Source organism: Phoenix dactylifera, chromosome 7 (genome assembly GCF_009389715.1).
Source record: "Phoenix dactylifera cultivar Barhee BC4 chromosome 7, palm_55x_up_171113_PBpolish2nd_filt_p, whole genome shotgun sequence".
Lineage (NCBI taxonomy): Eukaryota > Viridiplantae > Streptophyta > Magnoliopsida > Arecales > Arecaceae > Phoenix > Phoenix dactylifera.
Genome location: NC_052398.1, coordinates 8,384,886 through 8,529,064, shown reverse-complemented (window position 1 = coordinate 8,529,064; position 144,179 = coordinate 8,384,886). Strand labels below are relative to the sequence as shown.

The 144,179-nt window shown below is 39.4% G+C and overlaps 7 protein-coding genes and 1 long non-coding RNA gene across 14 annotated transcripts; 5 read left to right on the top strand and 3 right to left on the bottom strand.

Moving 5' to 3' along the window:
* Positions 1-11,763: 11,763 nt before the first annotated feature.
* Positions 11,764-13,427, top strand: LOC103714181 (transcription factor MYB44-like). Its single transcript, XM_008801354.4, has one exon. It carries the CDS (start codon positions 11,936-11,938, stop codon positions 13,034-13,036), a length of 1,101 nt encoding a protein of 366 aa, XP_008799576.1. The 5' UTR covers positions 11,764-11,935; the 3' UTR covers positions 13,037-13,427.
* A 9,567-nt stretch (positions 13,428-22,994) lies between these two features.
* LOC103714192 (protein unc-50 homolog) lies at positions 22,995-36,326 on the top strand. Its single transcript, XM_008801373.4, has 10 exons — positions 22,995-23,323; positions 26,842-26,909; positions 27,699-27,724; positions 29,724-29,814; positions 30,021-30,116; positions 33,266-33,334; positions 35,294-35,352; positions 35,456-35,578; positions 35,683-35,754; positions 35,858-36,326. The coding sequence occupies exons 1-10, from the start codon at positions 23,237-23,239 to the stop codon at positions 35,911-35,913; spliced, it is 747 nt and encodes a 248-aa protein (XP_008799595.2). The 5' UTR covers positions 22,995-23,236; the 3' UTR covers positions 35,914-36,326.
* Positions 36,327-38,227: 1,901 nt separating this feature from the next.
* On the top strand, positions 38,228-48,400 carry LOC103714202 (reticulon-like protein B11). 2 transcript variants are annotated; one of them, XR_005512537.1, is made up of 6 exons: positions 38,228-38,586; positions 38,746-38,926; positions 39,118-39,259; positions 39,358-39,427; positions 39,548-39,771; positions 47,966-48,400. XR_005512537.1 is itself a non-coding variant. In XM_008801384.3 (6 exons), the coding sequence occupies exons 1-5, from the start codon at positions 38,448-38,450 to the stop codon at positions 39,703-39,705; spliced, it is 690 nt and encodes a 229-aa protein (XP_008799606.2). In that variant the 5' UTR covers positions 38,233-38,447; the 3' UTR covers positions 39,706-39,737; positions 47,966-48,400. The 2 variants fall into 2 exon arrangements, 1 of the variants encoding a protein (XP_008799606.2); XM_008801384.3 differs by having other exon boundaries at positions 38,233-38,586; positions 39,548-39,737.
* A 1,144-nt stretch (positions 48,401-49,544) lies between these two features.
* On the bottom strand, positions 49,545-57,950 carry LOC103714209 (protein TIC 21, chloroplastic). The gene is made up of 4 exons (XM_008801395.4): positions 57,503-57,950; positions 55,593-55,850; positions 53,196-53,399; positions 49,545-50,063 (listed from the first exon to the last, which is right to left on the bottom strand). Exons 1-4 carry the CDS (start codon positions 57,818-57,820, stop codon positions 49,950-49,952), a joined length of 894 nt encoding a protein of 297 aa, XP_008799617.2. The 5' UTR covers positions 57,821-57,950; the 3' UTR covers positions 49,545-49,949.
* Positions 57,951-59,543: 1,593 nt separating this feature from the next.
* Positions 59,544-103,522, bottom strand: LOC103714220 (cation-chloride cotransporter 1). Of its 5 annotated transcripts, XM_026807458.2 has the most exons (15): positions 103,105-103,522; positions 102,906-103,029; positions 101,319-101,490; positions 96,894-97,034; positions 96,594-96,672; positions 91,896-91,993; positions 86,861-86,975; positions 86,106-86,206; positions 84,224-84,285; positions 80,243-80,497; positions 79,911-80,025; positions 68,072-68,266; positions 64,279-64,679; positions 61,914-62,075; positions 59,544-60,870 (listed from the first exon to the last, which is right to left on the bottom strand). In XM_026807458.2, the coding sequence occupies exons 3-15, from the start codon at positions 101,459-101,461 to the stop codon at positions 59,780-59,782; spliced, it is 2,958 nt and encodes a 985-aa protein (XP_026663259.2). In that variant the 5' UTR covers positions 101,462-101,490; positions 102,906-103,029; positions 103,105-103,522; the 3' UTR covers positions 59,544-59,779. The 5 variants fall into 5 exon arrangements, with proteins under 5 accessions (XP_026663259.2, XP_008799625.2, XP_038984127.1 ...); XM_008801403.3 differs by lacking the exon at positions 102,906-103,029; XM_039128199.1 differs by lacking the exons at positions 102,906-103,029; positions 103,105-103,522 and adding an exon at positions 102,491-102,706.
* A 3,422-nt stretch (positions 103,523-106,944) lies between these two features.
* On the top strand, positions 106,945-107,640 carry LOC103714239. Its single transcript, XR_005512613.1, has 2 exons — positions 106,945-107,038; positions 107,163-107,640. It is a non-coding gene; the product is annotated as an uncharacterized LOC103714239 (long non-coding RNA).
* Positions 107,641-111,070: 3,430 nt separating this feature from the next.
* LOC103714246 (glycerophosphodiester phosphodiesterase GDPDL7-like) lies at positions 111,071-120,552 on the top strand. The gene is made up of 10 exons (XM_008801435.4): positions 111,071-111,226; positions 111,334-111,470; positions 112,299-112,595; positions 113,323-113,432; positions 113,986-114,487; positions 114,937-114,978; positions 115,079-115,360; positions 116,352-116,491; positions 118,696-119,179; positions 120,084-120,552. Exons 2-10 carry the CDS (start codon positions 111,350-111,352, stop codon positions 120,386-120,388), a joined length of 2,283 nt encoding a protein of 760 aa, XP_008799657.2. The 5' UTR covers positions 111,071-111,226; positions 111,334-111,349; the 3' UTR covers positions 120,389-120,552.
* Positions 120,553-121,830: 1,278 nt separating this feature from the next.
* LOC103714255 (probable LRR receptor-like serine/threonine-protein kinase At4g37250) lies at positions 121,831-124,863 on the bottom strand. Of its 2 annotated transcripts, none has more exons than XM_008801444.4 (2): positions 122,795-124,847; positions 121,831-122,704 (listed from the first exon to the last, which is right to left on the bottom strand). In XM_008801444.4, the coding sequence occupies exons 1-2, from the start codon at positions 124,596-124,598 to the stop codon at positions 122,025-122,027; spliced, it is 2,484 nt and encodes an 827-aa protein (XP_008799666.2). In that variant the 5' UTR covers positions 124,599-124,847; the 3' UTR covers positions 121,831-122,024. The 2 variants fall into 2 exon arrangements, with proteins under 2 accessions (XP_008799666.2, XP_038984126.1); XM_039128198.1 differs by having other exon boundaries at positions 122,171-122,699; positions 122,795-124,863.
* Between the last annotated feature and the right edge of the window lie 19,316 nt (positions 124,864-144,179).

Sequence of the window (144,179 nt, the reverse complement as noted above, 5' to 3'; positions counted from 1 at the left end):
ATCACCGAGCAAAAGATGCGGGACTTCGTATGGAAGTCCATAATCTGCAGATTCGGACTACCCCGTATCCTTATATCTGACAATGGTCGACAATTTGACAATGTTCATTTCAGGGAATTTTGCTCTGAACTCGGCATTGATCACCGTTTCACCTCGGTCGCTCACCCCCAGACAAACGGGAAAACTGAGGTAACTAATCGCACTATTTTGCAGGGACTCAAGGCTAGGCTTGATCGGTCCAAAGGACAGTGGGTCGAGGACTTGTACAATGTCCTTTGGGCGTACCAGACCACGTTCCGACTGCCCACAGGAGAGACCCCCTTCAACCTAGCATACGGCACTGAATCCGTCATCCCGTTGGAGATCGGCCTGCCTTCTCCAAGGGTGGAGCATTATGACCCCGACACCAATTCCTCCCAGCTCAGGAGCAACTTGGACCTCGTCGAAGAGACACGAGAGGTCGCCCGGGTCCGCATGGCAAAATACCAACAGCGAACGGCCCAATACTACAACTCCAGAGTCAAGCCCAAGCTCGTCAAAGTAGGAGACCTCGTCCTCAGGAGAGCCGAGGCTTCTCAACCGACCGAGCAAGGAAAGCTCGCCCCGAATTGGGAAGGGCCGTATCAAATCGCCCGGGTACAACGACCAGGGGCATACAAATTGAAGTCCCTGGAGGGGACTCCGATCCCGCGAAGCTGGAACTCTGAGAATCTACGAATGTACTACCAGCAAAATCCCTAGGGATTCAAGACAATCAGGACAATGGGCTCAGTTCTTTTTCTGCAAATAATTCTCTTATCTTGACGACTGTAATTCTCTTCTAATGTTGGGCCGTCTGTGATCCCCAGATTTCCCGGCCAAAATCGGGATGCCTGGAGACTCGACCGTAGAGTTCCAAACTCCCTCGACCTCGAGAAGTATCGCAGGACGATGAAACATCGGCTTGACGCAAGGATCCCTCGACTAAGGTCGGGATGCCCCGAGGGTCGACCGTGGAGAACCAGACTCCCTCGACCTCGGGAAGAAGCCGTGAGGGGTGGAAAGGGTGGTTCCACCCGGGGCGCCACAAAGTGGACCCCCGGGAGCGGTCGACGATCCCCGATCTCCGAAGCGGACAATACTTTCCCTCGACTAAGGTCGGGATGCCCCGAGGGTCGACCGTAGAGAACCAGACTCCCTCGACCTCGGGAAGAAGCCGTGAGGGGTGGAAAGGGTGGTTCCACCCGGGGCGCCACAAAGTGGACCCCCGGGAGCGGTCGACGATCCCCGATCTCCGAAGCGGACAATACTTTCCCTCGACTAAGGTCGGGATGCCCCGAGGGTCGACCGTAGAGAACCAGACTCCCTCGACCTCGGGAAGAAGCCGTGAGGGGTGGAAAGGGTGGTTCCACCCGGGGCGCCACAAAGTGGACCCCCGGGAGCGGTCGACGATCTCCGATCCCCGAAGCGGACAATACTTTTCCTCGACTAAGGTCGGGATGCCCCGAGGGTCGACCGTAGAGAACCAGACTCCCTCGACCTCGGGAAGAAGCCGTGAGGGGTGGAAAGGGTGGTTCCACCCGGGGCGCCACAAAGTGGACCTCCGGGAGCGGTCGACGATCCCCGATCCCCGAAGCGGACAATACTTTCTGAAGCAGAGCTCTGCCATTGAACTAGCGCGCACCCTACTTCGGTAGAGCGCCCACAGGCCCGCCGACCTGACACAAGACTCCTCGACTAAGGTTGAGGCGCCCCGGGGTCCGACCAGAGGGTCTCAAGCTCCCTCGGCCTCGAAAAGAACTGTAGATCGATAAAGCCTCCCCAGATCCTCTCAACTTCGGTGGGTGTCGTCGGGTCCGTGAGAAGCCCGAGCCCCCTTACAAGCCAAAATGACTCCGGAGGACGACGAGGAAGGGAAGCAACCTACCCCGCCATGTGAAACACAACTCCGAGAATGCAAGAGGTACATCCAACTCGATGCCCTCCTTGTCAAATTTTATCTACATACCGCTAATCATCTAACGTTGGAGTCCTATCTTGCCCCAAAGTCGGGCTACTCCAATGGGTCGGCTTAAGACCGATCTCCTAACTACATTATGCATGCTCCGTTCGACAAGTCTCCGCTCGTCAAGTCTCAACTTGAACAAAGTCTCCGTAAGTTAGGGCCCAACTCGGCCCCCATACATAGACTCCGATGTCTAGCTGAGAAAGCGGTCCCGGCCACAAGTGCACCAGCCGAACACAGATACTAAGGCGATCTTCAGAGATTCCAGCCTTACTCACTGAAATCTCGGCAGAGTCCGAGAGCAATAACTATGAAAACCTTCGGCGATAATTCGACTATTAGCCCGCGCTCCCTACAAAGGACCCGGAAGTCAAGTTCGGAAACCCGACTAGACTCCCCCGAATAGCGGCACGAACAGACCTAGCCCGGTCCTACTCGAAGGGCTAAGGCCCGACCTCAATGCCTTGGATTTTCCTAAAGGCTGAACGTGACGACTTTCGCGATTCTAAGATCCGAGTTATAGGACTTAGAAAATTTTCTGGAAACCTAATCTCGGAGCTCCCTTTGCTCGGAATGACTAAGATCCGAGAAGGCTAAGGTATAACTCAGGAAAAGGGCAACTTCGTTAAGTGGCCCGAGAACTAAAATACAGAGTTAGAGGTCGTCGAGGCGGTTAGCTAAGACCCTAGCCTCATTCACGACAAGAAAGGGAAAGACGAGCACAACATGACAAAAGTATTTTTTCATTGACAAAGGGCCGGAGGGCCAATTACAAAATAGGAAGTCGGCCATTCAAGAGCCGACCTCGGATACAATGAAAAAGAAAAAATACGCCAAGTCTTAAGCGGCGGCAACATCTGCGGGGTCGTCCGTGGCGATGGCCTCAGGACCTTCAGCCGGCACAGGCTCGGGGTCTTCTCCAACTGGCTTAGCACTTCCCAGATCATGCCATCCCCCTTCCCGTTTCAAGTCAGCACCTTTCTTTCTCCCTGACTTGTCTTGCCCACGCTTCTTTAGCATCTCTATCAGGGAAGGATCCATCTTCTTCGCCTGTGCCTCCACAATCTCGCCCGCTGACATGAAAAAATACAAGTCTCAAGCTGCGGGGGCGACATCCGGGGGGTCGTCTGGCACAGTAATGATCTCAGCCGGCACAGGCTCAGGGTCGGGGGCAGGGGCCTCGGGTGCCGCCTCCGGGATGTCGTCCGTCTCGGCCGCCAGTGTCGCCTCCGGGACACCCTCCGTCTCGGCCGCCCTCATCGAAGGCTCGGCGGGGTCTTGTTCGTACAATCCTGCCTCGGATGTCAAAATGGCAGGAAGGTCTTCCATGTCGGACCCGTAGCCCACGTCCATCCTCGGACGGACCGTCGAAAAGTCGTACTGGGGGCAGTACCGGATCACCTGCAGCCGGAAGTTCTCGAAACCCCGGAGAAACCCGTCGACCGTCTCCTCCTCTAATATGTCACGGAACTCCTGCGACCCCTTGAAGAGCTCCACGGCATGATCAGCTCGCTCGAGGGCCCTCCTCTCTCGGGCCTCAAGCTGCTCGATTCGGAGGCGGGAAACCCCGTCCTCATACTTGAGGCCCGCAACCTCGGATTGGACCTCCCCCAGGCGCGCCTCCGAGGCGCGCAAGGCCGACCTGGTTAGGGCGTGAGCAGCCTTCTCCTCCTTGAGCTCCTCCGCCATAGCGAGGCGCTCGGCCTCGGTGGCCGCCCTCCGAGCCTCGGCCTCGGCCAACGCCGCCTCCAGCTCGGCGATCCTTTTCTTAGCCGGCTCCAACTGCCGGCTGACCCGCCGGGTCTCTTCCTGGCATCCCTGGGCGATGAACACCAGGGTGTCGAGCTCGTGAACATGCTGTAAAGAAAGAGACAAAATGATCATGAGTTAAAAACATACGGATTCACTAACAACTTTAAGAAAATCGAAAAAAGGACTTACCCGGGCGGTGTTGCAGTAAGTACTGTCAACGACCACCTCCAGCGGAATGTTCCGGAACTCGGCCCGGTCCGCTGGAAGCATCGCACGCCGAAGCACGGAGCGTGCGACCTCGACATTATGAATGGCCGAGCTCCCCTCGGGGATAGGGGAGTCCGGCTCGACTGACTCCTCCCGGGAAGCTCGGGAAGGGCCCGGCATGCCCGAGCCCGAGGTCCCGGAGCCGCTCGCTTCGGGGCCTCGAGTCGGCTCAGGTCCCGGGCGCTGCTGCCGGATCGTGGACGGCTCCCCCCGCTGGGCAATGGGGGCAGGGCAAGGAGGGGCTGATGGGCCCACGTCGCTGACGACCCGTGCCCGCCTCGGGTCGGCTGTGGAGGCCCCCGCCTCGGGGCCACTCGTCCCGGCCGACGTCGAGGCGCCGTCTGATCTCGCCCTCTTCCGAGGCTGAGGCATGGTTCCGCCGGCCTCGGCCTCTCGCCTCCTCAGGCGGGAAAAAAGCGATGTGTTGCTGGTCGGCATGAAGGGAATGTCTGAACAAAAATTTCACTAAGTGTCAGACCAGTAGCAGTGAAAACAAAGGACAAGGAAAGAAGGTAATATAACTACCCTTACCCTCGGGGCGCGCCGAGCTCAGACCCACGCTCGCCAGGGCGCCCTCCCGCAGGAGCTCGGTCAGGTCGTTGCCCCTTCCGAGGGCTCGCAGAGAGTCTAGGGTCCTCAGCTCCCTCCCCGACGGCTCGGAGAGCCTGTTGAGGGCCTTCAACCGAGGGTGTCCCCACCTCGGGTCGAACCCCCAAGGCGCCTCGGACGCCAGGAAGAAAAACTTCCCCTTCCACTCATGAATCGAGGAAGGGGCGGCTTGGAAGAGTGACATACCGCCCCGAAAGGCAAAGTATAGCCACCCTGCGTCCGCCGGGTTCTTCTTCAACAGAAAACACCGGCGGAAAAGACCCACTGAGATCGGGATCCCGTGCCCGAGGCACAGGGACAAGAACCCGATTATCGTCCTCCACGAGTTCGGAGCCAACTGCGCCGGGACGAGCTGGTACTCGGCCAGCAGGTTGTTCACGAACTCGTGAACGGGAAACCGCAGACCAGCCCAGAGTGTCTCGCGGTAGACCGCGATCCGACCTGGGGGCGGCTGCGTCACCCTGCCCTCCGGCCCCGCGGTTTCAAGGCGAAACCCGGGCCGGAAGAAGAAGCGGGAGCGGATCAACTCCAGCTCCTCCTCTGACAGGCTGGACCCTACCTCCTCCGGACCAAGACCCATTTTACAAGAGCGAAGTGAAATCGAAAACAGAGAATGAAAACTGGGGAAGAAAAAGAAAGGAGAACCCTAGCAGTTGCAGGGTAGGAACCTACTAGACATTGCCGGAAATCGCTCCGGGCACCGACGGCGAGGTTCGGTTGAAGAAGGAAGCAAGGGAGAAAGACAACAAAAATAAGAGGCAGCCAAATAAAACCTTTAGGGCAACCTCGAGGGGTTTATATAGACCCCCTCGGCGGTCCAGATCGGCGGGGTCGGTTCCCATCCCCCGATCGGATTGCGCCACGTGTTGACCTCGGAGACCGAGGCACCGTATTCACTCCGGATCAATAAATCGGGTACGAAATCGAAGCCATGTTCCATCGGATCTCGGGGCCTCATTATGGGTCCGCAGAATCGAATCGCCTTGAACAACGAACGGACGGCACCTCCGCTCCCCTCATTTAATAAGGCCCTGGGGCACGTGGAGCCCCGACGTAGCCTTCACCTCGCCGGATCCATGATCCAGTAATACGAGATCGGAAGCGTCCGATCCTAGGTCATGCCGCGTGTCCGTTTTGAACCCCGTAACGGCACGCTCATTGATGAGCGGAGAATTTCGATTACGGGATCGAGGCGTCGCCTCGTCGAGCCCAAGGACCCTCATCATGAGTCCGCCGCACGAAGCGATCTTGGCGATCCAAGAGACGCCAACCCCGTTACACCCGCTCCGAGAAACGTAAAGACACGAGCTCTACCATAAGTTCGCCGAATAAAGCAACCTCGAAACGCCCAAGGGCGCGGGTCTCGCCATAAACACTCCGAGAAACACGAGGGCGCAGACGAGATTCGCCCCCCAACTTTAATGATAGACTTTACTTCCCACGTCCGAGCTCGCAAGCCGCTCGAACTCGGAAGTCGGGGGGTAGTGTTGGGGGAAAAGATTTTTCCCCCCAAGTGACACAAATGCCCCCAAGAAGCCGCACGATCGCCGACCCTGAACAGTCGAAGTCGGCGTCCGATCTCGAAACGCCTGACCTCAAGACATCCGACCTCGAGACCTCCGACCTAGGAAAATCCTGACGCTCAAGGTCTACCCTTGTCAGCCACCTACTACGGCCGTACTCCTCCGAGGTCCAACTGAGGACCATACCCTGCCACTGCTTCAGCATTTATTGCGCATGGCCGCTGTAACCCTCCGGTTCACTCTACAATTAATGCGGATCTCCGGCTTACTCCACCATTAATGCGGATCTCCGGCTTACTCCACCATTAATGCGGATCTCCGGCTTACTCCACCATTAATGCGGATCTCCGGCTTACTCCACAATTAATGCGCATGGCTCCTGACATCTACGGATCCTCGGCTCTCCACGGCAAGTTAGCCCAGCAGAGTCTGGTCAACCATGATAAGTCTCTGATCTCGGCCATACCCCCGACACCAATGCAATGATTCGCCTGGTAGCGTACTGGTTCGGGTCGTACGACGCCCTCACCGCCGACATCAGCACAATGATTCGCCTGACCGTGCGCCGACCTGAGCCACATGCCGAGCCGTACTATGGCCTCGCCCTGTTACATCACAGGTAAACCGACCCCCACCTATAAAAGGGAGCCTTAGCTTCTGAGGAGGGGGTTGGGAAATTCCGCGCTTTACAAGCACTGTTCATCTCCTCCTTACACTATCTGCCCCCTTCCTGACTTGAGCGTCGGAGGGCCGGCGCCGGAAAACCCGGCCACCGGCTTGTCTGCAGGCACCCAGACGGAGGACGCCGCCCGCTGACGGATCGCTGCCCCGCCGTGAGGATCCCCAGCTCCCTCTCTCCGGCCACCCCAGACGAAGGACGCCGCCCGCCGACTGGTCGCCGCCCCGCCGTGGTGACCCGCAGCTCCCTCTCCCTCGACCGAAGATTGCCCCAGGGTCCAATTTCCAGCAACAATATCCAACTAAAATTCACCGGCTAGAGAAATATTAAATAATTTAATTTACATTAAAATCTCTAATATGGTGCTAAAATAAACTAGTTGAGGAACGAAGGTTCTAGTGATTGAACTTCTCAACCAAAAAGAAATAAAAAAATATTAAATGGCTAAATATCAACCACAAAGTAAATATGCAATTAAACATATAAATGGACAACTAGAAAGAGCACCATAAGTCCACTTTATTTGATCCCGTCATCAATCCGCCCGTTACACGTCTCTCTTTCTCTCTCCTCTCAAAGAAAGCAAGAATTGGAGACATTATTGCTAATAATAAGCGGGTCATGTCCTAACAACGGCTTCCCTTGTCGTCTTGTTGGGGTGGGAATCAGTTGACGGACCCACCGCCGAAGCAGCTGGGGGTTGAAAATGCGGGATGGGTCCCGAACAAGGGTGCAAATGAACCGGACATTTAGCTGGCTGCTCGAGCTGGATTCGATTTCAAACTTGGTTAGATTTAACTGATATCCAACTTGAGAGTTGAGTTCCCGTAGCACAAACGGTTTTTTCACACCGAAGCAAAATACACAATATATTTTAATTAATAAATCATATTTTATTTATAATATATATTAATAATTTATTTTTTTTAAAATGTAATATATTGTAATATTTTTATTTTAATCATATTTTTTTTGTTATAATCAAAATTTGAATTCGAGCTTAAATTCAAGCATGATATTTGAGTTGAGCTGAATTGAATTTAAATATTATTATTTTTCCAATCGAATGCTAATTTAGATTTTAAAATTAGAATTTTGCATAAATATATTTTTAAATATCGAATTTTGCATGAATACCCTCCTAAAATTGATATTTGCATATATATATCTTCGTAAAATACATATTTTACTATTTTATCTTTTTTATATTCTTATTTTTACATATATACTCACATCATCTAACGCCATTAAAAAATTAACGGTTTCAAATTAAAATGATTAAAATATCTATATTTTATAAGACGATCGATAATAAAATAATTTTAAATTTTATTTAATTTTAAATTAAAATAAATATAGTTTTTATTAATGGTTTTAGAAAAATCGTTATATTTGGAATATTTGTATAAAAATATTATTTTATGAGGATATAGAAATAAATATAAATTTTAAAAAAGTATTCACGCAAATTTAAATTTTATATTTAAATATTTGGAATTTAGCCCGAGCCTTCTATTTGACTCGGTTTGGCTCCATCGCATTGCTGTGGAGATGAGAGATGGGGAAGCAACCGCATGAGGTATACGCTGGCCACTTCGCCCGAATCCCGACAAGATGCTGTCCCCATACGACCGCCTCTCTCTTCTTTTTAAGAAAGTCGAAGTGGGTTTTAGCTGGCGTCGCTTGCGTGGCGCCAGCGGACTGGGCGGGTCCACACTAGCAGAAGGAAACGCAAGGGAACCAGTCACGAGAGAGGAGCCAGGGAAACAGTGGTCATGGCTGTTTCGGAAGCGACGCCACGTTGGACGATACACGACAAATCGCAAGGGGCACCACAAACTCCTCAACACGTGTCTCGCTCACAAGCTCCTTTCGGCGGTTGGAGGAGTCTGGAGAGAGACGGACCGTCCGCCTACGTGGCGGGCCAGCGGACCACACGCTGGACGATGACACGATGTCTATCCTCTTGTTTTCCACGCGAGGTCAATAATTCAAGTGAGAGAAATTAAGCCACGCACCAAAATAAAAACAGCAAGCAATTTCTCTTCAATTATTTATCTCAAAAGTTGACCGGCCCGGTTTTTGGGGGCACGTTTTCCTTCCTTCTTCTGCTAATAAAGCGAGGCGAGGCTGCTCCTCACAGACTTCAGCAACAATCCACAGCGAACTCAGAACAAGAAGTTCTCAAAGTATAAACTATTAGCATTATTAGCCGAGGCACATACAGTAATAATGGAGTTTAGGCGTTGTTGTTGCTTAAACTAAGTGAAAGCGAATCCGTGCTGCACTTGCTCCGTGATTGCCTTTCCCCATCCATCCCGGCTCGACCATATAAAGTTTTTAAAGCAACAATAAATTGTATATTTTTTTAATTAAGGTAAAGGAGTGGACACGCGGAGGGCAGCACACCGGGGTAGGAGTGGCGTTGTCTCGGGAAAGCAAGTTTTGGTATCTCCTGCTGGGCTAAGGGGCAAGGGTCGTTCGGTTTATTATATTTTAATTCGGCAATTCGGATGCAAATCCGGCCCGAGGTCTATAAAAATCGACCGACGGTGCCTGCGATGGGGAACATCCTCGGCCAACCGTTTCTTACGGGCCATGTGATCGCTTTTACTCAAACGACGGATATACCCTTTATCTTGAACGGAGTATCGACGGAATCGTAGCGCAAGTAAGGGATAGTATGCGAGGGTAAATTTGGGAGGGAGGCATGGTTTTCCTTCTTGCCGTGGAAAAGTGGTGCATCCTCACACGTGTGGCTCGCGACACGGGAGCTGCAGGGGCACGTGCAACGACCCCCTCTCTCGCTCGCGCTCTCTATCTCTCCCTCCCAACCGGCCCACCTTCCGCGAGACTTCCTAACGGGCGGGATGGAGAGAAAAGAAAGTGGGAGTTGAGTGCTGGACAGCTGTCAGCGCGTAACCGTTGCCTGCGAAAAGTACGATTCCTCAAATCTCGCTTCTTTTTGTTTGTTTTCTCCGGTCATCCACCGGGCCCCTTCCTCTCTCCCGTCCTTTTCCGTTTCCCTTTCGTTTCCCTTCTATTTTTATATCATTTTCTTCGACAACCTAAAACAAAGCGGTTCAGAGGCGCAGTGGCGCGCACTCGAACGCGATGACGTAATATGCACGGATACACGTGGGGAAAGCACGCTGGCCGTTCATCCGTACGCCGAGCCCCACCGATCACAGGATCACGGAATGGACGGCTGCGATGGCCGATAAATCAAATCCGGTCCAGTATGTTAATACGGTTAAACAAAGAGACTAAGCAAACGGATTAGTAGTTAAGCCGTTTCTTTGCTGGATTCACATCATTTCCGTTGTGCGATGCTATCGGGAATGGAGCAGTAGTAGTTGAGAAGCCATCACGACGCATGCGCACCGATCTCGCTCGACAAATACACGTATACAAAAGCATTAAATAATGAAATTAATGGAGCAAAACAGAACATTTGGCTTGGGTGGCGGGGGAGCCAACCCAACAAGAAGGCGTTAGGGTACACTGTACGACTGAAGAGAAAAAGGCAAAGGATTACGGAACAGGAGTAGGGATTATCTATTGGCATGCAATACGACGGAGACCGACTCGCTGCCGGTTGTAGGTGGGAGCGCCAACCGGCAAGCCACCCCCCGTTGATATTAAAATATAATATTAATAATATTGAATGGGAGCAGGGGAGCGTGGCGTGGGCTAGCGGCATGCCAGCAATAAACAATAAAATATTAGAAATATATCCAAACAAACATGGCCATCGATGGCATTTAATTAATTAACAATAAATACAAGATTAGGAAAAGATAACGGAAGGTCGGAAGGGGGAGAGAGAGTGGTGCAGTCCAAAACGAAGAGTGGGAGTCGGTTTTAGGCAGCTCGAGTGACGGACAGGTGTCCAAGGAAATGGTTGGGGAAGGGGCTGGGGATGAGGCCGTTAGGGTGCGGTTGGGGCTCGGTTTGCAGGTTGACAGGCTGGATGACAGGACTGCAGTAATGATCCGCCCTCTGATTCCGCGACCGCGCTTGTCATCCACTGCCACCTCATCACCTTCCCTTTGAAACCATTTCTTTATTATCGCTCTCATTTTGAAATGTGCTTTCTAGAATCGCAGCACAAAAACATTATATATAAATTGCAACCAACCACATCATGCAAGATTTAAAACCTCCTCACAAAATGCTGTCCAGCCTGGCTCGGTCAAAACTCTCACCCGGCTATCTATGCTTTTCTCGCTTCGTCCCCCTTTCCAACCCGCTTCGCCACCATCTTTTTTATTCATTATTGTTACGTGTCCTGAGAATTTTATATTGCTTATAAATTATATTAGGTAATAGTTTAACGTTATAACTCTACCACTAGCCGTTTCCGGTTAAGCGTTTCCTTTTTTGTTTTTTTGAATAGCCGAGATGGATCATTGAATCGTACGTACGCCCGGTGTCCACGCGTACGGAGGAGCAAAGCGAGCCTTATCGACCGGACGGCCGAGATTAAAGAAGGGAAGCATATGGACGCCGAGTCGCGTCACCCTTATCTGATGCCCCGCATCCATGGCGGTACTAGCGGAACCGTAACAGAACTAACGGAGACGCGTTCGCAGCAAACAGTGATAGTAGTTAGTTAGCTGCCCTCCTATTCCGTACGGGAAACGGACGCGTTGGGGTGGTGACCGGGGAGGAGAGAAGCCGGAGATATTATTGAGCAGGGGAGGGGGCTATTTTAAGGAAAGGGGACGGAGGGGGAGAGAGAAAATAAAGACGGAAGTAATGGAGAGAGATCCTGTCCGCGAGTAGCCGACGCGTGTACAGATGCCAGCTGTATGCAAGCAACCGCCTGCCTGGAAGAAGCGGGTGCGCCCCCTCGATCAACTCCCCATGACCGGTCACCTGTACCGGCTACTCCCGGTCACCCACCTCCTCTCACTTATATAGCGCTCCCCCATTCCCACTCCCATTCTCGTCCTCTCTCCGACGTCTCCGTTTTCTCTCTCTCTCTCTCTCTCTCTCTCTCTCTCTCTCTCTCATGCTATTTATAACCACCGCCTCCCCTCTTTCTCGCTAGCTAAAACCGAAAGGGGTTCCCTTTTTTTTCGGTCGATCTTGAGATAGGGTTTGTTGTATCGATTGATGGCGGCGTCGATGTCGAATAGGGGTAAGGACATGGATCGGATCAAGGGACCGTGGAGCCCGGAGGAGGACGAGGCGCTCCACAAGCTGGTCCAGAAACACGGGGCGAGGAACTGGTCTTTGATCAGCAAGTCGATCCCGGGGAGGTCTGGGAAGTCGTGCCGGCTTCGGTGGTGCAACCAGCTCTCGCCTCAGGTGGAGCACCGGCCCTTTACGCCGGAGGAGGACGATACCATCATCCGGGCCCACCGCCGCTTTGGGAACAAGTGGGCCACCATCGCCCGCCTCCTCTCCGGCCGGACCGACAACGCCATCAAGAACCACTGGAACTCCACCCTCAAGCGCAAGTACTCCTCTGCCACCGTCGCCCCCGCAGTCGACGACGTCGGCCTGCCCCATCAGCAATACGACGCCGCCCTGGCGGCAGCGGACGACGCGGCCGCGCGGCCGCTGAAGCGCTCCAGCAGCGTCGGGCCGGTCCTCTCCTCCGGCGGCGGGCTCTGCTTGAGCCCCGGCAGCCCCTCCGGATCCGACCTCAGCGACTCCAGCCGCCACAGCCACACGACGTTCTCCTCCGTCCCCACCGCCGCCGCCGCCCACGCATCGGCGTCGCTCATCTACCGCCCGGTGCCGAGAACCGGCGGCATCGTCCCCCCGACGTCATCTCCTCACCACCACGAAGCAACCGTCGTTGCCTTTTCCGCCATCAATACCAAGAATGACGATCCGGTCACGTCCCTCTCTCTGTCCCTCCCCGGATCGGATAAGCCCGAGGCATCTGATCACCACCAAACAAACCAGAACCAGCTCCAGCTCCTGGCTGCACCACCACCTCCGGGACCGGCGATGCCGCTGCATCCGCCGCCCCCGATGGCGCCCCCCTCCGCCACCGATGAGCGGAGGCGTCCGCTGGAGGAGGAGAGGCGGCCGGCGTTCCCCTTCAGCGCCGAGTTCCTGGCGGTGATGCAAGAGATGATCCGCAACGAGGTGAGGAGCTACATGTCAGGACTGGAGCAGAGCGGTATGATGTGCATGCAACCGCCGCAGGAAAGCATCCACGACGCCGTCATCAAGCGGATCGGAATCACCAAGATCGAGTAGTAGATTAGCTCCAGATGGATCGAAGGATCAAAGGAATTAAGATGGAACAGTCTTCGATGAAGAAAAAAGAAGGCTTCTTTGGCTGTTTAGCTCCGTTAGCTTATTTTTCTTTCCCTTTTGTTTAATTAAAATCCCCCCTCCCCCTCCCTCCCTCTCTCTCTCCTCCTCTCCTTTGGTACTTGGTAGCCAGTTCTATACAAAATAAGGTGGATGAAGGGTTTTTTTTTTTGTACAGAAAAGAGATCAAGCTGGGGTAAATCTGTTGAAGAGGTTTAGAAATTGATGAAGAGAAAACAAGAAAAAAAAAAAGAGGCGGTTTTTATTTTGTCCAATTCCTTTTCTTTTACTTTAGTCCCATAGCTTGGATGAGTAGAAAGATCTCCTTTTGCTCCCTTTGTGTCAAAGAAAATTTGAACTCCAAGGAAAGAGAGAGAGAGATGAAAACATACTCTCTCTCCATTTTGGATTGGCGACTGTTATAGTAGGTGACAGCTAACTGATTCGGTTTTTCCTTAACTTATAATAAGCGTTCGTGCGGGGGCTGTAGTTAATGTTTCTGGTTCGGTGGCAACTTCATAACCTAACGGAAGCAAAAACTAAAAGTCATTAAGAAATTTAATAATAAATGTATCTGAAGGCATTCGGTTTCAAAGATAAACCTTATGACCGATACCTGTAACAGCAACCGTAATCAAGTTGAGATGCACTATTATCCGTCCATGACCTGGTTGGATACTTGGTCCTTGTCCGCCGGAATAATAAAACGTTCACGACACGAATCATGGAGAAAGAAAATTAATAATTGCGCAACGATGAAATGGATGAGTTAGGAATTGGAATTGGTTTGGGGACTTTGATTGATGGCGACATGCCGACTTTTGATTGGATTGGAGATTGGCAGTCGTTTCATGCCAGTTGGGTGGTCTATTTCATACTTACTTTATTTGCTTCCATGAGCACTAACGTTGATGAGGGCTTGCATAGATGTGACTCGTGCGACATTTGGTCGCCTCGCTAAACGAGAGTCAATGGCGGACCATGCAAGGAAATCATGTCCCCGCCGTGGCCCACCTTCCGTTCACCAATTTTCGAGATTTGTGCACCAGAAATACCGATCAGCCATGGATGATGATATATAGGATTCTTGTGTCCTATAAGCTGTCCTTAGAAATGTAGGATTCTAACTCTTAAGTCCGAGCGCCACTAACCTGGTTCAGGTCGTATGATTTGCGACGTTAACCATTGAATCATATCTTATCTTGATCTTAAAGTACTCTATTATTTTATTCCATCTATCTACTACATGATTCAACGGTCGACTTCGTAAAAGAAGATGAATCATTCTTCTACGTGAAAGATACAACCACATCTCCCACTAACCCTACATATGCCATATGAACGATCTCTCTCTTTGTAGGTATGTCTGCCTTGTGTATATGATCAGGAGGAGTTTTAGAGTCCATTCAACCAAGGGTTGGATATAGCTGGCCCTGCATGCAGGGAATTTCGACCACATACACATGTTGGTCAAAGGCTTCTTCGAGGTAGATGAGAATTCATACATGCCTTCCAATGAAGATATGATCAAAGAGAACCGGAGCTTGTTTTTTCTTGATACAGAGAATACTGTTTTAATTATATAAATCCAGATTTCCTGGAGATGCATCATCTAAGAATAGGGTTCGAAACCACTGGTTACCAAGCATAGGTGGGCAAGATCACGACGCAGAGCTGTTTTTGATAAAATACTATACAAGTTAGCTGGGAATCCATATTCTCATAAAGGTGGGCCACGCTTGAAGTTTACATTTTGAGCCCAACAAGCATCACTCTTCTTCTCATTTACTAACCTTGCCCGCTAGGACGATCTTTTTACACTATGGAGAGATCACCAAATTGGTTAATGAAAATAGAAAAGTAGCAAAGCCATGAAATTTGTGAGGTGACATAACATCATAAGTCTCAATGAGTTCTTTGAATTTGGGATCAAACAAGGCCTTTCATGAATTATATTTGATGGAATTTGCTTGACCCTTTCCACAGTCCCACTTTCGTGATGAAATCTTTTAGAGCAATTTCCCAACTTCCATCGGGCCTACTTCAACCCACCAGACTCCAGCCAAGTGTAAGACGATAAGGATCTCAAAATACGACTTCCACTTGGATTGAGGCACACGGCACTATGCCTGGCCCCAAAGACGAGCACGTTTAAACCACCATGCACCGTTCATGGGTAATCCACAGTCCTCTTCATGGAACCCTGCCTCGTTTGGCTACTTCTGGATGGACAAGGATAGGAGGACCGAGAGTGACAGAAGAGTAACCGGTTCTATGCAATCGGGTCAGGTTAGATAAATGATAGATTAAAAATTTGCCAACCCGAGCCTTGTCCGATTATTGAATAGGTCAAAAATTTCAGATTCAAACCCGATTATTCTATTAAATAGGCAATCTAGCTCGCCCTACAATGGGTTGGAATCGGTTAAACGATCAAACATTGCCACTCCTTCAATCTCATCAGAACCACCCATTAAAGGAGAACCACCCTAATTGGAAAATAGGGTTCATATAGCTTGACTTCAAATTAAAGGCATATTTATGCTTGTTGTCTATAAATAGGTAATATGACTATACAACATCATAAAAATTTCTGAATCTTTTTTAAAGCCACTAGGCATCTAAATATAGTATAATTCTCAATATAAGTAAAGCGCTCGGTTAACCATAATCATCCATCTGGACATGGATGACAATGGTTGTCATATAGAATGTTTTTTGGGCCAGTGAAAAGAAGGCAAACCCATGGCCCATGGCATACCTTGTAAGAATATTATAAATTAATATTCTATTAAAGTGTCCCACACACCCTATAATACCCAATTAAAGGATTATGGGTCATTACTAGTCTAATTGGATTTATGGGTAGAAAACCTATTAAAAGAGTCTTTTGGTTTTCTTGCTCGTAAGAGCCTTTTGGTTTTCTTACTGATAGAAAACCTATTAGTCCTTTGGTTTTCTTGATGGTGGGAGACCTATAAAAAAAATGAAAGACTCTAGGATTCATACCTACAACATATTTGTGCCTCTAACCATCGTGAGACATTCTTGAGAAACGTTGTTAGGATGATCCTTCTTTCTAAAAGCAAGGACAGATTTTAGCAATGGATACAGGTATGTCTTTATAGTTTTATATTCCGCATTGATTGTGATTTAACATGATAATCCAAGATCTTCTTAATGTATTTTCATATTTGAAAATATAACATACCTCTCCCCATTTCTATCATGAAAGGCGCCGAGGATTATAAAGGCTCAGTCATTCATCTATGCTTTCAAGCACCCATGGGTTAAACTGGAATTCATATTCCAGGCGTTTTAAAAGCTATCCAGTTGCCTTTTGTTTTTCATGCTTTTGCCATTCATTTCACAAATGATGTCCCTGGTTCCTCTTTAAGTGACTCATTGAAAAACTGGATTAAAACAGATTCAGATCAAACAATTGATCATCATCATATGAGACAACCATACTGGAGACAATAAAAACGATGCATAGCATAGCTTGTAGATATCTTCTAATTTTACCTAACTAGAAAAGTTGAAGAGATCACCATAAGCTTTACCATGTTTAACATCTGAAGGAAATAGTGTATCGATAAAGTAGCATCATTTATAGACTCTACTGTCAAAATTCTGCATCTAAATGATATTGTTATTCAAGTACGCAAACATATCAGCCATTCTGGAGTGTTGAACTTAGAAACTGCACAATGCCATGTCTAAAACTTAGATTCTAGATTACAACAAAACCTCCTTCTAATGTTAACATTCTATGAACTTGGACCGCCACTAAGGCTTATTTCTTGCATCTTATCTCCAAAGCAACCAAGAATTATTCAATTTTACTTTTGCCACCCAATTCTTTCACTTGATATCTTTTAGACACTTCTTCACCTGCCATTTGTGCTACTGATGCATCTTCTTGTCAAGTATTCCCTCCTAGTTAACCACCTTTCTGCACCCCCTGCGTTGCCTGGATATGTGACTGAACGGAATTCATGCACCAAGTACGTAATTGCCATGGATTCCAAATGAATTAATCTTACTTCCATCATTTTAGTCTTTGAGACCATATCCTAGTATAAGGAACTTAGCAACAATAACCAAGGATCATTACACTCTTAAACAGAGACACATTTAGAGTCTAATTTGTAATTTTATACATGAAGAGTCCATATTCAAGTGGGTGCATAGAGTCAATACTTACAGTAAAAGCTAACTTGTGAGAAAGAAAGAAAGAAAAAAAAAAAAGCTCACCTAGTTGCTCATGGTTTCACTTGAAGGTCCAGCATTGATTATGGTGAGAAGTCCTTCGCAGAGAAATGTTTCGCCTCAATTCAAAGCACATGCCTTAGACCGCAAGTACAAATATTTGGGCAAAGATCGGTCCGATATGTATCCATTTTAAGCTGGCATTAATTTTACCAACCTATTGTTGCTTTTAAGATTTGTCACAACTTGTTCCTAAAAGGTTAGAGCTTTGAGCAACTTTCGTGTACCACTAGTTCTTGCACAATCTATAAGAAATTGGCAACTTGAGATATTGCAAATATCTGCAAAATATTTTTCACAACTTGTTCATAAAATGATGTAGGAGAGATGGAGAGAGAGCCAAATGGTTGGAGATTTAAGAAGTACTAATGTGGGGCAAGATCTTGCAAATATTCATGAGAAGTTTATAATTTAAATGCAGAAGTATCAAGACTGGCTTAAGAGAGAAGAGAGCCGGATAGCATAAAGCCATGTATTTTTCACATTGCAGGCAGAATCACAGGCTGAGGGGATTGAGGTCCCACACTCCTCCCAATGATCACACTCCTACCCTACAATATACATGGATGAGTGCAACTGAAGGGGGCTTGGATCTTGATCAACACCCCAATGACCCATGTCTAAAGTAGCTGGACCTGAACCTTACCTAAGATTGAGAATCAAGTCAGGAAAGTATTATTTGGCAGTTATTTTTCCTTCTACATTTGTCAAACATCACATCATTTTATAATTTTTCCTTTTTATATATAAGAAAGCTAGATTCTTTCTTTGTGCCCTTCCATCTTTTATTATCCTTACACTTCCTTTCTCATCTTATTTCCTTGTCCTTTGACTCTTCTAATTTTTGTTATGTTCGCTTTAACTTTGCGAGCCGGTCTTCGAAGCTAGACAAGCAACATATTGCAGTGCGGAGAAATGAGTCGGTATATGATTCCTTAGTAGCTTTACCTCCTACATATATCTACTGAAGATTGCAAATTCTTTGTTGCAACCTTATAGCTTCTTTAGCAGCGCTATCCTTGAATTCATGTGCCCAACATGGTAGAAAACAGAATTTTGCCCTAAAATAATGATTTCATTAGGGTTGGACATGTCCTCCTTGTCCTTCCAATGCTTGTTATCTTTATACCTTCATTCGTATAACAGGACAAATTTAAGCTTCTCCAACTAAGTCTCCACATATTTTGCACCTATGCAACCTTAAGATATTCATTAAGTACTTTTTTGTTGGTGAAGCTCAACCTAGTTGTGAATCCACCTATGCAACCTTAGGATATTCATTAACTACTTCTTTGGCGAAACTCAACCTAGTTGTGAATTCATCTGTGCAAACATTTTGATTCTCTTATTATTACAATGATTTATTTATGTGCTTAGGAACACCAATTTCAACTATTGTCATGGATAAGATATTTCTAACCTCATCTTTAATACCCTCATGCTCTACACCAAGTTGCGCCAATTAAATATTATCATACAAAAATCTATTTTGTCATCCCACCATCCTCCTTTTTCCCCTACCTTATTTCATTTTCTATTTACTCTTGCCTGAAAGGAAAGGAGAGAAACATGACAAAAAACTTCCCTGATGCAACTACTCATCAAGATCACAACAAGGAAGAATTAAAAGTACAAACAAATTGTGATCAGGACCACTATACTTTTATACAAAAATTGCCTCATTGTTCACCCAACCCGTCTTCCTTACAAAAGTATCTGAGAAAGTTCCTCTTCGCACTTAAAGAATCTAGTCAGCTGATAAGAGCAAACCAGTACTTTCACTTAAAGAATTCTTAATTATCGAAACACACTGAAAAGTATAATATTTACTGGAAGTAGAAGCTAGAGAATACCACAGATCAGAATGGTACATGTTGACACGAAGCGAAAGGGAAAAAAATTGATCATCCAATACACCCCACCAATAATGAACAAGCTATCTTTCACCAAAGGATAAAAGGAAGTGAACTAAATCTGAATTTCTGTACAAAAAAAGAAACAGCAAAGACCCACTTAAAATCTTTACTGAACTATGACCGGCCATCATATTAGCAAATAAACGTATTCCTGAGCTAAATCTTTCACAGAAGATGTCATCGAACTACCATTCAACAAACAAATTTCAAAGGCTTTTCACCGAAGCCACAACCAAAATGTAAACTTCTATAAACTGTAATGTGTGCAAATCCCCTCAGACATCCAGAATAATCAACAAGGTTTTTACTAACCACATACCTCGAGTTGGTGCCAGGGACAAACTCCCAAATAAGCCGGCATCTTTTCGAACAATCTCTGCTCTCACTCCGATCGCAGCCCAAACCTACTACGCCATGCAATGGTTCTTAGTTTTCTCGGGGTGGCATCAACAATTGAGTTCCCAAGATTTTTAGAGTGCCAAAAAAAGAACTTTTGGATGCTTGGACACCACATGGAACAACATTTATGAGAACATATGCATATATTATTTTTCTATAAGTTTGTTCATGGTGATTGTGTAAAGTTTACATGAATAATCTCATAAGTATACAACATGATCTGATTTCTCATAAATATTGCAATAAATTCCAAGATAATGTGCTTGATAGATGATTATAGAACAATTTATGTTTTTTTTTTCTTTTGTAGTTCTGCTTTGGTGCTTTTATCTACAAATTATTCTCATGCATTCAGATGATCCCTCATCTTTTGTTATTGATCAACAATCAAGAGATGATAGTTGTATATCTTTTGTACCAAAGAGATTATTGATAGGCAATGATAAGTACGTTTAGTTTCGAATATTTATATATGTAGACAGTTCTGCAATTTCAAGCACCATATTTGGAAGTCCATTATATCATATGTGTCTATATTTTTTTCTTCTTTAGTATTCTTGAATTCAAATATTTGAACAGTTGTATTCGAATAGGCAATGGTAATCAACTTGCCTGAAATCCAAAGAAACTTATTCGTATATTGGCAAGTGAGAAAGAGTTTGCACACTGCCAGATTGCATGGGGCTAGAAAACAACAATGTGGACAGTTTTTCATTCAATTTGGCAAGTGCAATAAAAATGGATGAAAATGCCCTTTCATTCATGACCCTTCTAAAATGGCCATCTGCACTAAGTTTTTGCGAAGCTTATGTTCCAATGCTAATTGCAAGCTAACTCATAAGATGGACAATGCTCTCACTTATGCCACCTATGTTCTGGCAAAAATTTATTTGTCCTGGATATCTTCTAATACAAGGGATCAGATTTCCTTTATGGATCCATTCATAAAAATTATTCCTACCTTTTACGAGATGATTGAGTTTTGCATTTTGGTGCATATTCTTAGCTTTTGCCAAAATAAAAAACTCATAACCCAATTTCAACGCTTTGGTAGAACTATGTGCAAACATAAATTGTCCTTGCAAACATGTAAATGCGAATTGAATGTTTCTAGTTGTGAAGATTTTCTTAGAGGATATTCCACCAATGGTGATGATGGTGTGTAATTTTTATATTAAATACAATTATTGCCTTTCTACTGATATTTTTCTACTATTGATTGACTATCTTTGCCCCTCGAAGTTGCATGTAGCATTTTTTATCTTTTATGTTGCTGGTTCATTTGTACTTAGTTTATATGATATGGCATGGGAGTCGTACAGCACCATGGATAGGGGTATTCAACACTACAAATTTTTTTGAATTAATGGTGACATAAGAGATAGAAATTTGCGCATACTATTCATACAATCAACATGCACAATAAGTGCAATTTACTGATGTTATATGCATGGATAAGACACCATCGAACAAACATGGATATCCAACCATGGACAACAGATATTCCAATAATAACCTTTCCGACTCTTTCTTTTGATTGGATCAGATAATTGTGTCATTATGGAGGTGAGGTCGCTTGTGGATGAATTAACATCATTTGATTATTGGACTTCCTCGGAGAAGTAGCTTGAGAAATGATTGATCGGGAAGTATGATTCGAAGACAATGATTCGAGAAAATATTGTATGAACTAATTAATTCTATCCTTAAAAGTCTATCATAATGTTATGATTCAAATTTGGCCCCAGGGTGGCCACGTCGGAGGAGTCAAGGGAGCTGCCGGAATGTCAAGGAAGAAGGCGAGCCATCTCTCGCGCGACAGTGTACTTGCACAAAGCCTCACCAGTGGTTCCGGTGAGGGCCCTCCGACGATCAAGTTAGAGTAAATTTCGGATAGATTTTCAGAAATCCGTTTTATGTTACCTTATAGGGCTATTTATAGTCCCTGTAAAGATATCCAGTTGGCGGAGGTATGGCCCGTTCTCATTATGAGAGGGAGTGGCTTTAAGCCAGATGGCGTGTAGCTGGGGCCTGCTTGTGGCACGCAGTGTAGTCTGTTTTTATAAACGATAAGGTGTTGACAGTCGTAGCAGGAAACGGCCGGAGTAGCATGGCGTTGTCCTTAACTATCGTTGGCCAGCAGGTAAAGTATGGCGCGACGGTGTTACTATGTACAACCACGTAGGTGGGCATAGGCGAGGCCGAGCTCGTTGAGAGATCACATTACATACTCGGCGAGGACGGCTTGACGGGTGCTGAGGCTTGTCCAATGTCTCTGATTTCGAGATGTGCTCGGTAGAGCACTCCGAGCCTAGGATTGGGGTGCGTTATTGGATAAGGCACCCCCGAGCTCGGTCGGGGTACGTCGATGAATATAGGGGCGCCCTGAGCTCGACCAGGGCGTGTTGTCTATAGAGTATGCTGGAGCAGCTTGGTGGAGAGTAAGGTATTGTCCACTTTGGGGGAGCACACACGTGCTTAACATCGTGCACGGCTCGTGCACGGCAATTTTCCCTTCACGGCTTCGTCCCACGAGGGGCGCCTTGCTATGAGCATCGGAGAAGGTCGGCATAAGTTGTAGAAACAGAGAGACTTGTCTAAGGTCGACTAAGCCCTTGACGAAGTTCGAGCTCGGATTGACTCTTAGCAGGTCAAGCCCCAGCCCAACCGTGTCGGGGTTTATTTTGGCTAAAATTAGGTGGCCTTACCGTAGCGAGCAGGACGGCCCATTTTGCCCCCCATCAGCTAATATTCACATATAAAATCATCTAAATTAAATGAAACAGCAATACTATTTTTTTTGGTACAAGAAGCAGCAATACCCAAAGCTTGTTGCTATGCTTATCTATCATTATTTGTTACATATAGTTGGTAAATAAATAATTATATTAGGCTTCTACCAGGGAGTTAGAGAGAATAATATAGAATTCTATCAAAGGCCGGAGGATGATGGTAAAAGTTCAGAATTTATACTTTGAATGCTTTAATAATTCTGATTTAATTATGCATCAAATGCAAGATTTATTTGATGTCAAGATATAAACGGAACAATTTGATGCCAGAGTTGTGCATGAACCAGACAAATCCAGTTATTTTTTTTTTTTCAGATGTATAATTTAGAATCATGATCTAATTTATGGACTCAGGTTGGTTCAAGTTTTAGTTTTAACCATAATTTCAGATTATTATTATTATTTTTTTGTCGTCACGGTCCTAAATGGATTAGGGTACGCACGAACTTAAAAGTCATCGTGTATCGCATATGGTGCCACAGCAGAAGCAAACTCTCCGCTGCGCGGCGGACCTGATGATGAATAAATATAGGGAAGAAAAGGAAAAAACGGGGAAGAGAGAGTACCGGAAAAAAGAACCCCCGATTCGATTCGGTGTGATGTCTTTCTTCCTTCCCCTGTAACGCGTTTTTATTAGGTACCTCGCCGCCGAGTTTGAATCGAACCGATCGGATCTCGAAGGGAGGGGGGAAGAGGGGGAGAGAGAGAGAGAGAGAGAGAGGGCGGATCTCGATTGGATCGAGGAAGAGGGGAAAGAGCGCCTCATGCTGCCGACCGTCTCCAAAGGGCGCACGCCCGCCGCCGTGCGCACCTCCCCCATGTTCCCCCAGTATCTTCGCCGAATCGTCAAGGTTCTCTCCCTTCCCCGTTCCTCCTGATGCTATAAGATCTTATGCTGTTGATCTCCGTCCGTTCGTAGATGGAAGCTATTAGAATTTTCATTACCATTCGGTTTTTTAGTCTGCTGTTGAATCGGATCTGGATCTGATGCTTTGCGATCGTGTTGTTTCTGATCTTAAATTCCTAAATGGCTTGTTTTCTTGTTATCAATTTTGGGCTGCTTATTATTTTCAAGGAATTTCTGGTATCATTAATGATGGAACCCTGTGGGATACATCCGAATTTCCAAGCTAAAATTTGAAAGAAAATGCTGGAATTCATACAGGAGTTCAGATCTGCGTGCCTTAGCAGCTCTGCTTGGTTTTGTCTGTCTGAGATTATAACTTCGTAAATATTTTTGAGACGCACCTTGCGGACCTGTTTTGAACGAGTATATAGAAGTTTGACTTTTGCGTCGGAGTGAATTATAGATTGGCGTCCATATAGCATTTCAACTAGACTTTGGAAAAGTGTTGAAATGTTGCTTTGATCTTAATTTCTAGTTTTTTTTTTTCTGCCCCGAGCTTAGTATAAAAGATGACTCAGACATTGTAGACTTATGAGTTCATCATGTATGTAGGTGTATCATGCAGTTCGCAATGGAAGCTGAAATTTTGTAAATCTTTTGAACCATGTTGCGTAACAGTTTCAAAGTCATAGATTGGTCCTGGCATGATAATATGACCCTTATTCTATAATTAGTGACCCTTGTCAAAACAGAACATTTGCGTTTTACCCTTTTTTTTCCCTTCGTTTTTTTAGACCCAAGATAACAAATATTGCACATTTGTATTTCTAGCCTACACTTTCTGCCACAAATCTTTATTAAATATTTGCGCATACTCAACCAATACAAGTGCCACATAAAAATGATTTTTTGTATGTAGACATTTGAAGTGAAATGTTGCAACTTTTTTGTCTTCTATGATACATTTAGAACATGCAAGCATGTTTCTTAAAGATAAAATACCATTAGCTACTCAAGTTAGTAGATTGTTTGATATCTATATAAACATATGTCTGTTATTGTATTATGTACGTATGTATGCATATCTTCTACATACATCATATAGAAGCGTTCTTGTGCTAAGTTCTTTGGAGTTTAAAGTTCCAAGCACTTAAAGATAGCTTTTGCCTATTTTCTAGGTAGTATTCTTGCAATGGTCATTAACCTCCATTTTGTCCACCAGCATGAGCTCTTTAACCTTGACACCTATGGAGATTACCTATAGAATTGAATGATCATCTTGATGTCAGGGCATAACTTCTATGTGGAGGAATTCCGAGGCCTACAAATCAATATATAAAACTTCATCAGAGATCAGTACATTTATCGAGCAAATGATACATATTAATTTTTAAACTGTAAAATGACATAAGAATTATATGCATGTCTGCGAACTAACATATAAGATTTGATAGTGTTTTAACTAATTCTATTTATTCATGATTTGGAAACATCATGTGTTACAACAAGTGTTATGTAAGGTCCACATAAATGTCATGGGGAACAATAAGTGTAGCACCAATTACTATAAACTTGCATCAAGGATCACCACTAAGCCCATATCTTTTTGTACTAATTATGGATAACTTATTGCCAATATCTAGGAAGGTGTAACATGATATATGTTATTTGCAAACCGTATGTTATTCATTGTTGAAAAGAGAACTAGACTAAACACTAAATTGGACTTATGAAGGAAAATTTTAGGATTAAAGATTAGTAGAACAAAGGGACCATTTTCGTTGCTTAAGATCTATTGTACAAAATAATAGGGAGATAGATGAAGATATATGTAATAGAATTAGAGACGGTTAGAAGAAGTGGAGAGGTGCATCTAGAATATTATATTATAGGTGTATACCTTGGAGATTTGAAGAAAAAATTTATAGACCAATAATAAGGCCTACCATATTGTATGGCTCAAAATGTTGAGAAATAAAAAAAAGTACATGAAAATAAGTTGAATATATAGAAATAAGAGTGTTAAGATGGATGTGTCATAATATTAAAAAAGATAAAATAAGAAATGAATATATTAGAGGAGCTAAGTTGCACAAATTAAGGATTAAGTGATGAAAAATTGATTGAGATGTCATGGGCATGTATAATGAAGATTTGAGGATGTTCCAGTAAAGAGTGTGCAACAATCCAGGACCTCATCCAAAAAGGCTCGCCGGAAGGTATTATTTGAGTTCTTTGATTTTATGTAAATACCCAAGATCTACCCAGCGAATAACCGATATGGAACTAAACACACGCCCACATGGATCCTCACATACTCCCTCCGTTTAAACTTTGATGTTCTCGTCAGGCTAAGGGTTCAAATCCATTCAAATCTAATCGCAAGCACCACGATCGGCCCATGGTTAGCCCTAAAAAATTCGTGCTGCAATGTCCCCTAGTCTACATAAGTTATGGGCCAGATCCGCTCTGATACCATTTGTAACAACTTATGACCTCACCCAAAAAGGCTACCCGAAAGATATTGTTTGGATTTTTTTGATCCTGTATAAGTACCCAAGATCTATCCAGCGAATAATCGATGTGGGACTAAACACACGCCCGCACGGATCTTCACAGAGTGTTACTTTGATTTTGTGTTGAAGGTGATAAGAAAAAAGAGGGGAGAACCTAAGGTGACATAGATGGAGATTATGAGAAATGATGTAGAGAAATTTGGAATAATATCAGACTTGACCCTAAATAGGAATGTGTGGCGAATGAGGATCCATAAAACAGATCGAAAATAGTTAGAAAAAGACTAAATGGTCATGGTTACGGTTATGCATGTCATGTGCAAATGAACTTCAATATGTCATGGTTGTGCAAGTTTAAACATGTTTCGCAAATACTATGCTAAAACATAAAATATTTTATTTTTAAAAATTCTGCTGTGCTAAGTTATGCATATGAAAAATAGATTATACAGAATTATTTAATGACTTGTAGTTGATGCGAAAGTCATGTCCAAGTTGCCGAATTAACTATCACAAGATGTGCAGATATGAATGACTTACTCTTGCTGCTAATCTTAGTATTTATGTTTATCTCTGTTTTGTATTTGTCTGCGTGACTGTTGATCTGGAGCGTTCTATTAATAAATTTTTCTTTGCACTTTGCTGCTTGAATCATGGTATTCTAGAGATCCTTTTGAGCAAGATAATGCAGATATAGGGTCTGATTTCAAATTAGTTCTGTGTTTACTTTTGACACTAATTAAGTATTTATATTTATATTAGATTTCCACTGACTCATGTGGTCCATTGTTTGGCTTATTGTAGTGTCAACAAATGGATATCTATTACTAGATTTTTCTTAGCACTTTGCTGTTTGAATCATGGTATTCTAGTCATCCTTCTGAGCAAGATAACACGGATACATGGATTTGATTGCAAATTAGTTCTTTTTTTACTTTTGACACTAATTAATTATCTATATTAGATTTTGACTGACTGGTGTGGTCCATTGTTTGGCTTATTGTAGTGGCAACAAATGGATATTGAGTATACATTCTGGCAAATGCTTCATCTTTGCACTTCACCAAAAGTTGTGTATGTATCTTTTTTATGCATTCATTTTACTTTGGTTATTGAATACATTATATTTTAGGTATGTCTTATTTCAGTTTTCAAACAGAGGATCATACTTCAAATAGATATATTTACTATAGTAACGTAGATGAATTTTTGTCCTAATCTCCTTAAGTGACAAACCCTAACCGTACATCCAGCAAGCAAATCTCAGCCTCGCATAATTTGCAAGAATATACTTCAGCCACATTAACTTGCGTTGCTAGCTTCTGACATATATGGAGAACATTTCTGGAGATGCCTGTTGCCATGTATAACTTTATGTGAAAGAGTTCTGAGGAGTAACCATCTCTTACATCTAAAGCTTTGACAGTCAGAGTAGAGGATGTTAACAGAGTACAGATGGAAAGTGTGAGGAAAAAAATTGAAACAATGATTGGTAACGGTGCCAGCTTTGTGATATTATCTTGCTACTTGTCTTTATGTAAACCCGAGGTCTTTCAGAAGTATTAGGTTAATTGTTTATCATTATTTAACTTTTTTTTTCTTGCAAGTGTAGCTATACTGTTGGCAGCTATGCTATACTGTCTCCTTTACTTAATTAATAGATGATTTACAATCTGGTGAACAAGTAAAACTATGTACTTTTTGACAAAATGATCAATCAAGTAATAATGTAATGTTCCAAGTTTGGCCCGTATTGTTGTTACATTTTTTTTATTTTTTTAGCATTTGTTGCATCATTATTGAAATATCTTATTCAATTTATTTCTGGGTATCTGCATGTGGAAACTGAATTATGGAAGACAGCTATCAGCACACCAAATATCATAAGCGTAAGCATCTGACTTAACATTAACCATTCTTTATTCTAGTGGCCTTTTTTTTTTTTGAAAGTTTGATAGCTTTGTTGGCTAGTAGTTATTGGTCTACCTGTTACGTATCCTTCCATATTTTTTGGCATAATAATTTGCATCTTTGTATATCTTATATTCAAAGGTTTGTTTGCATGCATCTCCATTAGGTTGAGCATTGTTTCTTCTCTCTTTTTCTTGGAAAGATTAGTTTGTGCTGAAGAGAATGATAGGAGTGAGATTTCAGTACCTTCCAGGTATCACAATTTAACAATTCAAAAGAGCAAAGATATGGTGACGTCCACGAGCACATTAGACTACCATTTTATTGGTTTTTGATGTCACATATACATGGTCAGCAAGATGGAAACTTTTTCACTGCTAAATTGCTAAATGGATCAAAACCTTCTTTGTTGCTATATAAGTAAGGCCTTTATCAGATCTATTATTCATTCTGGCACTTCCCTGCTCTTTCATAGCATCATTGTCTATGAAGGCATATCTAGTAGGTCACTTCTAAATCTTGTTAAAAGAACTTTGGAGATAAGATATTATGATAGTTTGCCTAGGAACTCAATGGACTACTTTCCAAGAGAGTTATCATATCCTTCATATAATTAGGGAAGAAAAACAAAATATTTTTAGTATCATGAACTTATATATTATGTTGCTCTGGTCCCTTAATCTAGATATGACAAGCAGCTTTCTGCAAAATATTGCATAGAAAATTACAGCATGTACTATGAGAAGTCTCTAAAATACCAAACATCCTTCACGAATAAGACATGTATACTTTCTTAGACCAAATATTTTTATAAGGGTTTCCTTTTCATTTCAACCTGTTCGCTTTTTCAATGACTCCTTGAACTCTCAGAAATGAGAAATATGATACCGCTAGTTGATTGTTTGCAACTTAGCATGTTGAGAAAGCAGATTATTTTTCAATGCATTTTATTTTTTTTAATTTAGTAGTTTGGATCTAATGGGAATTTTTCACATATTGTTTTTTTTAAGATTTATTCCCGAATAACTTAGTGCATTGAAATGGCCTTGAATCCTAGCATAGCCTAAACCAAGGTTTGTCATCTCAATACTAGACCCCTTACTGGTACCATTCCATTACTGTGTTAGTACATGGTATGGTACGAGATGGCAAATTGTAACGAGTTTCGGTATTGTACGAGACAGCATACTGGTTCGGTAGTGGTATGATACAATATATGCCCGATCGGTACGGTATTGACCGGTGTTGCAAACCTTGACCTGAACATTTCTATGTGATATTGACAGAATTCAAGGAGATCGGCAATTGCAAGAATTTTAAATGGGCAAGGCTAGTAATTGAACTAAATTATCACGGAGATTAAGGAAAATTATGCAAGAAGTAGAAATTTGGTGAATACGGATTCATAAAGTCAACCACAAATTGTTGGGTTAATGCTTGATGGTTATGGTTATAGTTAAGCTCCTTGGTTTCTGTTTGTGCCTCTTTTTGTTCAGTCATACAGAAATAGTACCAACTATATCTGAACAGTTTTTAAATGTATAATGTGAGATTATTATTTAATATATTATGATGGAGATATCGATCAAGTTACGACCACTTTATGACAATAATTAGCATTAACACTACAAGATATATAAAAACTATTCAGAAGTCTAGGATTCTATATCTTTTCAATCTTTTTTCCTAGAAGATATGTTTTCAAAGCTTTTATACAATAGACAGATATTCAGTGGCATCTTGTTAATCGATTAATAACTTCTAGATTAATATCTTCCATGGAATAATTTATAGCATTTTCTTTGTGAACTTGTATTCTTTTGTACCTTCCAGAGCATTGTTTTATACAAGTTTCACACTCAATTTCCTGCGGAACCATTTTGAATTTGTATTATGATATGTTTAATCATCCTTTTATTTTGTTTGCTGTATCAAAAAGGCAGTTAGCATTTATATATACATCTCCTCTTTTCCCAGAAACAAAGAACCAGTGGGCACGGGATGATCCTGCTTTTGTTGTTATTCTCTGTCTGTTTTTGGTAGTTGCCACTTCAGCTTATTGTGCTGCGTAAGTTTCTCTTTATTGCCTGCAAGTTCTGCAATTGGTACACTATTTATTCTGGATGATAGGATTAGCAATTTTCTCTAATTCCTCTAGCTTCTGCTTTATGATCTTTTAGGTTCTCTATGAAACTATTTTTCTCCCTTCATAGAGTACATGCTTTCTTATTTTGCTATGCACTGTGGATATTGATATCTTTTTCCATGTTCTAGGTATGGTGAAAGTTTGGCACATGCTGTTTCTGCAGTTGTTTCAGTTGTTGTTTTTCATTTCTTGATAGCTGGAATAATTTTGGCCACATGCTGTTGGTAAGATTTTGATCTGGAATGTTTTATGCGTGAAACAAGCTTCTAGTGATTAGTTGTGTTTTTTTTCCCTATAATTTCACTATCATCTTTATGACATTGTTCCATTTTATGTATTTGTAAAACGTTGCAAGATATAAAAACTAATGGCATGCTGGAGAAACAATCCATTTTGTCTTTAGTGAAAATAAAGATTGCTGTGCAAGATTACTGACAGAGCACAGATGCTGCTAATTATAATGTAGCCATGCTTGGCATGTATAATGCTCATTAAAGGAAGAGGATGATCGCAACTCATCTCGCTCGATGCTTCTTTAAAATCAGTGTTAACTAATTATGCATTTAGTTTTGTTTTCTTCATGTGATCCTCTTATTTCTCTTCAATGAAGAAAGAGATTGCAAACTGTACTATGTACTAAGGGATTTATATATCTGAACGATAAAAAGTTGTTTGTAGCTAGAGTAGACAGACGGATAGGGATGGAGTTGGTCTTACCTTTTATAGCGGATTTCATTAGTAATATTTTCAGATATGTATTTGCTATGCATGGTTGCATATGTCACGTGAAGCTGAGGTTCAACGTACCAACCTGTATCGCCTAGGGTGGGGCATACCATAGCATACCGGAAATATACTGCGACGCAAGGGCCAAACCAGTCTGTGCCAGGTGGAATAGACCAGTTCTGCCTGGTTTTGTGTTGTCGCAACTTGTACCACTCGGTTTGGGCAGTAGCATGGTTGGGCATGAGAAAAGGATCTCTTGATCCTGTGTCTGTATGAGAAAAGGATCCTGTGTCTGAATGTATGTACACTACCTGTACGGTACTCGGTAGGGCATAGTGAACTTGTGTGAAGCCTTTCAGATTGTGGTATTAGAGAATATGACTGACAAATTTGAGCTACCATTTTGCAATCTATTGGCATTTGTAATATCTTCATCACATTTACCATTGTTCCTCTGTATGTCCGTAAAAGTCTGGGGAAGAGTGGGAGTTGGAGTGTGAATTATAACTTTTAAGTTGCTCTAAGCAAAATGGGACAGGGAATGATAGCACAATGTGGTGTGCGAGTGACTTTGACTTCATGAATTAGTGAAATTTGCTTTTAAGAGAGCACCTCATCTACTTGTGCTGCCTCTTATTTTCCTTGCATCCAGCACCTGGGTGGATCTTTTTCTTGATCCTGATGCCTTGTTTGTGGCAAGCTCAATTGCAATTGCATAGTACTAAATCCATTGCGTTCTTCTCAGCTTTGGCCATGCATTGTTTCTACCATCAAACTTGTGCATAAGCAACAGCTTTCTTTCATGACCAGATTAAAAACTACTCTGGGTTCTTGACTGCACATTATCATTTAGGAAACTTGACTGCACAAAAGTCAAGTCATTTACCCTTTTTTATATCATCCTCCCCTTTTGGACAGATAATGAACTTAGAATATTCAAAGTTCAAACAGATATAAGCTTATGTTGGTGGCTGTATAGAGCCCACTAATTGTAATTAATACTTATAACAAAGACTAAATATGTGATGTCAAATATGTTTGAGTAATGTTGAAGCTACATATTCAATAAATGAAATATTAAATTTGCAAATCTAACATGATGCTATTGACATCCTTCTTTTTTAATCACAATTAGAGGATAGGAGGATGTATAAAGTGGGAATGGGGATGAGAAAGGAGCATGAAGATTGAAGATGACGTTTTGTGCATAAGTAAAATTTTAAGTAAATCGAGGAGCAAATGTTGGAATGCTACATAAATACAATGAATTATCTATTGGAGGTACTGTTCTAATGTAACAATCATAAAAAGCCATAGCACTAAAACGGCTACTACTCGTCTTTCAGGCAAGGTTTAAGTACTGATCCAGTATGATATGGGTATGATGAAGGATTATTGTGTCCTTGTACCAACACATATAAGGAGTGCTATGCTGATGCCAACCGTTCACAGTGTGTTGGTATGGGGGCATACCTTACTGATAAGGTACAGGTATGGGGCCTGATATTGGGACTTATAAGTCATTGCTTTTGAATATTATGTGTCTTTGATGTGTTCAAAGAGTTTAAACAACGAACTGTATAGACAATCTGGGTATGATGAAGGCTTATCATGCCCTTGCTCCAACTGAAAAGGCATTGCTCTTACTATGTGAGTCTTTGATGTGTTCAAAGAGTTTAAACATTGAACTGTATAGACAATTTCTTACTCATACATATCCCTCTAGAAAGAAAAAATAGGAAAACTCTCAATAAATGATAGGCCAGGTTCCCCCACTAAATATTGAAAGTGCATGATGGTATGATTCCTTGCCTAGAAGATACAAAATATTCACCAGATCAAGATATGAGAGTTTAAGCATTGAAATGGTGAATTGAGCAATTCTTATCATTATTATTTGTTTGTTGAGAAAAAATTGGACCATTATCTTCTTAAAAAAACACTTGTCTTGTTACAATGAGGTAGAGTGGGAGCAAGAAAATCAATGCCTATGTTGGAGATCAGCGACAAAGCAAAACTACCTTTGCCACTTATGAGGCGACAATAAGGCCTGCTCCTTGGAGTTTGTAAAAATGCACTTGCTTCTTTCTCTTCCATAATTGAGTCACTGAGTTGAGGAAGCATAGAATTAAGCAGATGATAATTAGTGAAATCACTAATTTGTCCCTTAACAGATCCTGCAATGAGGTGCAGAGAAAGGGAAATGAGTTATGTTTTTTTTGAATACATAGGATAATACACTAAGGAGCTGCACAAGTGCAAGAGTAAAATGACTGAGCAGCACTAAGAAAGCATCTTGTTTCACAAATTTTGTTGGCAATGTCAGGCTTAGAGATGGTCAAAGAGATTAGACAATTGATAACAATTATTATCATTGTAAGGACTTGTGATGGGAAGAAGCTTCAGACTGAGTTGTTCAAAGGACTAATGGCCTCCCTTTCAATATAGACATATATGATTGATCAAATTGGAGTTGTACTTTTCTAATGGTTCTTTTTAATATTTATAATTCTTTTAATCACATGCTGTAAGCTTTGTAGTTGCTTGTAACGATCGAACAGATATTACCCATTTGATTTGGTTTCATGTATTCTTTTCAAATATATCTACAAAAACAATTGCTTTAAGGTTAGTGGTTTCCATACAGGTTTCTGACAAATGCTTATTTGCGCGAGGAGGCTCCGAACAGCCATGTGGTCGAGCAACGTGTTGAATGGTACCTCATGGAATTTAATTTATCAGCAAGTATACTAGTTGCCATGTCTTAAATTCCACATGGCTTGGCTTCTTATTTACATTTTCTTCACATTGAAATCCTTTGTTTTCTTTCTGACTGTCCTTCATCAATTGCAATATGGCAGTTATGCATATCACCTATAGGCATGCGCTTGGAATATGTTATCGCCAACTGCTTATCAAATATTTAAATCAATTTATGCGAATGCATAAGAGTATCTTCTGGCATTATTGCCAGCCTTCTCCAGTGATGCATAAGATCAAACACTATTGTTCTGAATCTGATAACATAAAATTTTTGACAGATCCTCCCTGTTTTCGATTTATTCTTAATGAAGACATTTTTTGGGGGTGGTTCCTTGGTTTTTTTTTTTTTTGGGGGGGGGGGGGGTGGGGGTGGAGGGGAGGTGTAGGGGTTGGTAACGATAAACTGAGTTTGCTTGCATGGCCTTAATGTTGCAAGATCTCATCCAATCAGTGAAAGCTGGTCACAATTTTGTAAAGGGTACAGGAAGTGCTATATAGACGTCACTGACCACTTAATAAATTGATTTAATATATGATTGGTTGGTAGTTAAGGATTAGATGTGCCTTTGTTATAAATTTTAATCTAGGATTATTTTCCTATTTTCAGGTGTAATTACAGTCATTTGTCTTGGGCCTGTAACTTGAGATTTTTTGAATATTTTTTTAGTGTGAAAGAAAAATTCGTGAACTATGTGTTATTTACCTAATGGCTTGAACCCTTCCTTTATTGAAAGTTCAAATGCCTCTCCTCTCGGCCTGTTTCAGTTTGGTTGGTTGTATCGTATGAGGTCCATGTCTTGCACCTTATTTTGCACCTTCTAATGTCAGGCATTCGCATTGGACTCTGCCATGCACATAACCAAAGAAGAGAGAATAATTATGTGGCCTATTTTTCCAGGATATTATTAGTGGAATTGAATGTCAACTTATGTATGGTATAAAAAATGTTCTACATTTTTAGAGCGTCATATAGACATGAAAAGCAACTTCTTGGTGTATTGGCTTAAAAAATTCTCAAAAATTATGAGTACACAACATTACCGAGAGTTGATATTTCAAGCAGAATCTTGAACAACTTATAGCTTTTTATGAATAGGATTTTCATGCATGTACACTATACAACTAGAGGCATACACTACCTTTTTGAAAACATTAATTTCTCACTTTGCATCTCAGCCTATTCAAGATTATTTGAGATGGTTTACTTGGTGGACTTGATGCCACATATGACCCTGAAAGGAGGACTTAATGTAAGTAAAAGGGATGTAAAGGGGAGAAACTATAGGATTTGTATCAACTGGTGTTAAGTATGTCAGTGTTTTGGATGATAGGACCTGGGATATAAATAAAGATCAGTATATGATTGATAAAGCCAGATCCTCATAGAATGACTATGGAAATGTTATTGAAGTTCCTAAAAGTTATTAGTACCTTAAATGGAATCTAAGTTACATTTCGCCCTATGCTATGCTTCTGAAAGAGATCCAAACAACCATGTCCGAGGCTTCTGGACATCCATAAATTGTTGGACTTCTTATGAACACATTTGTGATATGTGATGACTAATTTAGAAATCTTGTTTTTTTTAAAAAATATTTTTCGATATTCTTGTTCTCTATATAACATGAAAATTATTTGTTTTCTATTTCTATTTACCAAATCTTTCATATCTGGTGTTTTTATATCTGTAGGACAAAACGTTACTTGTTTGGATAAAGCTTTACCAGGCTGAACTACCAAGATTCTAATTTGATTTCTTTCCAATTTTCTGTACTTTGGTTTTTATACACCTAACCACCAGTCTCTCTTCAGTTTTCTTTCTCACTCCTCTATGATAGGATTAGCACCATTTCAACTGTTGTTTTAATGAAGCTACAATGATTGAGTTACTAATGTTATGTGCTATTTTCAGGCTGTATGCTTTTGATGTTCACTGCAACTCTTTCTTTCCCATGTTCATTATGCTTTATGGTAACTACACCAAATTTCTTTTTAATTAAATCTTTGTTATTATTACTATAGTGTTTATCACATCATGGTTGTGTTTTCACTGACAACTTCTTATCTGCTTCAGTAATTCAGTACTTTGTGTCACCCATCTTGGTTGCACATGGTTTCTTTCCTGTTCTGCTATCAAATCTGCTTTTCATGGTGGCTATTTCTTACTATCACTATCTGAATTTCCTAGGATATGATGGTATGGAAATTTTATTCTGCTGAGTATTATTATGTCATATTCATTTTCTTTTTTTTTAAATGATGAAATATCTCACGTATTCTGTATTGGACTTACTGATGCAGTCCTGCCATTCTTGGACAAAACTACTTTCTTTTTGTATCCAATTGGTCTTGTCATCATCCTATCCCCTCTTAGTAAGTACATATTCAATACCACATCCCAATTAAGCTTGGAGCCCTAAGAATGGGCATCATTCTCTCTCTGTGTTTTTTAAATGCTTGTTATTGGTGCTTGTAGTGATTCTAAGTGGTTTCAACCCTACAAGATACGTTATGAACTTATACTTCAGTTAGCAATTATGGTTCAACCCACCGGAGCAGACAAATCATTGCGGAGACAAAACTAATTGCAGATTGATATGCAAACTTTGGGTGGAAAAGAAGCATTTGCTAGATACCTTTGTTTATGTAAAGCAAATTGGCAGAATGTCTATCGACTCTTGCAGCTTTCATCATAGGGTGCCAAACATGCAGCAATTGCCACACAAGAAGCTTGGAACTTGAGGAATAGATGAAAAGGAATGCTTTCTTTCTTTGGTCATTTTATTCAGGCCTGTTGCTAGGCAACCAGGTGAATGGAATGCCTAGTTTGCCTAGTTTTTAGGCATTTCGAGCTAATGTAAAACTTACATGTGATAATGATGAGTTTAACCTCCATTTTCAAGGAATCTATATCATCACAGCTTCATGCATGTGTTTGAGCACCAGCATATGACTAATAAATTACATGTGCAATTAGACTTCAATGTACTCTGTGAGTGCAATATTTTATAATTAGCTGCTAAAGAAAGTGAGTTCTTTTTCAGAGTAGAAAAGGAGATAAGCAGGGAGATCATTGCTAAGAAAAATCTAATTTTCCTTTGCATGAATTTTATATAGAGTATACTTAAAGCTATTTTAGATTTTGTTATATATTCATCCTAACTCCTGAGAATGTTTTCTGCCCTGCTGATGAGTTTGGTAATGTTTTGGACTGACACGTCATGGAACTACTTTGCCTTGAGGGCATTACCCGAAATTTGTTTATAATCTGGGTGATTTAGGCACCTCATTTCTTCAAGGAATATGATTGGTCTTGGCAATTCCTTAAAAGGGGTTTGGCATGCGACGAGGACTTTCAGCCAATGATTTGTGATTCTCTATTGTGTTGATTGTAATGTTAGTCCTGTTAAATAGCCTCTATCTTAGATTTCTTTTTGTGACCAAGTGCCGCCTAATGTCCGGCCAACTTGCTGAGCTATCCATCACTTGTATTTCTTTAACTACATTCGTAGCTTCAGAGTTTGGTGCTTCTCTTCCTTTAACTGTTAGGAGTGAGTTCATGCATTGCCGATCTAATAAAAGTAGTGGCACCTGAATTCTATTGAATGCAAGCTTGTGGCTTCTGACTGTAAATTTCTTGAGATTGAAGTTGAAACATATCAGAAAGGTTCCCTTTTCTCCAAATGTTTTTGCTTATGCTGTCATAAGTGGTTTCCGTGTGCTTATCATAACGTGTTGGATTCCCATGGAGTTTTCCTTTTCAGGTAGACTAAGAGAGGCCCCTCTTTTAGGGTACATCTAAAGGACTTCGGTCGTTTCATCTGCTACTTTTGTGGACGAGTATTTGCCAGTACGAATACTGAGGGGTGTGAGCCCTGGATGCTGTGAGGACATGCGAACTATGGTTGAAGCCTTCCTCATCCTACTACCAAGAAGCATTTCCTCTGCCTCAGTGGCACACCTTCCTCGTATGAAGGCATTATGTTATTCTTTTCTCTTGATGCATCTGTAGCTTTGCTAAAAGGAGCTCCATATCATTGGCCATTGACTACTCTCAATTTTAAGGAGAATTCTAGCATTAAACATCATTATTAACTTAGGTGCCATAAATTTAGATCTAGTTAACCTTAGATTATCAGCCAAGGCATCTTGGGACAAGAAAAGGTTTTATCAGGAACCCACATTTTTTTTTCTTTTTTTTCCCTCTCCTCCTTTGAGAAAGCATTTTAGTAACACTAGTTAATTTAAGCTTCTGCAACTAGAGAGATACCTCCACGGTTCTCCCTATACATGAAAAGAGTCAAAAATCGCAATCAACTAGTTACAAGTCAAAATTTTTCTCGTTTAGATTGCATTTTAGTCGATCATGTGAATCTCATTACTCTTTCATTACCACGAGTCCCCGATCGACCCCAATGATGCGATGCCATCTATTGCTTGGAGCCTCATCTTAAAGATCTTGCTGAATAAATATTCATTCCATGTGGAGGACAACACAAACGAGGTGCACTGCATGATGAGCTTCATGCTCTTGGTATCAGCATTCAACATAGAGAATTTTCTGGGCAAGATTTTTCCCCTTCTTTTTTACACGTGGGGATCACTGTAGAAGGTGCCTTTCACGTTGCTTACCTTGAGGGGAATCTCTGCATCATTTCCCTTCATATATATATATATATATATATATATATAGATATACTTTGCACCAGCCCTTTCCGGTGGCACCAGTCAGCAACCATCAATTGGACTTTTCTATTAATATCAGAGTTCAGGGCCTCAGGCCAACCACTACACTTACTATTTACGCTTCGGGAAGTAGGAATACTATAAATATACTAACCCAACCCCGCCGTCGGCCCCACGAAAAATTCCCTTCCGTGCGTGCGTAATATGCAAGACACCGGCAAAGTCGGCAGCACTGCTAAAAAACCCTGGAAACCAAAGCAAAATCCAACCGCCCGCTGCTGAGAAGCTCCAGTGGAGGATTCCATTGTCCTTTAATTATCCGTCTTCGTTTAAATCCTCCTCTCCTTCCTTTTTTCCAAGAAAAACCCTAACCCAGTCCAATGGATGCCGGAGAAGTTCTCGACAGCCCATCCACGACGCCGCCGCCGCCGCCGCCGCCAGCGGCGGCTTCTTCCGCGTCGCCTAGCTCGCCCCGTCTGAGTGGGCGATCTGTACACCGTGCCCTCGGCGGCGGCGCAGGTCCCTCTCTCTCTCTCTCTCTCTCTCTCTCTCTCTCTCTCTCTCTCTATATATATATATATATATATATATATATATATATATATATCCCCCTTTCTCTCTCTCGAACTAGGGTTTTCGTTTGAACCCTCGATGATCTTTGGTTCTTGGTCGTTCCAGTTGCCGATGTGCTCCTCTGGAGGCGGAGGAACGCCGGGATTCTCGGGGCGGCAGCCGCCACCGCCGTCTGGTTCCTCTTCGAACGGGCTGGGTACAGCTTCCTCTCTCTAATGGCCAACGCGTTTCTCCTTCTCGTCGTTATCCTCTTTTTCTGGGCCAAATCAGCCTCCCTTCTCAACAGGTCTGCTGCCTTTCGCTCTCTCCCTTCTTGCCTTGGTGCGATTCGCTTCTTCGTATATATTTTCTTGGTTAATGAGAGGGTACGATTGTTCCGAAATTTTTTAGTGCAGGCGACTTAGTTGTTCTTAAATCTTAATAGGTCGATTGTTGACTGATATGATTGTTAATTTGTTCAAAATATTGGATTCTTAGACCTCTTCCGCCCCTTCCCAATCTAGAAGTTTCTGAGGTGTTCGTAGGGAAAGCTGCGGACGAGGCTCGGGTGTGGATCAATCGTGTGTTGGCTGTTGGACATGATATTGCCATTACAAGAGATAGGAAGGTGTTTCTTCAGGTATTTCTCTTTGCCCTTTCATGCTTTGTTAAGCTTAAGCTTGTCCCTTGTCTTACTTCTTTCTGATATTGTCTCTTTTGACCCCTTCTTCTCTAAAGGTTACATTGCTTTTGTGGCTTGTCTCATATATCGGCAGTTTGTTTAACTTTCTTACACTAGTTTATATTGGTGAGTTTCGGTGGACTTTCTTTATTTTCGTTCTTTGATACAAGATAGAATTGTAAATGGAGGCTAGCTTCTTCCTCTTATGATCTGCATGTTCTGATTTGTACTTTGATATTATTGCAGGGTTGCTTCTATCTATCACTCTTCCGGCATTGTATGAGAAGTACCAGGACCATGTTGATGAAAAGCTTGGTATAGCACACAAATTACTCTTGAAACAATATGACAACATCCTAAGAAGGGGAACAAGAAAGCCAGCCGAAGAAAAGAAGACCCAGTAGCATGATAGTCATGCTCTGTCGACTCTTAGCATGTAAATACTTGCACCTCATGATAATAACAATATGGTAGAATTTACTTTCCTATCATTTATTTCTAGATCAATGCATTTCAAACATAAATTTATGAATTACAAGATGTGGAAGAACCTTTCATTGTGAATAATCCAAGTTTGTTACTCAGTAGTCAATGGATTACAGAGAGAAAAATGGAGAGGGAGCTAAGGTATGCCCCTCCTGGTGGAGTTGTTCAACTAGTTGGTGTGCACCAACACTGATGGTGGTCCATATATATTGATATCTACAAACAGTTGATTTTTGGTTTTAAAAAAATTGTACAAACTGATTCTCTATTTTTTTTTTTGTAAGAAAAAACATTTCATTTATAATTTGTTTGGCAATCTTGATGTTGATCATTTTTTGATAATAACAAAAGGAGTGCCACTTTTCCATGTTCAAATGTGGAACTTCTCCCTAGTGAACTTGCTAAGTAGAGGGGTGCCAGACCAAAGTCCTGTTGGCTTCTCAATGTAGATATGGTTTACAGTGAGTTCTTATTTTAGACGAACAAGTATGCATTCAAGTTGGATTCAAGTACCGGTTGAGTTGTAGCTTTTGTCTCTTAATTCTCTCTCTCTCTCTCTTGTTTCTCTTATTCTCTTTCTATGTGTGAAAAGAGTTTGACAGTCTAATTGTCGTCTGATAGTTTCATTGTGCTTTTCCCAATCTTTGTTGTAGTTGTAGCAATTGGCCTCACTTTACCTTGTGACTGACTACACCTAGTTCTTTATTTCACTTATATATTTGTTATACATATGCTTATATTCCATAGAATCATCACTGGAATTATGATGTAACATCTGGCATTTAAACCTATATACCTATTAATATATACGGCTTTTTTTCTAAATCAACTTGAGTGTTATAGATGTATCACTGGGTACATTTTAATATAATTTCCATTGGTCATTATAAGTTATTTAATTCTTTTTCGGTTTAGGTGTTTAGTTTATCTACTTAATGTTAAGTAGATTAGTTGTGGATCACTATTATTAGTTTTTTATTCTTGAATTAAAATGTTTTCCTAATACACAATTTCATTATTTATGAATATGATAAAATTGTATAAATTATATTTATTGTATAAACATTTTAGTAGTTGAGAAAACATGCAATAAATCAGAATTTGCAGAAGTTCTTAGTCTTTACCGTTTCCCAATGATGCCATCCCCTACCAATCGACTTGAATCCTAGGTTGGAGACATGTTTTTCTTTTGCCTTTTGCTAACTACTTTCAAATAGTCACTTTTGTCCCTGTAACTTTCCCTTTTATGGTGCTATAGTGGAGCAACAGGAGGAATTGTAAAGGAGTACCGGATAAGGGGGTTCATGTTTCTTGTGAGTGTGGAGCAGTGGATTTAATGTAGGTGTGGAAAATATTTTTTTGACCCCCTTTTTGCATCAATAGAGAGGTCTGAGATTGGGGGTTCCTACATTTCTTTTGTAACTCCTTTTGTTTCTTTCCCATATGTTGTATTCTTTTCTTTATATGGATCTTGCACTTGTCCGGGACTCATGCAATCAACATATTGTACCTCAAACTTCTTTTTGATCTCTATGTATGTTTTGTGCTATGAGAGGCTTTTATGAAAACAGCTACTTACTCCCCTTTATAACTAGATTTGGATTACTGAAGGAGACATAAAAGAAATTCCTGAAAGCTTTTCTCTTAGCTTTTTTTTTTATTGCTCAGGTTGGACCAAGTTTGTAGCTTGATCTCTCCGAGAATTGACAATTTTTACCCCCCTTGTATTGTATTAGTTAGTTTTACTTGCATGAAAGTATTTTTGTCATTTAATTGTCATTAATGCATCTTTTTTAAATCCTACATGCATGCATGCATACATACATACATACATATGCATGCATATGTATGTTTGTATAATATTTTGGTATAACCTTGTTGTTCTCTTTGGGATAAATGTTGAATGTCTTATACATTTTTGGTGTTAGTAGTTTGATTTTCGGATTGGTCCTAGAGAATCCTTAGGCTATGTTTCTTTTAGGAAGCTATACTAAATTTAGAGGTTGAGAAGAACTAGTTGAGCAATCCATAGTTTTACACTAGTGGGCAAGCACTAATAGCACTTGGTTGAAGGAGTATAGTTGTCTGCTTCTTACTTGATTAGGGAACTAGAGTTGTGTTTGAATTAGCACCTAAACTAACACTGATACCTAGAAAAGAACCCAAACATTGTTGGAAAAAAGGGCTCTACCATGGTGGTTTTAGGGTTTAGCTGTCATGCCATGGCTCTTGGTGGCCTGGAATGGCACTTGAGCTCATGGCAGGTGCCATTGTGGGCCTGAACCTAATAAGGTGGATGCTTGTGGCAGGCCCGCCCATGGCAGGCGATTGGTTTTCTTTCATTGTCTTTCACAAATAATGATTTAACACGACCTCCTTCAGTCACTCTGTAGCATGACTTTGTTTTGCTTTATTGAGTAATTATATGATGTTATGACTAATATAATGATGTGGCTCTTCCAGAAACATTGTTGATTAGTTCTGCACGATTAATGAATTTTAATATTAATTACAAGACAATCATTGAACCTTCGATTAAATGCACACATTCTCTCTCAAAAAAATGCATGTTTTCTGCTTTATTCTTAAGTCTAGAGTGATAATGGACTTATTGATTGAATTATTTGAGTATGTAACTCATTGGTACACATTTTTGATATAAGCAATACTTTTATTTAGGTATATGTTAGTTGATGTAATCGTTATTTATTATTCTATGCTCATTCTTCGTAGTTTTATTTTTCTGATTGTGGTTGCTATACTGCCAAGATGTATCAGAGAGCTACTTGTTTTATGTTTTATGGATGATGTCATTTTAGAGTGTCAATATTTTTTATCTTATAGATGATATTATCATGTTTGGTAGAGTGATGTTATCACAAATTATGCATCTTTATTTTCCAATGTTTCATATCTTTGTTGTTGATGGCTTTTCCCATTATCTTTTTTTTTTCCATGATGTTCATGTGAAATATTGTTCATTGGATACTTAGAGTAGGGTAGATTGCTAATATATTTTAACAGCTTGCCTTGAGCTCTGGTTAGGGATGGTAATGGGTCGGGTATGGGTTGGGTAAGCCATTATCCGTACCTGCCTCATACTTGTCTCAGGGTGGGACGGGGTGGGTAGAGTTAAACAAGATGGGTTGGACTGATCAGGTCATGTAAGGTTGTAAAAATCTTTTTTTTGCATATAAATTAAACAAATAAAAGGGAATATAAAAATAAACATTACTACTTCACATAGCATTAAACAAAATAAGTGTCGAAGACATAGAATGTTCAAACCAAATTTTCAGCAACAATACAAAACATAACAAGCAAAAATATTGTTTTTTAAGAAGTCAAATGTCTCTTAAACTAAGAAAAGCAATCAACTAACAAATGAACAAGTAAGTATCATGGCATGTAACCTTTCACATATTCACTCTTTGGGGCAACTGGAGCAAAAATAGGGAGAGGATTTGTGAAGAGTTTTATATATCCAGATCGGGTACAGGATGGGTTTTACCATTACCTGTACTTGCCCTGAATCTATTGCGGGTCAAGTAAAACCCGCCCTATTAGGGTCAGGTCAAGTCGATACTCAATGGGGTAGTGTAAATTGCCACCCCTAGCTCTTGTCACCCACCATCCAACGTGTGCTGTGAACACCCTCAGCCTTTGCTAAGTGCTTTTTAGAACATTGATCTTGAAATTATAGAATCCCATTCTTGAATAATCTATTGTTATCTTGCTACCTAGATATATTTGCAAAAACATGGAACACACTTGAGAAAGATCAAGGAAGAAGTTATTGTACATAGATGATTTCAAGATGGGGTTCTTAACTAAATGCCTTTAGGCAAGACAGAAGATATATGAAATTTTAGGAAATGCTGAGCAGTTATCTCTCTTGAGGTTTTGATGGAAACTAATCTGTTTATAGCATGTACATTGCCAAAATGCTAAATTCGAACCTCATGGTTTTATAATAATGACCAAATTAGTTGTTATGAGTGTGAAAGCTGGCCATGTTAAAGCGCAGGATCAATGTAGAACTTTAAGTTATATTAGCAACGAGGTTCGCCGTACCAGTTGGTATAGCACCGTACCGAGCATACCGTACCATACCAAGCATACTTTATTGGTATCGGACTGGTATGCAGTGTCATGCCATACTGACACTTAGTACTCCTCATCCTCTCGTATCGTACCGCATACCAATAATGTAATAAGATGATACCAGTACGAGGTTTAGTACCGAGACGGCGAATTTTGATTAGCAAGGTTTTAGTTTAGCAAAGTAATATGCAGAATTAATTGTTATTAGATTAGGGGTTCTAAGTTGCTCATATTTCTAAGAATTTAAGTTACCTGGTGTATATGTGAATCTGTGCCCATGTGCATCATTGCACAAGTGAGGGCGCACATGTGTGCATGCATGTGCACTAGTGCATGTACTCTTGCAATTTTCTAAATGTTCTTAGGATTCTATTTCTTGCTAGGCTCCAAGTTTTCTTTCAATGTATTCGAGGTCACACCTTCGTCCCCCCTTTGACTTTTGGCCCATCATCTTGCAACCTTAACTTGTTAATGGACCACACGATTTTTGTATTATAATCAAAATGTATTGCTATGGTTCTATGTTTTCTTACAATCGTTGAATTTGTATACCAATCAAAGGATGATTTAATCAAGCTATGATCTCATTCCAAGATTGGTAAGAGATGAAAAGATGGAACATTTTTTATAAAGGACGAGCATGATGCCCTGATCATACGAGTATTAAGTGGAAAATGAGTCATTTAAAAATAAGATAAAGTAGTAATTAAATTTTCAATCATATAACATTGAGAAGAACATAGTTCCTGATTATCCATCTAACCATGATATAGCATTCGACATTGTAGACATTGTTGAAAATCCAATGATGTGTTATAATGAAAAGAAAGAGATGGTGATGATATGTTCCCATTGTATGTATGATTGTACTTGATAATAGTCATGCTGAAGTTGAAGGTTATTTATCGGACAATCTCCAGAACTTTGCATCATTCTCTTTCATGACTGAACTCTCAGCGAGATTTATGATCGTATGTTCAATTACTGGTGCCTCTATCCAAAGGTAAAATGATTGTTTCAATCAAAAAGATGACGTAATCAAGTTATGATGGGTGCCTTAGTTACTAGAAAAAGGTGCACGTGTGGGAGCATGGGTCCAGGGAAGCAACTCTCTTAAAAGAAAAATTAATAACAATTTTTTGTGAAGCGGATGCTTTACGTAATTGGAAGCTTCCTTCTAGTAAGGTGAACAAATGTAAAGCTCTTATGAAATGCGAAGAATTTTCTATAAAGGATAAGCATTTGATGTTAGTCTTCAATCCTAGTAAGGCGACATTAGTAAGCTGACTTTTCCTTGCTCCGATCCTCCTATTTCTCGTCTTCAGTCCTCATCCCTTGTTGCCGAGGGCCAAGAAGATGAGGCTGCTCTGGTGCCAGTCAGGCCCCCATGCACCGAAAAGCTGTTGCTGTCGCTACAACCGGGGGACCTAGAAGTGATTCTTGTTGGATATAGATGAGGAAGATGGGGATTTCTTGTGGGGAGGACAGTCCGATGGGTTTTAGGCCGGGCTTGGGTCTGGGTTGGGTTTGGGCCTGCATTTTGTAAAAGATTTCGGGCCTAAACCTGGACCAAAGCATGGAAATGGTTTTGGGCCAGGTTCTGTTAGGGGTGTGGCCCAGCCCGGTTCGAGCCCTAGATGTCAGCATTGGTGATCTATGATAACTTGTCATGCCGGTGGAGGGGTTGAAGACATGAAGCAAGGGGAAAGAAGTATGTGAGGTGGGAACAAGTCACTGATCTATTATTCTTTTTTGGGATAACCAGATCTGATAAAAAGGTGATTTATCTCAAAAGTTCAGGAATATTGAATTTGCTGCTTCCCCTCACTCTGCTTCCCCTCACTCGGACATTTCCCTCTTTCCCCAGACACTTCTCTTTGCTCCGCCTCACCTAGTGCACTGGTTACCTGCAGATAACAGGTGGTTGCTTCCTAACAGGCGCCTAAGTTTCTACTAGTCAACAAAGATGCACCATGCAATGGTTAAGCATTTGGATATTTGAAAACCAGTTTACATTGGAAGCTCTAGAATTGACCATGGGATAGGGAGCTGTGCTTTTTTCTAATTTAGTCATTTTATTGTGGTTATTTATTTTGATAATCAATGCGCTCTGTCTGCAAGAATTTTTGACTGAAGGAGAAACTGGTGATGTGCATTGACTAGCCGACACTGTTAATTATCTTGAACTCAACCTGATAGTGGTGATTGCTCCTTAGCTAGAGATGCTCTGGACATAAGGATATGGAGAGTTGCCTGGTATGTATGGTTAATTGTGATTGAGGCCAGAAAGTCTGCAGAGAGGCAAGGGCACGGACTATACTTTGAGGTATGCCATAATATTTAAGGTGATTCTGCTTCGTCGGCTATTCGTTATGGTCCTGTAGAAAGTGTGTTGAAAAAAGATAATTATTTGCAAGTGTCAAGGTCCAAACACTTGGTTTCAATGCCAATTTCTGCTAGGCTAAATGAATTTGGTTTCAGCAGCTTCAGTAAACTTATGAAAAATATTTGAAAAAATAAAGAAATAGAATTGAAGTCTAAATAATAAATTAGGCACATTTTTTATTGGATAAGCTATGGTTTTACACTGAAACTATCAAGGTTCGCCATCTTAGTACTGGACCCCGTACCGGTACCATCCTATTACAGTGTCGGTATATGGTATGGTACGAGATTGTGAGATATATTTAGTGTTGGTACCATGGTCTACTATGCCGGAATAGGAGCCTGAACTGGTTTTCCGGCGGCACGGATCAGTGTGTCTTGGTACCTTTCCGTGTCGAGTCTGTACCGACACAATAGAGGAGGCAGGGGAGAGGGAGAACGGGAGAGAGGAAACAAGAGAGTGAGAAGGGGGAGAGGAGGGCGAAGGCTGTCGAGCGCACAAAGGGCTGCAGAAGAGGGGCGCTCTGCGCGCTCGCCGACCTCCGCTGGTCCTCTGCCGGCCTCCGCTCCTTTTCTCCCTCTCCCTCTCTCCCCTACTCGCTCTCTCTTTATCTTTCTTTCCTTCTCCCCCTCCGTCGACTTTTATTTCGTTTTTGTCGCCGGAACTATCCTGGTTCGCCACCGGTACGGCTTGGTAATCTCCGAACTGCCCGATTCCGAACGGTTTCACTGATCATGGTTGGTACAGTATGAGACTGCATAGTATGGTACAGTACATCTAGTATAGTATGGTACCGACGGGTACAACGAACCTTGGAAACGATCAAATCTAGCATATTATATTTAAGTGTTATACACTGTTATATTATTTGGTGAATTTTTAAGTCTTATTATTTTATTATTTGGTGAATTAACATTTGAATCATGATGCCTATGAGATTTAATATTTAAGATGTGATAACCATATGTCAAACAATTTACTTCTCTAATTTATTCTTTTGAAACCAATATTGCAGGACTTCCTTGTCTTTTTTGAAACTTACAAAATCTAAACTGAATTTTTAAAAAAATGCTGCTCAAATGAAGACACTGAGCGGCACAAATTGCGTGAACATATAACTTTGGTCTCAAATATTCAGTGGAAACTCTATAAGTAGCCTTGATTTCATATCTGTTCTGGTAAAACCCAAAGTATTCTTACATTTGTTTCTGAGTTTCAGCTGAACTTTAAACCATGGCTAGCATGTTATTTTACTGCTGGTCAGCGTATTATATAGTTTTATGTATACTCTATGTGCAGTAAATTTTCCATAGGTAGGAAATAGGGGATGCCTCCAATACCTGCTAATAGACTAACTTGGACCACAATATTGTAATGCGCATATGTAAACCTAATTTTATGCTTGATCTGTCAAAATCCTCATCTTGTATATGCCTGCCTACCAATTTTCTTCTAATGAATTATAACCTCCAAAGCTAATAATTGTATTCTAGGTCCCTATGCAAAAAAAAGTTTTTTGAGATGTCAGTAAAAATGGCTAACAGAGTCTTGTATTCTTCCTTTTTTAGCATATCTTGCTCTGAATTTTTGAACTTTTGGATATCTCGTTTCCTTTATATTTCAGCTCCATCAGAGATTTGTCACACCACAGTATTTCCTGACTCTTGCTATATGTTTTGTTTACTCAGCTACCTATTTGGCAAATGTGGTTGAGCTTACATCCAAGGGACCCTGCAGATGTGCATGTTCATTGGATTTCTGTCATCCAGCCATCTGCAAAACCTTTATTCAAGTCGACGAGTCCCCATTTCTAAGGTTGCCCCCATTAATTTGACCATGCAATGAAGTACCCAAGGACACTAGCTGGAAAGGGTGCCAAATCTTTTCAGGTGTGGAAGGAACCCTCTTTCTGGAATATTTTTGTTTTCTGCGCATATTGTAGTGGGCGTCTCTGCCAATATCTCAATGTATAAACGTTTGATGTTAAGTAGTCAGCACGTTTACTCACATGCGTCAACTAGTTTGAACAGAAAGATTAATTGCGCGGGCATTATGAAAGTTTTGTTTGCGACTTGGATTTATGAATTTCTCATTAGATGAATGAAAACTTTGTATCTCGGTAACTTGTAGTGCACGTATCACATTCCTTTCTGCAGAAGGCAGCGAATGGTGAAACAAGCCACTTGGACTGCAGACACCAACTTTTGGAATGCTGATACGCGTTGGATGAGTTAGTATGATTTCTTTACTACAATTTGATCATGTTATCTTACTAATTTGTTATGCAGCAAGATACACCTGCTCAGTCCTTGTCGGTAAGGACTAAGGAGAGATTTTTAACCGTGGGGGGCCATTTCTTTTCTTTAGCTGCTTGATTTGCTGTGCAAGGTGCATGGCATGATATGGAAATCTCTTTGATTTGCTTCCGGGCATTTTGCAATTTCTCACGTAGTATGCTCGGCTGGAGTCTGAATTTATACAGCCGAAGAATCTCTCATACTCTTAAATGTTTCTGAGCTTTTTTGCTTTATTATAATCCCATTTGGTCACATTACCTGTGCAATTTAACTTCATCTCTCTTTTGTTGATAAATTGCAATACCATAAGCGGGCATCCATCCTTACACATAGGGCAGGTTAATTTGCAATCTGCTTGACCGTCCACCAAGCAGTCAGCATATGAACGACAGGATGATTTTAGTTTGGAAGTATTGCACATAATTAACAAACTGAAAGAGTCTTTATTTTATCAGAATCTCTGAAAATTATGCGAATCTCACGCAGTCCCGTCTTAATCCAGGGACTAGAGATGCAGGATAATTGATATCGCACGCACGCGGCAGCCCTTGTTGCGTTCAAGTTTAGGTTTAGTAAGCTATTCTTAATGATGATTTTTACTCCACACATGGCTGGAAATGACGTGAACATTTGAGTAATATGCGAGCCCGTTATTACAGCAAACAACATCAGCGAGCTGCAGCGCGTCCTCACTATCATATTGGTGATCCACTCAGCTAGAAGCTGGTGGCAGTAGAGCAGGTTTGGATAAGACAACAAACATGAGGGCTCAACAAGCTTCTTAAGAAGTCTTGCTTGTTACAAGTAGGCATCGTTGCTAGCATTCAGAGCCTCATGAGGAAGATTTACCTGTCTTCAGAGCTTCAGTGAGTACAGATCAGCAAGACTGGGCAGGACTGCATGCCTGCATAGCTAGGTTAGGTTGGAGTGGCAGGTATTTCACCAAATTCCAACCATTTGCCACAAGTCATTGAAAACATTCCAGCAGAACCATCAAATAGTATTACAACAATGCATAATTTTTCCATCTCCATGAAACAGAACATACATGAAAGAAACAATCAAAAAGAGTAGACTAATATAAGATTCTCCTAGAAGCACTTCCACACCTTGTCTCAGTCATTTTTTTGGTTGTCCTCAAATTGTGAAGGAAATCAAGCTACAGATACATTGGCTTCTAGCTTAGTTTGCACAGCATACTCTTCTGGATCTAACCCACCTTGCTCAATAGCAAATATTGAGTATAGGTACCATGGACCCTAGAATGTTTCCCTCGATTTATAAGAGTCAACCAAAAGTAGCTTGACTGAAAAGGAAAAGGAAACAAGGGCAGCTACAGAATGGCAAAACAGATTTTATTAAATTCAGGATCAGGCTATGCAGGCTTTGGGACAGGAATAGCTTCCACATATGGTAACGTGACCGATCGCAGCAGTTCTAATGAGAATGCAAGCCCCAAGAAATGCGAAAGGATAGTGTTGGCTGAGGCCTGTAAAACCAATAAAAAACAATGCAGGTTGCAAGATCAATGAGAGTATATAGGTTAATCTGATTCAGAGACAGATGATTAAAGACAATTAGATGGAATAAAAGATGCACGTTTTAACATTATCTTCAGATGAAAATTTTTATGAGAAGCAAAAACAGAAGGCCATGGAAACTTAGAATGCAAAAGCAAGTGTATGCTGTAACCAAAAAAAAAAAAAAGCTAGTGTGTGTACAGTAGCATCATCATGCAAGTCCAATGATTTTTTATTACTAGAGAAATAGAAAATATTGGAGTGCCACCTTGCAAATGCAATGACAACTTTCGTAGAAAATACCTGATCTGAAAGCACCATAACAAGAGAATATAACAGATAAGAAAGGTAATTTTCACCATGAGACTGTGGATTAAACCATCAACAATTTTGTTATCCTTATCATGACAAGTGGTTATTTTCCAGATGCGTTGCCTCCCTTTTTCTTTTTCTTTTATTTTGTTGTCGTGGATGGCAACCTACAAAGAGTAGTCAACCAGATGTGAAGAATGACACTTTACCTCTACGTGAGCTATATATTTGTCTATTATACTTTAGAAAATGAAGATTAATTGATGGTTGATTGTGGAAATTTGACTCTAGTTTCATGCCCGACACAACTAAAAGACAAAGGAGTCAATATAAGACTTTGTGGAACTTTGTGATAATATTTATTCACTGAGAGAGAGGGCTGTAAGGCTGATCCGTTTTGACTTGAGTGTCTCAGGTTCAAATATGAAAAAAGTCTCCCTGCACATAGAGGTAAGGCTGCATCTATTTGACCCTCCCTATACCCTATATTGGTGGGAGCCTCCTGCACTGGAATCCCCTTTAATCTTTACTCACTGAGATCACTGACTAACAAGTTAGACAAAATTTATTGAAGAATGAGGAAAACATGGAAACAGGCAGCTCTTTTCAGTTAGTTATATATACTCTATAACATTGGGTTTATCTCTCCATTTGCTTTAGTACAAACACTTCTTTTTTCCAACCATGCTGGTGGTGTCCACCGACCAAAGATGCATTGTAGCCTTGAGATGCGCATGAAACTCTTCCAGCTGGGTGGTAGGTATGCATCTCAATGCTGCATGTATATAAATGTTTTAGAACCCAGTCCATTCATTTTCACTTGAAAAGAGATTGGGTCATAGGTCATCAATCATCGGTTCAACCTTGGCTTAACTAGAATTGAACCATCAATTCATGATAACATAATAAATAATTATATAAATTATGTAGAATTATTAGATTAAAATTACAAATATATACAGAAAAATCAAAAAAAAATTCAAATTTGTTAGCAGTTTTCCGAAGTATCTCTATAATCACAACTCCAAGACTAAGTAAAATATGAAAAAATAGAAAAGAAACTATTTTAGAAATTTCAAATATAAATTTATGTCAAAGCCACCAACCTACCATGAATCATTGACTGCACTTGCAACCAGATTAATGAAATCTAACTTATAGAATGACTGAGTCAGGACCAAGAGAGGGTTAAGAAGAGCATGTCCAACAGGCCTGTTGCCTGGAGGATGGAGGCGTGAGGCAGAGGACAGAGAGAGAGGAAGCCCAGGGAGGCTGCCAGCTTTAGGGCTGCCAAAGCCTGAATGTGTGAGAGAGAGTGAGGATAGAGTAGAGAGATAGGAGTGTTAGGGGGGAGAGAGAAAGCAAGGGGAATGCTACCACTGCATGTCCCAGGTAGAGAGAGAGAGAGGTACCTCGGCCATCCACCTGCCGCCAACCATCCACTCCCCGCCATCTGTTGTCAAAGTAGAGAAAAAGGAAGAAGAGGAAGAGATCGTGGAAAGCAAGAGAAATCCCTTCTACTCGATCATTCACTTGCCCTAATTCTCATCAAAACCCATTTTAATATGCTATTTTAAAATCGGAGGATTCTCACGCACTTGTTCTGGTTCAAATGAATTGCTAGTTAAACAGGTAGTTCACATGATGCTTAGAAATTCAAGCAATTTTTGTGATGGACCGGGTTTATGGGCCTGTCCAAATCATAGACCTAACAAGTTGATGGTTAAACCAGTTCAACATCCAAAATTTCGGGAGACTAATTTTCCCCATGGGCTAATGGAGCTATCCCACCTTTCTTAGCATCTTCGAGTGAAAAAACACAAAAAAGAAATGAAACTGATTAAAATGAGAATGGATTTTAACAATAATTTATCATTGTTAGGAGGCAAGTGTATGATATCCATGTAACTAATATTAAGCATTTATACACTAAATATAAGTGCATGCAATGCAATTATCTGATACTATTCTGTAGAATGACTGATCCAAAAGATTCACAGAAAATGGTTTCTTATGAGGATAAAGACTTAAGTTTATAGAAAATAATCAAATGGACAACCGATATTAAAATTTGGATAGTTAGACATTTATGCAAGGTGACCAAGGACCATAAAAGATGATAAAATTATGGATTAGGCATAGGTTTAGCACCACTTTTTGTGGTTAATCCTCTTATGGCTAATGCAAATGGGATGTCACTTTTGTAACATTTCACATTTACTAATAATCTAACATAATTAACCTGCACATCTTACTAAGACCAGTTCCTGCAAGCTATTTTCCCTTGTAGAAGCTCCATGTTTAGCGCTGTGCATGCTGAAATTCAAAAAAAGTCTACATATGGAGTACCATAATATTCATGAGACAAATACTAAAACTGTATATAAAAGAGTATTGCTTATGGTTTGGCAAAAGGAAAAGGTAACACCCAACAACGAAAAAAACATCAAGTTGTCTATATGTATATGTGTTAATCTATAAATGGACAGGCATGTAGTTCTCCAACATTTAACACATCTAAGCATAAATATATCTATGAACTTTATATATTGAGTCTAACATTGCACATGAGAGCTCTGGGTATCCAACCATAGGAACATATGTCATTGACTTCACAATCCAATGGTGTACGATTGAAAAATCCCATTTACATCATCAATAATTTTGTGCCCAGATGTTGAGGGCATGAAAAAGCAAAATGAAAAAGAGCATACTGTAAATGGCTCAAATAATTTTTCCAAAAGTTCTCTCAGTAATTGAATGAAAAACAGCATCAGTAGACAGCATACCTGCACTAGGAATACGTCTAATGCCAAAACAGGACTCTGACCAGGGGATATCCCTTGGTAGTACGGAATTGCCGATGAAGTAAGGGCCTTCGCGACCAATAATCCAACTGTTGCTTGCATTCCGAGAATTGCAGCACCCATTCCTAAAATATTTAGCACTATACCATTTTTTAAGCTTTTTACCACATCAGCACGTGGAGGAGCCTGCAAAACAAGTCACATGACTTTATAAGATTAATCAGTTATATGTGAAAAAAGGATAATAAAAGAATATCACAGAAAAGATTCAGAGATAGTTATTCATATGTAATTTGAACCATTGTACGGTATGATTGGCTTTACTTTTATTTGAGAAAAAATATCTAATGAACTGAAGATAACCTTCAAACTAATAATCTATGCATGATTCCCAAAACTAAAACAAAATAAGTATATGAGACACTTAAGCTTTGCTCTAAACAATGTTTATGCCCCTATAACAAATGCAAGAATTTGATCCAACCAACTTTATTCTTCCCTCTTCTTTTTGTGATAGTGTAACCATCATCATTCAAGGCTTCATCTTCTTTAAATTAGTAAGATTTATGGTCATATATCCTATATTTGCCACATCACTTTTGTAGCTTGGTAGCTCGTGTATTGATTACAACTTCTGTTGCCTTGTACAACATGATAATCCTAACAATCTATTCTTCATGTTAAGGTCACTAACACTCAAAGTTGTCTATACAAGTGGGTTAAATGAAAATGAAAGCCTGTAGGTACTGCATTATATAAAAAAATATCATGAAAGAGAGCGCCCCTATAGGTATTAGACTATATAAAAGATTATCATGAAAGAAAGCTCCTGATGTATATACAAGTTTAGATTGCATATAAGGAGGAAAATACAAGATACATATATCTAAAAATCAGCTAGATGACCGAATGGATGGACATGGTCAATGATTGATCTAGCAATCAAAACATGCAGCAGAAGGATCTTTTTTCTTTTTCCTTTTTTTTTCTTTGGGGATAGTATAGAGATCTGGTTTTCCTCCCATGCCAAAATACATGGGCTTCTGGGCATATGCAATTATGTTGACTAACCATGTGTAAATATGATTCCCCCACAGTAGCAGGTCTTCAGCCATTTAACAAGCTAAATAGAGATTCCCCGATATTCTAAGCAAGCAAGTGGTTCATCAAAAAAGTACAGGACCTGCACCTGGAATAGGGGATTTCTTATAGTAAATGAATCTGAACATACACATAGCAACCATCTCCAAATGGATAAATAGGCTGTCTCATTGGGTAGGGTGGGAGGGCATTGGAGGGGGGACAATGAACCATTTTCTAGTCTGTTAACGTCTTCCATTGTTTTTCTGCATGTCCTATCATTAGGTATCACATCAGTTGTCTTTTCTTATTCACAGCCTTGATGTGTCATGTGCACCCATGCAGTAAAAAAGATAACCTCCCCCTCACACAACTGTAAGCCACCCCCCTCCCCCCAAAAAAAAAATAACAATAAAAGATGCAACAAATCTATGATGGTTATGATGCCAATATATACCTTGCTCTGCAGCATTCCATAAATCACTCAACTAATCATGGGACTATCTCCATTGATTATATGGGACTATCTCAGTTTGTGATTTATAGTACTCCAAAAGTCACATATCTTAAACCAAGAATACATTCTGAAGTTTGAACTGGATGAACACATCTTCACTCAAGAAAACATACTCATGTAAGAGTTATGGTGCTCATTATTTACGAGGTGACTAAATCTCTCAGTCAAAGCAATGCATCATCCTACCGTCTAAAATTCCACTTAGAAGCAGGAATCATTAAACGGTGCCAAAAAAATTTTATTCTATACTCCAAGTATTGTTCCCACACCTATTTATTGTAACACATTGAATTATATTCATTAAATCTCATTTCTTCAGTCCCATCTCAATCTAATCGTCCATGCTATTTCACACACTTCAATAATTGAACTACTAATAAGTCAATATAAATACTGCTTTAAAATATACAAGAATGTGCAAAGGAATTCCTTTTGTTTAAAACATAACATCATCTTCGATCTCACAAATGATAAAAATACCATATGAGCATAACTATATCATATATGTAGATAAACTGAAGGCACATATACCATATCTGAGCATTGCACGTGAGATTATTCCACCATACAGACCGATCTTTGTTGAACAGTCTTGCAGAATTTATGATTTCCAACTCAAGAAACACTGTTGTTGCTGTTCAAAGATTAAGAACCGGTAGTAGCATATTCTGAACAAAAATAATTTTTAATTGCTCCTTTGCTTTGGTAGTTAAACTAGAAGGCTATATGTACTTTTACGTGCATGTAAAAGGAAGAGAGGGGAGAGGGGGGGGGGGGATCACCTTTGCAGGCTCATTAGCTGTTCTTCGAAGTCTTTCTGATAGGCGAATGTAACCAAATGACCAAAAGACTGACACAAATGCTGCTGCAATACCACCAGCAGTTGCATAAAATGTAACTGGTGACGTGATCTTCCCGGTAACAACTGCAGAGAATGATAAAATTACAGCTGCCACAACAGTGCACACTAGTTGCCCCCAAAATCCTGCACTTCCCAACCTCTTGAAATATCTAGAGGTGTTCTCCAACCTCTTGGAGACCTGCTCATTTGGCCACTGATTTTAGTTAAAACGATAGCAAAAGAATTGTGGATGAACAATAAACTAAGCAAGGAGATTCAAACAAACCACATTACTGATGATTTCAGTTTAGAGTTAGAGGCTCAAAGTCATATCATGTTAATATCATTGGACATCATGAGCGATACATGACATCCTCAATATGAGGGGAACAAGCCCCCTCCTAAATAAACACATAATTATTATAATGTAGTAAGTGCAACTGCCCTTGAAGGGAACTCAATAGAAAGTAGATGAGTGTTGATGGTCATGCTCATGCCAATCAGCTAGTGACATGGTACCCATGCCATGCCAACTATGTTGACTCTCAATCAGCCAGTCAGAGTACAGTTAGCTTGTGATCCGACCTCTTAACTCCACTCCAACAGTATGATATGGAGTTGATATAGAAATATGCGAATCTCAGAATCTCCATCATATATGCTGGTTGACCATGTATGAGTCTAGCAGTTATTTATCGCAGATATATGTTCCATCATTCTAAATATCACTAGAACAACCATCTATCTCTAAGAAAGTCAAAAGGTTTAACGGAATTCCACCATAGTATATCAGAAATGAACCATTTAGCAAGATTGGAGTTTGGTTTTTTGTAGGTATATGTATCAATAATTTAAGAGCAGCTGGCACAAGGCATGGTGGTAAGTGGCCCGCACTGCATATGCCGTGCTATGCAATGCCAAAACAAACAAATGAATAGAGACTTTTGGCTCAGTACATACTAGAATTTTTTCCCTGAAAGAAATGTCTCACCCCATCTAGCGATAATGATGATTATAGATTGAGTGGTTCAATTGCTCTACCACATGATTCTTGTTTTTTGCAACCAAATATTCTAAGTTCCCAACAGATATCAGTCTTAACTAACGTGGCATGTATTCAGGAAACCCTCTTCATTGGGATGTATTATGTATGTAGCCTACATTTGTTGCACATGTCAAAACCATTTCAAACAAACTCATTTTAGCTCTATTGGTTCGACTAGTAGCCCTCCTCTAATGTATGCAACTCAGTCCCTCCAAGTTTTAGCACAAATTCACATCTTCCATTTTATATAAGTGACCTTTATTTGTCAACCCTATTCACAATTTAGCGATGCGGGGTCCCTTGACCTGACCTACTTCATCCCTTTGAAAATATCTGACAAATTGATTCAATATTTTCTGCACATATAAATTATGATTGTGTAAAATATTCACTTGGGTGATATGCTGCCCCTAAACTCTTACCGCAGCCATGCTACGACCAAACTTCAGAGTTCGGCCAAAGTTGTATTTAGTTTATTTGTTTTGGTCCGACTACTTATTTCTATGTTAAAACCTAGGGCTTCACCCCATAATTCTTAAATCAATTTGGACGTATGCTTTCATGCTGAAATAACAAAAGAAAAGCCCATCTTTACCTTCTTACCTCATTACAACATATACCCGTTTCATTCTCATTCAATTCATCCAACCATTTCAAACAGATGGATTTCGACAAAATCCAAGAAGCCATATCCAACGAAATGTTTTCCCTCCCAGCGGTCCCAAGAAATCTTACAACGATTCAAAATCCATCAAGAACGAGGGATTCAAATCAAGATTCAAAAACAGAAAGAAAATAGAGCGGACCTGCGCGAGCTTTGCCCTCTCGGATCCGTCATCAGCAGCAGAAGGGGACGAAGCGGTCGCGCGCGCCGCGGTCCCGCTCCGAGGCTCGCGGCTTGGCGATGCGGTCGAGGCGAAAGAGCGGGGATGAAAAGATGCGGAGAGGGCGGCTCTGGAACAAGAGAAAAGGAGATTGGGGCGTTGGAAGAAACGCGCGATGGCGGGGGGAGTGGGGGTGGTGATGAGGGTTTTAGGATGGGGCGATGGAGCCGGCGAAGAGGAGGCCACCAGCAGCCCGGCGGAGCGAACCGCAGACCGCGGCGGCAGCAGCAGCGCCTGCATTGTGCGTTGCCACGGGGTGGAGCTTTGTCCCGCGGCTGCTTCGCCGCCAGCCCAGTGTTTTGTTTTATTTTTAATCGGCCCTCCCCTACCCCCTAATCTTCGTAGTACTCAGGAGATGCTTTTGTTGGGGGTAAACAATACTTGTGCTGGGGTTAAAGAAATGCCGGACGCTGTCCGAATTATTGTTATTACAGCATAATTGATGAGTACGAAGGGCTTCGCGAAGACTCGGACGCATGTTCAATTCTTCGTCGGCGTCTACGCTGGGTATTTATATGGAATAAAAAAAATTAAAAAATATATTTTTTAAATATTTTTTTATATAAAATTTTAAATTATTATAAATAATATCTTAGTAGTACGAATATATTTATGGTGATAAAGATTGATCGTAGTATTTGTGATTGAATTTTAATGAATTTAGATTGCGAACCTAAAAAGAATGCCAAAATTTAAATAGAATAAGTATGTTGAAGTTTAATAAATTTAGGTTAGATAGCTGGAGAGAATACCAAAACTTAAATAGAATAAGTATATAAAGCTTTATATACATGTGTATTTAGTTTTATATTAGTTTAGTTTTTTTAAATAAAATTCTGAGTGGTTATGGACTTAGTCTTTCCAGTTAAAAAAAAAAGAAAAAAAAAAGCTTGTACATAATTCAAATGGTCGGGTGCATTATTAAGTTAAATTGGTCAGTATAATTGTTTGTGTCCTTGTTATGTCATATATGTATAGATGGTTGTATGTATTTAACCAACAGTTCTGGTGAAGCTATTATTCTATTATAACAGCCATGTACTTGTACAACAGAAACAGTAAGGGCTTTCTAACATCCGCCGTTTATGCAATCTAAAAAATAATCTTCCGAAATCTATCCCGCAAACTCGTTATAAAATATTTAATATGTGTATAGTCATATAATTATTTTTTTTTGGTAAATTTTGCTTATTCACTGGAGGTTTTGGATTCAAATGTTGAATTGAACATTCCGTATTGGGACCGCGGGGAACATTCATCTCGTTCACGTGCAATAGGAAAAACAAACACGGAGAGAAGAAAAACAAATAACGCTAAATGAACAAAAGAGAGTTGCAGAGAGCCATATATGCATCTTATAAAATTGGGACTCCATCTCCCATGAAGCTGGGCATTTGAACAATTAATCACATGTTCACCCTAAAGAAAAAAATCATAAAGGGCATTGTAGTTCAAGGCCTAAATAAGCAAATATTGACTTATTTTATAATGCAAATATTGGTATGGGATGTGGCTGTTAAAAAGCATCTTTTACCAAATTGAAGGTTACCCAGAGAACCTAGTTAAATCTTGTAGAACAAAATAGAAATGTTTTTTTCATGAAATGACATCTAACTTTTACGAAAATGAAATTCACCAAAAGATGACATAGTATTTGGCAATATGCTCACATTAATGATAGTAAAGGAACCTTTTCAAATTTAATAGCAATCTTTTGTCATGAATTCATGGCTTATCGTCTCAATATTAAATTCAATGTTATTTTTAGAGCCACTTCTGATTTCTTGAAGGCTCAGAATCATTATCCTCAGGACAAATGTCCTGAATCTTAATGGCATCTGATTCCATATAGTGACAATTTATAGGATTCATAAAGCAGTAATCCATTCAACAAATCCAGCAAAACCACAACAGAAATAGGCAACCCAAACACAATGCAGATCAATCAAAACAAAATAGTGAATTCTAGCGAACTTCAATTTTTCCATTGCCCTTCTAAATCATCTATTTTCAAGAGATTTATAGGAAAAAAAATTCCCAACAAAGGAGAGCATAAAGAATGAATTTAACATGTAAAGGAGAGCATAAAAAATGAATTTAACATGTCCAGGGGCAGGCAAAAAGAAATAAAGAAGAGAAGAATACAGAAGTAAACAAAAAATGAATTACAACATTCAGTTGGAAAGAAGATTTCTTCAATTACGTGAAAAGGGTAACAACGTCTCTCCTGTATCCCCTGACTATCAACATCCTTGGCACATTCTCAACCAGTAGATCCATGTACTCCATATAGAAGTATGCTGGGTGGTTCAAGGGTGGAGGGGGGAGGCTAACAAGAACAACCGCTGCCATCCGTGAGTATTTGAGTATGGTTGAATTTAACTTCAGGGTCGTGTAAAGGAACTTATCAACCTGCTGCTCATTAACGACAACCGGTTTCCCATCTGCCATCAGCGACTTCCCTCCTTTCTGAGCTGTCTCCTTCATTTCCGCAAGATATGCAGCGATCCGCCTTTGTGCACTTGTGAATGCTTCAACTGAATCCTCCTGCTGGGGCCCATTCTCCATGTGTGCCTCCCATGATCTCATTGTCACAACAATTACCTCAGCCTGCATCCGGAGATCATACAGGAACTTTTTCACATCGGCCTTCAGCTCCTCAGCTTCTGTGTCCTCTTCAGCAATACAGAAGACTTGGATCTTACAGCTTTCAAAGCTCTCCTTTGTGAGCAGGAGCTGTGATAACAGTAGCATTAGGCCCCCATCCCTCACAATCCAATAGAGGTCAATTGTCCCATACTGTCTCTGATACTCACCGGGCCATTCGTCAAGGCCCTTGACAATCACAACTGCCTTGTTAGCAATGATACAGTCATTGATGACGCTGACAAATGTTGATGGAATTTGAGTGAGGTTTTCACGACGCCAGATTTCCGGGTACCGCATGACGATTATGTTGGGCTTGAGATTGCCTAGTCCCATAGTCTGGACAATACCACGGAAACCATCAGACATGTTGGGAGCAACTATGATCTCAGCTACACCTTCACAGCGCTTGTAATCTATGTAAGTGCTGAGCTGACGGCAAGCTGTCTTGGCATCCTCAGCCAATTCATGATAGTCTCCATCAATGATTGAGACAAAGATTGACATACCACGGCCTTTCTTCTTCACGCAGTTAGCAAAGTCAGCAAGCTTGGGATGACAAGGAACATTCTCTGGAAGCTTCCCCCATGGCCGGCAGAAAATGAGGGGGATAGGGTACCAGTTTTTGGGATGTACTTGGTTTGCTGCAAGAAACAAGCAATGCAGAAAATCAATACGAAAAAGACCTTTCATATAAGCAGCTTGCATGTTTTTTATGCCTCCATACATTGCCAAGGAAGTCTCGATGGCAGTAACATATGGAACTAGTGCATGAAAAGATTCCTAGTGCCAGACGTAAGACCATGAATGTATCCACATAGCAGACAGTATAGCTGGTTTGCACTACCTAGCAAAGAATGGTAACCTTGGGCAACTAGCTTATTATACACGTTGGACTGTGGAGGGCACCACAAACAGGATGAGTCTGATGTCATTCGCAAGGTTCCGCCAGAGATGGGTATATACGTAGTTTACACATCCTAACATTTTGCCAGTATATGGTTCTAACATATATACATGATGTTATCTGAAGTTATCTTATTACTACAGACGGCTACTGTACAGGTGTGTGTTGTACATAGTACATATAATTATCAAGGTGAGAGAGAAAAAAAGTATACATCCTTATGTTGTGGAAAACACACTGGTAACATGTCCGTAGGATCATTCGACTGCAGTAAGTCCACAATGCTTAAATGGCTGAGGAACAGCACAAAATAAAATAATGTTCTAATGGCAGCAAGATTGACAGCAATACATGTGTCTATTTAGCAACTCATTTTGTAAACACCATACATGGATTTTCATGCAATATTATATTAAAATATGCCAAATGAGATGTTATGGATAAAAGTCTTCCAAGAATGCCACTAACTATATATGCATACATATCAGTATATTCCTTCCTCAACTTCTGTCTCTAGGTCAAAATTTGTTCATTTAACATTAATGCACACTCATTATGTAAATCTTTCAGGACATGACATCCTTTGTGCTGTGACATGAAACTAACTTTTCTTTTACGCAGATTCCAAGTACTTCTGTGACACTGGCACATCTATTTCTAGATGGTACTAACCGTAACAAATATACATAAAATAATGGTGCACTATGCATTTTACCATGACAATTTGGAATATGCACTCTTGAAGCTGCCAAACAGTGATCGAACAACATATAAGCATACCTCCTAATGATCGAAGGCTTCTCAGGGCCAATTGAAAATATGCGCTTTTGAATCCATCGCCCCAATCTCCTGCCTTCCCTTTTAAACTCACATAGTAATATATAAGGCTAGCAAGGGCCAGAGACACCACAGTGAATGTCCACGAGATGAGGAACATAATCACTGAAATAATCAAAAGATAATTCATAAGATGTAAATCAAACAGCAAAATTCCATGTACATCTATTTAACCGATCAGTAATGAAATTTGACTACGGAATGCAAAACAAAAGTAGGGCCCAAGGTGGGACACAGTGGCAGAAGTCGGATACAAACTAAGAACCCAATAATAAGTATCAAGGATACCGCTAATTGCTCAAAAGACAACATCAAATTCTAATCAACATAAGGTACTAATTTCATAACGGTCAAACTTTCACCATTTCTAAATACACCCTCGGTACATTCTGTCAATTCAAGGTTTCACAGTGGTATTAATAACCATGAGAAAACCACTAGGAAGCAGTTTCCATCTCTTCAGAGGATTTCCCAGACTCTTTTATAGCATACTGAACCTTTCTGGCACCAGACAGTACTTTATAAGCCAGACAAATCAAGATTGCTCGAGGCTCAAAAGTCAGCAGATAGCCCAGGAAGCATTCCACATTTTCTTTACCTTCGGAAAGCATAAGAACACTTGAAGTAATTATCTGATTAGTAAATAAGAAGTAGTGTTCAAATTGAATGTCCAAATCCCCAAATAAACAATAAAGTCTCTACCAAAATGGTTCAGTTCTCAATGGCTTCCCTATATCATCAAAAAAAATTGAAATTTGATATGATGTTGGCAGGAGGAGAACCCTATTTAACTACAAGAAAAGAGGTTACACTCGCTGAGCCAAGAAAACATCATCCAACTGAGACATGAAAGGGTATCATTTTGTTTCTTGCACAAAGTCAAACACTCACAGATGGTTACCTTCAGAGTTCAGACAAACTCGCAATACCCTGATGCTCTCTTTTTTTTTTTAAAGGGAAGGGAGGGTGTTAACCCACCCATATTTTACTAAGGATGCAAAACGTTAATACTCAAAACCCACCTCATTTTTATTTATCAAAAGAAAAGCCACATGATATTGGAAACAACTGCAATTGAACCAAAATCATCTTTTAACTATGAACCTCAATCAATTTCTTTCAGACTGCTTACTTTGATATGGATGAATCAAATTTTGAGCAAAAAACATTGTACTTTTTCTTTTTAAAAAAAGAACAGAAAATAAAGTTACAAATTTTTCTTGTTTCATTTGTTTTCAGCAAAATGAACATCTCTTAATCCAAAAAAAAGCAATTCAACTTTTTGTCATGACAAAAACACAAACTCCATTTTCTAAGTTACAAGGTACAAAAGCTCTAGATTGTTGTCCTCGGTTTTCATGAAAACTTCGGGTGCTAACCAAGCTCGACCCAACCATAGACTGTAAATCAATATCATTGCATTAAATCACATGAATCCCATGTAATCTGGTAAGGCTGTACCCACATCATATTGATACAAATGATCTTTGCTATAATTTCATCAAGACATTGAGTGGCCATCAAGAAAGTCAACAAAGTTGGATCAACATAAGTATTTAGTTTGGTTTGACATGGAAAGCATTCTCACGCACCTATCACCTCTCAGAAAAATAAAAATAAAAAATAAAGAACTTGTGACTTCACCCCTTCTTTTTCACATTGATGAAGTGCCTGAAAGTCTTTAAGTACAGGAGCTGTATGTCATCAAAACAGCACTGTCATGAAGTGCAGAGTCTCTTGATCCACATTTGCCAGGGTGTGATTCACTTAATAATTGGTCCAACATGCCAACTAACTTAAAATACATGTGGAAAGAATTATATCAATGTAGAAAGAAAATCATGCCTTAATTATGCTCAAGTTACCAATCAAAGGCAAAATTTGCTTTTATCAAGCTTGGACCATGACATATCATCACAGGATAAGGACAAGGACTGGAATTTTAGAATCAAAAGGCCTGTAACACACTGATGCCACTTACATTTTCTTTGGGGAGGGTGGTGAGGGTCTTTTTTCTCTTTCAGTTGCTGTTATTGTTTTCATGGTCCTTGATGCAGATCTGAGGTCAGTCCCATGACCTCAAAGTCACAAATAGCCAACTAGATGAAAAGCTGAACTATGATCCTTAATCAAGACTCACTCGTAGCAATTATTGCATTCGTACATGTGCAGAACGTAATGTGAAATTGGTAACATAGGGCACATTTCTACAAGGAATATAACTTGGACATGTTTCAGCTTCCAGATTGATGGAAAAGAAAAAATGTTGTATTGAAAAATAAAATAGAAGAGGACAAGGGTGACATACCAATACAAAGTGATGCTCCAAGAAGTGAAAGGCTCCAATGGTGAAATTTCCATCGAGGACGCCAGCTAGGAGCGTCAAGAAGGTCCAGAAGAAAACAAGATAAATTCACTCCCGCATAGCATAGAAGAAAAAACATCGTTATAGTAGGTGTAATTAGGTCCAGATTGCCAATCACAACGCACCCAATACAAATGAAGGCCGTAAAAAGAGTTGCTAGATGAGGTTCACCCCCTTCTGTGACCTTAAAATAATTAAGAACAGGAAGAATGTCATCATTCGCTATAGCAGCAAGCAAGCGGGGGGCCCCTGTCAAACTCTGAAGTGCTGCACCTAAAGTAGAGAGAATGATCCCAACATAAATGATTATTGGAAAAGGCCAAGCCACCTCAGCAGTCAGAAGCCTGAACAGAGTACCTAACTGTCAGCAATTGGAGGAATCAAACACATCTAAGCATGCACCTAACTTTGTTATGTGGACCCAAAGATCAGGATGTTAAAATATACCCACATCAAGAATCCACTATTAAGCTCTTCATGTCTTTACAACTACTTTACATTTAAAAAAATATATTGAAAGTTCATATATATATATATATATAAAGAAAAAGAAAGGAAAGATAGACAAGAAAGTAGTGCAAAGCTAAACTTAATAATGACAATTATATTTGCGGCATACCAACACAAAGAAGTGCACATTGGAAATTCTTCATTATCTTTGGGAAATTAAAGTTTAAGACTTAGAATTTTAAATACTGCATCCGTTAGAGATGATTTGCTCATAGAAATCAATCTAAAAATTTTACCTCATATTATGTGGCATTAGGAGGCAGAATAATTATAGCATTAGCTAGAGATTTTTTTAAACCACACAAAGTTAAGCAACACTACAGATTAAAAAGCAGCTCGTAGGGAAACAGTTCTACTCAAGTGAGGACGTAGCATAAAGGACTAATCTATAACGTCAGTAGACAACGTTGACAAGCAGCTGACAGTCCAATATACATTGGACTTAGGAGGAACAAGAAGGGTATCTACAGATCAGAAAACATGAGGAAGAAAAACACAATATATAAACCAAATTCGGTGCAAATAAGACTTTAGTGTAAGATGTTGAAATTGATAAAGGAAGGAGATGATTTCCAAGTAGCTCTTCATACAAGTAGTGCACTGGTGAAGGATATATAGGAGATACACAGTTAGCTACGTTTGGAGTAGAATAAGAGGGAGCCAAGTCATTTAACCGAGTTACTCCACCCTTTTTCAGCCAAACAATCATTGAAGCATTTAGGTTAAATCGCTTTTTCAGAAGGTCAAAACAAGTATTTCTGGAAAATAGGTACAAAACTTTTTGCCTGCCACCCATTTACCCCACTTAACCTAGGAATAAATTTCTCCGCCATGTAGGCTGGAGTAGTTTGTTCCAGATTAAATAGGAGGAGTGAGGTAACCAATTTACTCTGGGTTAACTTATTTGATTTCCAAACACGGCCTTAGAGAATGCATGTATATGACAAATCTTATCTCATCTTTATAAAACAATTATTTTCTGTCAACATATGATCTATTAAGATTTGATAATCTTTAAAGTGAAATCTCAACTTAATATGTATAAGTAGATTCAGATCCCCTGGCTAAGGCATCTAAAGGTAAGGGGCTTGCTGCAAAAGATGAAGTATGGGTTGCCATTGCCACTTGCAACTGGAGGAAATCACAACATATTACCTCAAATAATAGAATTACACAATTTTGAAAAACATGATAATCTTGCATAAGCTATAAACAAGAACAAAGATTATGTACTATAATTCATTTGGGGTTTGTTCAAATCAACCACTCGGTTCTATAACTTTATCAAGGCTCTAGGTTATGTTGATGTTTTTGGAGTTCAACTTGACCTATATCTAGACAAGAGGTCATCCAAATAATTTGGAGCTTAAAATGAAAAATCTAGCACCCTTATAAATTTTTTGTTTTTCCTCACTTTTAATCGCAATATTTATTTCCTTTCAACTCGTAATTTGAAAAAACCAGAATTAAGCCATCATATTCCAATTTCCATGATCATTTCTTATCACATAGTATCAACAACAAGGTTTGCTATCTTGGTACTGCATCCCATACCAGTACCATCCTAGTATAGTGTTAGTACACATAGTATGGTGATTGGTTCAGCATACAGACACTCAATATGCCTCCCATACTACATACCAGTTTGGTACTAGTACAGTACAGTAAAGTCGATACACATAGGTACCAACCGGTACGACATACCATGATCAACAACAATTGAGGTAGATTTAATCACAAGAAGCAAACATAGTATGGATGTGGTATTTTGATGGTTTCGTAAATAATAGGACCATATCTACTAGATTAATCACAATTGTCTTAAATTTTTTAAGTGCCATTTAGAACTCCAAATTAAGGATGGGTAATTTCAAAACCTAATCATTGATGCATGTATTGTGAATCCAACAAAGAGGCAATGCTTTTTATGATTAAAAACCCAACCATTGAAGATATGACAACTGAAAGTTTCACAAAATGTTCGAATAGTAGAAGATATGCCTAATTAAAATTTAAGGCTTAAAGACCCATCAAATAAAGATCTTGCATTCCCAAGAAGAAAGTTGAGAATTTGACGATGCAGCAGATAGTGAGTCAGTCATTGCAGATTCTTCATTAATCCAACTTGGAAGCAATCTCTACAGAATCAATAGTTGATGCTTCAAAAGTTTCTTCAATAATTAGATTGTGGGAGAGGATATGCTCGATCACCTTCGTAAATATACAATGATCCAGTATTATCTTACTGCAAAGGATGCATTAAGATAAATCATCCAACAACACCTATCAAGAATGGCAAGATCAGCAAACTATATATATAATAGAATATTCCTCAAATCATCCTCCATCTAACTGATGTGATGGTTGGGCAACATGTTGGAGTGCATCAAGAAAATATTAAATGAGATCTACAGTCTGAGATGTTAAAGGCAGCCTAGTATAATCATTCTGTTACTTTCAATCAACAATAAGTAAAAGTGAATAAATAGATGAGGATATTTGAGAAAATTAGAGCACAGTGGATGAAGTGGAGAGACAGTCTATAGAATTTTATAAATGTCATATAACTTTAAAACTGGAGATAATCTTTCTAGAAAAAGCTAATGTTGGAAGTGTCATATCAACAAAAGCAACACCAACAATGTTTTGTAGCACCTAGCATAGATTTTTCTTGTTTGGTGACAAATTAAGGATTCAAATCCTGTGGGACAAGATCATCCTAGCTTTTCGGTGGAACAGGACGCACCGCATCCCGAGACTACAGACAATGGATGTTCTGTCCCGGTCCCATCCATCCTATCCTATCTCGACACTTGTGATGGTGCCCCATCCCGACACTTGGGATAGTGGGAGGCTTTGCCATCTGACCAAGACTTAAATCCTTGGGTGATATAGCATCCAAGTTCCTACTAGATCCCATACTCATGGTTACACTTCAGAGAAAATCCATCAATTCTATAGTAAACTTGATTAACTACATAATAATCTGCCCCTTGTTGCATCTACCTTCAAATCTCATACCCTCTAATGGACACTGAAGTTTCATTAGTTTGCAGCAATTGCTACTGTCATCAATCCAAAGTTAAGATAATCATGTTCTTACACTCTCTCTCTAATTTTCCCCAGGTATTAAAAAAAAAACATTATAGAGCACAAGCTTGTTAAATAGTTGAGTTGACAGAAGTCTTTCTGTAAATGACATTTTAAACAATGAAATATCAAATACCTGTTTGTCAAAAGCTCTTCTCTTGCTGCCAGAGCTCCAAATAGTAACACCGATATCAAATATAAAGATGAGGTGGTAAGAGTTGCAGCCAATGTTCCAATTGGTATAGAACGCTGTGTGTCTTTCAGTGATGCAGAGCGATTTGAACCAGCCATGATTCCCGTCACAGCTGGAAAAAAGAGACCCACCAATGCACTGGCAGAAGTGCAGAGTACCGATATTGTCAGTATGCATGAAAAAACAAAGTCGATAAAATTCTTTTGACCAGAGCCACTTGAAATTTTAAACATAAAGGTGCACTATACAAAAAATCCATTAGAATTCTTAATCAAATTATAATCAGCTTGTCAAATCTGACATTTGAAATTGCAGAATCCAAGATTTTAAAAAGATTGATCAGCATTTAATCTGAATCTTAAACTCCCTAGTTAAGTTTCTAATATGTTTTCGTACCAAACTGAGTAGTGAACTTTATTTCTGACAAGGTTTCCTAAACCAAAAGTATGCAATTTCTAACACATTAGATTCCTATAATTACAATCAAAGCCTCAGGCTTATGCAGCCTTCCTTAAAAAAACATTAGTCGCAAAAAGCATCTATTTGAGCCTTTGAGGTGTTGCCTCTGCCACAGAATCTCTTCAGAAACTCCCTCCTGCACCCAATTCTGAAGCACTTAATGTATTTAAATTAATTGCTTCAACATACCAACACCAGAATCAACTCCTGCACTCACTCACATCAAGGTTTGGAATATGGATCATACCCTACCATCTCAATCCTATATTGCATGCCATGTTGACCTGTATCAACACAGATGTATTGTCTGGTAAGTAGATATGGGGGCCTACAGAATCTCCTAGCAGTACAGAACAATACAAGGTCAATATGCAAGATTCAAACCTTTCTCTCAATTCATGTAACTGACATAGAATCATTACAGTTAATGGCAATAAATGACTAGTGGAGGTCATTACATAAGGATATTGCAGTTTCTAGGATGATATTTAAGCTGCTCAAGAGCTCAAACAGCCGAATTTTCAATTTCTGATTGTGAGCGAGTGTTATTGATGGTGTTGCCCAGCAGTCAGCAAGCATTTCATCACCTAAATGAGAACCTAAAAATAGCATAAGCAGGTAAACAGTTATCAGTATCTAGGTTCGCAATCTCCATATTGGACCCCATATCAATACCAATATGATATAGCATTGGTATGCCCGTTAGGGGTCAGTTTGGTGCATCGATACTTGGTGTACCCTCCATGTTGCGTAACGGTTCGGTATCGGTATGGTATGTGTTGCCCAAGGTGACAATCCAAGAGGGGGGGTGAATTGGTTTCTTCTAAATTTTGGTGTTTTAAAAGTTTTCTTAATTAAGTGCGGTGGATGCTTTCTTAAATTATTTGAATGAGTTAAACTAGAACAAAGATGGAAGATATTGCAAGAATAAACGTAAGCACATGCACAACACAAACACAACAATATATAGTGGTTCGGTGCTCTCCTTAGCACCTACGTCCACTCCCCAAGCGACCCCTTGGGAATCCACTATAATCCCGCGGATTACAGTTGGATTGTTTTCCGGGCTCACAATCCAAAAACCTTTGTTGGTTTTACGGGCTCACCAACGAACCTTTACACTTTGGTTTTCCGGGTTCACCAAAAACCTTTGTTGGTTTTGCGGGCTCACCAACGAACCTTTACACTTTGGTTTTCCGGGTTCACCAAAAACCTTTGTTGGTTTTACGGGTTCACCAACGAACCTTTACAAATAGTTCGACAAACAAAAAGAAAGATTCAAACTCCTAAATGAGCAAATGTAACAATATTAACTACAAAGAAGAGTTAGAAAATATTTATCGCTTTGAAGTGGCTTCTCTCTTCTTTGTCAAGGATGCTTCACTCTTCAAGGGAGGATGGAGCTCTTGATGACTCTTTGAATCTGCTCAACCTCTTTCTTTGATTCTTGAATGAAGCTCTTGAATGAAGAAGATTAGGGCACTTTTGTTTTCTTGTGTACTCTTTGATATTCCTTGCAAAAGTTATTCTATCTGATGAATAGTGCCCCTTTAAATAGCTTCCCACATCCTTTGGACAAGCCCCAATGGTCAGAGTTCAAGAACTAGCCGTTACTCACCTTGGGAAGGACAAAAAGTACATCTGCAGAACTAGCCGTTATGCTTCAGCCCGTGTTTGGGTCGGCTCAACCTGTCCTTGGGTCGACCCAACTTTCACTTGGGTCGACTCAAACATTCCTTGGGTCGACCCTCTCAGAAAACACAGAAACTTGAAATTCAGCTTTCCTTCCCTTGGGTCGACCCAACCTTTCTTTGGGTCGACTCAAACCTTGGGTCAGCTCAAACTTTTCTTGGGTCGACTCAAACCTTGGGTCAGCTCAAATTTTTCTTGGGTCGACCCAACTTTCAGAAAATTCAGAATCTTGAATTTCAGCCTTTCTTCACTTGGGTCGACTCAACCTTTCTTTGGGTCAACTCAAGGTTTACTTGGGTCGACTCAACTTCTTCTTGGGTCGACCCTCTCAGTAAATCCAGAGAACCATTTTCTGAGTTGTTTGAGGATCTTAATGTTTGGGTCGACTCATGCTTTCCTTGGGTCGACCCAACTCACTGTTCATCTGTGCCATTTTTGCAGAAGTGTGCCAAATGATTTCTTGATGTGCCGGGGTCGACCTAATCATCCTTTGGGTCGACTCAATCCACACTTTGCTGCATCTCAAGGTTAGATTCATTCATATAAACAATGAAATGTATCTATATCAATCTATACAAATATACTGAGAGTAATGAACTTATAAATGAAGTATCGATTTAACTTATAACATACTCTTGTTAAATGCTTGTTAATCATCAAAATAACACTATCGTTCTCAATCTCCCCCTTTTTGATGATTACAAAATAAAGAGTATGAGCCTATTGATACTTATCTTAAAATCAGTTTTTGAAAAGGGCTTAACTTGCTGAATTTCAGCTTTTCATATATAAGAGTGAAGTCTCCCCCTATATCATTTAAATGTTGCCAATTTGACTTTTTGAGTTACTCCCCCTTTCATTTATAATTCATTAAAGATGAAACTCCAAACATTTGAGATAAAACATGAGTTTCAGATTATGTATCGAGGTGTGAAAGGTGCGTGCCAAATTCTGAAATTATGTGTGCCAAATTCTGAAATTTGATATAAATTTTTGAGTTGATCATTTTCATTGTTGCAAATTGCTCCCCCTTGGATGTATATGCTTTCCTATATGATTTTCTATTTGTTTTACAAATTATTTCTCTTTCTTTCTTTACTTCTCCTCTTATTACTCTTTCTTTACTTCTCCTCTTATTACTCTTTCTTTACTTCTCCCCCTTTTTGTTACTCTATTTACTCTAAAGATATCTTTACTTCTCCCCTATTACTCTTTCTTTACTTCTCCCCCTTTTTGTTATCATCAAATAGGTACATGGGAAAAGATGCAATAAATACCAAACTTCAAACTTCATTGATCAAAATAGGAACATTTTAGTATATCAAAAGCAAAAGCAAATACAATATTCCTCAATCAAAGTTTAAAGATGCATGATAACCACCAAATACATATGAGAACTAGATACATATCCTAGTCTCTAAACAAGATCGTGAGACTCTCCCGGATCGCTTGGCTACGGCTCTCTCGGGTCCCATTTCTCCAAGATCTTGAAGTAATCTACTGTTTGGAGATGATTGGAAAAGATTTGAGAGTGGAAAATAAGGTTTTCGGAAGAGGACAAAGGGTAAACAGTGCCTTAGATAGCTCACGGGTCCCCCTTTTAACAGTGGGATCCCGACGTTGGGTCGACTCAAGAAACTTCTTGGGTCGACTCAACGTTGGGTCGACCCTATTCTGGGTTGGGTTGACCCAAGTGCAGAATTTTTCTTTTCTCTTCCTTTTTGCTTCTAAAAATTTTTCTTGCTTCCAATCCTTATAAATTCTTTCTGGGACAATGATACATGAGTAAGGAATCTATAGATAACAAGTTTGACTCATGTTTCATGGATTTTTAGAAATTGGAGGAATGTATCATGAGACTACTTGCTCCCTTTTATATTTCTTCAATAAAAAGGATCACATATACCTAATTCTCTCCTTAGCGTGCAGAATCTATCTTCACTCAAGGGTTTTGTGAATATGTCGGCTAATTGTTTTTCAGTGCATATATGCTCAATACATATGTTTCCATTTTGCACATGATCCCTAATAAAATCATATCTTATTTCTATGTGTTTGGCTTTAGGAATGAGATATTTAGGATATAAGCCAGAAGTGATCTCTAAATGTAGATTCCAAAGATAGTTTTGAAATCAAGTGTAGATGGAATCTTTTTCAAGTTATTTCAAGGAGTATCAAGAATAATATTCAAAGAAAGCACGAATGAAACTTCAATACCCTTTTTTTTTTTAATATATTAAGTATATAGCAACATAAGAGCAATCTAATTAATTTTTAGAGTATAGTATAAGAGCAGATAAAGATCAAAACTTATATACTCGAAAAACATAAGATTATGTTGAATCCTTAATTCTTAATGACTTCAAAGTTCTTTCATGATATAAAAGTATTGGAGCATAGATACCAAAATATGAATTTATGCAATGTAGGATACATAAAATTCAGGGCTTTGAAAGTTCTTTGAAAGCTCTCTTAAAGACTTTCTTTTACTCCTTTAAAGATCATATCATCAAAATCAATTAAAATGAATTGGCTCATGATTGAAACACTAAAGTGCAAGCCAATAAGAGCTCATTAGTAGATTCCAAAGTAAATTTCCAATACTAAGACAAATGGAATCCTTTTCACTTAGTTTTCAAAACAAGTGATTTACCAATTAAGTACAGATGAAAATCCAACTTTCAAAAGATATTCAATGAGGCACAAAGTTTAATACCACTTTACATTTAGTATTCTTTCTCTCATCTTTAGTTGTGAATTTACATGATTAAGTTCTATATGATCTCTCCCTCTGAAATTTTCTTTCTTCTCCTTAATTAATCATTCCATTTGAGAGTTTTAGAATTTGTTCAATAAAATTGTCAATCTCGAAAATATATTTTATTTTCATAAGACTCAAGGTTTGAGATAAGACAACCTTTATAGAACTCATCTCAAGGTATAAACTTATTATATAATTAAAGCAAGTCTTGCAATATAAGGAGGTTCATCAAAATCAATCCATAAAATTCAAGGTATGCATCAAATTAAAGTAACTTTAGGATAAGATACTGAATATCTAAAGCTCCCCCTTAAAAGATGCATTCTTCTTTAATTATTCTTATCTTTTGTTGAATTTCAGATTTTAATGATAAACGTGAATAAAACTGAAACTTTATGATATCAAGAATGTAGAGTGATCTAGAATTATTCAAAATTTATAGCAATCACTCTTTTTAATCTTTTAAGAACAAGTTATGCTTCCTCTTAATCTTTGAGAAAATGTACTGAAATATTAATCAGAAAATAATTCATTTGAAGCTCAAATTCTTTCAAAAGCATTTACATTTTCTTTCTTTTAAGAATCATTTGAGTGAGCTGAAATATTTCTAAACTTAAGATCATTCACTCTTTTAATAATATATATATACATATATATTTTGATAGAAGTCTTTAATAATGTAGGAGAGGAAAAAAAAAACATATAGATGATCATTGAAGTATATATATTTATAGAACTCAATTTCTTAATCAAAGTTTTTCAGCAATGTATATATGAAGCACAATAAATCTTTTCAATATCAAAATAAAATTACATATTTAAAAATATTTGTTTGCAATCAAGATCATTAAAAGACACATCATTCAGACCAATATTAGTACACTTTGAAGATAAGAAATGATATGTTTCAGATGCGTATCGGGGCAAGCAATCAAGGCATCAGAATTATTCTATTTTTCTTAAGCTGTAGTTTTATCTAGAAATTCATATTGAGTTTAAGCTTTTATACAAAATCAGATTCTGAATTTCATAAAGATTCTCAAGGAGGCTTTCAAGGTTGTAATTTGAGATATGTATCTTCTCATTTGTTGCTCATCTTAAACTATTAAGATTGAAAACACATATTTCAAAAACATTAGAGCACATCCAAAATCTTTGTAATTCATATTAAATTTTAGTACAAATTGGAGGACATTATGTACTAATGTTAGGCAAGTTGAAAGATAAATTATAATCAATTCATTCTGCCTAATTTGCAAATTCAGATTATCCTTTTTTTTTTTTTGGAAGATATTCATTAAAATAGAAGTATCCTTTTCTTCTTCTTTTTATAAATATATTCAACTTTCAGATTTCAAAGGTGATCATGAACGACAAATCTAAAATTTCTTTCAAAAATATTTTTAGAAAAATTCTTTATGTAATTTTTCAAACATTCAAGCATTGGTACCGATTTAATAAAAAATTTTATTTTTGATCAAGAGAGTACAAGAGAAATCCAACATATCATTGATGAGTATAGAATACAAGTAAAAACAATTTTCATTAGGCTTTGAGGCACAAGTTATTTCGAAGTCAAAGGTGAGGCAAAAACTTGTATACAAAGTTAAAGCCTATTCCAAATTATGAGTGTCATAAAAAAAGAAAAATAAATTTGCTATTGGTAGAAACATGTTTCAATCAAATTATTCAAGCATGAAGCATTTCAAACTGAACATTGAAAACATATAATTCAAAGTATGCAAAACATAACAAGCATGTCATGGATCAAAATCAATTCTTTTCAAATAAAATTTCTTTTATTTAAATACAATTTAGCACTGATTTTATCCTTAAGGTGTGTTTTCAAGTGATTGAAACTTCATTTGATTTTTCACAACCTTCTTATATATTTTCATTTATTTATCATTCATTCCCCAAATTTTTTAATTTCTTTCTTTAACCATTCAATGAACATTTTGATTATCTTCATTTATTTTTCGGTTTTACTTTTCTATGCTCTATATTCTATTTGCTCCCTATCCGGTGGAGTTGGAAGGGGCACGAGGTACTACCACTAGCCTCCCTCTTGTGCCGTCCCTAATATGCCCTACACCGAATAGTTGGGTCAAATAGTGCCGGGTACTACCACTAGCCTCCCCATTGGCACCATCCCTATAATGAGCAATGTAGAAATGTTAAACTGTTCTCTTTAGCAACAAGATATTCACTCCAAACTCTCCCTATTTAAATATAATTAATTACGGATTTTATCCCTTCCAAAAGAATGTTCACACAAGTCTCACAAATATGCTGAATATATTATGCTTGCGCTGCTTTTACTTAAGATTGGAGTATTTACTTAGCTTTTACTTCTTCTGAGCAATGTTCATTTTCTTTTTCTTTATCTCTCTCTCTTTTTGTCATTTTCAAGTAGTTACATGAAAGAGCAGAATAAAGAATTAATCTAATATGCTGCATATAAATATATATCATGCAAACAGCATTTTCATTATGCCCAATGATTCATAGCTTATCACAAGTTATTTTGAATTAGAAACTTGAGGCATAAACTTGTGTATTTCATGGTTATGCATTATACAGGCAAAAGTGAACTTCAATTTAATCATACCATGAAACAATTATCATTAGCATGAGAATGAAGCATGATATCAAGAAGATTAGCAATTAAATGTTTAATCATGCTACCATATAATTTCAGACTATTAATTTTGCTCAACTAACTCACAAGGGAAGGGTTTAGATTACCAATGCATTTAGCATTCTTCAAGCCAAATATCTTTTAAATTCTTTACATCCTTGGCTGAAGAAAATCTCTCTTTTTTTTGTTTGCAAGGGGATGTTTATTGTATCTTTCATCGAGGTGTCCTTCAAGTTGAAATTTCTTGCTCATAAGTCATGTATCATTAGCTAAATCTTTTTCTTTTCTTGAAGGCAATTCATTAGGTTCTCTAGGATACAAAAACATTCATACAACATATTTCTTAACTAGATGACTCAACATGAGACATGATAATAATTGAATTTGAGTCACTTTACTCAAGAGATTGCCTAAATATAAGCAAGCACAAGTCACTTGAACTAAAGAGATAACTTCATTAAGTAAAATGGTTCAAGGACAAGCATGTGAGGCAATAGAAGGATTCATCAAGGTCAAATCAAAAAAAAATTTTATTTTCAGAATTAATTTAGCTTAGATTCTATTTGCTTAAGATAATTATCAATAAGATATACAAGTTGAGTTTTAATCAAATTATCTTAAACAGTTGTTTCTATCAAAAATTTTGATTATGATTTAGTTTTCAACACTAATAATCATGTTTCAGGGAGTTGAGCAATCTTCTTTTAGAGTAATTAGGATTTTATTTTGACTTATGAGTGATAGTTTAAAAGAATTAATATTCATGCTTTAAAAGATTTTTATGATCAAGTTAAGCATGACATGTTACAATTAATCAGTAGAATTTGAGATAATTTTAGAGAAAGATATTAATCATGGATACAATGATTATGCTCAATGAAGTTTTAACATGAAGGCATGAAATCAGCATCAATCATTTATACTAGAGAGAAAATTTAGATTTTGAAAACTTGAAGGAGAAAGTTATACATATTCATTCATTATTTTCTTATCATCATGGAAGCACTAGAAAATTTCATGCTAAGATCGTGTAGATAAGATTTGTCATACATACAAGGCATTTAATAAATATTCAATAGCCTAACTGAATTTATAAAGTTAAGCATATCAAGACATAAAATGACAATTTAAATTACATTCACAAATGATGAAATAAAATTTATTTATAAGTCATGTGCCATGGCACCCAATTAAGAGTTTCACATGAGCTTCAAGGGCTGCTTTGACACATTTGCAAGATAATCTCAGTTTTTCATTTTAGGTACCCAAGCTTGCTTGGGTCTTTGGGAGTTAGTGCATATGGTTCCTTTTGGAATCCAAATCTGTTTAATTGTAATAATTTTATCATTTGATTTGCTTGTATTGAAACAATAGGTAAAGTTTTTATGCCTATTCTTTTCATATTTGAAACAAGTTATCTTATTTGATGGTTTGCTTGGTGAATTAATTACCTTTTTATTTAGGGGTTTATTGTTAAGTAAGGAAGTCCAGTCAAGTTTTGATTTATCAAAATCAGCATGTTGGCTTTCAAACATAGTTTTTAATCTTTCTGAACTTACAATGAATTTGTTAATAAAATATTTCAGTTGGTTAACCTTTTTACTTAAGTTTTGATTTTCTTTAATTAAATTCTGATTTTTCTGAATTAATTCTTCTGAATTTAACCTTAAATGTTCATTCTCAAAATTTAATTTGTCTTTCATTTCAACGGTAGAATTTCTTTCTTCTGACATTTTCAGATTTAGCTTTTTATTCTTTAAACTAAGCTTCTTGTATTCTAAGTATAAATCAGAAAAAGCATCATGAAGTTCATCAAATGTAAAATCAGATTGAGCTTCAGTATGTACTTGATTTTTGAATGAGAAATCACTTTGTGTTCGAGTACATACCTCATCTTTATGTGCTACAAAGCATAGATTTTCAGTTTCAGTTTGATACTCTTCTTCTTCGGAACTAGTTTCAAATTCACTAGAAACGTTAGTGCATTCATATTTAACTTCAAGCATATTCCATATTTCCTTAGCAGTTATGCAAAAAGATATGCTATTAAGTTCACTATCATCCAATGCACAATATAGAATATTCATGGCTTTTGCATTTTGCTGAGCCCTTTCTTTATCATGATTAGTGTTTGTGTGTAGCCCATTGACTATGATACTCCATAAATCGTAGTCATGTGCTTGAATGAAAATGCGCATGCGTGCTTTCCAATATGTGTAGTTTATACCATCAAATAGTGGAGGTCTATCAATTAATTGTCCCTCACTCATAGAACATCCCACTTGGGTTGTCATGATCTTTAACTCTTGATTGTGAGATCAATGAGTACTATTAGAGCACCTTGCTCTGATACCACTTGTTGCCCAAGGTGACAATCCAAGAGGGGGGGTGAATTGGTTTCTTCTAAATTTTGGTGTTTTAAAAGTTTTCTTAATTAAGTGCGGTGGATGCTTTCTTAAATTATTTGAATGAGTTAAACTAGAACAAAGATGGAAGATATTGCAAGAATAAACGTAAGCACATGCACAACACAAACACAACAATATATAGTGGTTCGGTGCTCTCCTTAGCACCTACGTCCACTCCCCAAGCGACCCCTTGGGAATCCACTATAATCCCGCGGATTACAGTTGGATTGTTTTCCGGGCTCACAATCCAAAAACCTTTGTTGGTTTTACGGGCTCACCAACGAACCTTTACACTTTGGTTTTCCGGGTTCACCAAAAACCTTTGTTGGTTTTGCGGGCTCACCAACGAACCTTTACACTTTGGTTTTCCGGGTTCACCAAAAACCTTTGTTGGTTTTACGGGTTCACCAACGAACCTTTACAAATAGTTCGACAAACAAAAAGAAAGATTCAAACTCCTAAATGAGCAAATGTAACAATATTAACTACAAAGAAGAGTTAGAAAATATTTATCGCTTTGAAGTGGCTTCTCTCTTCTTTGTCAAGGATGCTTCACTCTTCAAGGGAGGATGGAGCTCTTGATGACTCTTTGAATCTGCTCAACCTCTTTCTTTGATTCTTGAATGAAGCTCTTGAATGAAGAAGATTAGGGCACTTTTGTTTTCTTGTGTACTCTTTGATATTCCTTGCAAAAGTTATTCTATCTGATGAATAGTGCCCCTTTAAATAGCTTCCCACATCCTTTGGACAAGCCCCAATGGTCAGAGTTCAAGAACTAGCCGTTACTCACCTTGGGAAGGACAAAAAGTACATCTGCAGAACTAGCCGTTATGCTTCAGCCCGTGTTTGGGTCGGCTCAACCTGTCCTTGGGTCGACCCAACTTTCACTTGGGTCGACTCAAACATTCCTTGGGTCGACCCTCTCAGAAAACACAGAAACTTGAAATTCAGCTTTCCTTCCCTTGGGTCGACCCAACCTTTCTTTGGGTCGACTCAAACCTTGGGTCAGCTCAAACTTTTCTTGGGTCGACTCAAACCTTGGGTCAGCTCAAATTTTTCTTGGGTCGACCCAACTTTCAGAAAATTCAGAATCTTGAATTTCAGCCTTTCTTCACTTGGGTCGACTCAACCTTTCTTTGGGTCAACTCAAGGTTTACTTGGGTCGACTCAACTTCTTCTTGGGTCGACCCTCTCAGTAAATCCAGAGAACCATTTTCTGAGTTGTTTGAGGATCTTAATGTTTGGGTCGACTCATGCTTTCCTTGGGTCGACCCAACTCACTGTTCATCTGTGCCATTTTTGCAGAAGTGTGCCAAATGATTTCTTGATGTGCCGGGGTCGACCTAATCATCCTTTGGGTCGACTCAATCCACACTTTGCTGCATCTCAAGGTTAGATTCATTCATATAAACAATGAAATGTATCTATATCAATCTATACAAATATACTGAGAGTAATGAACTTATAAATGAAGTATCGATTTAACTTATAACATACTCTTGTTAAATGCTTGTTAATCATCAAAATAACACTATCATTCTCAGTATGGTATGCACCAGTACACGCCAGTATAGCATACCATGATCAGTATAAAGATGTCTTCTTGAACGCTCAAAGCAATCTGGTGTCGAAAGATGGAAAGTTATACGTTGTAAATAGACACAATATAGCTTTTAATTTCATATTATTAAAAAGATACAAACAAAATAAATACACATTACTAGCAGGCATCAATAAAATAATGTCATATCTAAAGGTATAATCATACCTATTCATTAACAAACACCATATTTGTCCAAAGAAAAAGCAGTAAAGGCTTACTTAAAATTCCAATAAACAGATCCTTCTGGGTCAGGTATCCCAGCATTGGTAGTACGTTGATAATCAGAACTCCAATTTTCTTTGAATGTTTGCAAGTTCAGTCCCATTATTCCACCTTTACCAGATTTCAACGGTGAGAAAATCACATTGTGCATCAAAGACTGAGAAAGGATTGAAAAAAGGGTTTTACTTTTGCCTATTACATAAACAAGCCTTATCCCATCTATGGGAATGTGGAAAACTGTAAAAACAAGGCTAATTTGCACAAAAAGTGTAAATAAAAAAGAATTGTATACATATAAAAGTGGAAAGGATATTGAAATAAGACTTACTTGAAGCATCACTTCTTGGAGCTGAAAAAACCCCAACAAATATGCAGAGTAGAGAAAATAGGACAGGTATTAAAAAAGCAGGTGCAACCCTATTGATTATCTTCACACCACCAAATACAATAAAACAGAGCAGGATAGTAACAATAATTCCATAGATTTGCAAGTCATGCAAGCTTGGAGTAGAAACAGTTGTTGCAACAAGATCTGGTTTAGTCCCATTAGTCGATGTGCTATTAGTGATGACTATTACACTCTCTGCAATATGAACACCCCAACAAACATTGTTACACTGGATAAATAAATTTAAAATTTCTAGCATAGTATAGTAGCAAATGGCAACTGCATTAACAAAGAAGAAAGATACAGATCAGCGAAAATGAATTCTAATGAAACATCAAGATAGTTACAAGCATTATTAAGGATCACATTGTGTTGCAATGAGACACAAAAGATAGTAAAGAATTTGAAATATATGATAGAAAGATAGCATTTTTTTTTTGTAATGAAGAAAGATAGCAATGCTGGAGAACCATAATGTAACTAGATTGTTGTAATGTTGCTTTAACAAGTAAGGATTTTAAATAGACCACGGATATTTAGAACTCATTTATAGATGTTATCTCTGCTGCAGTACTACGAAGTGCTAACATAAGTGACTAGATTCCAACCCAATCTAATGATGAGCTTTTAAGGTATATCCTAGAACTATACAAAAGTGGCTTAATTTCCCAATTTTTCAATTCCAAAAAATTACCCTAATCAGATTTCTCCACTGATTTTTTTCTTGAATTAGACCTGGAGCAAGCCCTCTAAATATTTAAAACATAGAAAAATAACCATAACATCTCTTAAGGATTTAAAGTTTAGAACAGACTAAACTTGTATCTTAATCTTAATATTATCTTCATTTTATCTTATCTTAAATCTTAAACTATATAAATAAATCTTTTCAACTCTTGGATTTAGTCAAAACCATCTAGCCATTCAAATTGTAAACTAGGACTAATTTTAATATAAACTCCTGAAGTGTATGTATAACCTCGACTGAGTGCTGTTCTTCCACATTAACTTCAATGGACTCTCTTCATGGGCTCTTTTCAACTCTTTTTTCTCCTGCTCTCTCACAAAAAATCAAATCCAAATGCCATGATCAAATCAGCCTAGCAAGTTGTGTATTTCTACTTGTTTGGGTATATAGTGTGAAGACAAATGAAACAGCTAATCACCAAACTGTGGCTGTAGTAACTGGTAGGCTGAGCTTGGTTGCATAAATAGTGCTACCACAAAAAGAACAACAGTTATTTGTTTGTGTGTTTATACGATAAACAGCCTACCTTGCTGAGTTTTCAAATTTACAATGGAGGACCATATAATCAGTAAAAAAGGGCAGCAGCTGCAAGATAAGCATTCTCATGATATTTCAATGGGATTGAATTTGTGCTCGCACAATTGACAAGCTTGATAAAGACATAGTCATTAGGTAATAGTCACAATTCTAAACATAAATGTGTATAAAAGCATTAAAAGTACTTGTGGAATCAAATTTCTTTGTACCGATGACCAACTAATAGACAAATGAGCAATAACACAACCTATGGTATGCTGTACCGATCAGTACGTGCATACCATACCGTACTGATACCAAACTAGTATGTAGTACAAGGGTTGTACCAAGTGTCCATATGCCAAACCGACTCTTGTATTGGGTCTACTGACACTGCACTAAGATGTTACGGTATAGGGTCCGGTACCGAGATGGTGAACCTTTCTACAATCATAGCTGCAAAATTGTAAATTGTAATCACTAATCATTGTTCTGCAGGTAAAAAATCTGTATATAGGGTGATCCACTACTTCAGCATTTGGTTGTTCATTCTTAACATGTTTTATCTAGGTGTTGATGTAATTTTGCAGTGGAAACTTTTCAATATGGGTTATATTATTGCTATACATGCTTCAAAATGTTTTAGAAAAATGTGCTTCTTATGAACAAAAGCAATGTCACACTTAATAATTACCACATAATTTGCAAGGATAGATCCAAAAATATGGCAAGACAAATTAAAATTTTGTGACCGATCTCTAATATGTCTAATTGTTTCAAATTTATTTTTTACTATCTTAATCATTTTTAATTTATCAAATGGTTAATTTTATTTTGATGGTTTGCATGCCTTTACTTTTAAAATTAACTACTAATTCAAATTTAATGTGCATATGCAAGGACATATTTTAGTAGTAAACAGAAAATTTACTACGATTTTATTATATAAAACAAAATTTGACGAATTGATTATGCCTAAATGCATCCACTATTTCTGTTGTTTGCAACATTAACAATGACACAGTAACACAATCAAAATAGGCTTTCAGTCACACAATTTGAATGTGAGCAAACACATATCAAAAGGTGCATTAAAGATCAAAGATCCAAGTATCACATGTCATGCTGGTCACAGGCAAACACAAAATGGAAACATCCCATGGTATGCTGGTCACAAGCAAAGGGCCCAGGGGTTAGTATCAGGCATTCTACTTGACAGACAACCAGCAAAGCCTTAGACAAAGTAACATAATACATCAATAAACATCACTTATGCCCATATACAGCTGGTACAATCATCATATATAGAGTTATACCGTCCAATAACTTAGTCATTGTTAAGGAGAAGATTTCATCGCAACTATAGATATGTCCACATCAGCAGTAAGTCAAACCTGGTGTTTGGGACATCCTAATAAAACCAAACAGCTATAGAATACGATCAAGATTACCCTATTTACTATCACTTCAATAGACACCAACGCATTAGTTATGTAGCCCTAAGTCATTGGACTCATAAACTAAGATCTTCAGAGACCACGGATGAGGATAAGGTTATTTCTATTAACAGGAATAAGTCCTATCCATAAACCAGCATGAATAAACTTCTGTTTTGGAGTAGAAGTCCTTATTCTAGTTCTAATCTTGTCCAACCCCTGCATAAAGTATCACAAAGCACATTAAATAACTAAATCAGATGAGTCACCCACCACACTGAAAAAAGAAGCAAAAAAGACTAAGAATTTCAGGAGGACATCTTAAAACAGCCCATTTTAGTATCATAACTATCTAATGGTTAACAGAATTGAACAAATGGAGGATGGTCCATCAAGAGTGCTTTTACCAAAAAATTGTTCACGCCAGTTTCCAAACCAGTCATATATGACTTCACTTCAGACAGTTGGCATTCAAATTATATTCAGAAGAACCATTCAACTTATTAGGAATTTGCTTACTAATTGACTGAGTGGTTAAGAAATATCAACCTCTCAAGTGCAGCTATCAAATTCTAAAATAGGTGCTCTTCAAACTATAAAAAACTCTCTTACTTCCATTCCAACAGAAGTACAATATACTGAAGATTAGTTTACATTTGGGAACTGGATGGGCAAAAGTCTTTTTTTTCATGTTTGTCAACCTCAAGCAGCAAACTGCAAATGTTTTTTGGATTATAGGTATCACATACCCCTCATGTCTTCTTACAAATACGGAACGGTAGAAGAGTTGAAAAACAATAGCAATAAAATGATGAATCATGGCAAGATAGGTTGTACTTTTATTAGAAAACAAGGAAATTGATATGGTTAACCATTTTCCACACTGCTATTTTGTATCTGCAAACAAATGCAAGGAAGATTGTCATATACAAGTTCTGAGGATGAATTATTGGAGACAAAGGCTCAAAATTAGCACTTTTCCCTTTTCATGAAACAGGTTTGCTGTATCTTGTAAATAGCCTGACATATTAGCAAAACTAGTAACGCATAGCTACTTATGCACTAGAACCATAATTTGGTTTGCCGAAATCAATCCAAAACTTTTTATCTAATCATACTAAATTGATGTGACAGGTCCTGGGAGTTTCAACATTAGCCCACCACATTTTGTACAAAAGAGTAGCAGAAATTCCAATTACCACAATCATCTTCATAGTTTACCTCTAAAAAAACCAGCATTTGGCAGAGCGTCTAAGAAGGTTTCCACCGCCCCAAGGACATACCTAAAACAACACCATAAAAATAACACAAAGTAAAAAGGCAAAAAGACATTTACACATTATTTGATGAAAAGTAAAATGTTTTAAGAAACTTCATTTGTATCAACTACTGAAAAAATTAATAGTGTAGATGTCTATAATAACTTGATGAAGAGGCATCGCAGTTTACAGTTTTCTTCTTTTGGGGAAGAAGGATGGATTCCTATAATTCAAAAGACTTATATAATTAGGTTCCATTTGTATACTTGGTGTAATTGGGCTTGCTTGTATTTGTAAAGTCTGGAGCAGCTTGAAATTTTTCTCATGCAAATTGAATAAAATGAGGCATGGAAAAGTTAACAATGTTCTCAGAAATACAATGGCCAATTAATCAGGAAAGGACATGCTTTAAAATTTAGACCAAAACTATCATTCCAATAAAAGAAACTTCCTCTCCATTTTTTTAAGAATCAATTCCATGCAATTTCTTAAGCTTCCTCATAAAATGAACAGCCTAAGCAATGGTGATTGAGATACTTTCCCCTACTACCCCTTCCATCTTTCCAATATCACCAAAATATCCTCATTAACTTCCGCATGATAATATGCTTGGGTGAATTCTAAATTAGTGTGTTATAAAAGGAAAAATCTAAAGTTCTAAACTACCTCAAGATATATAGACTACCTCTACTCCACAATAGGGGGCACCAAACGAGGATAACCAGTCATCAAAAATGAGACAGCAAATAGGAAACTTAGAGAGAGAAGATGGAATTCCTTATTCCATACCCTTTACGGTCTCTAAAGAAGCCATATTAGTGACAGCAAAAAGAAAGAGACACAAGATAATGTAAGGTAAAAAAGAATATAATACCTTATATGGCACTAAATCCCATTGTTCACACCATAAGATCAAGAAACTTCAAATTCACATGTCCTTATATATTTTCCTTGTGGCTCTGGCCCAAGCTTCAGGTCTACAAAGTAGAGCTTAAGATTTTAATTTCAAACCGAAAAGTGTGAGATTTTTATTAGTTTTGATTAAAACAACCCAAGTTCATTAAGGCATATTTTATTGATCAAAATAATTAACCAAAAGACGAAAATATTTGACAATACATGATAGATGTTTAATAAATGAATGTAACCAAATTAAGATATACTTCTTTTAAACTCCTGGTTTTGGTGTATGCAAATAAGGATGGTGAATGTGCAGTTGCAACGCATATCAATGTCTATACTAAGCGCTATTTGTCTGATTTTTAACAGCAGACAACCACCTTGGATGTGTTAATCACCAACACATACAAAGTCATGTATGCTTCATCATTCTGACTTTTCACATGACAGGTGATCAATGTGCGTGTGTAGATTATTGTTCTAATTGTAGTCAAAGTAATTGTTGTGAATGTGCAAGACTGCAAGCTATCACAGTGACTTATGAGATATCAAAGAGCATGACTATACAGAGCAACATATGCACATTTCCAAACAAAATCATATTGAGGTCAATTCTCTGGTTTAAACAAATAATAGCTTAGCGTTCTTATTTTATTTTTTGTCACCGTAAATACAAAATCTAGCAGCGGCGAAATAAGCATTATAGAGGAACATGTCTACTTAGAAATTTTCAAATTGGAGTTCATATAATGAATTACAATGATAATAAAGCATAGGCTCTCTAGATAAGCAATATAAGTAAATTGATTGCATGTCATTTCAACTCTAAAAGGATTTCCCAATAGATTTAAATGTGCATAAAGAAAATATGAAGAAAAAAAAAAGAAACAAAAAAATGTGCACAACTGCTTTCAGGATACATAAAGAACCCAATGCAAACTCACATAGCTCCAGCAACTGCAGTGCCAAGGAAAAAGCACAAACCAATACTAACTCCAACTTCTGGACCAAGAGCTCGACCAATAAGATAATATGGTCCACCACCCTGAAAGCTCATGAGAAAAAATTAAGATCAAATAAAACTTAGTAACCAAATCCATTACCAAACTCATCTACACGAACAATAGAATCTTGTACCATTTAGAATGTAAGTTCATTGTTTACAAATTGAACAAGCCAAAGATAAGAACCTCTAGAAATAGCAATAAGACGAATCTATATAACACCTAGTCTAATAGAAACCCCAAAATTCTGGGCTTAGATTCAGTTTCATAGTATATGCAGATTGATGGGTTTCAACTTATCTGAGGCAGGACAGTTTTGTTAGCTTTCAATTTAAATCAGCTACTAGTGACCTCGTCAGCATGGGTTTCTTGTTCAAAGCAAGATAGGTAAAGTAGATTATCTATCATTACTTTAAAAGGTGCTAGGAATACGATGAAACCATATAAATAGGAAGGACAATATTTAGCCTTCTCTCAACTGACAGTTGTGTGTAGTATATACTATGTTCATTCCTAGATATATTATAAATTTCGAATACCAAAAATCAGATATATACTTAGCCGGGCCAGGCTTGAGTATCCCATGACTCTAAAACAAGAGATCAAGGAAGATGATGACATGACCATAATTATCAAGACTTATCTAGTCTACTTGAAGAATAAATTCACAAATCTATAAAGACAATCCAGTTTACCTTCATCGCCCCATTTGTTGCAATTGCACTTAGTGATATTCCAGTTAAAAATGTGCAAGAGCCACAAAATGCAACCAACACAAGTGCTTCTCCAACGCCAGCCATACCCACAATCCTACAAAAAGAATGTTGCAATTAAGATCACGCACCATGCATTGTAAAACAAGGAAAGTGAATGGCATGATGATGTAAATAATCAACACCAAAAAAATGCAGCTGGAAAATTTATGGAGGATTATGTATTGGTCGTAAATAATCAACACCAAGAAACTACAGCTGGAAAATTTTATAGAGGATTATGTATTGGTCATATAATTAGAAAAACTAGAAAGATCAGTGAAAATACCATAATAATCATAAATGTTATCATGGAAATCATGTCACTAGTCAAATGAAAAATAAGAAAGAAAGGGAAGAAAAGAAAAACTTAAATAATATGCTTAAGAATCAGCCTGAGGTTACTGCACGCAAAGCTACTCCCAATACTCGAGAGGATTAAATTGTGGGAACATATAATCAAGTACTTTGAAAACAAAGTCTCCTGTAACTGATAACACTATGTAAGACAAGCAGGTAAGAAGATGATTGCAAACTCAAAAAATTGGGAGTCAACAGACAGTTGAGGCACAACGATATGCTCAGCTAAAGTCTCCTCATATTCATAGGAGAGAGGCAACAATCTAGGTATTGGCTCCTAAAAACATGTGAATAATAAGAAACTCAAGAACAAACTAAACAAGCTTTAGCAAACCAAGCTTCAATTCTATGAATATTAACAAAGCCCGAGCTGCGAAGGCATCTACCTAATAAAATAACACCTAATGGACAAGAACAAGAGAATTACTGTTGCTGGACAAATTTCAATTTGAAAGTCAGACAGATCCTTCAATGCAAGTATAGATAGCACAGATTTAGCATTTTAAAGGCTTTTGAGCAGTGTCTGTTTTGTTGGTACTACGCTCCGAATCAGTTGTCTGGCAGCACAGGTTGATATGGGCCTGTGCCGTGCCGAGCCTTTACCGAGCGGAGGAGAGGGAGAACGGGAGAGAGAAAAAAAGAGAGAGAGAAGGGGGAGCCCGAGGGAGACCAACGGAGAGCCAGCAGAGGGTCGAGGAGCCACTGTGCGGAGGAGGTGGAGGCCGGAGAGCCGCCACATGGAAGAGGCGAAGGAGGCAATGGGTTTGCCGACTTTCACTTAAAAATTGCAAAAAATAAAAGGGGCTTCCTCCAAGCCCCTGTTTCAAACGAAACAGGGGACCGGAGGCGGAGGCCCCCTTCCGTAGCTCCCCGACCTCCGCCTCCTCCTCGCGGCAGCTTCCTGGCCTCCATCGATTTGTTTACACCTTTCTCTCCCTCTCCCTCCCTCCCCACTCTCTCTTCCTCTTTTTCCTTCTACTTCTCTTCCTCCATCGCCGATCTCGTTTTTATTGTCAGAACCGTCCCAGTCTGCCACCGATATGGCTCGGGACGCCCCGAACCGGACGAGACCCTACTTTTGAGTGTTCTTGTGACTGTCTCTGTTCGTGTGTTTATCATGAATGCATGTGTACGTTCGTATAGGTGTATATTATCAATTTGAAGGCACAAGCCATCACATTAAGTATATTATTAAAAAAATTAAAATAGATACTTAAAAACAATATGCTATTTATTGGAGGAAAATATTGTAATTACAAAATACTTTTCTAACTAGTTTTTTTTTAAAAAAAATACGGCATAGACTGGAGAGGTGATTGATTTCCACAATGTTATGTTCTAAAATTCGTTTGAAATTTTGAGTATTCTTAAGATTTGAAGCAAAGATCCGCCGAACCGGGCCGAACTCGGTACCGAGCCTACTCGGTGGAAGACCGGGTCAATTCACTTCTTTTTTCTGGAACCAGCTCGGAACCGGTTCTGAACCGATAGGAACCGGTCGGAACCGGTGCGAACCGTCCGAATTCAATCCAAACCGGCCGGTTCTGTGCGGAACCTGTGCGAACCATCCGGTTCGCACGTGGAGTAGGATCCATAGACATATCAGGTATTGAGTCATATACTAGATTCTATCATCTCCAGCCACAGGCAGCCTATGACCCATATGGATACAAATATAGATATAGTGTGTTTGAGACATCGCCTTCCAGTGGCTACTATTATACGCAGTCCGAAGCATCTTACGGATCGAATTTTGCTACCGGCATATTCAGATGGGCCCCTCCACAACCGTATTATCAGTTAGAGGGCACCTCTCAGAGCCAGAGCTTTAGCGAGAAATCCGAAAGTGCTTATAACCCAGAGCGTATTTCTTATTGGATGAACATACAAAACTACATCATCGCTTGGTTAGAAAGATGGGCTGATATGCCTCCTAACTATGTTAATGATTCGGATATCTACGAGAGGCATCACCACTCAACGAGATTTTAGATATCAGTACGTATGTTGTACTTTAAATATATATAATTGATTGTATTATTCTATATTTTCCACCTCACTAGTTGATTTTAGGATATTTCATGTTACTTCTTGTAACGTGCAACATCTCACTAATTATTTTATGTTTTGTATTACTTTAAAACAACAAGATGCATTATTTAGATTAAATCGGGATCATAAAAACATCAAAAAACATCATATTATACTTAAAATCATTGAAAAAATTGAAAAAAATTTAATTACTAATTAATCAAACTTGAAAAACTTTAAAAAAAAAATTGGGCGTGCTGATTTGGTACGGTACTGGTATGACTCGCCCGCCAACCGGTATGGGTTTCGGTAACAGTTCGGCGAACCTTGTTTAAAGCATTTACTTAGTGCAAGAAAATTGGCACAATATCAATTCAAAATGTGCAGCAAATATCTTAGAATCTAGAGGCAACTCCACCAGCCCAATGGGAAGCCACCAAAGAAAAGAACAATTGGTGGAAGAAAGAAATAGAAGAAGAGGAACTGTATTTCATTAAATTCCCATCAAAATTGATACTAAATCATCTCCTTGTTGGTTGGAGTCAAATCTTCAACATCATAACTCCACAGGAAACATATCAAACAGATGATCTTATAAATTTTTAGGGTTTATACTGATAAAGCAAAGCATGCATGTATAAAAGAAGCCTGAAAAGACCCCTAATGCATATGACAGCCTAGATCATTGGAACTCTCTATGGAATCACCTGCACAAGCTTTCTTTCCCTCTCTTTCTTATTCCTTCTTCTCAAGAAAGGGAGTTGGCCAATAGAGTAACCCGATAACCCTGGAAACCAGCTACTATACAAAATAGGGAGAGAGGAATGGCAAACTAGGACATTTTAGGCCTGAGTGCAATGTGTAGAAATATCATGTCAATACACTACTTAATTTGACTCACACCAGCCATAGGTGACATGGGGCACCAACATTATTATGCAAGTTTTTGGAGGCAAAAGCATAGGGTTGAGTCCAACTCTATACGCAGATCACATGCAATGTAATTCCTCCACCTACCAAATTTTCAAAATGATCTTCATAAATAAATTAAACCCACTGATGAACCAATCACCATGATGTCACCAAGGTGCTACCATTTATTCAGGCAAACAAAGACTAACCCTGGACTTTTACATACAGGAAAACATTTTCCAAATGCTTGGCACCAAGACTTTTATCTAATCAAAGCTCCACCTAAAAATATTCCAGCAGCAGATCCTCGGCGCCGGCTCGATAGCTAATAAACTTAATGGAAATCCAATCTGCATCATCTTTGGATCCATATGCTCTTGTGCTTATCCCCAAAATATCCACTATGCTTGGCTTGGTTGCAGGCTAGTGTTGTCAGGGTAATTTGCTCCCATCCACTAATCCTGCTACCCGATGGGTGAGTCTAGATAAATCTGGATTCTGTTTGGTTGAAAATCTGCTATTCTTGACAATAACTTTTGGAGTGACTGAAAAGCTGTTTGGTCGGAAGGAACAGAATAAGACATAAAGGGTAACAGTTTCATCAATTTGACAAAAATTCCCTTGCACGTATAAGGAGAAATTGGCTAAGCACGAAAAGACTGAAGTGTGTTTCCCTTCTGACTGTATTCCAAGCATTGCCATCAGATTATGTGTTCTAATCATAATTCCACCTCATGGTGAAAAAGGTAATGAATGTTTGAATTGGAGGCAATGGTTCATTGCAACCATCATGATTAGCAAAAATTTGAAATTACACCCTCCTTTCACACATTTAATCTCTCTGTATATGGTCTCACTTACAGAATGAAAATCTATAATTAGCATATTCTTTTTCCGTGCTAAGGACCAAGAAAAGTGAACTCCTTTGTTGGTTTGTTATAAAGAATAACGTAACCAAATTCTAATACACCTTCTTTACAAGATCATTTCACTATACAATTTAAGAATTAACCAGGTGCAACAGATAGCTATATGTAAAAACAAAAGTACATAAAAATCATTTAATTAAGTGGATTCAAAGAATATGCACAGATCTATCTTACATGGACCCTTCAATTTATCCTAAAATCTTCTACCCACACTTACAGTGATGACATATGGACATGGGTCTGCATGAAGAAATCCTTCGATATTGAAAGGATCCAACCAAGATTCGTCATCTCGGTGCCAGATCCCATACTAGTCCTATCTTGGTACAATGTTCGGTATGAGTATGGTACGATGCGCCCGGTACACATCGGTATCAACCGGTCCAAGATACCATGGATCTGACACTTAGAGATAATATATACAGACACACCCACATACATACATACACATACATTTATGCATAAACATACATACATATGTATTTCTGATGTACACACATTTACGCATAAACATACATACATATGTATTTTTGTGTGTTGTACATCTGTTTAACGATAATATTAATCGCCACTAAATTAAAAGGATAAATATCTAATTATTGGGTTAAATGATTAAGATGTCTCACAAGTAGTTGGAGGTGATTACAGATTATTGTTTACTCTATTCCTTTAGTGAGAAAGAAAAACTAGAAATTTCTTTCTAGCATTGACATTTAAGTCGAAAAATAAACTATGGCGTCCATTACCATGAAAAACGGATGTAGTAGATAATCCCCAGGATATTCTGCAAACAAGGCAAAAATACACCCATCATGGTTCCCAATTTAGGACCAGGACCAGTTTCCTGCAGAGCAATCAAGTTCAATCTGTCAAGTATGCACGGTTTAAAATTGTAGAACAAAAAACCCAAAAAAAAAGAGCATGATGAAGGTAGACTGACAGACAGACAAAAAGCAATCATAGCCACAAGATGAGTTCATAAAGTAAGATATTTCCTGCCAGGAATGCTTCATAAAAGACAACTTTCAAAACATACCATCTCTAGCAACCCGGTAACTAGCAATAAGTATTTCCAAATCAACCAATAAATTCAAGTACTACATTTACAAGAGAAGTTGCTAAGTAATTGGTCTATCAAATGAGTCAATAGATTGTCTTCTGCTTAAACTGAATGCTGCAAAGAAAGATAGTATGACAAGAATGAAACTAGAAAAAAACCAAAAAAATGAAGACAGGAGTAAGGCATGCACCCATGCAAACAGGCCCAAAAGTCCATTGAAGAGAATAAAAATCTTAATTATGTAAACCAATCCTCATAACCTATGAATCTAGCTGAAACTTGAAATTCCCTCTAAAAGGTACTAAAACCTAAAAAATAAAGGAAAATGTTCTGGGTAGGTCGATAAAAAGGATTTATCCAAAGTACAAGAAGTTAGCAATATGAAAAATTTAGTAGAAACTATAAGAGAGGCCAAAGTATTGCATAATCTTTCTTATTCCTGCATATTTTCTGTCATTTTAGAGTAAGATGCCCAAAAAAAGGAGAACCAACTAAGCCACCATTGTCATTTTAGATAGATGATCAATTCCTCATTCAAAATTGCCTGATAGACTCTCGCCATATGCAACACAAAATGATGCTTAATCTTGGAAGGTGGTCCATAATAAATTCTCTTCCTATAGACAATATAGCTCTACCGTGCACCCTTTGCATTTTATGTTGTCTTTAGTCCAAGAATTCAAAAACCACCCATGCTGGCCTCAAACCAGCTGGTACAAACCGTACTGGCAAATTGCATAACCGATATATGGAAAACAACCCTATATCACATTATATGGAGAATACCACCCCATAACGTGTTGTATCGAGGTGTATTGAACCCATGTTGCTCGATATATCTTTTTTTATTCTGCTCATTTGTACCAAGGTGTACCACCCCTGTATCAAGGTAAATATTGTACGAGCCGGTGCAAATGGTATAACTGATATATAGGATCCTGAAATGCTTAATTTTAGTTAATCAGGTCCAAGCAACCCTATATCACACTGTATGATGAATACCGCTCCATAATGTGTTGTATCGAGGCGTATTGAACCCATACTGCTCAATATATGTTTTTTTATTTTGCTCATTTGTACCAACCTATATCAAGGTAAATACTGTACTAGCCAGTGACCTTAAAGCCTTACTAGAATCAATATCATGTTAAGATTAACCAGGAAAGAAAAATTATTAATTAAGGTAAAAAAACAACCTACTTCCAGACTCTCTATGATGTTGGACAACAAATTCCAGTATCAACTGATGGAAGGAAAGGAAATTACCTTAATACAATTTAATTAATTAATAAACTTGAACTGGATCATCATGCATTTGAAGTTTAGATTTAGTGATCTTTCTAACATCCATAGATTACAGCATTTGCATGTGCTTACATGCAACATTCTCAGGTATAACCATACTAAGATTGCATGGTATTATGTATATCTGTGGCTTTTAAGCACAAACACTTAGTGTTGTTTCTAAATATAGTAAAGTATGTATATATGAATATGTATGCACAGATGCATATACATATAAGCAAACAAACCTAAATACTAGTAAATTAAAGCATGCAAATGCATAAGAGAAAAATCCATATAGCACAAATATTTACAGGCTTCTCTGTACCAGTCATCGATCAGTCAAAATGATAGAATCTAATTGTTTCAATCTACATATAGATTTATTACATAGGATTTACCAATGCATAAAAGTTGAAAGGATCTATCTTTCCTTATGATTATTATTGGTAGCATAATATCTCATAGGTATCTAACAACATCTATTTCTTGAACATAACTCGTCAACATTGTAAAGGCATTGAATTTGAAAGTCAAAAGTAAAAAAAAAAAAAATCTGACTTTGCCAAGGTTACAAACTTACAACCAATGCTTCTCCAGTTGAAATATTCAAATTCTTTTTTTTATTTTTGAAACCCATGAAAAAGAAACAGAGATAGCTCTTTATGTAGCTACCAAAAGATCCCTAACAATCTCTGAGCACCTTGAGGCATAATTGATGTGTGGAAATCTTGAAATAAATAACACAACTGCATCATGGAGATAAAGTATACCTATTTTAAAAAATAGTAATATTTCATTAATGCAAGATCAGATGTATCTGGGACAAGTGAATAATGTCCAGAATACCTTTCTAAGATTTAACTCCTGTTGAGTCCGAATGTGATGAAAAATGGCCCACTTTATGAAACTTCAATCAACTTGACAAATAGGCCCCTAAATTTTACCCAAAAGAAAAACATATAGGACTCTGAAATCAAGATTCCAAACAGGTCCCTAAAAAATAGAACATGTCCGTAGGGATATAAACATTAAACTCAGGGTCTAATCAGAAATTTTGGGTCAAGGTTGGAACCTTAATTCAGTCAAAATGTGTACTTTTGCGGGCCATTAAATAATAATTAATATGACTCCCCGCACCAGGTGGCCCTAGGCCCACACCAGCTCTAACAAACTGGGCCAGGTCTAGACAAGAATCCAGCCAGAAGCCAGTAAAGATCCCAAAGCAGCCTATACCAGGTCCTGGACTGGATAAGGCATGGCCAGGCTAGACTAAAACTTAGGCTGGATCCGCCAGCCTATCATAAACAAAGCAGGTGCTGATCCAGGAGAAGAATTAGCTTAACCCATTTCAAATACAACCTTAGCGAGTTAATCCTCCTTCCCCAACTCAAATAGAAAAACAAGAAATGGGGAAGACCTGACCATGCCTGTGGCTGCCCCATGCAAAGCCAGCTATGGCTTCACACATCAGCAGGTACACTTAATCATCCTTTTCACCTCTTGCTAAACAACAGGACACTTGCAAATCCAGCAAAATAATGTTGATGAAGGAAGACTTTCAATGACGGTTATGGTGTAAACCCAAAAATGTACAGAAACATATTTATATATTAAAAAGACAATCTACTTCATCCCTTCTCCATAAAAATGCAGATGCTAAGATTCATGGCTGCTGCCTAGGGCTTGACATGTTGATGAAGGCAACATTTCTAGTACCATACAGGTCCATATAGGCAATATGCCATACTACACCAGGTGACAGACTAGTGCTCGAAATGTCCCCAATACCTTACCGTACCAACACATGATAGTTTGTGACACCTTAACTATCCTGGCACTAATTACTAAACTATGTCATGGTACAATCCATGTACCAATATCATACCATATTAATAACCTACCTATAACAAAAACCAATACCAAGATTGTAAATCCTGGGCAATAATCTAAGAATATTCAATGAGTTTGGGGAGTCCCCTAATTCCCAATTTTCATATGGGGTTTCTGGGAATGTTTACATAGGTACTTTATGTATACAGGGAAGTTTTTTATTTATGAGTGCATTTGGGGCATCATATGGTGATAATCTAGCTAAGAGAGGAGGGATGAATGAGTTGTGGAACCCAAGTTTTTATTTTCTTCATTTTCCTATCCAGCATCTACAAGGGCTCTTCTGACACAAAGACATCTTAATTGATGCAGCACAGCATACAACCAACAGGTATTATGGCCAACTAGACCAAGCCAAGCATCAAATGAGCCGGCAGTTTCGCGAGCGAAACAGCAGATTCAGAGGTTTTCAGCAGATTTTCTTATAGATATTCCATTAGGAACCGTATCAAATTTTTGCTAGGTTTCCATTTTTGTTATAGACTAATTCTAGTATATTTTCTTATTGTCAAGTCCTATTTCGAGTATAATTTTGTATCGCGTTTAATGCCCTAATTAAGATTAGAATATCATGTCCTATAAATATGCACATAACATATTGTAAGGAGCAGCCCTTGAGATATTGATAATTTTTATGCATGAGCATATTCTGGTCATAAGTTGTGAATCTTACACAGCAAAAATATGTAGCCTTTTCTATAGTACTTATGCATGCATAAACATACATACACAAATACATACATACATACAAACATAGATAACCATACTACATATATAAGTGTACAGATGAATGAATATACCCCAAACTGCAATACGCACACACATCATACATATGCATGAATACACCTTGGAAAGTAATCTGTATAGCAGAGCTGGCATAAAACTGAAAGTTATCTTGTCAATGTCCTGACTCTGCAAAAATTGCATGCTTGGCAGATGATTACCAAACTCACAAACTCTATACAAGTCTAGTAACAAGGCATTGCATGTGTTATAAACATTAACACTTAACTACTTTTATAGTTATATTTGAGTTTTCTGATAAACAGCTGAAGTTTGCTGCATTACAAAGATCATATATGCAAAAGAATAAAGAAATATGCACATAATAGTAAAAAGTAACTATTTGTGTGCAACTTGTAAAGCAATTTTCATTGAAGGAAGCACATGTGCAGTAGTCGTTAGATGATAAAGCAAGCCAATATACCTTCGGGCGTCCAACTGTAATGGATACATCCTCACTCTCTCTGGGACTGGAGGGTGTTGGAATCTGTTCCCCTGTCATACTGTAATGATTTAATCAATTAAAATATTGAAGCAAATGAACATCAACCATTCTAAATGACTCAACCAGAAATCCAAACATATAAATTACAATAAACTTTCAAGAGCATTGCTTGAGCACTTTATCACATAGAAAAAGAAGAATGCTGAGCTTCTGAGAGCAAAATTTAGTTCAGAACAAGTATTATAAGAAAATAATAGATATGAGAAAACCACCAAATACCTCTTGAGTCCCAATATATTGACAAGAGAATCAAAACCAAATAGTTCCAACTTTGAGTCCTTTTGAGAATGCCCCAATCCTTCATGAGGTCCATCTCTTATACTAGCAGCAGTTTCCACCTGAGATGGCATGTTTATTTTCCTAAAACAAACATGAAATCGAACACAATGTTCTGTTAGCATGGTTCCAGCAACATCTAGGACATAAAGATGATGGAAAGCACTATGAAGAAGAGCTAGAAAATAAAAGCAGTTATATCAAAACACTTAATTTATTTTTGTTAGCAATTTTGATTATAAAGCAATAGCTTATAAAACAGTCAATACTGCAATCACACCAACGAGAATAGCTAAAATGAGAGAATATAAATGGCCAAGATGTCAAGGTATGATGCAACTTAATCTCCATAGCTTATAGGAAAAGAAAAGGTGATTGTAGACATTGTATAAGGTTTTTTCATTTAAATCGTAAACGCTTGCTGACATTATGTTGCAACCACTATGAATCAGTTGGACTACAATGTCTAGAGATGGAACTTGGAAGGATAAAAGGATTCATGTAATGCTGCAGATTAATTTTAACTGCAACCATCCATATCGGGTTTCAGATAGAACATTGTATGCTAGATCTTAAAACTAATAACTGGCTAGAGCTACTTTCTGCAGAAGAAGAGATTGCAATAAAATCTACAAAGTCGCACGATAGGGATAGAGAACTGCATTATAGATCATGCAACTCAAGCTAATGTGCAATCAAGAAGAGTCCCACAATGTTATAACAAGCATGGAAAGAATGATTAAGAAAGACAACATATTCATCACAGAGTTCAGAACAAGAAAAAGGACTTCACATCACCATGGTTTATGTATTTTCCACAATTCTTACTTCCATAGCATATATATAGTCTGTACAACATCCTATGGCTGACTATAAATGTATATAATGGCCTTTTTGCCACCAAAGCATTTTAAAAACTCAGTTACATACATGCTCCTCAACTTTCATGGTACAGTACCCAATAGTCAACCACCATGTCACATCACACTACCTACAGATATCATCCCTAAAGACATGTCCACTATCAACTTCCATTATCAGTTCTATCAGCACTTACAATAATATTCTCGACAAAGCAACTAAACAAGATGTCACCTTAATCTGGGAATGCTTCCAAGTAAGCAATTACAGACTTCAGACAAGTCATAGCCAGAGGATTCAACCAAATTGTAAGTTCATTTATCCTTGCATTTTGATCCCTTAAACATTGTTCAAGCTTGAGATATTTATATATATAGCCTTTTGGCAATCACAGCAAGAAACAGAAAGCAGCATTTTTTAGCAATTATTACTCTAAAACAGCTAATCAAGCTATTTCTGAAAAGATTACTTTTTTCTTTCCTGCTCAATGCTTACTTGTATGGATTTTAGAGAACCACTTTTTCTTCCACTCTACTCGAAATTGATCATTATGGTTGCCTTTGAAGCACTCAAAAGGAAAATTTCTCTAGTTATGTTGGACCTCCTTCACGTGTTTCTATAATCAGTTTGTCGATGATAATCTTTTCATGTTGTGTTCTTAATCATTTGTAAGTTGCTTTTGGCAAGTAGCCTCTCCTTTGCTCTATTATCTCATATGTCAGTGCTAGGGGTTGTTCTTCACCTTTTCTTCCTCTTTCTTTTTTAGTATTTTATGGGCTTCTTCCCTTTTTCCACAACTATATATCAAACCTTTGATCTACAGGAATTTTTCTATTATTTCACATCAAATAAATCCACTAATGCGTGTCTTCTTGACTATTAATGCTACCAGTCATTACTTTTTCCAATACAAAGACATCTAGGTTTTTTTATGCAAACAACTACATTATGATTATCTTGTTCTTAGGCACACTCAAAGAAAGAAACTTGCACAATTTTACAAAATTGAGGGCTCTAAGTCAAAAAAACATCTCTTTTGCGACACTGTGTAATACTAGAGGTCAGTGGCTTTGCATGAATTTGGTTATGTCCAACTGTTGTGCCCAAATAAAGGCAAGAGTTCCAATTTCACATCTAGTCATGTGGAGTATCCAGCTTCATGGACCATACAATAAACTTTTGCTAGTTTCAGCTGGTTAGACCAGTCAGTTCATCAAAAACCCTTGCCTTATCTCAAGTATGCATTGCTGAATGAGTAATTAAGTAGGCATATCTTCGCACTCACTCAAATTTCCTTTCATATTACTCCTACCTTTATCTCTATAACGTTCTTACTCCACTATGTCTATTCTCAGCACCATGAAACAAAACATCCTGGCTACTTCAAGAAAATACTTAGCAAAGCTAACAAAAGAAGACATCTCATGCTGGAAGCTTTAAATGTTGTAGATCTTGACATGATCTCTCAAGCATGTCCTACTAGTGTTCTACACTGATGTTTTCAAATGCAGGTCCCTGCCAGCCAGCACCTACCTTGTTGAGCTAGTACCAGCACAAAACACAAGTCACAATGGTGCCCATTCTACAAAAGGGTTATTAATATCTTAACAGGAGTTGGCATAGGACAAGCCATGTTAGCCACCGGCCAGCACACCCAGCATGTCATGGCACTTCAAAGTTCAATCTTTAATTTACATCCAGCCATTGCTCAACCTGCTAGGCAATTTCAAAAAAGCTTCACCACTAATTTTGGTGAGGCACCATTAGATGTGTATCTTCCATTAAGTGCGCTTGTTTCCATTTCACTTGCATTATAAGGTGCTAAATAAGGAAGGTCCCTCTCACCTAGATGGGAATGCCTTTCCTCCTATAAGACATTTAGATTTCATCATTGGAACCCTGCTTTAGATTAAAATGGTAGGAATCCAAGGTTTTATCCAGAGTTTGGAAATGTATATTTTTGGCTGATGAAGACCTAATTAAAAGTGTCAAACCCAACAAGAGCAAGATAACAGGTGTTTGCTTCTAGACAGATCCATAATGAGATAAACTTTCTTTATTGGGAAAAATTCTTTTATGTCGTCTTACCCGGTAATGAGGGATAAAGTGGTTGCTTATCAGCTGTTTGGTCACATTTTTACCTAGTGGGTGCCATACTTTGAAGGATATTCTTAAGGATTACGTGATTGTAGACGTTAAGAGTTGGTGGATCAGCCATTTTTTGATCTATGGATCTATGTCACCTAGATATTTCTGCTCACAACTTGCATTGAATGATAAAAGTCCTTTGCATCATATTAACATTTCATTATCACATTTTCCTAGAATCCTTGATGCCTAAGGTTTTTGCAAAAGTGTGACAGAAAAAAAGGCTCCTTTTAGGAGAGATGGATTAGGTTAAGTGCCTATAATTAGACCATTTGATCATCTGACACAACACCCACCATCAAAACCATTTTTAATAAACGCATAAGCGTCGCGCAACTAGCACATTTCAAGAAAGTAATTAAGCCAACCATGGATTCAAAAACCACCAGAACAGGACAGTATAGCCAGTTTCGTAACATTCCATTGCAAAACCAGCACCAATATGGATGTCGAGACACCAAACCCTATGTACTGTTATGTACCATCAATAACAATCCATACCAGTACATATTGACAGTACCTATATCAATCATACCAATGCTTACTGACAATCTTTCATTTTTTCTCATGAAGCTATTAGTTTTGATACATACCATAGGTACCAGTATTGTATTGGTTCCATACCATTCTAATGAAAAAAATGGTACGGGGTTTGATATCAATATTTAAAATCTTGACGCTAACACTGCATTCCATTATCATATGCTCTAGTAAGGATGATTCTAACACATTTTAATTTCCAATTCTTATTTATCTGAATAAAGCCATTCATTTCTTTTTAATTATATTTCTTTTTTCAAACTATGAGATGGCTGGCTGCCAACAAAAGTTTCATTTTACATTTACAACTCCACATCTTTGTGAAGTTCCAGGTTTAGAAAATGAAGAATGATTTTATGTAGAACTTGCAATTTTCTTAGTTTACTTATGGATTATTTTCTAGGATTAACCACAATAGTCAAACATTAGCAGTTAGTCATTTTAATGTATGATGAAGACTGACAACTCTAGAATTTTTTACCTTAATTACAGATCTGGGTGAAAAATAGGCCATAACCCATCGAGTTCCTGAGCTAACTCATCCAGGTCAAATTTTTAGACATTACCAATCCACTACCCAAGTCCAAGTTTTCGACCATGCTTCCACCCGCTATTTACAAATATCAAAAATGTAGAGAAGAAAAATAAAACCAAGAAACATTCACCTAAATAGGAAAAAAAAAAGCAAATTCAGCATCATAACACCAAGTTGTCCATAAATATAACAATTAAGATAAAACAAACTAGTAAATTTGAAACAAAATATACAAAATGTCAGTATCTAAAGGAAATTAAAAATCTTGCAGATATTGAACTCACTTTACTGGTATGTCCGTAGAAGAGCTAGACCCCATGGAAGACATCTGGATAACAGCCCGATCATCGGAGACCACTGGCCTATATTGTCGTCCATTTTGTGAAGGCATTTCCTCATCTACACTCTCAATTTCTGCATTCTCCATAATCAACTATTTGCCTGACCAGCTTGCAACTATCATAGCAAATTACTTAACAAGTCAAGACTAATTAACAGCAACCTTATTATCAGTAATATTGTTTAATGTATCAGAAGCATGAGGCCCATATGCACTAACACCATATGCAACTTTTTACTACTGGCAAGAAGTAAATTGGAATATGACAACATAAAAGGACCAATGTACTGACTAGTAGCTTATTAATAATTATTCTCTACCATAGTTAGCTAATTTACCATGTCAGCATCTAACATAATTGGCACTAAACAAATATTTATGAAATTCGATCTAATACAAAAGGATGAAAAACTAGTTCTATATAATATGGTGTTCAACTAGTTCCCCAATATAATCTATACCCTTGTCTTTGTCCATCTAATTCTCCTAGTTTGTTCTTATACATCTCATTCCATACCTTTTAATGATCAGAAACCATGTTATCAATAAGCATTCTTTTTCAGATAAAAATTACTATTTCATTTTATATCTCAATTAAAAAAGAAGTTTCACATCCTGCCCAAAGCTGACCTGATTTCTCAGGCAAGAACATATTACAAATTATGAACAGAACACCTAAACAAAGTGAGACAAACCAAGTATCGTTTGAACCTCATAATACAAACTTCGAGGAATCAAGTTGGCTGGATGGTCAATAACTAATAATCGTGAAATAGAATTCTTTTCAGTACTTACATATTTTGATAGATACCATCTACATACATGATGCATATGTTATAAGTAAATTGTACATGTACAAATAAGCTTGTTACTGGCTTTACTTATTAACTATTTACTAAAGCTACATAAAAGCAATTGCAAAAGGGTGAATATTTCCTCTTCCTGATCATGTCCTCACTTTTATAACATCTCAACATTAATCCATTTAGTAATGGTTTGTCATAAAAGGAGCTGAAAAACAGATATATCATTTATGGATTTAAATTTTAAATGGCACTGGAATGCATGAAGAAATAAAATGGCCATGGTCAAAATACAGAGCCGATATGTATTCACCTTGCAACCAAACATGTCTCCACATGGGATTTCCCTGACTTTTTTTGGTCCAAACCAGCCATACGTAATGTCATTCACCCCAACCATAAGACGGCGGCAGCCCAGTGTGGGTATTTAAGGCATATCTCTTCAGTAATTTACATAACACAACTAATCTTCCTTTTCTCGTTAATAAATCAAACTCTGTTCTTTAAAACTTCTAATGTCCACACAATATCATAACAACTTCCAGTGGCCCATCTAGTTTAGGGCATGAAACAAAAAGGAGACAATGTAGAAAACAAGAAAATCATCAGATCTAACATTCTCAGAATAGAGAATGCCTGCGATATCACGAAGAAAAGAAAATGACAAGAAGAGACTAAAATAAGCGATCAAAAGAAGCCCCTGATCCAAGAGAGTGGTTTGGGCTTACATTTCAATCCAAATCAATATCCCGATCTTTCGGTGCTACCAAAGAATACAATGACACGCCAAATCTGCGCCCCCTCCAAAGAGAGAGTGATCAACCCGCGCAAGATCAAGATCGGAATAGTGATCTGCTATGATAAAACCCTAAATACAGATCCTGAATCTGAATTTGGAGAGAAGAAAGATCAAGAAAGAAACTTCACCTCTTTAGAAGAGAGCGACGAGAAGAAGCTGCAGCGGAGGGACCGATGGCGGATGAAGGAGCAGAGCCGTAGGGAATGTAGAGGATTTGTCGTCTAGAACGAGACGTAGAACAAGAGAAGTCTCGAAGGAGAAGATCGAGGAGCGGGGCTGGTGTCGACCGTCAAGAAGGCGGCCGCCGGCGGAAGGGTAGGGTTAGGGTTGGGACGGGAATAAAGGGTCGATAATGAGGCGGCCACGGCGCGGCGGCCGGCGATCGGTGGGGTTAGGATTACGGTTCGTCGGTTTTCGGGGGAGAAGCGAGGAAGCAGAGAACGAGGCCGCGCGAGAGGAGCGGTGTCGATTTGAAGCTTGAGAAGGCCGAGGGATTACCGTACCGAACGGATAGCATGCGGACGCTCCGGATCCGCCATCTGCTTTATCCTGACGCCAGTTAGGGATTTCTTGTTAATTTTGCACATCACACGAATCACGATAACTTCGTGCGGAAAGACAGCATGCTGATTAAAGCGGCCCAGGTTGTGCATGGAATAGCAAATCATAGATTTGTATGCGGTTTACGCATGGAAGTAAAAGAGGTTTAAATTACTCTTATGGGTTTGTTTGGTTCGCTACAAACATTTTTCAGAATATAATTTCTAAAAACAGATTCTTCAGAAAAAGATATCTAAGGAAATATTTTTGGCATGTTTGGTTGGCAATAAGATAGCGACATATTTTCAGAGTGCTTATGTTTGGTTGACAATCAATTTCTCTGAAAAAATTATTTGTAATTCTTATTATACCTTTAATAAAAATTAGGTCTTTAATGCTTCTTTAATGTTGAAGGACTTTTTTGGGAAAAAAATAAAAATGGAGTGATTCTTAGCTCATGAAAAAGTAATTTTTCCATGTTTCTCATGGAAAACACTTTTCCATGAAACATGAGAATCATATTTCCATGGAAATACAACTTTTCCGTCTATCTTCTTTGAAAACTCCAACCAAACAAGAAGCATCTCATTACTTTCTTGTTGACCACATTTTTTTTCCCTTCTTCTCTCGCGAACCAAACGAGCTCTAAATGTACAGAGAGAACTCATTTTTAGGTCCACTAACTTTGAGCAGGGAGGGTTTGCAGATCATTTTAGCTGGTATTTATTTTTTTTAACTTCATATCCAGACAATAAGTTATTCCTAGTTCCACAACCTTAATTGTTGTTTTTTGTAGTATGGTGCGTGCATTGTACCATAAAGGCACCGTAAATGGCTTAAATGAGAAAGAAAAAGAGACAGAAGGGGAGAGAGAGAGAGACTCAATGCAAGAAGAATATGCGAGATCACATGTCAATTAAATAATTTTTATAGATGGGAATTGCTATCGCATGGCAATGATGGATGGACGCTAATTGCCTTAGTCAAACTATTAAACGGTTTTCGAATTATCATGATTTCTTTGGTTTGTCCAGATAATAATTCTCTAAAAAAGTTTTATGGTTTGTAACAATTCAATTATTTATGAATTTTTTTATCTATTCATTAATTATTAAAGGAATACTCATAGAAGGCGCAAAGCAATGTTAAAATAGGTCATCATTCATGATGTTTGGTGTTGTTGTCTCTCGTTATTGTTTTCAGTGAGTAAATATAAATGTATTATTAATTTTATATTCATAAATTTAGTTATCTTGTTATTTATTATTTTATTTTGTTGTCTAAACTATCTAAAAAATTTGGGCAAATTATTTTTTTTTCTAAATTAAATTATTTGTCTCTAAGTAGTTCCTAAGTGTGCATCCGTGATTGTAATCGTGCTTGCCTGACACGGCAGCATCATTACAAGGCCAAAACAAATGGAATCTTCAGCACATACATGTATGACCAATCTAGATATAATATTTATTGAGGGAATTAGGATTAGGATCTCTACTTATTTATATATAATCCAAAAAGTTTTATGCATAGGTTGAAGAAATGAATATAACAACCAAGATCAAACCCCATGCATGTGAGGGTCAACTATATGAGTGCATTTACTACAAACACAGCTTTAGAATCGATGAAAAATTGTAGCGATGCACACAATATAATGGAGAGGGATCGAGAAAGTGAATTGGCTTCACAATATTTCAAGTGTTGATCGTACCCTCAAATGGCGATAATTTTTTTAAATATAACAACCATAACTTGTTTTAGTTAAAGCAAGTTAGCAAGTTCATACATGACCATGGGACTCTAGCTTGTTTGATATCTAATACCTTTTTATCATGGGGAACATGAAATATGCAACCGAAGATCTCCCTCCAATATACACACTACAGGCAGCCTCTTGTAAGCAAAACTGTTAGAGAGAATGGATGGTATATATATCACCATGCAAATCCATTTTTCAATCATAGTTGCTGGAATAGCTAAGAGGGAAAGTGAATTAAACTCGTTAAATTAGCATGGAAGCGGCTAATTGCTACAGTGAAAGTCATGTGTAATGACAATATGGATATTCCTGCAACAATTATTCTAAGTAGATCCCTACTTGATTTTTCCCGTCTCTACAAGGAGTTATTAAAAGGAATTCCCTCAGTAATCCCCAGCACGGTGTTCGTCAGTTCTAACCTCCAAGCATATGAACGAAATTAACACTGTATAGTGCTTAACTAGGTGAATCTAATGGGGTCAATCTCTGATGACTTGAGCTCAACCTGATCAAACCATATACAGGCAAAAAGTCTAGGAAATTGGACAAAAATTCCGCATGAATTCCCGTTGAAAAGCGCCGCATGGAGCGTATCTATATAGTCTTATAGAGCAAGTGGCATCAAGTGAAATTCCGATGAGTAGTTATGACGGAACATGATGTTTTCTGCAATAAATTTGGCACTACCAGGATATGATTTGGAGAACCTCTTCGTAGACCGGGAAATAAACAAGTCAAACTTGAGCAAAACAACCGTGCACAAAGTCGTATAATGGAATCATATATAACTGAGCCACTCTCGTGTCTAATTCAACTCATCATGATCCTTATAACTCGACGAGGAGTCCTTCATCATCACCATGATCGGCTCAACTTGAGAGGCCTCTTATGTCAGGACCATGTAGGTATGTATTTAGTCTTACGTTGAATATCCATTAGATAGATTTTGGATATTTATATGAGATCAAGGAATCCAAATTATACTTTCCAGATAGTCATTTTGGATGAAGTTTTGGGTTGTTACAAATGATATCAAAGTGGACCCCAACCCATAACCAATGTGGACTAAGAGATACCGTAGCACGGATCCATTAGGATAACCATGGGCCGATCGTAGTCTTTATGATTAGATTTAAATGGATTTGAACTCTTAGCCTAACAATAACGTTAGAGCTTGAACGGAGCGAATATATTAGGACCCATGCAAGCATATGTTTAGTTCTATATCGATTATTTGCTGCATACATCTTAGATATTTATACAGAATCATGATCTATCCCATTTACTTTTGTGTCAAGCTTGAATTTATCTCACCAAGTTATTAGGGCCAAACTGGACTCGTTCAAGAAACCACATTCTTTGGAGTTGTATGATTTCTCATTCTTCCATCTCTAATCAAAGACACCGTTGGGGTTGTCTTCTTTTCTTTATATATATAATATGTCAAAAATTGATAAATAAAATAATCAAGTCAGTCTTCCACGTGCCATTTTCTGAGAGTTAATCATCTCTGGCCTACCACGTGGCCTATACGTGTTAAACCCAACCAGCGCTTGCATGCGTAGCTGCAGCATCAACTGCCGGCATTTCGCAACACGTGTCGCGGCTCCTTTTTTTCCGGGAAAACCCTTTCAAGCACGGGTTCCTTGGTTCATACTTCCTATATATGAATAACCTCACGCATGTATCAACCTCTTCTTTCCAATCTCCTCCGAGTACCAAACGAGAAAAGACTGGTAGTCACCAAAATGAACGCTGCAAAGGTAAAAAGCGAGCATTTGTTGTCTGCTCTTTGTGCATCTATTCCTCTATTCTTCATGAGTCTTCTCTCTAGACCTCTACCTTTTAATTTGTCAGTCATTGAGGATGCTATATATATGATCACAGGGCACCACCACCGCCACCTCCACCACCAAAACTCCGCCAGGTGGGGAAGGAGTTAAGGAGACGAAGACGGTGGAGACGGTGGACTACCGCTCGTCGGCGGGGCAGGGACAGCAAGAGAAGAGGCCAGTCGAGGTGGTTCATGAGATCCCAGCCAAAGGATCAGATGATCCACCATAGCTGCAAAGCAAGACTAGCTAATAAGGATGCTGTGATTCTGGCCACGGTGGGGAAGAGTTATATAATTTCCCGGATGTTAATAATGGAATCCCTGGCCTGTTATATGGGATTCATATGCGACAATCCCGATCTAACAAGCGTATGGCAAGTTATGTACATGTATAGGAGGGGTACCATGCATGTGGCTAGATCTTGAATAAGTGCTTGTTCTGGAAAATTTGAATAACTATATATGTTCTCTTCAACTTTTCTCAAGAAAAAAATAAAAGATGTTGAGTTTGTTTTATGTCGTCTTTTGGGTTGAGCTTGGCAAGACGGATCTAGTGATGCATTACGTATGGATATACAGGTGCATGTAAAGGAGCGGATGTTTAGATTTTTTGTCCAAACAGAAAGGAATATGCATGTTCTGAAATTTAATTAAATTCAGTTTTTGTGCAAAGACATTTAGTTAAATTCACAAGGTTGGATGCAGCAGATCATTTTGATCATAAACATTATGTGTTTGACTTCATAGCGTGATGTCAGAAATTGTTAAAATATTTGTAGAAGAAGAAAAAATAAATAAAAAAAATTTATATCTGGGTACGTCTTAAATGTTATTGTTAGGGGAAAAACCCTAAGTCATATATCCACGGAGGCGCTCGGCCGAAGAGCGCCGGCCGAAAAGCTGCTCGGCCAAGGAGTGCCGACCGGAAAGCCGCTCGGCCGAAGAGCGCCGACCGGAAAGCTGCTCGGCCAAAGGATGCCGACCAGGAAGGCGCTCGACTAGAGGGCGTCGACCAGAGCGCGCGCCAAGAGGTGCCCCACCCAAAGCTGCTCGGTTAGAAAGTGCCGACCAAAGACAGCGCCAAGGCGCTCTGCTAGAAGGTGCTCGCCTAAAGGGCGCCGACCAGGAGTACTTGAAGCAACTCCGCCACAGGGCGCCCCATTGGGCGACCAGCTCGGCTCGGCAAGGGTCCCGAGCCGATGCCTTAACCAAATGTTCAACCTCCGCCTAAAGTCCAAGGGACTTGACAACTCCTACGACTTGCGACCTGCCACTATCTCCAAGCCATCAAGGCATAAGATCTCCGCAGGCGTTCGGCACGACCTGCCATTAATGCATGAGACTCTCTCAAGTCTCCGATGCACTCAGGCATTTAATGAACACGGCCCAAGACGATCTTCGGATCACTGAACCGTCAGAGCGCATGGCTCTACCTGACCGCCGGTTCATTCGGTAATAAATGCACTTACCATTCACAGACCCCAGGCCCGCTACGGCCGGCGGTTCAACCACTCCAACAGGTCCGATCGACCGTGACAACTCCCTGGTTCCGGTCTGATTCGGCCCCGTTCTCCACTATGCCATAAATGGGCCAAATCGTGCCCAATTATCACAGACAGGGACAAATCCCCCGGTTACCTCCCAGGTAACGTAATCCCCTCCTATAAAAGGGAAGCTGGGAGAACCAAGGGGGGGGGACAGCAAAAAACGGAAACAGATCCCCGGGACCGAACCCGCCGGGAAGCACAGACACAATTGAGGACATCGTCCTCTTCGTCTTCTTTATCTTACCCAGATGTTCTTGCTGTCTTCTCCATATACTCTCTTCCCTGCTCTCTCCACATATTGGCCCCCTCTGACTTAGGCATCGGAGGGCCGGCGCCGGGGAGCCCGGCCACCGGCTTTTTGCAGGACTTACACCCTCCAGGAGGACGTCGCCGGCCGGCGCACCGCCGTCCGCCCCCTGTAGCAGCGGAGCTCCTCCTTCCCCGGCTTCGCGGCGGCCCCCGGGTCCAATTTCCAGCAACAATTTTATATATATATATATATATATATATATATATATATATATATATTAGTGTATAGATTTCATACAAAGAAAATATTAGTGTATATATTTATATAGTATTATGCTAACAAGAGAAAATATTATTGCTTGTTAAAATTGTTATGCGATCTCTAAAGTTACTTCAACAAGATTATGCTCATAAAAAAAATAACAAGATTATGCTCATAAAAAAATAATTTATACCGATATAAGATTACATTAATAAAAAATATTATAAAATGATACAAATTATTATGTAATCTTTAAAATTATACTAAGATTTCTTCTATATCTAGTCTAGGTGGGCGACGTGGTTGGCATTAGGCAATGGATATACAAAAGGACTAATATATTGTTTTTATCCAAACGTTGGTGAAAAACTCTAAAAATTATGAAAAAGTGATATAGTTTGAGCAACAATTATCATATCCAAATGTTAATGGAAAGATGTAGGAATGGGTTATTTCATTTATGCCTCGGCACATTTAGACTATTTTTATATTTCTTTATAAATATTTTATTTTCGAAATTTGCAATTTGACCCTGAATAAAGGATGCACTATATATTCAATAAAAATGTGCATTTGTGTGAAAATTATTTGTACACTACAAATTCATTAAAAAAAAAGTGCATTAATTTGTATGACAATTTGATCCATTTATTATTAAATTAAATATTTTCATTTGCTTTTTTTTTGCCTGAAAAATAAGTATGTTTGGTTCTATCTGGCTGTTTGAGTCGCTTGCGCTTCTCATTCCTGTGTTTTGTTTCTGGCTTGTTCTTCTCTTATTCTTGGTTCTCTTTTGTACTTATGTTTGCAAGGCACGCTAATTCACATGCTGAGCGGCCACGCCAACGTGTACTTAGCGAAGAAACGTAGTGTCCCCTTGCTATCGCTTTCCTCCTCTTCCCTAGTCCGACCGGCTCCGTCACCGCTGCCGGCGCGAGACAACACCATGCCATACCACCGATTTCCTCACTCTTTCTCTCCTTCGCCTTTTCTTACCTACTTTCGCTGCCGGGAATGCCATTATTAAGTGGGAAACGGCCCACCTCTGCCCCACGACCGACGTGCTCCTTCGACTCCTCCCGCGGATGCGCTCCCTCATCTCCTCCTCTGTCTTCACCGTCGCATCGGCCACCGGCTCTTGGGTACCGCCGTCGACAGGCTCGGACGCATCGCCGCCAACGCTGGCGACTGGTACAGGATCGGTTATTATCGGCGGCGAGAGCTGATCTGGATTCTCATACCCCAACCCCTGGATCCGGCACCATATATAGGTGGCGCGCCATTGCAGAGTGGTCGCCAGAATGGAGAAAATAGGCGATGGGAAAGCTTGGCGACAACAAGAGAGGGAGAGGAGTTAGAGACCGAGGAGTACACGAAGGTTCTCTCGACATTAATTACTAGAAACCTCAAATTTATTATTCCCTTTAACTTGATAAAACCTGTCGTGGCTGCGAGCCTGCGGCGAGAAACGTCCTCGCCTCTTCTTCTGCTTTTCCTCCTCCTCCTCCTAGGATCCATTCCAAAATTTCCTAAAACCGTCTCCATATTTAGCTAAAAACAGAATTGCCTGTTTTCCCGTTCAATCGAGCTCCTTGCCACGTGTCCAATCACCGCGACCGCCGCGACCATGCCGATGACGGCCGAGATGTACCCTCCGATCGACTCCCCGTCCCAAAAGAGAGACCGAAAGACTTTCTCGAGGACGTTACAAAACGTACGATTAAATGGGGAGAGACCAGGAGAAATTTCAGCTCCGCCGTTACTCCTAAAAATAAGAAGAAAAAACTAATAAATGCTTAAAAAAGTGGTACAGCTTGCGAACAATAAGCTTACAGCCAAATTTTTGTTTTTCCCGTATTTTTTCGTTATTTTTGCCGATCTAAATAAAGCTCCTCCTTCCTCTCCTTCTCGCTCTCCTTGAGGTTCGCACCGTCCCCCCTTTCCCATCTCTCTAGCTGTTGCAGGTAGGTTTCCTCCGCTTCCCCCCCACAATCGACAGAAGTGGAGTCAGGAAACCTTCCTCTAGTGTGGGTCCCACTCAAGGAATTCGAATCCTGAGGTTTGTCGTTCATGCAACAAGATCGTCCCGTTCGCCTTTTTAATTTTTATATTTTTTTAGAAATTTATTTCGATATTTTGATAATTGATACATGGGATTCCTCGTAGGAATAAAAGGAGGATAATGATGCGGCATCTGCTTCTGGTTTTCTTGCTGCTGCATGGAGTTGCTGCGGCTGGGAATCAGCCAGCGGCAAAGCCAGCGGCTGCGAAACCCCCGGCGGCAAAGTGGAAGACTCTGAGCGGTATCGTGATGGCTTTTTTATCTGATTTATTGGATTACATTCTTTCTTAAACACCATTTTGAATTTTTTATGCTAATTTTATGAAGAGAATGTATTTTATTCATGGTTTCTACCAGTGAGATCCCATTATTTATGATGAATTGAGTGTGTTTCTCTTTCATTCCAAGAGTCCCAACTGCTATTGGTTTGACATGGTATTTGCTAGGCTTTGCTTTCATGTCTTATTGCATGTCATGCTGGTTAATTTCCTCAGTGGCTGTCTTCACGGCCAATACCATTTCGCTTTTAAATTTGGAAGCATGCACAGTGCTTGTAAACAGATAAATAAGCTTTTTTCGTTATCGTTTGATAATGTTGGTGGATCTGCACAAAAAATAAAAAGATAGTTGGTAGAGGGGACCAAATGAAAGGTGAATTGCGGAGAATTTTTTGTCTGGGTTATATGGGGCCCACGCAATCTAACCTGCAACATGTGACTTATTACCTTCAGATATATAGTGATCTAATAGTAAAAAATTTGCTACCTCATGGTGACTTCTGCTGTATTGTCTTTGTTATTTTTTGTCATGATTAATAGTGATTTCTGAGAAGAACACGATAGCATGTTTTTTATGTCTTTAACAGCCACAATAATCTGTAACTTTTGATCATGTTAGTCCTTTTGACCTGTAATAAAGGTTTAAACTAAAATTTAGAAATCCATGTATTTTAACTAGATGTAGGGTGGAATTATGAAAAACATAATATTAATACATTAGCTCGTGGATCAGGAATTCAGCATCTATTATCTTAATAAGTCAATAAAATATTTTTCGCATCTGTATGCAGGTAATGCTCCATTAGTCATAGCACGCGGCGGCTATTCGGGGATCTTTCCTGAGTCCAGTCAATTTGCATACCAGTTTGCATTGGCAACAAGCTTGAAAGAAACTGTTCTGTTATGTGATCTGCAATTGTCCAAAGATGGGGCTGGTATTTGCCATTCAAATTTGAAGCTCGATAATTCGACAACTATATCAACTGCATTTCCAAAGAGAGATACAACCTACTCTGTGAATGGACAGTCTCTTCATGGATGGTTTTCAGTGGATTTTACTTCAGATGAGTTACTCGGCAATGTTACGAGTAAGCACATAGTAGTTCTTGTACTTCCAATAGGACATTTGTCAGCACTTGTGTTAGCTTGTTGATTAATTATAGAATACAGGCTACAGTCTTTTACCTTAAGATGCATAATATTTTTAGTAATTAATCAGCACATCATGCTCATTTTCTAAAGTAAAAAAAAGAATATTAGTAATGTGAATTGACAAGCTTGTGCAAAATATAACTATTGAAATGAAGCAAAAGGGTCTTTCTGAAACAGTGGTTTATCACCTGATTTCTGTTATTCATGGAAAGAAAGCAGGTTCTGTAAGTGGTCCTACAGCCTGGATATGTCATAAGCTGAATTGGAGAAATTGACTCCAATATATGCTGCACATGTACAACATATGCATGTGCAAATTGCTAGGAAACAGATTCAAGGACACGTATAACATTTTCTTTGTACTTTCTGTGGAAAGCACTATGAAAAGGCAGCTGAAGCATCACCTTTGTTAAATATCTTTTTTGTCAACCGAAAATTATGGAATTTATCAGAATAGTCATCTTGTGTGGAGGGTAATGTTCTTGTTGATCAGTTTGAAATATAATTAGTCTAATCTCAATTCTATAAATTTGTGGTAGGATCTTGGAATCAACCTTCTTTATAATTCATATAGTAACCAAATTTGATGCTTGATTTTTTGATGAAATTCAAACTGTAGACTGACTATTATCTCATTGTCATGCTACTCTCATCATCTCAAAGCAATTCAGAATATCTTCTCTCGGCCAAGTATATTTGATGGCAACCTGCCACTATCCATGGTTCAAGACATCACAGGGTTTCACCCATCTCAGTTTTGGTTGAATGTGCAGGTATGCTTTTTTGTGGCATTGGTTATCGTTTTTTTTTACTATAAATGAAACTTTTTTCTTCCAGTTCATGCCTCTGCACATGTTTGGGGATTAAATACCAGCCTTGTTTGTACTCTTGTAGTAGAATGTTGGCCTATTTTGAGGACTGTGTGCAAAATTAAGGAAATAGCAGAGATGCCTAGTTACTCATTCCAGAAAACTTCTGGCTACTTGGGTCAGGAGTTACTCCTCTCTCTCTCTCTCTCTCTCTCTCTCTCTCTCTCTCTCTCTCTCTCTCCGATATTATATTCTGTAGTACTTTAAGTCTATCTCTCTCCAACATTATTTTCTGTATTACTTTTACATTTAACGATATCATGTTGCCGAACCTCTTTGCATTTGGTCAGACCTGCGGTGGCATAGGCATGGCTTCCTTATTAGGAGTTCATAAAAGGAGATTCTTTATAATGCCCTATCCTATTGTGACTAAGCTGATTCTTTCATATTTACCTAGAGAGCTGATATGCCATGACCATCAATACTGAACTGATCTTTATTCTTACTTTTGTTGCAGTATGACATGTTCTATAAGGAACACAAATTGGATCCAGCAAAATTCGTATTGACAGCATCAGAAAAAGTGGTCTTTGATTACATCTCATCTCCAGAAATTGGTTTCTTAAAGAGTCTCAGTGGGAAGTTAGGAAAAGCCAAGACGAAGCTCATCTTCCGGTTTCTAGATGCGGATGCAGTAGAACCCTCAACTAATCAAACATACAGCTCAATCTTAAAAAATCTTTCAACAATCAAATCATTCGCTTCTGGAATTCTTGTTCCCAAAAGCTACATTTGGCCTGTTAATAAAGATAATTATCTGGAGCCTTCTACTACTCTTGTAACAGATGCTCACAATCTGGGCCTAGAAGTGTATGCATCTAATTTTGCAAATGACCAGCCTGCAAGCTACAACTACAGCTTTGATCCTACAGCCGAGTACTTGCAGTTTACTGATAATCCAAACTTCTCTGTTGATGGTGTGTTCACAGACTTCCCTTCCACAGCATCAGCAGCTATAGGTAAGTGTTCTTTCTGCTCTTTCAATGCCTTTCAATACTTATCCTAGAAAAAAATATGTATTAATAATCTCTGTACAATGGAGAAATAGTGCTGCTAAAATGTGCATGCATACACAAATTGCTTTTAAGTATTCAACATCATCAACTTCAGACAAACATTTAGGAACCTAGTCTTAGTCTTGCTGCCATAAAATGTTTTCAGAGACTCTATTTTATACCTTTGTGATGAGGTCAATCATAATGTTCTGGATCTTTATTCTCTCTTTCAGCTTCATCAGTTGTTGTTGATACTTGCACTTCTATTTCTTATAACGTTCCGGATTTATTTTGTTTTGTTTTTTTAAGCCCCTAGACATGGTGGCAAAGGCATTGATCCGTTGTTGCATCAAATGAGGATTTAGCATTGAACCTTTTATCCACTCTGTTCATGGTTATTTTGTTTGATGCAGCTTGCTTGGCACATAACAAGGATAATGCTGCTGCTAAGAAAAGTGAGTTTAACATCCTTTCTCAGGCTATTATCATGGTGTTTCTCAATGTTTTTTTGGTGGGTTACACATTCTAAGACACATAAACTGGCTATGGATGCAGAGAGACCACTAATTATAACACGCAATGGCGCAAGTGGAGTCTTTGCTGGATGCACCGATCTTGCTTATCAGCAAGCAGTAAAAGATGGAGCCGACATAATTGATTGTTCTGTTCAGATGTCAAAAGATGGGGTGGCCTTCTGCTTGGATTCAGCAGATCTTATGGGTGACACAACAGCAATGGATTCTTTCATGTCCCGATCAGCTTTGTTGCCTGAGATACAGAAGAGCAATGGAATATTTTCATTTGATCTCACATGGAGCGAGATCGAAAGTTTGAAGCGTAAGGATTTCATCCTTTTGCCTTAATGTTATGTGAGATGTATTTTGTGATTACAAATGACCTTGATTTGCTGTGGGACAGCTGTTAATTCATTCATCAAGGTAACATATTCTTAATAGGCAATACCCAGAATGTAAGAATTTAAATTAACCTGGCAGATCAGGAATTTTATTTTTTTTAAGACTCAAAATATCATTTACTTCTACATTTGATCACATGTAGTTTTAATAGCATCCACTATCTGTACCTCGATTTTTAATTCTCCACATCCATATATTTCTAAGAAATCCATTGTCTAGCTGAATAAATTATGATGTTGAATTTGGCCCTCAAAGAGGAATTACTCCATATTTTAATAATATATATTTAGTTTAAAGAAAAGTATTATTGATGGAATGAGTCATATAATTATGTTTATCCTTTCTATCAACTGAGAAATTATCTTAATTATGAAAAGTTTGTTATGTATGGCAATCTAAAAATTCCTAAACATTTCAAGAATTAATCAGTTTGTAATTATGATAGACATGTGCACTGAGCTTTTGTCATGGTGCTGAGATCTACTGCTAAAAGATAATTTTCCTATTTTTTGTGAAAAGTCTGAGACAAAGATATCAAAATGCAAGATTCAATGTAGGGTACTGGATTCATCTCTGGCCCACCCATTATGACCTAAACAGCAAAACTGAAACTATTCCTATCTATTTAGGAACTGTTAATGTAAAACGTTTTTTGCTAATTTAACATAAAATGTTTACCGATAACCGCTTTTGATAGGATTCATCTTCCATTTATATCGAAACTTGTTTTTTGTGCATGTATTTTCGCAATTTGAGAGGATATGGTTCAATCATGACCCATATTCTGTTATCATGATACTCAAGGGAACCGTTTCTCAATTTGCTTGTGTAAGAATCATCTTGTGAAATTTGTAGTGGTATTCTGGTATTATTCTACCTCATTGATCTTTGGGCCCTTTTTTTTCTGGCAGCGATGCTAGCAAATCCCCTTTCTAGCGCTAACTTGGTGAGGAATCCAGCCGCAAAGAATCAAGGCAAATTCATGACACTGGCCAAATTCTTGGACTTTGCAAAGAGCAGCACTGTCTCTGGAATCTTAATCAACATTGAGGTAAGTCCACATTCTCTCTATTCCACATGTTAATAATTTCTTGTGAACATTCTCTGCTAGATCTTAATCAACATTTTATTAGAGTTGAGTCTATTCCCAATCAGCAAGCCAGAACTGCTAAGTTGTTAACAAGTGAAATGACATTGTTAAGGATATTACATATGTGGATCTACTTTTCTGAAATTAATATTGATTGTAGGCTTTAATGAAGGTAGGATTTGAGTTTGACTAGGTTTAAGTTGTGATGTTCTCTGAAATTGTATTCCTTTTTGGTAGAAGAGCTCCAAGTACACGCATGTGTAAGTGAACTGGCATGTTCAAGTTAGAATTGTTTTGAAAGAAAATGCCTGCATGAAGTCTGTTCTCAATCAGCAGCCGAGAACTGCTAGATTGTTTAAGCGAAATCAATTATTGATTGGAGCTCTGGGGTTGGAAAGCAAGTGGGGGATCAGTATGAATAAATTTAAGGTTGCGATGTTCTCTGAGATATATTCCTTCCTAGGAGGCTTGCACTAGGTATTCAAGTGAGGACCATCTTAGATGTTCCATGCCACAAGCGCCCCACCTGTCTTTCGAGCCCTGCATCAACTGTCAGGTGGGGCCCATTCCAAAAGGTCTGTGTACGCATGTTTAGTCGTTTTGCACCTACATGAGCATTTATCTCAACTCTCAAGCATACTTCTTATTTTATAAACTTACCCTATTCATCCTGGACTTTGTGCCCAAATTGCTACCTTTTCCCATGGTGGTCATGAGAATGCCTTTGGGTTCAGGGTAAGGCAAGATTTTGTGTTTGGCAACTCGTCCACCATTTGGTAGCCATTGGCATTGGGAGATAGACGCTCAAAATGAGTGCTGCATTGAAATATGTGTGTGAATTTCAAAGCATCAGTAAGGAAGAAAGGTGACCACAAACAGGATATCTGTGCCTGGCTGTACACCTAAGACTTGTTTTGGGGATTAGAGGCTTTAGAAGGTGTCCTTTGTCTACTTGACAATGGTTATAACGACTTGTCAGCTTCACCTAAAATCCTTCTTATTTCATTTGGCACTTGCCAGAAAATCTGACATAGCTGTAAATTATACAGAAAACAACTGCCTTCTTTCCCCTGCTCTTCTTTAGCAGTAGAGTGCAACAATGGATGCTAATGCTTTTGCCCTGTAGGGTGTAGGGCCCTTAATGGAGAATTGAACTGGCCCTATTTTGAAGTGAAACTACGTGACTATCAAGTCCACCAGAAAATCTGATAAGATTTCTAAATGGAATAATAATAAGCAGCCTGATATTCCTGCTTGTTACGATCTTCAAATCAATGTTTAAAAAGCTGGGGTTAATCTCAGAGGTTTCTGTTTGTGTAGATCAAAGCTCAACCATTCTAATGAAGTCTTTGCTGCAAAAAAAATTAAAATAAGAATGTAAGTTTAGGAACAGAAGACATCTCTTTAGATTGCAAACCAATGGTCTGGCCAGCTCTTTTCAGCTGAACTTTAAAACTCATTCTATCTATAAGTAGCTCCTTCTGTACAACTCAGTGGAATTATCGCAGTCTACATGTGAGGTTCCAAAGATGTGTGTGTTCTCCTGTCTGTAAGCCTTGTACAGTTTAAACTTGATGTAACAGGCTGCCGTATTTATTTGTCCAATTCATTGCAAAAAATCTTGTGCACTTTGATGTATAAGATCTGAAGATAAGAGAGAATGAATAAAGTTAATCTTTTAAAACCAGTTCAAGCAATCAGACAGACAAGGTACATGTGATTTGTCAAAGCTGTTGTTCGAAGGGATCATATTGTGACAGAAGTAATAAATGAGATTTTTATCATATCCATGAGATAAATTTGCTTATAGCCTCTGCCTGAATAACGTCTTAAATACAGCATATTTCAAATTGAATATTATCTACAGTGCAACAAGAATTTTGAAATGTCAAAATTACTTTATTCTGTATATGCAAAGGAACTTTAGTAAATGACAGATGAAAAAGGCATGTCTGAATTTCAAATTCCTAAAACCTTGAGGGTCCTGATGTGTAACCATCATATCACTAGGCCAGGTGGTAATGGAAATTTATATAGCTAGGAAAACAAGATATCAAGTGAAACAACTGATTATCTTCTATCTTGAAACAACTGATTGTCTACTATGCAGTGCCTAAAATTACTGCTCTAAATCATCTTACCAGCCAATCATCATATGCTTGCAGAATGCTCCATACCTTGCTTCCAAGAAGGGACTTGACATAGTTACTGCAGTCTCCAGTGCCTTGATAAATGCCAGCTATGACAAACAAATCACTCAGAAGGTTCTCATCCAGTCTGATGACACTTCAGTCCTCTCCATGTTCAAGAACAATTCCAGCTACAAGCGAGTTTTCAAAGTGGAGGAGACTATAAGTGATGCTCCAAAGCCAGCAGTGGATGAGATTAAGCAGTTTGCGGATGCAGTTAACATTGCAAAAACTTCCCTTATTGCTAGCTCAAACTCATTCCTTACAAGTTTTACTCCAGTGATGGATAAGATGCATGCAGCGAACCTCTCTGTCTATGTCACAGGACTGAGGAATGAGTTCGTGAGTATACCATTCGATTGCTTCTCAGATCCAACGGTAGAAATTGCTACTTATGCTGCAGGGCTTGCTGTTGATGGGATAGTAACGGAATTTCCTGCAACTGCTAGTGCATACTTCAGTAAGTATCTGGAAAAACAAGGGCACATTTATTTTCATAATTATACAAGAGCATGAGCATATAAGGATAAGCGTATTCTTAAATATTTTTTTCTGCTGAATTTCTAGAATTTTTTAATTTTGCCTGTAGATATTTTAGTTGATTACAGGTAATCAAGAAATCATTACCCAGTGTTATCATGTTTATTATTTTTGACTGTATCAGATTTATCAATCATTATTTCAGTTCTAAGAAACCTATTTCTGAATTTAATCCAATTTGGTCTCCTGTGATGTTATGATCCATTACGATCCAGTCTTTAACTGTCATTTTTATCAGTCGACCAATTTTATGCTCGAACCTCCTCCAAGGAGAGGAGTGATAGCATCACCCAATTCACTTCTGAGTAATAGTACTTGACTTATGAAAACGAAACATTCAATTATCATCAAATATACTTTCTCAAGCAACATATTTTAAGGGTGCTTTCTCAAGTAACATAGTAAATATGATTGCTTTGCAATCTCTTCCCAATCTTCTCTTGTATTCTGCAACTACAGTAATTAACATCCATAGGATTGCTTTATAAGTGCTTCTTATAATTGTTCACCTTCCTATCATTTCAACTGCTGTTTCCACACTCTCATACCCAAAGCTTCTCCTATTCATGTTCCTGGTCCCCACTTCTTGCAGCTGTAGTTGGTCGCAATTATCATCTCGTTTTCTTGTCGATCCTTATGCCCAAATTTGTCCATTCATCGGCAAAAAAATCTCCCTATATGACTATTGCTAGCTGATGATGTGGTGGTGCCATAACAAACCGAAAAAGATGGCTGGATCTCTTTTTATGAGGCTACCTGAGTGGTTGGAAAGTTATGGTGCTTCAAATTACACCCAGTGACGAGCTAAACTGAATATTTTGCAGGGAGCCCGTGCTCTGATGTGGAAGCCAATTTGCCATTCTCAATCCTACCAGTGGAGCCTGGTTCCCTGCTCAAGGAGGCTCAACCAGAACTACTTCCTCCAACCCAAGCCCCTGCACCTGCTCTCGATGCTGCCGATATTGTGGATCCACCGCTGCCTCCTGTTGTCAAAGTCTCCGAGACGGCACCAGGTGCAGCACCAGCAAGTTCTCAAACTCATCCAAGTGGTCAGCCAGCCAATGCTGCAGATGCTGCTCTATGCCTCTTGATGATGATGCTCGGTTTCATTTATTTGAGCTGCCACTGATTTGGCAGGCCTTCACACCGTTTTCTTCATATTGTTGCCTACTTAATTTAATTTGCAATCATTTTACGATGTTTTCTTGAACCAGTTGGTTCTGTCTTAAGTTGACAGATTTGTATTAGATTGGACCATTGAAGTAATATTCCATCGTCGTAAGTTTTAGGTATGGCTGCAGTAACATGAATCTTTGGGGCAAGCTGTGTATAGCTTCAGTTTGCATCATTTATTTCTGACGGCAGGCTCTTGTCGGTCTCAAAAAGCTCCGTAGGAAGGCCAAGCATTGCTTGAAGCGGCAGAATTAATAATGTTTCTTTATTTGGTACAAAGGAGTGGGCTCAATGTTGTTGGAAATACTGAAATCACTTCACATGCGAACAGTACGGCCTTAGTCCACTCTTGAAGATAGGATGGATATTTGACACAGTAGTTTGGTTTCATGTACATGAGCACATGTCCCAACACAAACACACATACAGAGTCTCAGATTTGAGGATATCTGACACAGTTGTTTGTTCTCATGTACATTAGCACATGTCGCAGCGCAATCACACATAGGGCCGATTTAGTCCACTGTTGAAGATATGATGGGTGTTTGACTCAATTGCTTGGCTTCATGTACATGAGCACGTATCCCAAGAGGTCCAGCCGGCAGCATTGGCCTGTATCCCGAGCAAAAGGAGTTCTCGTGCTCAAAAAAAATCTTCAACCAGCCGCGTTGCCCAAAGTGTTTTCACGACGGAAGCTTGCTATAAGCGAGTTGGAGCAACCTAAATAACTACTCCACTGCAGAACTATTTTAGCGTTATCTATTTTAAAATTTATTTGATTCATAGAATTTTTTATTAAAATATTTTTTAAAATATAATATCTGAAATAATAATTTTAGCATATTTAATTGGATATAAAAAAGTGATAAGTAGCTTATGTTTAATTTGACATCTAAAAAAATTGCATAAAATATTTATTATACATTTAATAAAAAAATATTTATGAATTTTGATATCTTAAAAATAATTTTTTAAAAAATTAGTTTTTAACCGGTAAAAAAGTAGTTTTTATAATTTTTTACCAAATAGGCGGAAATCCTCTCCCAATCATTTCATGAACTAGAGGAAAAAGGTGCTCTTGGAGACAAACCTATCATGCCTTGTGAAATACGGAGAAAAGAAGCACAAATGCTTTCTTTTTCGAACAAAGTGAAGCCAATCAGGGAGTGGATTCATTTTCATTTTTATTTTCTCCAAATTAGCAATCATAGCCTATTATGATTGCTAAAAGCGAGATTAGAGAATGTTCTTTTTTTCCATCGCTACCTTAGTGCTTACCATCCATCTGAACGGGAACAAAAGAAAGCAACACCTGAACTCATTATATTACAAATACCGAACCCAGATCTCACTTGTGTAGAACACCCACCATCTGTAGCAAAATTGGAAGGCTGGTGATCGCGAGCAGCTCCGCAAGAGAAAAACGGAAAAAAAGAAAATCCACTTGAAATCACATCACGCAAGAAACATAAGCCAAATCAGTTAGCGTTACAACGACGGGTTAATGGCAGCACTCAATTAGTTGTTTCCACAGCAGAATAGCAACAGCTGCCGTAATTTGGATGACATTATTACTACCGTTGCCGAGAAGACTAATAGGAAGAGGACGAGGTGGCCGTTACCTTTTCCAACACTTGGACTGCGTCCTTCATCGAAGGCCTCCTCTGAGGAGCACTGGAACAGCATGCAAAGCCCAACTCGAAGCAGTTTAGCAGAGCCTCTTCCTTGCCTTCCACCTCGCCTCTCAGCACCGGGTCCACCATCCTCCAAATTCTGTTCCTCTCCTCCACCACAAATCCAGCACTCCATTGCCGGAGCTCCACCTCTGAGAACACCCTCCCAGCAATCAACTCCAGCAATACCATCCCAAAAGAGTAGACATCCCACTTGGCATTGGGCTTGAGATTCTTTAGCGACTCCGGCGGCTGATGTGGAGGAGTAGCCAATGCTGAAGTGGAGGAGGAGCCGCAGGGGCTGGCTCCGGCGACGGTCGACAAGTCCGGTAGGCTGCTTGTGGACAGCACCGACCGCTTGCTTCCAAACTGCCTGGCCGATGCGCCCCGTCTGCAGCTGCCGTCGCCCGGCACGAGCCGATCCAGCCCGAAATCTCCGATCACCGGATCCATGTCGGCGCCCAAGAGAATGTTGCTTGGTTTGACATTGCCATGAACAGACTTCTTCTCATGGAGGTACGCAAGCCCCCTCGCCACGCCATTCGCTATCCTCAGCCGGGCATCCCAGTTCAGGTGAAGCGGCGAGGAGCCCAGCTTCTCTGCAAACAATTAATTAGTCTATGCTCGCTACCAGTGCGACAAATCCGATACGCGGAAGAGAAAGAGAGACGTAGAGATAGAGCTGTTACTGCTAAAAGAGATGTTGGCGAGGCTGCCGTTGGGGGCGTAGTCATGGATGAGGAGCTTCTCGTCAGCACCCCAGTAGAATCCCCGGATGCGGAGGAGATTGGGGTGGCGGAATTTGGCGATGCTGCGGACCTGGGCATCGAAATCCTTGAACCTGTAGATGGTGCAGCTCTCCCCCATCCGGCGGACGGCCAAGGCGGTCCCGTCGGCGAGAACCGCCTTGTAGACGATGCTGGGTCCGGTGGCTCCCAGTATGTAAGCCGAGGCTTTCAGCAGAGTCTCCAGATCCAGCTCAGCTCCATCGACTGTGACGAGAGTAGCACCCTGCTGCTTCTGCTGTGCTTGGGTTTTGCCATCCTGCTTTCCTCTCGTGTGTAGCTCCCCCACTTCTGCTTCTGATTCCGAGGACGCCGAGGTTTCGGAGGCCTCTTCGGTGTCATCGCTGTCCCCACCCTTCTTTCTTAAACACCAACACAAGGTACCTACTCCACTGGATTCAGGGGATGCTGATGGCGGCCCTTCATCCCTCCCTCCTCTCTCCATCCTCTTCAGGTCGAGCCCTCTATCTGCTTTCTGCTGCTGCTGCCGCTGCCGCTGCTGCTCTCTTTTCTTGTTCTTTACTTGGTACGCATACAAAAACACTATAAATAGAAGGACAACCCCCGTGATATCTCCGACGGCGATCGCCACGACTGCTGCTGGCCTAAGACCCCCCTGCCCTCCGCCGCCCGCTGCAGACCCTGGCGACGAATTCCCGGCCGGGATCTCGGGTATCGCCGCGAAGGCTGGAGGAGACTTCGGCGGCGGCGGAGCTGCAGTGGAGTCATTAGGGGGAGGATTGGAGAGGATGGAAGGGATCGTGCACATGCTCTTCAGTGGCCTTCCGCAGAGCTCTGGGTTCCCCGCAAAGGCCATCGGCTTCTGCGCGAGGAAAGCTCCAGCCTGCGGAATCTCTCCCGTGAGATTATTAAAGGAGAGATCGATCAAGGCATTGGCCGGAATTCTTGCTGCAAGTTCCGGCGGGATCACGCCGGCGAGCCGGTTGGAGGACAAATTCAAGTACCGGAGGCTCTTTACGCCGAGATCCGGCGGCAGGGATCCATTTACAAGATTGGAGCTCAGATCGAGGACCTCAAGCTGCTCGAAACCTCCGCCGGGGAGTTCGCCGGAGAGGTAGTTGTTGGCGAGAGAGACCGTTGTGAGGTTGGGAAGCAGCATCAGATTTCTTGGAACTCCGCCGACCAAGGCGTTGCCGGAAAGGCTGAGGGACTGCAGGCTTTTCATCTCGCCGACGATCTCGGGCAGCTCGCCGGAGATCTCGTTGTTGGACAGCTCGAGGACGCGGAGGTCGGAGGCGTTGAAGAGGGTGGCGGGGAGGGTGCCGTTGAGGAAGTTGCCGGAGAGGTCGAGGTGGCGGAGGTGCTCGATGAGGCCGAGTTTCGCGGGGATGGAGCCCAGCAGCTGGGCATCGGGGAGGACCAACCCAATCACTCTAGAAGCGGAAGCAGCCGGTATCCTAAAGTCGTCGCGACTGGTGTTCCATGTGAAACTAGCGGCATTAGCGATTGGGAAGCCCATGCACATGACCCCATTCCACGAGCAGGGAGTGGCGTCGTCGTAGTTCCAGTCACCGAGCACCGATAGGGGGTCGCTGAGGATGGAGTACTTGAAGGACAGCAGCAGCACTCCATCCGAGTTAAGACCAAATATTTGACAAGGTAAGAGTAGAAGACCGCAAAGCAAAAGAGCAATACGAGAGACTGTACGTCTCCATCTGGAACGGAGACTACCGCTTAGAGAGCTCATGCTGCAGCCTTGGAGCAAAGCATGTCTCAATGGAGGGGAGAATAAGAGGTGGACGGAAAGGAGATAAAGAGGAAACAGGAGTAAAAAAAAAAAAAAAAAAAGGAGGCGGAGGAGGAGTAATGGGGGAATCCTTTGTTTGGCGGAGGGGAGTTCGCCAAATAAATGAAGGCCAGGGGGCGAGAGAAGATTGGAAAAAATTATACTGGCATTGTAGGAGAGGGACCAGGGGACATGAGGATGGGAGAGTGGCATAAAATAAGATAACAGCTCATCAAAAGGACGGCGCCGGCTATAAATATTTAACCGAGGTACGATTAAATACCCGCCCAGGTTTATACCCCTTTTTTTTTCCTCTCCTGATAAATTAAGAAGGGACGGCAGGGAATGAAATGCCCGTGTGCTATTCTCCTCATGGAGTACTCTGCTGACGCGAGTAAAACTGGGTAAAAGATTTCTTTTATATAGGATTCTAGTATAGCTCTTTTTGACTTGCCGTGGTTTTTATACAGGATTAGGAGATCTAAGGCGTTGGTTGGGACCACGGGGATTTGTAATGTGCGGGGTGAAAGTGTTATAGATCTGGGATGTCACAACAGCCTGGGAATCTTATGAGAGCATACTAGGTTTTGGATTTTAGCAGTCATGTGATGCAATTGTAGTTGCCTGGAGTTCTTAAACAAAAGACTGATGATTGCTTGAAAGAAATTTGATCAGAGTAGTGCTGCCTAGCTTTGACAGCTTCAATCAAAACCATAACGAGATGTCTTTGTGTCCTATATCTAAGAAATATGACGTACATAGGCATGATACTTGATAGAGTATAGTAACTCTTGCAATCTACTGTGGGATCAATAACTAGATAACAATAGATAGTTGGAGAGCTAACAAGGAACACTATGCTTTCCTTCAGCAGCTAATGTACGTCAGAAAGGAGAGCTTCCTCCGTATCTCTCATCTTTGATCCAATCTTGTTATTGTAGGCCCGCTTGAGGAGACATGCCATGCCCAACTTTATGGACATGGACAGCCGCTGGTCAGCCACCAAGCTTTTGTTTCATGGATAAAGCGTGGTCACCTCCATGCCCTATAAAATAGTTCGGTCCGTGTGCCTGATCTATAATACCTATTGCCCTCGTGAAACCATTCCATGCATCTCGATGATGAAGTCGCAATGCCTGCCCTTTTAATTGATGAAAGAAGACAAAGTAATGCACTGCAAAGATGGTGATGCCTGGTCTTTAGGATGTTTGTGTCTGACAGATGAAAGGTATGGTACTCACGACATGATCCTGGCCAAATTTTCCCCATAGTTCTGTGCTATTTAGTGGGAAGATTTTTGTTGGTAGTGGCATTTGTAGACCATGGGGAGTCAGTGACCTAGTTGACAAGCAACAATTACTATTTACTGGACTTGCTTTCTACTGGGATTGCTCGAGTCAGTTAAGATAGATATGGTTGGACAAGTCAGTCGATCAGGTTTTTTTATTCTGGCATTCATATGGTTCAACACCAGGCATTTGCACAAGTGAAGGAGGAGTTTCCATGGGCCCTTCTACTTAATTTGTTGTAAAATTTCCAAGAGGATTTCAATGAATGCGTGAGATAGCCAAAATGACTGTATGGCTGCTCTATTTTGGAGTATTTGGATAGAAATTAAGGTAGTTGTCGGTGCATTCGGACAGGTGGTAATAGAGTTTTTCACCTTAATTGATCTTTCACTCTTTCTGGCTTCTGTCCCATTTCCATGTTCTTAAAATTTTATTGGCTGGCGTAGTTGTATTCATGTCTTTCCATACAAATGGTACACATAATATTTAAGAAGATAATTTTGCTGAAGGTTTAGAAGTTGCTGAGAAAGTAGTTTTATTAAGAAATGATTTAGAAAAAAAACAGTCAAAACCACTTTTTACGCAAGGGTTTGGATATAGATTCTACACTGAAGAGTGCCCAGAGGAGTAAAGGCAGAACAAGGGTGACATGGAGATTATGTCTTGTTTCCAATGTGTTTAAGTACCTCCTTGGTAGCCCAACTTTGATAAACCTAATGTACTAAGGTTCGACGTAGATGACAACACTGATGACATACATGACCAAATGACAGCCATTTTAATTTATATCTAGCACTATCAACCTAGCAAGGTGTTCATAAGCATCACATATATATTTAGCTCAACATTTTCCTTGAGTTAAAATATGAGCATCTTGCTAGGTTGTGGTGTTATTTTTCTGTTGGCATGTATTGTAGTGTCATTAGGCATCATGAATGTCTGAAGTTCTTCTATAGATTTGGCTGGTTCTTTCAGCACCCATATATTGTCTGCTTCCTCTCAACATTTTTATGCTTTGCCAGTTCCATTTTTTTCGCTTGACTTTGATACATATGTCTTGAGTCTTAGGGTCAACTCATTGTGTCTAGTGGTTTGCTTGGAAGTTATCTACCTTGAATTCTGTTCATATTCTGAGATTAAATAGCACGGGTATGATAATTCTGTGCAGATATCTCTCCGTTTCTCTCCGTTTTCATCAAAAAAATTAATTCTATGCAGATCTACAACACCGTTTCTTGCAACTACGCAAACTACGGTCTCACAACAGAGTTACCTAATTGCATCAAAAAAAAAAAAAACAGTGTTACCTAAAATTTCAGCTTCCATAATATAAATATGTTTACAATGTATCATCCAAATACAAAGTAATATCTTTTCAATATGAATGGTACTAATTACATATACATGAAATATTTTCAATGTTATTGCGAGCCATCATGTGCCATTGCAATAACTAACAATAAAGTAATTGAGACAAAATATAATTTGGAAATTAGGCATCTGAACTTTTTAATCAAATAAACTTTATTGTTGTAGCAGCGCGAACAAAGGATCATAGTGGTTTGAGGGCGTGGACGTTCTACAACCATATCACCGTTATTTTTGTGGCTTTACCCTCGGATCGACATTGTCTTCTAACATCCGAGAAACTAATAACAGCAGCCATTTCGTTGGCTGCATAACTTTTGTTTTTTTATTTCTTTTTAGAAAACTACAAATTTTTTTACCCTGTTTCTTTAACATTAATTTCAAGGCATCCCAAGTGTACGCACGCCCAGTTGCCAAATGTGATCAAGTAGTAAAATCGTAGAACAGTAAAACAGGTAAAAGGTCCCACTATGTGATGAATGTTGATGGTTGGGCTTTCATATTTTCCTACAATGATTTATGGCCGAAACAAGATGTTCTTATCTTCAAGCGGGTTGCTTTTTGTACAAGTTGGCATTTACTCTTGATCCAAGCTTTTGGAGGAGTTTTTTTTTTTTTGGTAAACCGGAATTCATTGAACCATTCTAGAGTAGATGCATCCATGAGAATCAGAAAATAAAATGTAGAAAAAAAATCGGTCACAGTAGATCCTGTATGAGCAGCAATAAATAATGCCATTCAATATGCAACGCTATTAGTTGAAAGAGTTTTTCAACTATATATATATGTGTGTGTGATCGAAGTATTTAGCTTTCGACCATTTAATTCAAATGTGGTATCAGATCCAAGCACAATAATATGCCCATTAACTCAGAGTAGTTGGATGCGCTGTCTGTTTAAATAGAAGAGTTCATGGTCAACTACTTAGGCAGGTCGATAGAATACGTTCTAGTCCTTTTCATTCTTACTGAATCACAACAGGGCATGGGAGAGTCCCGGGAAAACTAATGGTTGAAATGGGAATGAAAAATTTGTTAATAATTCCGAGAGACAAGCTTCATTCTAACTATGGCTCCGTATATAGGAATAGTAAATTTAATGAAACTAGAATATATATGAAACCGAGTGGACTGTGACTTTTTGAAGTCGGAGATATGATGGCTGACCAGGCGCAGTCGACTTTGGCAAGATATCTGAGAAACTTGGACTCGCCTTCCCATTCATGGCTTGAATACCAAACAGAATATAATATTTTATATATATATATATATATATATATATATATATATTAAATTTAGATTGCCATATCAAATAATTCTGTAGATTAACTTGAAAGTCATTAAAAAACAATAACATTGTGTGGAAGATGAAGATGTTGCACTGTGTTTTCTTACCAAACAAGTTAAGCACACCTAATCATGCATGCTGAGTGGGGCAATGAGGTGTCTTAATACTGCAGCAGCCTGGCATTGGCATTGTTAAGTAATAGTGCTTTGGTCGGCAACAAGCTCAAAGGTGTGGCTTAAAATTCCAGTAATTGTGGCCTGGCACGTATAGTAGTACTTGTTTGGTTAATGAGCAAGGTAAGCTCATATGATTAAGTATAAAGTATATAATAGTAGAAGCGGCAATGCTTGACCCATTTTACATGATTTAACTCATTGTAGATCAGATTAGGTTACCTGTTTCATAAAATGATCAGACTTAAGTTTGGATTTTCGACCCACTAAATAAAAATATCGAGTTCGCATTGATATGGTTTGATTTATCATGTGCCCAACCCGATCCATAGTAGAATATTGTGTTTGACACTGCTGCAGCCACCGAGACTGAACCAAAAAATGTCCATTTGCTGAGGGGTGAGTTTTCAACACAAAAAATATCCAAATAATTTATGAAGGATATTTCAACATCCGGTCTAGTTAATCATCAGATTTCCAATGCTGGTTATTTAGCATGATTCTATTTTAATCTAGTCACCGCAACCGTTTAATTGGTTCAACCTGGGAGATTTACAGTACCAGAAAGTTCTTTTACCTTGTTCGTTCCTGATTTATTGGAGTACGAAAAAAGCTTGTTTGACCGAACAAAACCAGATACTGAAGTTTTTTTAGATTTACGGCCGTAAGCTCTTTACAAACCAAACGTAGCCTTAAAATAACGTTTTATATGCATGCAGGTCGTCAAGAACCACCTCCATGCACGTGGACTCTAAAGTTCTGTTCTGCGCTTGGGCCACATGTATCTCCCATTGCATATTTGCATGCACGCTAGTGTGAACGGTGCTTATAAATCTCCTTTTTGAGGGTGATTTGTTTGCATGTAATGCAAAGCTGTCCTCTCATCTTTAAAGCAATCTACAAAAGAGTTTAAGTTTAGCACTGAAAAAAGAACTCCATCGATAAATGAGATCCATTAAACATATTTGAGCACTTCAATCTTATTAGATTGAGCTAAAGCCTAAAGCAAAGCATCATCATGTACTTTTTGGGATTAAAAGCTTAGCTACCGGAGATGGTAATAAACTAGCAGAAATCGTGTCAGTGGCCAGCTCAAAGGTGGACCTCCCCGTACGTACCCCGTTCACAAGACTTCACTCTGCACCCACTGTTCTCCTCAACGTGACACCGGCAAATGAAATGCTTGCGTCCGGTGCTTCGTCGAGACTCGTTACCAGGCATCGTGGTGGCTCCCACGGAGACAGAAGCCCGGAGTCCAGCCGGAGCTAACGATAAAAAGCAACGGTTTTTACCTCTTGTTGGCTTCGGAACTGAGCAAATTCCCCTCTACAGATACCATGAAGCTTATCTTTTCTCCGCGCTCGCATTGGTTACTAGATTCTGGATGTGTGGTGAGCTGAGGACTGGAGATCTTTTCTGGAAACAAATCTCGAGGAGGTGGAAAGAAAGTAGGGTACTTATATAGTTATATATATGACGACAATTGAGAAAGCTTTTGAGTCCCGCTGTTCCTCGATTTCTTCATCCTTCCACCTTATGCTTTCTCACACTGTCATCCATGTGAGGAGAAATTAGATAGAATAGCTGGCTGCCGGGCAATGGATCAGTGACTAAAATTAGGTTAATGCCAGTCTGAGGGCACGCCCTGCTGTAATCCAACACTGTGAGATGAAGTATGCTTGCTGGCCTTGTTTTCTTTTTCTTTTTTAAGTACGCGGCTAGTTGCCGCTGGGCCTAATATAAAGTTCTTGAGCAGTGCTTGTAATAGGGAATTAGACTGGGAATTTAGAGCAGTGCTTGTAATAGGGAATTGGACTGGGAATTTACTTGGACTTGAACAGGTTGTGGCCTGAAAAGCATATAACGATCGGAGTCTCACTTGAACTCGGGCTGAAATCCAGACCCAGACTCGTGTGGGTTTAGGGCGTTGGACCACGGATAAAATCAAGAGCATCTCTCCAGATCACCAGTCCATTCTTTGCTAAGTCTCCATCTCATAGCGGTTTGGAGATTGGTGCAGTATATGGGAGTGGAGCTTGTCACATTGGACATACCCCGACTTTTGATGCCCATATTAAGTATAATTATTCCATCAATGGTATCAGAGCAGATGGATTCCAAAATGAATCATAAACCATACCTTGACTCACTAAATCCATCTTGAAACTTCGAGATGTGTGCAATCTGAACCGCACGATCAACCGAGATTAGCTCCGATATGGATAAAGATTAGGGAAGGATCTTTTTGGAGAGAGAGCTCTTAATGCGTGTATTAGAGAAGAGGTCTAACAAGCTATTTATAACCCTCTCCAGGGACCAAACACCGCGGGTGGTTACACCCGTTAAGAGTCACTCTCCATCAAGGTAACCCTTCACTGCTGCAAAATTACTTTAATGCCCTTAAGATCATTAGAATTTACGAAATTCAAGGGACACTTGTCAAATGTGGGTTCTAGTTAAACAGGATCAGGATTTAATTAAACAAAATGCAACATTCTTCCACTTGGACCATATTGATGTCATTTGTTAATGTGGGTCATAACTTGACGGGATCCCAATATGTCTTTATTGCAAAGCAATAGGTTTCTGCAATATATCATAGGTCAATTTTATAAATATTTTTAGATGTCCATTATTGCTGCATCTAAAGTATCTAGGAATGACCGATGCCTGCTTGCAATTGAATAAAATTACACCGCACAACAATGGAGTAATCTGATTGCTTTTGATAGCGAGTGTTAGAACTATTATCCTCAACATCAATAGTGCCCTGAAATAGTTAGCTTAAATGAATTGTAGTGATTCATCCACAATATTTCATGGCATGCTATATCATATCAAACTCCAAATCTGGACAATGTTATTTGATTGCGGATCATTTTTTTTCATTGCGGATCACTGAATTTGCGTATTATGTAGTGGTGGTCCATTCTGAGGCATAGCCCCAAAAAAAGGTCAACAAAAAGTAGGAAGCTCTCGGGTACTTCGTTCTAAAATGGGGTTTATTTCCACTCGATATAGATTACCAGGCCAAGTCGGTAGAGAAATCAATTACAGAATGGCTCTGACTTGTAGTGGTAAGATAAGCTGTCTTCGTTCCTGAAGTACATACCAACCTCATAGTGCAAGAATGGGTATCTTACCCGATTAAGTTAGATTTCATAAGGCAACGGCTACAACTAAGTATGTAAGACCGGGCAAACAAGCAATGAAATTACATCTATGATGAGGAAGTGATCAAGAAAGCAGAAGCTAGGGGGAAGCCAGGAGTCATTGAGATACATCCCAAAGAAGGTAGCTTTATCTTCACGGTCTTGATTGGTTATCAACACAAATGAGGTCTTGATGCAGAAGCTGGATGCAGTTTGTCTGCAAGAAAAAGGCTCGATTTTGGTGAACTGAATGCACACCATCATTATAGAGGCTAATGATTTCAGGAGGATATGGCTTCTTCCAGTCATGATGATCTAAACTTATTATTTGCTACTATTGTATCAATGTAAGACTAATCTTACCAATCTTGCAGTGTTTAAACTGCTTCCTCTGCAGTGATACATGGACCCCTTGTAGCATCTTTCTTAGCACTACTACATAGCCTAATTGGATACTGCTTCACAGCTCATGAGCATTCCTATGTCTCTTATACCTTTGGCAGTGCTGCAATGAGTTTGGTATGACTGTTATCATAGGCATGAAAAATTATATGCATGAATTTGATGCTTTTACTTCTGGATTGTGACATGTGACTGTGAATATGTGGTTAGGATTAGAGCCTAGTGCCAAAGGTTTTTCGGCCCAGCGGGCTTGGCTGGGCTTGGAAAATAGCCCCATTTGGTACATGAGATGATCGTGGGCCTGGAGATTAAAGTCCAGCCTGGTTCAAATTTTTTATTTTTTTGTGTTGGTTATTATTGTTTTATGCATTTGTAAACTTAATCGACAATTATTGTTGATAAGTAGACTTAATAGGATAATAAGTATGTTGTAGATTGCCGGTAATATTTAATTACTTTACTTATATCTAGCATTTTCTTAGGATATACTTAAGGTTTTTTAGGATGTTTTAAAAAATTAGAAAGATTGGTAAAGAAGCCGAGGTCTGAAGCCCAAGTAAGGGCCCAAGTAAGGGCCGGGCTTGGGCCTGGGACATAGGCTCAAAGACTAGGCCGGGCCTGGGCTTAAATAAATAATATTGATCTTTGGGCAAAGCCTGGTTCGAGCCCGGCCTTGCCCATGAACAGGTTTTTTTAGGACTCGGAGCAGGTTAGTTCATTGATATCATGGACTCTGGGGAAGGCGGTCCTTCAACCAGCTCCTCAGAGTTACATGACAAGATTATTATATATCTTATCATGCTCAATCCTATAATTTTTTTTTTGGCTCGGTATTCCAAGTCTTGGCATTTTTTTAGTTGCTGATTCACATTATTGCTTCATGATTTGGGATTCTGCAAAGCAGTTTACTTGACTGACATTGTGGAGCCCAGTAATAATGGGTTGTTGTCAGGTAAAGTGTTCATAAAATTCTTACATTTCAAAGCATCGTCCTTTGTATCCCTAGTTAAAGCTGAAGATTTTTGGGGTCATTGGATGGCCGAGATAGCCTAACAGCATATCTAGTGATACAGGGAAGGAGTAAATTTTGCCATTGAATCAAGCCATCTAAAACCAGCCATTGAACCACTGCACATGCAAAGCAGTCTTCTGTGTTAAGACAGCACCAATGACCGTATTGACATTATTATACTTCCTTGCATAACCAATTTTGGGCTGAATAAGGCACTTGAAAACATGAGTTATATCTTTTTTTGATGGTTTTGATCTTGCGTATGAAGCTTGGCCCTTGGTATGATAAGGAGGTCCCTTATTCCAACATCGTTAGGTGCTTTAAATACATCGAAGATGTTGCGAGGTATGTTGCATAGAATATATTTGATGCCGCATGTGTAATACCATACGGGCCGTTTGCTTGGTTACACTATAGTCTCCCCAGGGTAAGTTAGGGTTCTTTACATCTAGTCGTAGGTCGTGTATCATCTATTTATCCTAAAATAAGCAAGGTTGAATCCAATTTTGTTATGCATTCATCTGAAAATCTATATATGGTGAATTCTAAAGTTTTGCCAAGCTAGGAACTGATATAGCAGCTCATAATAAATTATTCTAGCTACTTGACAGGGTAGTTACTCAAAAGCATGAAAGGATAACTGTTTATCAATTATCATAATAACTGATTTTCTCATTAATGTATTTATGACAGACATTATGATTTTGTTGAAGTGCAGTGCAAAATTGTCAATGTAATATAAAATTAGCATCTATTTTCATAATTGTGCTGAAGTATAAGAATTAACTTGAAATACACTTTAGCTCTTAAAACAACTACTAGCCTTTGGTCATTGTTACAATTAGAACAGCTATTAAACTGATGATAGAAACAGATGATAGACTTGTATTTTGTTGAAAGATTTTGGTCCACTCATTCTAGATTCTCAAGGAAACAATGTGAACAAATCGGATCAACGTGACACTTTTTCATGATGTGGACAATGGTGTGGTTCCTCTCCAAGCTCCTGCTTTTGCCGAGTTCCTTTTTTGCAAAAAGAATTTGTGAAGTCTCATTCGACCCTCTTTTTTTGTGACTAGTCAAAAGTCTTCGCACATTTTTGAACTGATGTCAAGTCTATTCACAGCTGAAACGAATGCCAAAAAAACGTTTCCCTACAAGTCTCCTGACGGCCAGTCACGGCTTCCCTTCTTTTGCTGCTGCTTTTTTTTTTTTTTTTTTTTTGGGTGCATTGTCAAGTCTTGGCACCTTAGAACTCATGACCAGTCTCGTCGCAGATGAAACAAATCCCCAAACCAAAGGATGTTTGCGTACAAGTCTCCTGCCAGTATTCTTATCAACCTCGGTGTTCGTTTAAAAAATAAAAATAGTATTCCAGAATCTTGCGAATATAATTCTAGGTTCTATTACCATCCCAAGCAACTTATCTTCAACCAAACAAATAAGGATGATTTCAGCAAAAAAAAAAAAAAAAACAAATAAGGTTGTTCATATCCTAATTACTATTAGTTAATTAGATCTTGGCACATATAATTAGTTCTTTTGTGTATTTCCATTTGTCCAGTTTTCTTTCTAGTGTGATTAAGATCATAGCAAGAGGATATATTGAATGTTTGACAGTGGATTATGGGAGTTCTCTATGCATGCAGTACATAACATGGCACTTGCTGAATAACAAGCATCTTTTACCAGTGAGGGCTTCTAGCCCAACAAAGCACCATTGCCCCCTTGGGCCAAGCAAAGATCGATGCATGGTTCAAAGTTGAAAGAAAGTTGAAAGTCCTGGTTTCCTTCTTCGCCAGCTGCATCACTTTATGTCAGCTAATTCACAACAGCCCCATCTAGAGCGGTTTCACAAAAGACCAACTCACACCATCAATCTTATAAACGTTTTGGACAGTTTGTATGGCCAACCATTTAGGGCAGAAAGTGAGTTGGGTCACAATCCTACCGGAATCAGGTCCTTTTTTATTTGGAACTTCAAATTTTTGTGAGTTGGGTCACAATCCTACCGGAATCAGGTCTATTTTTTTTTTTTTGAATTTCAAATTTTTGGATATTCTAGCTCTGAGCTCAGGCCCAGGCTTGGAACGAACCCAAATTGGGCCAACCCAAATTATTCATTTGGGTCAAAAATAGGCCTAGTTCGAATCCGATTAAAGTTTAATATTTCATAATATTTAAATGAACTAGTTAAAACTTGAACTCTATCCTATAACACAAGTAAATAATACATGATATATTATTTTCAAGTAAATCTATTTTATTTTTTATTTTTTTGTTATTCTCTCTAAATAATAATGTACAAAAATATTAGATTCGGTTTCGAATTCAGACCTAAATTTGGGCTTCATTTCAGACTTTATCTGCCCTCGGTCTAGGGTTAGACTCAGGCCGGATCAATAACATACTTAAATCAGGTTCGAAAAAATAAATGAGCTTTATAATTAAGTCCAAATCTGATCCGAACTCTTTCAGGCCTATTTCAAAGTCCGGCCTGAAGTTGATCTAGCTCAGTGAGCCTCGATCTAGCCCAATAAGCTTCGGGCCAGTTCGAGCTCACTTTCAGCCCTATTATCCCGTTGCCGCCTTATTTCACTGCGGGATGATAATATTTGAGATGGATGGAGTTCTAGAAATCATAGCAATCGATAGATTCCACTGTACCAGTATTTTCAAATTCCTTGGGAGGAGAATGATGTCCAAAGAGAGTGCAGGCTTGATTTAATTTCTGCGAACAAGGACTGAGGGGTAAGATAAAAAATTTTGGCTGCAAAATAGACTCAATTCCCCATGAATGATGCCAACCACTGGTTCTCTAGGATGGCAAGGCCATCCCAGTCAGCTGTCGCTAGTCATTGATGAGATGGCAGCTATTGGAACCAATTCGACCCCTTTTTAATCGAAGGCTCGTCGTGGGAGTAGAGAAAGCAGAGATCTCAGCTGGCCAATTTCTTTGATTAAAAACAAAAGAACTATTCTTCCAATCTTTTCATAAGGTTAACGAAAGAGCTATTCATCCATAAAAACTTAAACATAAATTTTTTTTATTAAAAAATATATTTTAGTTAAGATGGGATGACTTTTTAAATCAAAGAATGACCAATAATACCAAGATATATTATTCTCCTACCTAGACTGATAAATTTTTTAAAAAAATATTATATTCTCAATTTAAAGAAGAGGAGTACATTTAGATGTCATACTAGTTTAGAAAAATCTAACTCTTATAAAATTGAAAAAAATATTAATTATCGAAATGATTCACTTATAGTATCATATTTGTACATAGGTGGGTACTTAAAACATAAGTATTGATATATCTTGTCATAAGATTAATCAGCATCCTGACAAGAAAACAGAATTCTGAAAAAAAATATTGCAATTGGATGCTATGTATATATATTGATAATATATAATAATAATGATAATATATATGTATATGTATAATCAAAAATGAGAATACAGGATCGACCGGTGAAGAAACAATATGTCACAGATTATGAGAAATGGGTGAAGGAGAAGAAAAAAAATCATGGTAGGAATAAGAAATGCGTACCTTTTTTTTTATTATTTTTGTTGCTGGAAATTGGACCCGGGGGCGACCGCTGGGCCAGGAAGGGGGAGCTCCGGTGAAAATCGGCGGTGATCGGCGGCGGTCCGTCGACGCATGGCGTCCTCCGGAAGACCTGCAAGAAGTCGGTGGCCGGGATTTCCGACGCCGGCCCTCCGATGCTTAAGTCAGAGGGGGCAAGTGTGAGAATGGAGACAATAGTAGAGAGTCTGGGTTTTTTTGCTTCCCGCCCTCCTCTTAAAATGGAGGAGTCCCCTTTTTATAGAAGAAGCTGGGTTACCTGTGATGTGACGGGGCAAACGGCCTGTCGTACAATCTGGTATGGAGTGGAAATTAATGCCCGATCGTGTGAGTCAACGCTGTTACTGTTGGAGATTAGGTCGAAGCTCTCGAGTCATCGTTGAATCATGCTATCATCAGTTGTCAAGTAGGTTTGCCGTAAGAGGCTCAATGTCCGTAGACGACAGAAGCCATACGATTTAATTGTTGAGTGAACCGGAGGTCGGGAGAGGTCATACGCTTTGATGGTTGAGTGAACCGGAGATCATCATGAACCATGCCCGTGCTGGAGGCCTGCAGAGGCCATACGCAATAATAGTTTGACGACAGTGGCAGGATATGGTGAGGTTGCGTATCTGGAGTCAGACTTTCTTAAGGAGTTAGGCCGGGATCGAATATTTGGACAAGGTATTTCGGAATTCGGCACCTGGTCGGGTGCCGAGCCAGTTGCCAAGCTGGGCGCATTCTAGTCCGAGCGTCATCAGGTCGGACGCTTCTGGTCGGCGCTCTCCGAGTCGGCACTTCCTGGTTGGCGCTTCCTGGTCGGCGCTTCCTGGTCGAGGAGGAGGGGGCCTTGAATTTAGTCCCACATCGGCTAGTAGCGGAAAGGTTCCGTGCCTTAAATGGGGGGTGGAAATCCTTTCCTCTCGAGGGCCCTTTTGTGGGACAAAACCGTGAGGAGGGCTCCGGGTACGCTCGACCCCCAAAGCGGACAATACCTCGGGAGGAACGCGGTCCTCTTTCTCTGCTAGCTTAATGTGGGCTAGGCTGTTGTGTGAGGCTCCGGCAGAATGCCGTCCCTGCAACAGATGGTGCGCCAGGAAGGGGGTGCCTCCTCTCTCCATTGACTACCCTCCAGGACTGTGGGGGCCCGTTGGGGTAAAACCTGGCTGGAACCTTCCCGCTGGGGGGCTATGTTGTGGGGGGAGGGGGCCTTGAATTTAGTCCCACATCGGCTAGTAGCGGAAAGGTTCCGTGCCTTAAATGGGGGGTGGAAATCCTTTCCTCTCGAGGGCCCTTTTGTGGGACAAAACCGTGAGGAGGGCTCCGGATACGCTCGACCCCCAAAGCGGACAATACCTGGGGAGGAACGCGGTCCTCTTTCTCTGCTAGCTTAATGTGGGCTAGGCTGTTGTGTGAGGCTCCGGCAGAATGCCGTCCCCGCAACAATTTTCCTCTCACGAAAGATGCCAAAGTAAAATATACTTGTTGGACGATGACAAGAAACATTATGAAACCACGAAAAAATGAAGAATTTTTTGGAGTTCAAAATTTTTTATCTCTCTCTCCTTTCCTCATCCTTATGTCAAATTTATCGATGTAAGTGGATTGAATAGACGCATATCTGTATTATATAAGCTATATTTCCAACTCATACCTCACATTTAGAGCCATGATAAGTCAAGATCCAAACGTCTAATCCAGTCTAGAAATCTTTTTGTTTGGAATTGCCCGGAGATGAACCGAATTACCAATTAGTTTATTTCTAAACATGAGATCCTACGAACGTGAACAAGATGGCCTATATGAAAAGCTAGACTAGATAAAGATTTTGTGTTTCATTAAAATAAGAGAGACGTCCCACCCACCAAAAAAAAAAAAAAGGAAAAGCCCAAGGTGGCCCGGTTAATCCCATCGATGCATGGAGATCGACGGCACCTTGCTGTTTCCTCTTGTTCTTATTTCCTTTTTATTTTTTGGGGGCAAGAGCTTTTCCTCTTCGATTTTTACGCCGCAGCCTGCAGCCACCGCATTGTTCAGTCCGAGATCTTATTTAACACACGCAGCGCGGTGGGCGGTGCGTCCGAATTGAACGCCCTCGAAATTGGGCTCCGCACCCGACCACTGTCGCTTGCATTAGCCATTAATTTCCGACAATCTCTTGCATAAACTTTTTAATTACACTCTGACTACATTGTTAGGTGCAACATACTCATCAAACTTTCCTTCTGGTAAAAACTAATTAAATATGTTATATGCTTAGCACAATTATTGAGAGCCTCTTTGAATGATTGGACCGGTAATTCTATCATATTTGTGAATTGAGTATATTCATAAATTCCTAAAAATAGCTATAAAGTATACCAGCCTGTATCTTATAGATCTTTTTTTCTCCTTGTGCGATTTGAATCTGCCCATTCTAAAATTACTTTTGGATATTTATGAATATAAGCTTAGTCTAGCCTGTAATTCTACAATTTTGTTGTTATATTAGCTTAATTTACGAATTTCATAGAATTTTCAGCTCAATCATCCAAACAGATTCTGAGTGATTTAGATTTATCCTTTGTTTCTCAGGTTCATACTCCAACTTATTGTCATTGTGCTTATTGCACTTTCTAGTTGTCCTATGTTCCATATATCACACACATCTTGGAGGAGTGATGAACAGTTGATGTTGCACAGGACAATCAGACAGTTCCACCGACACTGTACCTATATATACATCTTCCTCCATGTTTGACATTATCCGATTATATGTGTCTAAACAAACCTACCATGTTTGACATTGTCTAATTATTGTTTATAACAGCATCCAAGCATTTGCAGCAGTAGCCTTTCAGACCAAGAGAAAGAGAAAGAGAGATGATAGGAGATTTCTCTGAACAGGTGACATCCATTTGTATATTTGAGGGAGGGAGGAAGGAAAGTTGGACGTAGAGGCTTTTATTTCTTCTTTTATTCTTTTTCCCTTAATATATATATATATATATATATATATATATATGTTTATTTTATGAGGAATTCTACCAAGGGGCGTGCAGGACCGAGTCAAAAAGAGGACTTGGCCATCATATTATTCTAAAATTATTGTGTGGGCCGAAGGGAGCGATCTTTTTGATGCTTCTCGGAGAAAAAGCTGGACCTGTCTTCACAATTCAAAGGCTTGTTCCCCAGTTCAATTGTTTAAACCCCACATTCGACTTTTTGAGTGCGGAGTGGGTGGGGATTTTTCCCTCCAATTCATTTCTATTTTGTCTTCTTCTAAGTTGATGAGACTTCCGCGCATGAGACATGAGTATGTCTTTTGCTTGCTGCGTGTTCGTAAAGCTCTACTGTTCGCCTTCATCGATTACTCAAGCCGTTGAAATTGCAGCATAAATCCTACCTATATTCTATTCTCCTCAAAATTAAGTGACAGCACTTTGACTGATGAATTAGCATAGCTAAATCATTTCAGCAACTAATTAATGAAGGGCCATATGCTTGTGTACCTGGCACCTAGGCAGAATTTTGACTTGAGTTATTATTCGTGGTCGGGATTCTAGTTATATTATCGTAGCATTGCGCTTTTCTTTCATCATAGTCTATTTATAGAACGTCTTCAATTTATAGTTTGATTTGTGCTGCTTGTCTTTCTAGTTGGAAGAGGGGTCGGACCAGGATGCTGGCCAAGACCATGCACGAGCCTCCCACCAGTTCGAACCGCAAAGAATGGATAAATGATAGTAGATTTTATGGCTTTGAACTTTCAAGAACTTTGCTAGAATAGATCGTCCTGCTCACTATAGTTGGGCCACCCAATTTTAGCCAAATAAACCCCAGCACCGGTTGAGCCAAGTCTCGGCCCCGCTAAGAGTTAATCCAAGCTCGAACTTCATCGAGGGCTCAGCCGATTTTAGACAGGTCTCTCCGCTGCTACCACCTGCGTCAACCTTCTTTAATACTCATAGCAAGGCGCCCCTTGTGGGACAGAGCCGTGAGGAAAAAATTGTCGTGCACAAGCTTTCTGCTGAGCTGCTCCAGCACTCTCCATAGACAACGCGCCCAGACCGAGCCCAGGGCGCCCCTATATTTACCGACGCATTCCGATCTCGGTCGGGGTGTCTTATCCGACCTTCGAGCTCGTGGCGCTTTACCGAGCACATCTCGAAATCAGGGATGCTAAGCCGACCGTAGCACCCGACAAGCCGACCTTGTCAAATATATGATGCGACCTTACCGAGCTCGGCCTCGCCTACGGCCACATCCACGAGCCTGCCTACACCTACCTACGCGGCCGTACATCGCAACGTCTCCGCTTTGATTGCTGGCCAACGACAATTAAAGACAATGCAATGCTGCTCCAGCCACACCCTGCTACAATTGTCAACGCCCTCCCGTTCACAAGAATGGACCGCATCGTGTGCCTCAAGCAAGTCCTAGCTATGCGTCATTTGGTTGGAAGCCATCTCCTCTCATGATGAGAACGGGCCACACCTCCGCCACCTAGGCACCTCTGTATGGACTACAAATAGCCCCATTGGTAATACCTAGGAAACTTTTTTTTTGGGGGGGGGGACCGGTAAGGCTTTGTGCAGGTACGCCGTCGCGCGCGAGATGGCTCACCCTCTTCCTCGACCTTCCGACAGCTCCCTCGACTCCTCCGGCGTGGTCACCCTTGGGCCAAATTTGAACCACAACAGCTGCCCATTTAAAGGATGGTGACTAAAAAAGAAGGCTCAGAAAAGCAAACTATAATATTAGTTGAAAACCAAAAAATATAAAAATTTAACATGTAATAATGGTTCGGGAAAAAACCCCTCTCTATAGTTATAACTTTGGATATATATATGACTTGCCTAATTTCTGGACATATGTTCGATTACTGGTTTGCTATTATAGTTATAACTTCCTGACTGTTGCACTCTTGATTTAAATTCTAGGTATTGTCTCCACTCTTCTTGTTCAGATATTTCGTAACTATCCGTCAATCATTTGATTCTGTTACACACAATGCCTTGCCTTAGACCGATCATTAATTATTTAGATTCCATTTAATTAGTTAAATTTATTTGCGAAGTCATTAGTACTGATGTGGGGTCGGAACCCCGACACCAGCCCGCACACCGGACGAGCAGGGAAAGCATCCGCGTCCTCCCCGAGGTATTGTCCGCTCTGGGATTGCCGCTTCGGGTCTGCGGGAGGTCGCCCAGGGCCGGAGCCCAATGACAGTCCCAATGACAGTCCCGAGCCCTGCCGGCGCGGGGGTCCGCGGAGGTTGCCCCCTACCCTCACGGTTTTGTCCCGCAAAAGGGCCCTCGATGAGAAGAGGTGTTTGCACCCCCCATTTAAGGCACAGACCTTTCCGCTGATTATCCGATGTGGGACTAAACTGGGAACCCCATCCCACAACACAGCCCCCCAGCGGGAAGGTCTGTGCGTGGCCGGGGCCCTTCCTCTAGCGCCATCTGATGTGGGGTCGGAACTCCGACACCAGCCCGCACACCGGACGAGCAGGGAAAGCATCCGCGTCCTCCCCGAGGTATTGTCCGCTCTGGGATTGCCGCTTCGGGTCTGCGGGAGGTCGCCCAGGGCCGGAGCCCAATGACAGTCCCAATGACAGTCCCGAGGCCTGCCGGCGCGGGGGTCCGCGGAGGTTGCCCCCTACCCTCACGGTTTTGTCCCGCAAAAGGGCCCTCGATGAGAAGAGGTGTTTGCACCCCCCATTTAAGGCACAGACCTTTCCGCTGATTATCCGATGTGGGACTAAACTGGGAACCCCATCCCACAACAAGTACATATAATAACAGGTTGCAAATAGGGTTTGTCACTCCAAACTAGGACTGTGCCTCCACTTGCATCTGATCCAAGTTGACATGATACTGGTTCATCATATACTAAAAAGAAAGTTGGTGATCCAATCTAAAATCCTTTCTCCCTCTAAGAGATATAATCCGTTGAAAGCACGTTTATTTGGTGGAAAGGTTTTCTCTCCCACCTTCTTCCACTCCGCCAACTCCTAAAATTGTCAGCTTTTCATACAAATGAAGGTATCAGCATCTCCCAATCAGATGGAAGACTAAACTGTGTACTAAAAAGTGAAATGTTAAATACTTGAAAATTAGCTTTTTCTTTTTTGTTTTCCAAGGGCTTGGAGGCTACAGTTAGCGAGGCTTTAGAGAAAGTAGAATATTAGTACATGAGCACTGAAACGACAACCAACTTCTATATGAAGTACATGACCCAGTGCAATCTCTGAAACATATCTCGCCCTCTTCTTCTTTTTTTTTCGGTCTCGCAGAGCTACAGTTCAGAGCCTGGGAAATAAAAAGGAAGATTTCTACGTCAATGCGAGGATGCGAGTTTGAATACTGTCAAAAGTTAAGCGTGCGAAGTTTTGCAGTCGCAAGTATATACATGGAATCCTCCCTTAAAATATGTCACATCTATCTCCTTAAAATACCAAACCAAATTCTTCATTTTCTACCTTTTTAAGCTCTGCAATTATCCCTCTGTATAGTTTCTTTCATCATGCACTCCTGAAAATATTATTACACAACAAAATTAAAACAGGGAAGCAAAGCCATAATTAGCCATAATTATCTAGTCCAGAGATGAAGTGAACTGGAAAAGGCATCAAGCGTTTCCCACGAGTCAAAAGTCGTCGGTCAAAAAGTCAACAAGAATAGCTGTTAGAATTTAAAACACTTGAGATGTCCCACCTACTCTTGTACGCAGGACTGTAGACATGTCTCCAGAAACAAGTGTGGTTATGCCCAGGTTTCAAGAGTTGGAGAGCTCATATACATCTCTCTGCCAATAAAAAAAGTGAGACTCAATGCATCTCATATATGTCATGACACCAGAACAAAGACGCAAAAAAATAACGAGAGAGAGCCATGGGGTCAGATCTTCTGCCCATAGCTCTGTCCTGAAGTGATCCAATCTCCTGTGGCCTACCACACACTACAAATTAACGCAGCATCCCATCCAATGCTACGGAAACAAAAGCTGGTCTTGGTTTGGTTTGGTGGGGGTTCGTCCGGCTCCACTCCATGTCTCGATAGTTGTTAAAAGAAGAGAAAGGAAAGGGCACAGTAGTCAAGGACACTCGACCCTTTCTCCTTTATTAGCTGTTTCACAAGGCTCATAGTGAAGCTTTTGTTCGAGCAATGTCATGCCATGAGACATGGTTTATGGCTCAGAAGGAGAAGCACCAAACACATGATTTGGTGTTGAAAGAGGAAAAGGTGGAGGAAAGCAACACATGGGGAGAGGACTTCTGGGTGTCTTGCAGCAGACT

What these genes read in the sequence shown, in the direction of transcription:
- LOC103714181 (XM_008801354.4), top strand. Translation starts at nt 11,936, where the DNA reads ATGGCGGCGTCGATGTCGAATAGGGGTAAGGACATGGATCGGATCAAG.
- LOC103714192 (XM_008801373.4), top strand. Translation starts at nt 23,237, where the DNA reads ATGCTGCCGACCGTCTCCAAAGGGCGCACGCCCGCCGCCGTGCGCACC. An exon ending in ATCTTCGCCGAATCGTCAAG is followed by an intron (nt 23,324 to 26,841) that starts GTTCTCTCCCTT and finishes GGCTTATTGTAG; the next exon opens with TGGCAACAAATGGATATTGA. An exon ending in ATTTTGGCCACATGCTGTTG is followed by an intron (nt 30,117 to 33,265) that starts GTAAGATTTTGA and finishes GTTTCCATACAG; the next exon opens with GTTTCTGACAAATGCTTATT.
- LOC103714202 (XM_008801384.3), top strand. Translation starts at nt 38,448, where the DNA reads ATGGATGCCGGAGAAGTTCTCGACAGCCCATCCACGACGCCGCCGCCG. An exon ending in TCAGCCTCCCTTCTCAACAG is followed by an intron (nt 38,927 to 39,117) that starts GTCTGCTGCCTT and finishes TTGGATTCTTAG; the next exon opens with ACCTCTTCCGCCCCTTCCCA. An exon ending in ATAGGAAGGTGTTTCTTCAG is followed by an intron (nt 39,260 to 39,357) that starts GTATTTCTCTTT and finishes TCTTCTCTAAAG; the next exon opens with GTTACATTGCTTTTGTGGCT.
- LOC103714209 (XM_008801395.4), bottom strand. Translation starts at nt 57,820, where the DNA reads ATGCAGGCGCTGCTGCTGCCGCCGCGGTCTGCGGTTCGCTCCGCCGGG. An exon ending in AGAGGGCAAAGCTCGCGCAG is followed by an intron (nt 55,851 to 57,502) that starts GTCCGCTCTATT and finishes CCAAATGAGCAG; the next exon opens with GTCTCCAAGAGGTTGGAGAA. An exon ending in TAGACGTATTCCTAGTGCAG is followed by an intron (nt 50,064 to 53,195) that starts GTATGCTGTCTA and finishes TTGGTTTTACAG; the next exon opens with GCCTCAGCCAACACTATCCT.
- LOC103714220 (XM_026807458.2), bottom strand. Translation starts at nt 101,461, where the DNA reads ATGGAGAATGCAGAAATTGAGAGTGTAGATGAGGAAATGCCTTCACAA. An exon ending in TGGAGCATCACTTTGTATTG is followed by an intron (nt 62,076 to 64,278) that starts GTATGTCACCCT and finishes TGATTATTTCAG; the next exon opens with TGATTATGTTCCTCATCTCG. An exon ending in AAGCCTTCGATCATTAGGAG is followed by an intron (nt 60,871 to 61,913) that starts GTATGCTTATAT and finishes TGTTTCTTGCAG; the next exon opens with CAAACCAAGTACATCCCAAA.
- LOC103714246 (XM_008801435.4), top strand. Translation starts at nt 111,350, where the DNA reads ATGATGCGGCATCTGCTTCTGGTTTTCTTGCTGCTGCATGGAGTTGCT. An exon ending in GAATCTTAATCAACATTGAG is followed by an intron (nt 116,492 to 118,695) that starts GTAAGTCCACAT and finishes ATATGCTTGCAG; the next exon opens with AATGCTCCATACCTTGCTTC. An exon ending in AACTGCTAGTGCATACTTCA is followed by an intron (nt 119,180 to 120,083) that starts GTAAGTATCTGG and finishes AATATTTTGCAG; the next exon opens with GGAGCCCGTGCTCTGATGTG.
- LOC103714255 (XM_008801444.4), bottom strand. Translation starts at nt 124,598, where the DNA reads ATGAGCTCTCTAAGCGGTAGTCTCCGTTCCAGATGGAGACGTACAGTC. An exon ending in CGCCAACATCTCTTTTAGCA is followed by an intron (nt 122,705 to 122,794) that starts GTAACAGCTCTA and finishes AATTGTTTGCAG; the next exon opens with AGAAGCTGGGCTCCTCGCCG.